This window comes from Ischnura elegans, chromosome X (assembly GCF_921293095.1).
Source record: "Ischnura elegans chromosome X, ioIscEleg1.1, whole genome shotgun sequence".
Taxonomy (NCBI): domain Eukaryota; kingdom Metazoa; phylum Arthropoda; class Insecta; order Odonata; family Coenagrionidae; genus Ischnura; species Ischnura elegans.
Window position 1 is genome coordinate 101,230,243 of NC_060259.1, and position 144,179 is coordinate 101,374,421.

The 144,179-nt window shown below is 38.1% G+C and overlaps 2 protein-coding genes and 1 non-coding gene across 7 annotated transcripts; 2 read left to right on the forward strand and 1 right to left on the reverse strand.

The window, feature by feature from the left end:
- The first annotated feature begins 5,716 nt into the window (after nucleotides 1–5,716).
- LOC124171347 (SWI/SNF-related matrix-associated actin-dependent regulator of chromatin subfamily A-like protein 1) lies at nucleotides 5,717–39,064 on the forward strand. The gene is made up of 12 exons (XM_046550505.1): nucleotides 5,717–6,617; nucleotides 6,704–6,819; nucleotides 7,256–7,362; nucleotides 7,447–7,581; nucleotides 7,659–7,836; nucleotides 11,734–11,900; nucleotides 15,360–15,524; nucleotides 22,565–22,726; nucleotides 22,926–23,033; nucleotides 26,237–26,411; nucleotides 30,066–30,254; nucleotides 38,844–39,064. Exons 1-12 carry the CDS (start codon nucleotides 6,089–6,091, stop codon nucleotides 38,907–38,909), a joined length of 2,097 nt encoding a protein of 698 aa, XP_046406461.1. The 5' UTR covers nucleotides 5,717–6,088; the 3' UTR covers nucleotides 38,910–39,064.
- A 7,777-nt stretch (nucleotides 39,065–46,841) lies between these two features.
- LOC124170781 (ubiquitin carboxyl-terminal hydrolase MINDY-1-like) lies at nucleotides 46,842–121,450 on the forward strand. Of its 5 annotated transcripts, none has more exons than XM_046549739.1 (10): nucleotides 46,842–46,919; nucleotides 47,584–47,641; nucleotides 52,396–52,952; nucleotides 76,249–76,349; nucleotides 83,701–83,891; nucleotides 94,374–94,522; nucleotides 103,158–103,327; nucleotides 108,991–109,098; nucleotides 116,263–116,410; nucleotides 121,197–121,450. In XM_046549739.1, exons 3-10 carry the CDS (start codon nucleotides 52,401–52,403, stop codon nucleotides 121,209–121,211), a joined length of 1,434 nt encoding a protein of 477 aa, XP_046405695.1. In that variant the 5' UTR covers nucleotides 46,842–46,919; nucleotides 47,584–47,641; nucleotides 52,396–52,400; the 3' UTR covers nucleotides 121,212–121,450. The 5 variants fall into 5 exon arrangements, with proteins under 5 accessions (XP_046405695.1, XP_046405698.1, XP_046405699.1 ...); XM_046549742.1 differs by having other exon boundaries at nucleotides 94,374–94,516; XM_046549740.1 differs by having other exon boundaries at nucleotides 46,909–46,991.
- Trnaa-ggc lies at nucleotides 65,489–65,561 on the reverse strand. Its single transcript has one exon. It is a non-coding gene; the product is annotated as a tRNA-Ala (tRNA).
- Nucleotides 121,451–144,179: the final 22,729 nt, after the last annotated feature.

The following is a 144,179-nucleotide window of genomic DNA, read 5'->3' on the forward strand; positions in this document are numbered from 1 at the left end:
CAACTACTATTCTCAATTCATCAACATCGTCTACAGCTAACAATATACTGATACACCTTCATCAGTACTCTTACCAGCATCACTGCCACCCTGCACTCTACTTCAGCCACTAGCCAAAGAACCTTTCAGAACTAGTCAGAACATGATTTACCACCTTCCACGACCGGTAATACCTCAGCCAAAAAAATGTATTATATAAAAACAATCTCTGATATTTTAAAATAAATTGTCTCTCTTAAGAAATGTTCATTTTGCCTCAAGTTATAATTTTATACTCTTTTAGATTTGTTTATGTATGTTATTTCAATTCAATACCGATGATTATATTCAGTATGTTGATTGCAAAATCTAGTTTAAATAAATAGAAATAACTAGATTTTCCAAACTACTTATTGAATCAGAAATCTTGTCTATGATTTACAAAAATGCACAGCCAGCCCCTCCAATTATGGAGACCAAACTAACTGCACTCTTGTGAACATAATACTCATGTTCTATTTAAAGTGATAATTATAGTTAACCAAGCAGTTAAAATGTTAAAAGCACAGAAAAGAAATAAGCCATGCAGAAAATTAGCATTATTGAAGATAGGCATGATCATTATTGATTGTCAAAAGACTCGTGGGTAATTTGAGTTAGCTGAGTAAATATTATTTCAACAACTATGAGCTATGGCTAAGATTTGAGGCATATACAAACCCTTGTCTTACAAATCTAAGTACATATCATACATTCTTTAGCTACCATAATGCTTGAAGTGCACTTTTGCTCATGCTAGTACAGTCACACATGTAATCCAACAAAATAGACCTATAAATTGCTAACCATGTACTATTTTTGTTCATCCTAGCCACACCTATACCATCTTCCTCAACGTTAATCCTTTATAATCTCTTTGACTTTCAACCAGGGCAGCAGACGACTCTGCTTAGTATCAGCTACCTATGCTCAATAAGGAGGACAAAATATATTGATGCAGTCATATTTAATGGAGCAATCATTAGTACAATGGAAGAAACATGGTTAACTGAATTCTTTACATAATTTTTTTTTCTAAATTGGAGATAGTGAACCATCAGGGTGGATGTTAAAATGGCTATTATTCACTATAAAATATTTCTCCAAAGGAACCAATAAACAAAATATGTATACATAATTGTGCTATAAAATGTTGATCAACTGCATAGATTAATGACTCGGGGCCTATATCATCTATTAAAATTATGCGATCAGCTTAAGTTTAATAGAGGATTGAAGAAATATTTTTCCAAAGGTCACTGACAATCACATGTACTTCAGTCTGCAATTTTCAAAAAGAATTTCATGGATATGGCAATCCTCAATTAGCAACCCAGGTCCATTCACATTTCTTTTGTAGATGAGTGATTACCTCAACAGCTTTGAAAAGTGAAAACATTGTATTATATACATTGTTATCAATGGGCCATAAGGTACTATTTCTTATAAAATAATTTAAGCAAATCTTCACAGCTTCTAGCACAATAATCTAACCATAATAAGATCAATTAATGAGCTAATACCCTACTATCCATATTAAAAAAAGAGAAATTCCTCGTACATAACCTTTATTTTAAAGATAATTAAATGGAATAAATACATGACATGAAGTTTGCAGGCTTAATAATTGAAGTGGAATATCCATATTAAGAAGTTAGTTCAAAAATTGCAAAAATAGGTCATATATTTCCTTTCAGTAATATAACTTGATAAAGGGAGTGGTTTTATATTCCAATTCTGACTCATTTCTGGCTTTCCTATGTTTTTCTCTGTTAAAATCCCTGAACACTTAAAAATTAAACATTTCATTTCAGCAGAACATCTGAAAGTAAAGGTAGGCAATATCATAGGTGTATTACTACGCTCAATACTTACTAGCAGGAAGTTTTACAAATCATTTTAGACTGGTGAGTGTAACACACACATAAATTGGAGCATATATTTTCAAATTCATATGAACTAAAGGGAGCGTCATAGACAGCAATGTAGGTTTCAAATAATCAAAAAAGGTGTGAAAGAGAAAATGGTACTCTAAATGCTTTCCTGAACATTAAGTACATACTTAGGAAAATGTGAAATTTGTGTAAATGTCAATTGTACTCTTAATAACCAACTGGCATACCTACCCAGTGGATGAGAGGGTGGGTGAGCTGCATGCTATAGCCTGGTTATATTATATCACAATATATTCAAGTCTACTGAATAAGTGAAAATATCCTGTGTATTTAAATAGGTACCCTTTAAAAAAACTAACCTTAACAAACTTGGATCTTTTTGATAGAATAATTCTGAATAAATCACCACAAACAACCTAGGACAAGACATGTGAAGTGAAATAAAAATTCTTCTATATTTTTAACGCCATATGCACCACCAAATATAATGTGGTATCCAGCAATTAATAATTTAACCAACTTAAAAACAACAAATGGCTACAAATCGTAGAAACACTTATGTCTGAATTGCTACTGGCACTGGCAGTTAAAGAATGCTAAGGTGTGGGGTCGAAGCTATGGGGATGATGAAAACTCTGACCATTTTTTTAGGAAATCTAAATCTTGCGCGGACTTCTGTCGTTGAACATTTACATATGGTTATTAAGATCCCTTATTCGCCTACTTTCAAGAGGAAGAGCTTCGTTACCATTAACTTGCAAATAATCGTCGCAATCGTGGATATCCAACCAACTTTTTACCCATCCAACTTTCGTTCACATATACCCAATGGACATTGAAAATTAATAAGGTTTCCTCGTTGTATGCTACGATACACAAATTGTATACATTTATGATCCAATAGGAGCAAGGAACAAGGAAAAGAAACACTATCCTGTAACATCAAAATTCTTCTCTTCACATCGATGATTTATCTCAATTTATAAACAAATTCATGAGTATTATAAAACGATAATTCCTATCAGAAAAGGAATGCATATTCGAAGGTCCACTGACAAATGCTACACACAGTATGTTACAATAGCAGTAATCATAATCACTACATTTTGAAACCTTGATGACATGAAAGAAAGTAACGTGAAACCTTAAACTAGTCCAAAACTTGAAAATCTTAGCCACAAGTACACAAAAACTTAGTAACTATTGCTTCATTGCACAAAAATACATTCAGTAACACACGATCACATTACCACAAACACTGTTGATTAAGCTGCAATCAGTCCTTCTGCATGCACTTATATTACTTGAAATAGTGAATTGAGAACTCAAAATTTGTCGACAAGCTAACTTCCTATGACAGAAACGCCAATTTGGAACGAATTCATATTACCTGCTCATTTCACACTGACAAAGTTTAGTTCATGATTACCTGTAACATTTTAATACATTCCTTAAAGCTGAAAGTCTTTGAGGATACTTTATGTAAACCTATTTTAAGATAAATGTGATTCCTCTGGGCTGTTCGACGATCTGTTTACTTGACGAAAACAATAGCAAAACTTTAATAGAAGACTCGCGGCAGTGAAGAGCGGTAAATTTGAACCTCGACGCGAGAAGTTAATTGAAAATATATTTCTTCGGGGAATATTAATGATGCATTACATGTCATGCAGGGGGTCAAAATACTTTTATATTACTTTAATATCATCATACTTTATTAACAGAGGTTTATATGGTCATTGTAAGTTGATTTAAAAATCGCAACCCAAGCCGAATCAAAACCAGTCAGTAAGGTCTCCGTAATTTTTCCGATTTATTTCGAATATGAGCCGATAACATAAGTAAAATGGTATCAAAATTTGGATTAGTATTTCCGGATTATATATTTACTATATCACATAGATATCCATTCATAAAATCGGTAATTATTATCTGATTATAAATTATGCCAAATCACGGACCCGTGGACACCATGGGGTTTCGGAAGGAACGTTAGTTGAACTTAATTAAAACGGCTGACGCCTCTAAACTAAATTATATTTGTTTAATCATGCTTTATTTAAATCACTGGAATGAAATTTTGCTGGTGGATATCGTTTTACTCCCAATATTCCGCTTTAAATATGCGAGGTGCTAACGGCAGACATCTTGAATTTTGCTCACTCCATTTGAGTGATCACTCGGAGTGTCCAACACAGGTCACTCGTTTCCGAGGGCAGTCCGAGGGAGCAACGTCACTCGAGTGACATCTTGGAATACCAAAGTAGCGACCGAGTGCAGTTGGAGTGACGAGTGAGGGAAATCAACACTCGAGTGACGTTCTGGAATATGGCCCTATGAGGTGGAATGCTGTAACCTGTCATGGTTGAAGCACTGTTGGAGTATTTGGTTCTTGCAATGGGCTTTAGCATACAAACAAGCGTTATTAATGGCATATCACACGAGATACAAGCTTTTCAGAAGAAAATTGGTGCTTCTTTTTCCGTTTTCGTGTGTATTGTTTGACGATTTTATCCACCATCATTACAAGAGATATATCATTATTAAAATCATCAAACAATATGATAGGCATCTACTCACATAAGCCATCCGTCCTCAATAATCTATTCTTCTTAAGGGAATTCGACGTCGGTGTGGTCGTGAGTGGAATTCCCCTTGCATTGGCGTTTTGACTGCTATGTGGAGTCACTCGACTCTCACCGGCTAGCGAAGATCGATGGGGAAGTGGCGAGACGGGTCGCGCGAGGGTCTCCGTGCCTCGGCCCCGGAATTTTGGCCATTTGGGCAAAGCGACTCGAGAAATCCTTTAACCCAACGAAGCACGCAGGCCTTAGAAACGTCGGGGTTTCGCACCGCATCGTATTCGGAAGAGCAGGGCCTAGTTATTGAATGAGAAAGAGACAGATGTTTTAAGGGCCGACCCGGTTTTGACGGGCCCCCGGGCGGAAGATGTCCCGGCGATCGTGGGGGGGATCGCCTGAGAAAAGTTTGTGCGACTTTGGGAGAAATTACTTGTCTCAAGCAGACTTAGTCCCGGCAATTGGTGGGTAGTCGGCCGGGAATATTCATATAATTCTCAGTTTTCGCGATTCGAATCATTTCCCCAACCTTAACTTTCCTGGCTTATTGGATATCTGAAAATTCATTGATAGTTATTGCAAGTTTGTTCAACCTTCTTTCCGTCTGCATCTCATCCTCTGACACCTCCATACTTACGCGAACAATTTTTAAGTGGGCATTAAATGATACAATAAAGGTGTCATGCCTTCATATGTTTCTCTATGACCCATTCTTGTTTTTTTCTTAAATAAAACTAGCATGCTAGCTCACTCTTGCCCATTCTCATGACGTGCTCCCACTTCTTTCCCAAATTAGGGGTGTTGCGGAATCTATGTGGAGAGATAGCTTTTGTCTCACACTGGTCGGTGCAATCATCAACACAGCACATTTTGTTGCTCATGAACTTTTCCTTCTAAGTTTTTCATCATAATGCCATGGATATTCGGCTAAACGGTATAGTGCTGGCCGGCTAACGTTTCACACGAACAAGCGTACTAATGCATCCGATCCTCCATATTCGGCCATGACACCTAATTTAGTGCTGTCACCTGGATTCCCTTCCAGATGCAATTGTCAATAAGAACAATGACGCTTTCAATAAGAACATAAAACTCGGGTATTCGCAGGTTATCGTTCCACACAAACAAACGTACTGAAGTGGGCGATCCTCCCTATTCGGCCATGACACCTAACTTAGTGCTGCCACCTGGATTTCCTTCCATTTGCCAATACTCGGTCCAATATCAATAAACATACGAGCGTGTCGTGCGTCGAGAGGAATTGTGCAAGTTTTTGAATGTGGTTCGTGTGTTTATGTCATGAAAACGGTCGAAAAATCCATGTTCCCAACCTAATTCGTAAGCATAATTTAAATTCGCTTTGATGTGACCCAAAATAAAGACTCATACGTATCATATTTGACATTGTTGGAGTCATTATTGAAAATAACTAGTATTGTTGCCGACTGGCATTTATCATCGGGTGGCATAGGGAAAACTTTTCCACATGGTAATCACAATGCGGTAATATACCCAGTATATTAAGTTTTACTTTCATAAAATCATGAAATTCTTAAAAGTGAGTGGACTGCATGTGTGATAGTTTGCTAATTTAAAATGTCGTCGCTGACGGAAGAGCAGAGACTTCGAATGGAAAAGAATAGACAGGAGGCTTTAAGGAAACGTGCGGCCAAAAGTTGCGCTCAGATAGCCCACCCAGTTGGCGAAACATCTAGTGACAGTAGCAAAAAAGTGAAATTGGGAGGAAACTCATCATCTCTAACTAATTTTTACCAGAAGTCGGATAGAACTGACGGATCGGGGAATGGCAGTTCATACCTAGACATATCGAAGACTGTAGCCCATCATGTTGACGAAACATCTAGTGACAGTACCAAAAAAAATAAATTGGGAGAAAACTCGTCATCTGTACCTAATTTTTATCAGAAGTTAGATAGAGCTGACGGATTGGGTAGTGGCAGTTCTTACCAAAAATTATCGAATACTCAGTGTTCAATCATGAAATTGAAAAAAGAACTGATTACGGGACATTGCAAATTAATCAAACGTGATAGATTTGCTGTAGACGTCGGATACCACACAGGCCTTATAAATGTGTTCAAGTCGCTTTCTTCATCATCATATGGTAATTTGATTGGATATATTCCTATCCTTATGTATAGTTTATTTCTTTTTTCCTTTGTGTAATTATCATGGATGTCTGTCGCGTAGATCCCTCCTCAAAAAGCTGGAATTTCAATCTGGCAGATCATGGGAAATTAATGAATGCCGTCTCATCATTAAAGGATCAAGTTTCCATTAGCCCACTGCCCAAAATTATTCTGGAGGTATGTTTTACCCTGAGGTGTAAATTTTATGTAATCACCTTTTTGCATGAAAGTGTAGATTTTAGAAATAGAGTTAAGTAGTGATAAAATAACTTTTAATTTAGCAATTAAAAGTCGTAGATTTCTCAGTTTTATTCCTTGTCTATTTATTTATTTTACTCGTTCATCCCAGATATGCGACCTGTTTTGCCAAACCCTATTAATTTATTATGTTTGTTCTTTCATTCATCAAAGAGAGTAAATCGAGTTTAGATAATTGCTTCTCTAACTTAAAAATTAATTAACTGTTCCTAAAGTGAGTCATGCCTGTGGGAGGGCTATGCATTGGTGAGCCACTGGTGGATCGTGCTGCTCCAACTGAAAACTGTCGTGACCAGCCACTGAACTATGTTGGGGTGAAAATTTTATGTTAACTGCTTTTACTCTTATTTTTTAGACGTTTTTAATGCCCTCAAAGTATCCAACTCTTTCATCAATTGACCTATCAAAGATTGAGCCGGTTCTCTTGGCTGCTTTAATGCCATTCCAGGAGGAAGGTGTAAGGTAGTTATCATTAAAGAGACGACTTAATTATGATGCAGACATTTAATGTCCAATTATCTTCATTAGGAATTTATTTCATTTCAGGTATGGAATATCAAGAAATGGGCGGTGCTTAATTGCAGATGAAATGGGTTTAGGGAAAACAATCCAAGCTCTTGGTATTGCTCATTATTATCTGAAAGATTGGCCACTTTTAATTGTTTGCCCATCTTCTGTTAAGTAAGTAGGTTGAAACTTGAAGCCATTTTTTGTTAGTGCTACACTTAAGGCATTAATTAGCGACTTAAATATTACAGGTATACATGGAAGGAAGCCATTGGTAAATGGCTACCCAGCATAGCAAGATCAGGGGAAGATGTAGTTGTAGTAACTACTGCAAAAGAAAACTTATTGCAGGGAAAGGTGGTAATTATGTCCACGGATATGTTTTCCAGGAGTGGTGACAAGCTTACACGGTTCCAAACAATAGTTGTGGTAAGGGGTACTAATTTTTATTTTTAATTCCACTCTTCTTCATTTTCAACATGTCTTCATGGGGCGATAGGTTTGCCTAATATAGAGGTGACTTCTGCTTGTAGATGTGTTTTTGATTTCTCATAATTGCCTCAAAGAATTTTCACTTATGGATAACTTTATTCTTCTCTATGCATTTTTTATTGCATTTTGCACACTATGCAGTTTTTCAAGAGTTTGTAAATTTTTAAAGCCAAAGATTCCTTCAATGACAATTGCCTCTGGCACAAGTTAGCCCTGGTAGTTGTTATCGCAGGTAGAGATTGCCATGGGTGAGGAGCTAGAGGAGGAGGTGTGGGTGGTGGAGGAGCCTGAATGAGGGGCATCAATTGGCCAAATTCCCTGTCACAATGGATGCTGCCAGGTTGCATAGGTGGCGGTTGTGCTTTCAGAGAGTTGCTGGTGGATATATAGTAAAACCTCTTTATATCGTAATGGAGGGGACGAAAATTTGGGCAATTTGATGTATGGAGGTTCACTATAGAGAGGTTTCAGTGATAGGCACTACTGTCTTTTAAACCATTATACTTATGTGTTTGAACAAACATGCATGCATTAGAGAACATGTATTTATTATTAAATAATTACAGAAAGCGAGCGCTATCGCATGAATTTTTACCATGGTTCGAGAGAAAACAATGTGATATTTCTTAATTCAGCAGTCACTTAAAATGATTAGGATAGTTGGATACCTTTTTTCTTATTTACTCTTAGGTATGCTCTCATATGGAACAAAATGGCCACAAATAATGATTAACGTGAAAATTACAGCATAGTAAAGGTATGTAAGAAAAAAAAATAAGGGTGAAACATTTATCGCTGAAAATGTCATTCCATGTATGCAATTGCGGCTGCATTAATGGTCTCTAGTTGTCTCGGTATGATTTGCGGAGGTAGTTAGGCCATCTCGGGGGTGTCTCCTTGGAGTGGTGGTTTTATGAGATAAAGAGGTTCACTGCAAAGAGGTTTGCCTTTAAATTTACATGTAAGTCTGACGGGACCGTAGGGGTGGTATGAAGTATGGAGGTTTATGATGTATAGAGGTTCACTACATAGAGGTTTTACTGTATTGTGCATACTGGTAGGCAGTATCAATTATACACCAGCAGCCAGCCTCAGTGATGGTGGGGTAAAGTCCTCGCCTGCCAAACCATAGGTCGCAGGTTTGATTCCTGCCTGGGTAGGTGTTTGCTGTCCAGGACATGGATGTTTGCTTTGTTAGTTCCTCCTTTCTATGTGCTGTTTACGGGGAAGTTGGAAATAAATAAATAAATATTATAACTTTAGCAAGGAAGAATACCAGCTCAATAAGACCTTCATGTAATGGTTTTGACTGGAATAGGAAAATGGCAACATTGTGGTGAGGGGATTTGGTATACCTAGGTGATTTTTGAATTGCATTGTTACCGGATGAGCAAATAGTTTGCATGGACGTGACATGTAAGTCACAAAAATAACAGTTGAATTGGACTCCAGTTGGGACATATTTTTAAGGGATGGGAGATTTTGACTTCAGTAACAAATAAACCATGTTCGTAACATATAAGCCCCTTATACCTGACTGACTCACTCATCACGAATGCCTGCCCACTTCCAGAAGAGCTGGAGGGGCGAAATTTTGCATGGAGGTGGGAAATCAGAAATATTTAGAGCATAAATTGTTCCAGAAACCCTAGCTTTCACGCCCTCCCCATGGGAAAAAATTCGGAATGGCCTGAATTCCAGTTGCTCTGGTCAATGGCCTCTAATGCCTATTAACCCCTTAAGCTGCGGGAACGTTTTTAAACGTTTTATACCCAGACTATGGTAAAATCGTTTTTAAACATTTGACCATTGCTCGGCTACCTTTGGCAGTTTCCCAAAATTTTTATTGCTACTTGGGTAGAGCCCATGTGCTTCCAATAAACAATAAACATTTTCTTGGTTCTCTGTCCCACGGGCTTGTAGCTGAAATGTACTTCTATAGCTTAAGGGTTAACTTGGAGGATCTTGACCTTCTTGCTTTTTTGGTGTGTATGCATTATCCTTAACCTATGGAATCTGTAATAATAAGTCTTCGAACTGAATGTTTACAGCCCACCCTAATGTCCAATATGCGTATGTAAACTGAGTGGAAAAATTATGGAAATATTTTGTGACGAATCCCAACTCTGCCACATCTAGTGCTGTACAAGGCCAATAAAGAATCAGGTTCCTTAGTTTTTTATACTCTGTATTGATAACATAAGACATTTTTAACTTACGTGATTGTGCTTTGGTAACTAATTATTCCAGTCTAATAATTTTAGCCTGAAAACAGTGCACATTCAGTATGTTTACCAAACGAGCTTAGATCTTTCTGGTGGACTCGGTCTGGCTTGGTAAATGGAGCAGTCTGAATGGACCAGTTTGGGAGTGGGCCGAGTGAGCTTACTTTCAAAACCAGTTCAAAGAGATCTTGGCTTGGGCTGATGGGGATCAGCGTAAATGGTAAATGCATCGAGCCGATCAAGCTCAGTTTTGCAGAGCATTTCCTCTTTGTCATTTGATGACCATTTTCTTTTAAAACAGGAGCCGACTGCTTAGTGTGAGAGTGGACTATTTGTTCAATACTGGTGAAGATTTTCAACTTTTTACATGTCAAGGAATTTTTTCATTTCATTACTTTTTTCTTTAATACATGCTTTTAGTGTGGTGGGATGATATATGTATTGGCTTTTGCCGCTCGGGCAAAAAGTACAGCGGGCCGATACATCGGCTCTTACATAGTACATTATTTATTGCTGTAACTTATTACATTGATATATTTTATTTCACAAAAACGTAAAGATATTTTGTCAATATTAACCAGTTTAACCTCAATAATAAAAAAAACGCTTATGAATATGTTATTAAATAGCTTTGTATTGTTTTTTTCCGTAGTTGCTACGTTTGATGAAAATACCCTCCGCATTTCTCGCCAGTACCCCAGGAAGAAGAATAGCACTAAGAGGGTTAAGACTTGTTGAAAAACCTTTTTTACCATAAAGTAATACGCCAAATAAAGTAAAGCCATTTTTTATGTGAGAAAATTTAAATTTTTCATGATGAAATAGCTCATATTATGAAATTGTAAATGGAACTTGACATATTTTTTCACAAAATTTCAATATTTTTAAACTCTAAATCTCTCCCTCTAGCAATTGTAGAAAGGTGGTGGGGGGTTGTTTGATGCATGTACCCACGTAATGGGAACCAAAGGGGCCTCTAGGTAAAAGGTCTCCTTGTGCCTGGTCTTGAAATATCTCTTTACAGCTTTTCTAGAATGTGACTTCTAGAGAATAGAATAACTTCTAAGCTCTTGTTTATTGGCCTTCCCTGTGAAAATCATGTATAGAAAAGCATTAATATCTCAGGGTCAAAAGTAACTCTGTCTGAAAAAAGTGACTGCAAAGATGTATTTTGTAAATTGCTACAAAAAAGGGTGAATTCATCGCTTCTGTAATTCAAAATAAAATGTGAACTCTTATTGGTTGGAATGTCATTGAAATTTATTCATCCGGCAGCTTAAAATTATTTACCATTGGGTAGTAATGATAATGTTGAGAAGGAAGTTGTGGGTCAGATTCAACAATTCAGCATTCATGGAGTGGTTTCTTTGTACAATTGAATTTTCTCTCCCCGATTTGAACCTTTTCTGTGATTGTCTCCGAAGATTTCCCCGACTTAGTGTGAATAAATACTTCTCTGAAAGTTGGACCTTCATTTTGTTAACATCATATTAAAAATCATGAATTATTTTTGCTATCTCATGTCAATATGGACATTATCCATTCTTAATAGTCATTAAACATCTTGACTCTTGAAGGTATGAATTTTTAAAACAATTTTCTTTTCTAGGATGAATCACACTCATTGAAGAACAGCAAAAGTGTTAGGTCACAAGTGGCATTTAAAGTGTTGAGAAATGCTAGAAGAGTTATTTTATTAAGTGGAACACCAGCATTATCAAAGCCAATTGAATTATATCATCAACTTACCTGCATCGACAAAGTTGGATTCCCAAGGTATGCATTCATTCATATGTTTAATTATACAGACTCCCAAGGGTCATGTGTCATTTTTGACCTTTAATTTTAGTAACTTTGCATCGAGCAATATTCATGAAAATTGGCATACTTATGAGGAAAGGTGCTAAGTTTGGTTGAGTGTAAGCAAAATTTTACAATTTTGACCTTTTGACCTCACAATGTGGGTCCAAACCAAAAATTTGAATTTGTCTAATGGGGTTTCAATGTTAAAAAAATCGAGATAGAAAAAAGTCTGAATTTCATTGACCAAGATGTCAATTCATAAGCTTTCAGACACAAGAAACCCGAAAATAACACTTTTATTTATAAAAATTCAACCGTTGACCCAGTAAGGTCACCGTCAAGGTCATACGGGTGGTGAAAGAATAGCATACCAACAAAGATGTCGATCCATAGGTTTTATAGGGTGCCCAAGTCATTGTTATTGTCCAAATACCCGTATTATTCACTAATTGACCTCCGAGGGTCACAATGGGGGTCAAAGGTCATAGAGTTAAACGTCGGGCCATCATGGCAACCAGTGTGTCCAACCATAGGTTTTGAAGGGTGCCAAAGTCGGTTAGGCAGTTCATAGATCTGTAGTGTTAGTTTTTTGACCTCCGAGGATCACAATGGGGGTCCAAGGTCATAGAGTTAAACGTCTGGTCATCATGACAACCAACGTGTCAAACCATAGGTTTTGAATGGAGCCAAAGTTGGTTAGGCAGTTAATAGATCTGTATTGTTGATTTTTTGACCTCCGAGTGTCACAATGGGGGTCAACGGTCATAGAGTTAAACGTCGGGCCATCATGACAACCAACGTGTTGAGGCATAGGTTTTAAGGGTGCCAAAGTCGGTTTTTCAGTTCAACAGCTTTGTATGACCTTCGAAAATCATAATGGGGGTCAAACGTCATAGAGAAAATATGCAACGTGTTTACCCCCCCCCCCTTACTTCCGGAATTTTCCCATTTCGCAGTCTTTTCCGACTCTCATGCCCTCTTATTTTCACTCCGCAGTTGATTATTTATTTCTCTAAACATTCTTTTGATTTGCCGCCCAAAGTGAAAGACAAAACTCTGTTTAAAAAGATATTGGCTATGTCCGAATTGCAGAAATGGTTTCGATTGCCATGCTCTTCTTCTTGAAGCTCCTGCACCATTACACTTTCTAGGGCTTCAAGTTTAGAATATTTAGTGTTCGTTATAATGCACACCTGGAATTGTCCAGTACACGCTGCGCGGACAATAGTGCACAGCGGCAAATGCATCTTAATGGAGATGCCAAGACAGAGCCACAACTGCATGTCTCTACTTTGATGAGATTGTTGGGTGTTCAACAATCTCATAAAAGCAGAGACATACCTAACCAATTCACAAGTTTGAATGTGAAGTGAGGTCCTGATAAATTTGCTGCCGTTAATGTTTGCAGGACAAGGGACAGGCATGAGGAACCGCAGTCTTTACAGTCAAACTGGGACTTTTTCTAAACTACGTATTTAACATATTTTTAGGACTTTCATGGGAAAAAATCGCAACCCTTAACTTGAGTGTTACCAATGGAGGTCTAATAAATGAAAAGCGGCATAAATTGGTATTGCTATTTGCTTGGTAATCTTTAAAGCCAATGGGATTTCAGCATAGTTATCGAGAAAGTCCTATGTGGCATTTGACATCCTTAGGACCTTCATTGAAGAGAGATGTAGTGGAAGAATGTGGACACAGAGTCGGGCAACAGGATGTCGAGGGAAATAAATAATCAATAACGGCGTGAAACTAAGAGGGCAAGGGAGGCTTGTCGGAAAAGACAGTGGATATGTGTACTATGCCACTCACTTGGTCACCTTTCAAAACCTTGAGTTGGGGACATTAGTTTTCCTATTATTTCAAAATATACCTCTGTGACCTTTGACTCCCATTATGACCCTCCCTGGTAAAAAAAAATCGACAATATGGATCTACGAACTGCAAAACTGACTTGGGCACCCTTTAAAACCCATGGTTCCACACTTTGGCTGTCATGATGGCCCGACGTTTAACTCTATGACCGTTGACCCCATTGTGACCCCAGGGATGACTCCCACTCCCCTCTTTTAAGCCTCGCACTCCTAAATTCCTGGGCTAATGACATGAATAACCCTTTGGCTTCCCTCTCGCCTGAATCCCCCTCCACCTGCCATACCCTCCCTGAGGGAGCGTCCTCCCCCTAACTTCTTTCTACCGTGTGACCAAGTTCTTTCCCCCCTCCCTCATGTCTGTTGACCAATCCGTTCAACCTAGTTACCTTCCTCCCTCCCCTTCCTAGCCTGTTATAAAAGGATGTGATGGACCTCTGTAGAGTTCACCTGATGATGATGTCTAACGTTGAAACCATGGCCATGTAAATGTGTTAATAAATATTCATGTGAAAGCACAAAGTTCTTCTTTTTAATTTTAATATTGAAGCAAATATGTAGTGTATTTTGTCTTTTTTAAATTGAAGAACACTCTCCCCCATATTTATAATAGAACAGTGTATCATCGGTAAAAAATATGTAATTAAAATGACTACATATCTTCATTATTTAGCACTATTGTAAACTCCAGGCTTAATTAAATTGTGTACAGTGTTCATTATTATGATTTATTTTGAAGTTTAACAATTTCCATCAAGTATTGCCTGAGACAATTTATCAAAAAATAGCAATGATTAAAATAATTACCTTTTGTTTTTTACATTAAATTGTTAAACCAATTAACATTGCACTCATACTTTGGTTACATTTTTTTGATTTTTCAAATAAAGTATTATATAAATAGGTCTTCAAACATTTGCTTATGCTGATTCCTTCCAAAGAGAATGTGACTGGAAATTTCATGATGAGCCACCATTTTTAAAACACCTGTTATACATCTATTTTTATGACTTTTTATGGTCAATTTTTTTGTATGAGTGAAGCATGTAAGTGCAAATTTTCATCGAAATCTGATAGGTCAAGTGTCTACTTCAGCCTAAGTTAGCGTCAAATGACCTTTGTATGATTTCATATTTCCTCAAGTGTTTTATCAATGGCTGAAAACTGAAAAAAGCTTGGGAATGCATGGCCACTGCAATAGTTTCTGTTATTAGTTCTCATAATATTATGTTTTGAGAATACAGTCCACTCTTGATTGTCCATGCCAGGGCCGGATCTAAGAATTTTGTCAGGGAAGGGGCTAAGATCAGTTTTCTGCCCTTCTCCCCGGAAATATAATACCTCCATAAGCTATTTTTTCAGATGAGGTAGTTGAAATAACGCACCAAATGCAGGAATTGTGACCCTGAGAGTAGTGGCTTCCGGTCAAAATATTCAATGGGCTCAGACCTTCTAGTTCTATCTGCCCCATTTTTTTGTGACAAGTGTTTAGACTAAAGATTTAATTGTTATCAATCATACATTTTACTTTTTTTGTTTTTTCACCTTTAAATCTCATAAGGATGACAGAATTTGGAATCAGATATTGCAATGGTCAGAGTAAGCCGTGGGGATGGAATTTCTCTGGAGCTTCTAATATGGAGGAGTTAGTGTTACTTTTGGAAGAGCGGGTTATGATAAGAAGACTCAAGTCAGATGTTATGGAACAGCTACCAGAAAAAATAAGGTATGAATAGTTGATATTTAATTTTATGCATTTAGCTTAATGTTCTTGGTTTAAATTTTCATTGGTTAATATGACTAAGAGAAAGCTGAAATATCAATCCACACTATCCAGCTATCATTATTTGGAAGATGTCTGTAAATCTGAAAATGGGAATTTTTTGGTGCTTTGGTTTTAATATGTATGTATGTACTTATTTTATTGATGCTTGCCTAATAAATAATTCATACCGGTTGTTTGAATCTCCACTGCTCAAGCGGCTGCCCCTCCAAATTTGTTCTGAACAAAATACAGTAGAAGCCCGGTTTAAGGAGTGCTCATAATCCCTGGGAAATTACTTACTACACCGAGTGCTTGTTGTACCTGAAGGTGTCGAATAAACCCACCGAAGTCCCATAATCGTTTGTATTTACAGTTTCTTTTGTTTCCTTGGTATTTAACTAAGGGCGTAGTCCAGTACACGCTCCCAATGCTCCCAAGTGCTCCCGCTACAGACGCTACAGATTCGTGGTCCACTTTCGCTCCTATCGCTCCCAGTGCTACCCTACTGGATCACGGCTGGAGCGATTGTAGCATTTGTTAGTCGTTTGTTTTACTAGTATCGTCTGCTCGGATATTAGATCGTCTGAATTAGGGATTGTTATAGCCCCTTGTACTTTACTTAGCTTGTTAGAGAGGTCAGTAATATAAATGACAAAAAGAATATGACCATGGGGTACACCACAAGAAATCTATTTAATATTAGATCTTCATTGGATACCATGATCGGGCACCACAGCAGACCGATGCTTGTCCTGAAGATTTTACCCACTGGTTTGCAAATCCTCTAACAACAAGGTGATAAACTTAAACTATAAAGAGCAGATCATATGATACATATGAAAGAAGATAAGACTGATTAAATACCTTATTAGAGAAATTTCAATGAAACGAAAAATAAGCCTAATTAACTTAACTCACCTAAAAGCCTGCGTTTAAACGATACAGGTACTTACAAGTTAATGCCTATTTGCGTGAATTATTTTTGTGGACCGAAACGGAACATGTACGAATGTTTGAACCTAGCTAAAATAGGTTAAATTTGTCGATCATGCATTTGCACAAGTTGAGTGGTTACATGTGAAACCACTTAACGTGCAACAACGCAACCGTACGGTACATTTCGTGTTCTTTCTCGCGTTCATACATTTAGACTTGTACGGATTTATGTAGGTGTAAAAAGGCCTTAAGTGGAGTGTCCTTTATACGATTTATCAATTGCACTCATGACATTGTATGACAGTCTCAAAAGCAGTCCTACACTTGAACCAATCTCGTCAACAACGAGCCTTAAGCATAAATGCAATGCGTGTCAACCTGACCTTAAGAAAATTACATAAGTAAAATACAACCGAACATCAATAATTGATTAAACTTCAGTTGAAGATTAGAGGAAGATATCATCATTTAACAGAGAATACAATCTTCATGGGGAAAGCTTGAAGAAAACCTAGGTTGGCCGCCAAAAAGCAACAAACGGAATGCTTTAACTAGAAGTTCACGTACCCTAACCTAAGAAGTCATATTCTATCTCAATTTCACGCAATATCAAGTTCAAATAACTAATAATTGATCTAAATAACAAATAAATCAATATAACTTACAAAATTAACATAATTCTTATGTAACGGACGGAATGCTTCGACCGGAAAGTTCACTCACTACATGTCTTATTAATTTCGAATAGCCATTTTCTATCTCCCCTTCTCGCTAGCTCAAGCTTAAACCACTAATAATTAAATAATATTATATATAATTAATTATCACAACAAATTTTATAAGATATCTTGGTCTTGCCGCTCAATTTCTTCCCCGATCTGGCCCGTGGCGACTCTGAATTGTGAAACCATTGAGTTACAGCCATTTGCCTCACCGTAATATCCCCCGAATAGTTCTTTAACCATTTGTTTTTAGCATTTACTATCCAGGCTCTCTTAGCGACTTCTTCCATCAACTCCAAATGGTCATATTATTGCCGGCCAGGTCCACAATTGTAATGAACACCATTTTCTTTTGCCTTCCTTCCCGTTCAAATTCGCGCTGAAAACCGGTTCGCTCCAGCCGCCCTACCTATTTCTTGGGAGCGTTTGTAGCGAGAGAGAAGCGAATATAGTGACGTCATGCGTGACGTACGAGAGCGCCACGGGAGCTTTTGTAACTTCTACTGGACCACGAAAAGACTCGCTTCCAGTGCTTCGGAGCACTGGGAGCTTGTACTGGACTACGCCCTAAGTAAAATAGTTAAAGAGTCATTATCAGGCACAATGTAATTGAGTAACAACATCTATGTATAAATAAAGAAAAAGGGATTTTCAATTTTATGAAATATAAATTCCCTCAGTTTCAGTGATTTTATTCCCATTCTTATATTTTTTGATCGCCATAGAAAGCTGTAGAATCAGTGTAACTCGTCGGAATCAATATATTTGGTATGAGGTGAAAGTTTGTGAATATTTTGTTAATACGTCATGCCAACAAAATCAGTTTTGTTGAATTTTTGAATGTTTAACCGGTACATCAGTCAGTTAGGAATGTTGGCAGAAAAGTTTACTGAAATATGGCATGATTCAATGGTCAAAGATATTTCTCCCCATTGGCAATGCAGTCAGTTTTCATGTTTAACATCGCACCGTTTATGAGCAGTCCTCCAGTCCTTCTTTGACAAAACCACTTGATAGTGCAGATTCCATTTGAGGATGTTCCACGTGCCACAAATTTTTTTGGCTGCTAGGTGTTCTGAGTTCAGTCAATGCTCCACGAATTTTATCTTTGTTCTTTAATATTGTGAACAACGTAGATGACGAGGCACCAAACCACCTCCCGATATCAGTCTTTGAAGTCCTGCTACTTTTGCACTTATCAATAATTTTAATTTTGGTTTTAAGGTCCAAAGATTTACGTTTCCTGGACATGATGCACTTGCACAAACCACCTGACACTACTGAGTGAACTCCCCTTACCCATACCCCAACTCTCGTTGCCATGTAATTGGGCGCACCCAGTCGACAGGATGGTAGAAATTTTCCAATCGCTCTCCTCTGCTGAATGCTGAGGCCCCATCAGCCCTCTGACTTGGATCGTGCCCAAAGGATTGGGTGCACTGAGTTCGCCCCCCTCATAGTTTTTTGGAGAGCAGTTGTGATGATATAAATATTTTACTCAATGTGCAAAATCTTCAGTTCTTCCAAAAAAAATAACCCTGGGCAGTTTACATATGTATGATAAAAGCACCGTGTGGAAATGGATTAGCGAGGACTCTTATGGTGTGTCGCAAAATTCAGAGCGGAATATTATTTTTGACATAGGAGTCTGTATATAGGAACTGTTAATCTTTGCTAAGAGATTCAAAGTATCTGGTGTAGGAATCAGCATTTTTTAATTGTGCTCACATAGTACATAGCCCCTGAGGGTAACCCCCATCTAAGTTAAGCCATTCATTTAAACAAATTTAAGGGATTGCGTGGAAATGCGTCACAGTTTTGCTGATATGATGTGAAATTTTGAATCATACAGAATTTTGGAGAGTATGAAGAAGAGATAATGAAGATTCACTATGAGTGGTTGCTAAGAAGAGGATTTCTACTATCAGTACAGTAATTCTGCTTTTTACAAATTTTTTTACAGTTGATTACTCGGCAGTGCTGAGTCCTGGTTCGCTAACTTAAGTTAGATTGTTATTTTACCATCTTGGTAATAACTGTGATTTTCCTACATGGCAATAGCTGACAATGTCTTGATGAATGAAATATCGAAATATACATCTCTGGATAGCATGCAGCTAGAGGTAATGTTCACTAACTCTTGGTTAACTATGTGGTATTCCATTATTTCCTGGATATAAACAGTTACTTATACCACTTATTTTATAAGAGCGCGACCCGGGTTTCAATGAGTAATCATCATCATCAGGCGCTAATTATAATTTGTTTATCTTGTTGTTAATCTTGTTGTTACCTAGTTACTTGATGAATTAAAAAAAAAAAAAAAATTAAATTAAAAAAAATCAAAATTTTTAAAATTCATCAAGTAACTAGGTAACAACAAGATTAACAACAAGATAAACAAATTATAATTAGCGCCTGATGATGATGATTACTCATTGAAACCCGGGTCGCGCTCTTATAAAATAAGTGGTATAAGTAACTGTTTATATCCAGGAAAGAGGTAATGTTGCTCTAGCTTTCCATAAGTTGAACGTCAATGTAAGGGCGCCGCTCTAACTACAACAATGTCGTGCTTTCCGCTTCAATACCTAACATGGGACAAGATGGAGGGGGTTTCACTACAATGTACCGGCCACCAAGAGTTGTGTGCTGACAGGCAGAAGGGTCTAATTGGGGGTAGGAGGCAAGGCTGCCAGGTAGGAAATGCCCACGTCACATGTAAACAAAAGGCTTCCATGAAGGAGCTGGAAGGGACAACCATCTGGAAGGACCCAAAGGAAGAATCCCTTGTTTTAGTGATTCGAAGAAAGGGCTTGTTTTGGTGGTTCAGGCTTGCTTTGGTGCTTTGTATGCATGTGACAACGTTGTATGACCAGCATTGCTCAGTCAACATTATCCCAATGCACAACCAACGAAGCCATTTTTCAATGTAGGTTGTGCATTTACGTTATCTATTATTTTAGTATTTTCCGCTGAAAAGTCAAACGATTACTGATAAAACTGTATTCCAATGTAATATCTTCATTATCTACCCTAAAAAGTCTGCTAAGCATGCATAATGGTGTCATTAAAATTGCCATAATTTCAAAAAGGTTTGAGTGTATCCACGGCACTGCAATAAAAACGATTTGAATCAAAATTGGTAATATGAGAAAAGATATTAAATTGATTAAGTATTTCAAATGCAGATATTATGCTGAAGTCACTTTAGTAAAACAAAAGCAAGCCATGATAAACTGCGACTAATATAACATGCATGGGTAATATGCAGCAAAAAAATGAAAAAGCATAATAAAATGATAAAGCATATGTTTCATAGACCCTAAGGCCAACAAAACTTGTGTGTATGTATTGATTTATCATTCTCATTAATGACTGCAACACATGAAAAAGAATGCAGAATTTTTTAAATTAAATAAACTAATTGCGCCACATCAGCTTTTCACATATGTCATCGCTGAAAGCACATTACCTGACTCTGGAAGCATTATTACAAGAAACCCTGCACTGCAAGGGATTTGTTGGGGAGAAGGTTGTGAAAGAGTTCCGTTTTGTCTGCGTGATATCACGCGGGGAATACTTCTTAGGATATTCAGCTAGGATTGGAGGCCTTTCTTCTGCGGATTCAGGTTTGCACTGCAGGCATCACCAGCAATTGCAAAGGAAGATAACGCTTTTGTGCATTAAATTAGTATAAACAACCTTCCGAGCACTTTAAGTTCTCAATTTCCAAACTATCCCTGGCATACTCAGCTCTAGCCTTAAGCATAGCCCCTTTCGCAGGAGTTCCCGCAGATTGAAGTGGGCTAAACAACTGGAAAAAAGCTCCTTCTAACTCTTCATGGTCTGCATTCCGCAGGTGCTTTTGCTGTGATAGTTTGCCCTCCCGCACCATGGCAGCCCTAACCTTCTCTTTGTTTTTTTTTTTAATTGTGAAGAGTGAAGAGGAAGATAAATTAATCGTGCCACTCTCGTATTGCTCTATTATTTTCATTTTCTTGCTTAGACGAGATTTTTTGTTTTCATGGCCATGGTGGCTACCTTCAAATGCTCTCTATTCACGCAACTCAGTGGCGTGCGGGTGTGCTGCCGACTGCTTTCTGCCGCCCGAGGAATCTTCTCGGGGAACAGATCGAGCATTCTCAAATGTTAATGCCACAACATTTTCACCAAAACAAACTACTTATTTATCGAACGACAGTTTTCCACATGAATTTGAGACTGAGTACTCCATGTTAACTTCATTTCTAGCAGATCGCCAGCAATTACAGAGATTAGGGACTTTTGGTGAAGGTTTTCCGGTGATGGAACTCTCGCTATGGCGAGTGCCAACACCAAAAGGGCCTCGTAAAAACGAGTATTTTTAAATGGTGATCTCAGGATCAATTGACGGTGCATCTGCTATCTCTCGTAATGGCAGGGGTCTAGCAATAGCCCGTACCCGCTTTAATGCAATTCCGCTGCATTATCCACAAATACTCTTCAGAATGATTTACCATATTCCCAATATTTAGCAATAGCTTTGTGAAAGGTGTATATTTTATCTGTTGTGAACCTGCCACATTGGAGTTTGGCTTGATGCTCTTCAATCATTTCCTCTGTGTATTTTTCAAGTCTCCTCTGCATTATCTTAGATAACACCTAATAGAATTTCTATAGGTGCAAGATTCACTCAACAGTTGTTGGGATCCAATCTATACCCTTTTTAATGGATTGGAATTATTACAGCATCCTCATGCACAATTTCTTCTTCCCAAACTTGTGTAATTACTTTCTGCTTACTCCAATCCTCCAGCTCTTAATATTTTGTTGCAGATCCCATCATCTTCAGGAGTCCTGTTATTTGTATTATCTTTTATTGTTTTCAATATTTCCCCCACAGTTAGTTTTTAGTATTATGCTGAAAAATTCAGCAGGCTGGGGATTCTTTCATCCTCATTCAAGAGTTCTTAGAAGTAGTCCTTCCAGATATACAGCTCTTTCAAATATTCCATTATTTTTCTCCCATTTTTTTATCACTATAAAAAATTGGGGTTTAAACTCATTGAAAAGCTTCACTGTTTTGTAAAGATCTGTATCATTTTTCAAATGCCAGTTTATTTCGTTTTCATTTTTTTTGGAGATATTGTTTTCTTTTATGCCTGAGAACCATATTTGCCTTACTACCGTAGTTCTACTAATGTTGAAATATTTTTTTTCTTCATTTCCCTATCCTATGCTTCTTTGTAAGCTTTCCATTCTTTTATTTTACATTTCCAATCGTCATCAAACCATGACATGAAAGAAATGATGTAAAAAATATTTATCTTAACTCTGAAGTAATTCTTTAAATTTATTCAGGGAAGTTGTGATTTTGGACCCATCAGCTGTGAATAGAACTTCAAAGGAGATGAAATCTTCTTTTAAAAACTTTCAAAGCAAACAATCAATAAAAACTGAGAGAAGAGGAGCTATGTTGGAATATTTTAATATGTCTGGGAGTGCAAAAATTCAAGCTATCCGGTGAGTCAAGCTGTTTTTATTCTTATCCATTGCTTTCCTCATGCTTCATTTTATATTTCAGTAAATCATCATCATAGAAATTTATAGCATTAAAGTTAAAATTACCCAACTGTATTATCGTGGTAATAATGTTGAGATTTCCCTTTTGTGGTATTTACTGTTGGATATCTAATTTTTGAAGACTCCGTTCTTTTTTCAGTAACTATATTGAAGATCTTCTTGAAGATGATGTTAAATTCATATGTTTTGCTCATCACCAAGTGGTCTTAAATGAGATTTGTAAAGTGCTTCAACAAAATGGAATCAGGTAAAGTTATTTTCATTTAATATATTTTGTTACACAAGTATTTTGATAATTTTTGTAATGATGCTATTACTCTTCTTGCTTAGTCTGGGATAGTGATGTAAAAAGATATATGTTATCCATTTACAGTATGTTAAGAATTTGGTTACTAAAGTGGAATTGAATAATAAGTACATATGTGAATTGCAATGAAGAAGCTATCTTGCTGCTTTGCAAATTCTAACAACCTGATCAGCTCATTCAGAGAAATGCGTATAAATACATAGTTAAAGTGAAATAAGGATGATGATGCATACCGAATTTTGTTCCATGACCCCATGGAAACCATCACAAAATGGACAATTGATCTTATCAAGAAATCCAGTATCCCTGAGGAGATTTCACGAAACCTCTGGCGACATGCACCAGCTCCTCCACAAATATTTGGTCTGCCAAAGGTCCACAAAGATGTAATTCCACTTCGACCAATCATCAGCACCATTGGCTCCCTGACCTATAATCTAGCTAGATACCTGATGGACATTCTGGCCCCCACGTTGGAAACCGTGGCCATCATATGAAAAACTCCACTGACCTCATTAAAATCCTACCGGGAATCATCTAGATCCATTGGACATCATGATTAGTCTGGACATGGTGTCCTTATTTATAATCATGCTCTTTTCATAGGGCTGTGCGAGTGTCAAATTTTCAAGGTTGGAGCATGTTACAAGCATGGCTTGACCTAGGCTCCATTTCAGGATTAATATTCTCAATAAAATGAGTCTAGAACTTGTTTCAAGATTAGTTGAGATCCCCTTTGTAATGGGCATAATTTTTCTGGGCTGTGCAATATTATATAGTAAAGTAATATGAATTGCCTTATCCCTTGCAATTGTTTGACAATCTCATGATTTAATTTACGATTTTGATTCGTTTGTTCAATTTATGGAGGAGTTCTTTTTTAGATATACGGTATCTCTTCAGGATCAGTTTGTGAAAATTCTCTCAATGCTGCTTGAAATTCATCCACTACTACTGAATCAAGCTGAAGATGTGATGGCATGTTGGGAGTGTATTCTCTGATTTCTCATTGCCTATGAATTCATGTTGCTCTCTAGATGTAACTATGCATAGCCACGGCTTGTTCAATTATTGCCCCTTATTCAAATTTGCTGTGGCTTTTAAATTTTTCAAGTGTTGTCTGTGGATGGTTTTTGGTTGCTATCGCTCTCCTATGGTCTGCTATTCTTGTTCTGTCATATGAGCAGGGACCCAAAAATAATGGGAACAACGCAATAACTTTTTTATTAATCAATATTATCCCACCATATTTTTATCACCTTCAAAGTAATCCCCTTTGACCGCAACAAATTTATCTAATCGTTCCTTATAATAATTTCATAATAAATTCACTCAAATCAATGTTCCATAGACCTAGCGATTGTTTAGCCTCTTCTACATTACCAAAATGTTTGCCTTTCCTGTCCCTTTTCATTCAAGGAAATAGAAAAAGTCACAGGGGGCAAGGTCTGTAGGGTAGTGGGGGTGAACAATTGGCATCATGCTGTTTTTTCTCAAAACTGCTTCACAAACAGCATGGTGTGGGTGCGGTGGATCAACCAATTACCTGTACACCAAAGATCTGCCCTTTTCTTCCATATATTTTCCCTTAACCTTCACAATACCTCCAAGTAGAACTGCTGGTTTACTGTCTGGCCCGGAGGAACAAATTCTGCATGAACAACACTTCTGCGGTCGAAGAAGGAATTGAGCATTGTCTAGAAGTTCGACTTCACTTGGCGTGATTTTTTGGGTGGGGAGTCGGCTGTCTTCCATTGACTTGACTGCTGCTAGTTTTCTGGGTTGTATTTGTAGCACCAACATTCATCACCAGTAATCACTTTATCAAAAAAATCTGGGTCCTCTTTCAGCTGATCTTGCAGCTCCTGATAACCCTGAATTTGACGCTCCTTTTGGTCGTCAGTGAGAAGGCGAGGAACAAGTTTGGGTGCAATCCTTCTCATTTGTAATTTGTCAGATAAAATCCTTTGAATGGAACTCCATGACACTCCAGACAGCTCACAAAGTTCGTCAAGTGTTCGGTAACAGTCTTTACGAATGAGGTCGTTGATTGTCACGACATCATCATCTGTTCTTGATGTTGATGGGTGCCCTGAAAGAGGATGGTCATCAATCGACATCTCTCCATTCTTGAAATGTGAAAACCAGTCGAAGACACGTGTTTTACTCAGGGCACTATCCCTATAACCAGTTTTAAGCATCACAAGAGTTTCAGTGGGAGTTTTCCCAACATAAAACAATGCTTCATAGCCGTGCATTGCTCCCGGCAGTCAGCCATTACATACATTTTTCACTGCAATGGAAAAAGGTGGTTCACCGAAAAAAAATCCTACAGAGAAACAGATGCTCTCAGAGCTACCAAGATTCTCACACTGACTCAGGAAATGTCAATGCTTAGAACCCTTTAGGAAAAAATAACCGATACCTCACTCAGTTGCCCCCCCACAGTGCTATTACCATTACTTTTGGGTCCCCCCTGTATAGATCTGGTCAAATTTATGTCTAAAAGTTTTATGTCACTTATGTCGGTAAAGTGTCATGTCCGTTTCTTGGTGCATTATCTTGTAATAAGCTCACATGATGAATTCATATAGCTCACTTCCCCATTTAATATGCTGACATAATTTTCCTGCTGTAAGGGTTGCACAATTTGCCAAAACACTATCAGCGGTAGCAGTCTGCAGATGTTTGAGTCAGCCTTAATTTTGATGGGATGCAGCTTCAGGTACCTTACCTAGTCACCCAGGCTCCAAGAGTGTCCATTGCAATCCCCAGGCATGACATTTCTCCAATTCTTATACAACTCTCTCCCCTGCTCTCTCTCTCCATTTTAAAAAGGGGTATTACCATGTACGGTACACCTGCTGTCAGGTCTGATGAACAGCCCTCCTTAATATGGAGATGGAGGTTAATCAGGCCACCTCCCAATGTGAGAACAAATGTGCCTGTATTTTTTATTCAATTTTGGTCCGCACGTAGTATTTTGTTTCCAACCTACCCTGCATATCTGCCAAGCATTCTCTCATCCACCACCTAGGGATGGAAAAACCCTTGATGAGTGTTTATTTTTTACTGATTTTGGCTTGATATTTGATGGCATGTAGGTTTTTGTTCAAGTTATCTCATAAAACTGTTATTCACAGCTTTATCAGGATTGATGGTTCTACCCCAGCTGGTTCAAGAAAGGAGCTTTGTGATGAGTTTCAGCTCAGTGAGAAATGCAGAGTTGCAGTCCTTTCTATAACAGCTGCTAATTCTGGGATAACACTTAGTGCTGCTTCCCTTATAATTTTTGCTGAACTTTTCTGGAACCCAGGGGTAAGAATTATTCATGGAAAAGTGAATCTGTTGACGAAATATTCTGAAAAATTGTATTTTTTTCTCTGTCAATCATCAAAAGAATTGCACTTTTACTTATCAATTTGGAAATGCTCCTTCCCTGCATGGTAATTTTCTATGCTTGTAAGGAACTGATTGGCACTATGGGTTGTAATGGCTTCCCAACAAATGGGGACACCACAATAGCTTTTGCTCGAAAATTCAGCTTCTTCTCTCGTGGCATATTATTCTTAGGTCTTAATGCTATGACTGAATTAGAACACCTTTATGCATGTGAGTGTTACACAGTAGGCTTGTAATATTCATTTAATTAACTACATCTAAACTCATATCAGTTACAAGAATATTCGCTTATTTTACACAGAGAGTGGAGCTTGGAAAGCTCAATTTTTGAATCCACAGTGCAGGAAATTATCTGGAACTTTTATTTTTTTCTCTCCTTGCTTTTCCATATTAGCTTGATGTTACAGATCATGGCTAAAGGCCTGGTTACACGGTGCATTAACCCGTACGGGTTAATGTATGAATGCGTGCCTGTTTGCATGTCTGAATTCATGGACGTTTGCGTGAACGAGAAGCATGAATGAGCGGTTACACGGTACATGCGTTCGCACAAGTTTTCACACATTTTCTCGTAACGCGAGGCATTTAGTTTTTGTTTATTCCCTTTACATTGCGCAAATTTTAAATGTGTAAACAGTATCATTAGGTAGGAAGCAGACCATACCTATCAGAAAATAATTCCCTTTTCGTTGTTTCCTGTAGGACCAGGAAATTTCACATACTGGTAATGTATTTGTGCTGCCGTGTAAACAGTGGTGTTCATTGTAGTTGCCGAAGTTGTTTCATTTGGTGCCAGTAATATTAATTTATATTTAATATTTATCGTTATCGCTTGCTTAATGTTATCTCAATAGTACTATATTTATTTCAAACCGTTATCAAAGTTAATACTTTGGCTGAAAATTTGTGAGAGTAGATATTTTTAATACTTTGTTCTACTTTTGTCCGGGACGGTTATAAAGTTAAGAAGATATTTGCTGTTGATGGAAAAGATGTTGGTTTAGAGATCTGGTCGATTTATGAATTTGCTAATGTTAGTCATCATTTTGTGGTGGGCCAGTGCATTTCCACCTCGGACGTATAAAAGGTAGAATTGTCGTTAATTCGTACAATATAACTTATGTTTAAATGTGTTCTATTAGTCGTATGATAGCCGTTGCATTTCACAAATGTCGTGTTGAAAACCTCATCGATTGTTTTGTTCCGGCATAATACCACCAATAAGATACCATAGCCGTAATCTTAGTATGTCCGGCATACATACAGGGATATTGTATATGAATATTAATGTAGATGCAAATGGTGAGTTTGTGGTAGGATTCAAGCACTTACGATACAGTACAAAATACAAATACGCGTAAAGAGTCACTGAATAGCTCTGCAGATGACAACTAATTGTGTCGTTTCCTTTGTTTCCCGCCAGGTGGCTCTGTTATCAACTTGTGCGAATGCATGAACGAAATTAGAACAGGTTCTATTTTCTGTTCACGCGTTCATGCATTTGTACATTTTGGGGTGGTTTCACGGTGAATTTTTCCGTTCATTCTCGCGTTCATACATTTAGACAGTAACCCGTACTGGTTAATGCACCGTGTAACCAGGCCTTAAGAGCATACAAAATTGTGATTTTCAACTTCAACCTTAATGATTGTGGACTTCCCATTACAACATTTGAGAAGGTCAAATAACATCAGATGGGCTTGTGTGTGCCACTCTATTTGTTGGGAATCGGTTTTGATCTGTAGGGCTTATTTTTAATATTATTTACTTTAACAGGTAGGGTGACTTTTGTGGTATAAAATATATTGTAGTTTTTTTTAATGCAATTTTTTTATTTTAAAGCTGTGCATACATGGTGCATTTATGTGCTGGTGTGGGTGATGCATGAACTAAACCACACACCTGGCTATTATTTGTGTTCATACATTTGCTCAGGTTAGGATGTTCACAAGATATATTACTATATAAGATAGGTTAGGATGTTCACAAGATATATTACTATATAAGATAGATTCACAAGTATATTTTGATGATGATTGATTTCATTCTTCTACTTGTATGGGTACATATATTTTAAAATAGATAAAATTTTAGTTAATTCATCAAGAATTTTTCACAATGGCCACTATGGTGAGAGAATATTGGTTTCTAGAGCTAAAAAAAAATAGCGTATTATGTTGAAAGTTTTGGGAAAATACTGCTGGTGTGTCCAATTTAAGCAGCTTTCTGTCCTAATTAACTGTTGAGAACTCAAGGTAATTCTTCTAGTGGGCTCTGCTCTTGGAGATATGCCCCAAAAATGCCTTACTATCCAAGCCCAAACAACCAGAATGGACTGTATATTATTGACAGCTCTGTATTGTTATTTGAATTAGACATAAAATCAACAAACTGTGCATCAATGCAAAAAATTAAGCCGGTTTATAGCTGTGATGGTGTTGGAAATCACTTGCAATTACTGCATCTGTGAAAGTTGGTTTTCAGATGTTGACTAATCATAGGAATCGTGTTCCATTCCAATCATTAAATACAAAATTAATGCTTTGACCCCTAAGCTCCATTGTAAATAAAGTATTTTTATATTGGTATTTCAAATGTGCTTAAAATGGTTGTATTTGTTGTGAAGTACCCATCTAAAAAAATGAATGTTATATACACAACACAGAAAATAAATCTGTTGCTAATGAGAAAATGTGAACAATTATAAAGTTATCATTCAAAGTTATCCTAAAAAATTTCTGCTACAATTGGTGATATTAGAGATCAAATTGCTAAACTCATCATCAGCTGATAAAATTTAAAAAGGATCATTTGTTGTGGACTCATTCCTTCTCCTTAAAATAAATTTTTCACTCTCCAAAAAATGAATGGAACAATGAAATTGCATCCGAATAGCATAGTATGCTTACCCTTTGATGATTTGCTATTAGGCCAGTGTGACCTGTGACATTCATGGCTGTCAGTGTCTAAGCAGCACCTTATCTTTCTATGAGACTTAAGAAGTTTTTGAAAACTGACACATAGTTAAAAATACTATGTATTCATGATGAACCAACAATCAAAAACTTTGAAAACTTCCACAGGATGAAAAATGACTTCATAAAACAATATGAAAAACCTATTATGTAATTCTGAAGAAAAAATCAGACCCTTAGTTATAAGTGGTGTCTATCAATTAAAGTTTAACGATTTTTGGGCTACATATAATCATTCTGTGGAAGTCTGCTAAGTTTTTTTGTTGGTTCAAGGTGACTTAGATTCCACAAAGTTATGCTATATACCATCTTGTATAATGTATTCTTCAATTCATTGTGGATGAGATGTAAAAACATTTTCAAGAATTGCCAGGAAATAATACCTTTTATTGGAAGGAAGCTGCTTGTGTCCTATTTAATTGCTCTTTGTAAAAAAACTTTATTGGATGTATTTACATATTGTCTTTTATCTATTTGGTTCCTGCTGTGTAACAAAAAATTTTATTCTTTCATTTTCAATGCTAACTTTTGAATAACTAACATTTAAATTTAATTGATATGGTGTTTTAAAACTAGACATATATTCTGATTACAGATTTTAGCTCAAGCTGAAGATAGAGCACATCGCATTGGGCAGAAAAGTAATGTTGTCGTTCGATATCTAGTTGCTGAAGGGACTGTAGATGATTACTTGTGGCCTTTGCTTCAGGGAAAACTTGAGGTCCTAAATCAGATGGGCTTAAGCAAAGAGAGCATTATTGATGCAGATTGTACTCATCAGAAGGTATGTCAATTCATTATTCTCTGTTTTAAGGAAAAGAGTATAATCAGTCACTGAGAGGTAATATATTTAAAAATGTTATTATATTAGAACTCATTGATAATGATGCTGAAAGGGACAAATATTACCTTCATTATAACCCAACGTCATGCCCTGTGGAACAGTTTTTCAGAGCTCCATTTTTAAGAAACATCCAGCAGCAATTTTGCAATGGTAATGGAAGAGTAGAATGCTAACATCACGGCGTGACGTGATAATAACGACCCATGCAGATTGTGGTATGACCTCGGCATGGCATGGGAGCGTAGGAGACTTAGGTTGTTTTTCAATGTTTGGTGGTTGCTGTTGCCTATAGTTATGACTTTTTGATGGAAATATGGTGCATTATTTTGATGTTCCACTTTGCAAAAGTTCTGGTAAAACATCAGGGGTTTCTTCCCACAAGTTTCCAACAGAAAAGGATTTATTTAAGATGTGGGCTATTTGCAATAGAATGAATGAAAGGAAATATAAATTTCATCCTCTCTGCGAATCTGTTATTGGTATTTTTTGGCTTCGGACTTAAAAGATGTTTTATCCGGGAGGAGATTTTTGAAGAAAATGGATGTACCATCGCTCTTCAACACACTGTCATTCACATACAGTCAACGAATATCAAGAAAAGTTAATAATTGCATGAAATGAAACCAATGGGGACCTTGTAGTGGTCATTGATTGCTATGAAAACTATGTATTTTGAACGGGTGAAATTGATATATTTGCTCGAAATAATACCTAAAGTTTCTCCATTCATGATCAAACAAAGTAAAAAAAATTGACTTTAAAAATCGATTAAAAATTTTCTGAGCCGACCACTGCGCCAAGACACCCGAACTCTGCCAAGGCCAGGCATGATGTCCTATGTGCCTTAACTGCTGTCGGGAGTCAGGAAATACCCTGAGCGCTTGCTGTAAACATTGTTTTGTGGGAGGATTCAATTGAGCACATCATCACTTGTTTATGTGCTGTAATTCTTGTGTTAGTTTTCCTATTGCTATTGTGCTACGATTATTACTTGGGATATAAATAATGTGTTTTTTTTTACCTCGTATATTTCAGTTATCAGGAAAATGGATGATAACATTGCTGCTCGTTCAGATAGTAGACCTGAAATTGATGCCATGGTCCTCACGAAATTTGGTATCACAAATTATTGCTATACGTCGGTGGAAAATTGTGGCATAAAATAAACTTGTGATGTTGGAGGATAACGATAGGTTTAATTATGCATGAATGGTTTTTTGGGATGTTCCATGCTTCGGTGCATTTTCTAACCATGTACCACTAGGGTGTCCTTATTTTTAAAGTTTTCGAATTTCTTTTGGGACGCCCCCCAGTTTTGTTCCATTTGGTGAGAAAATAAATCATGAAAATTATTTTTGCAATCGGATGCCGGGAAAACATGCCGCATCGCACTTAAAGTTTTGAAATTTTGGTATTTTTGGGTGTTTTTTGGACATAAGTGAAGATGATGTCACTCTCGGATTATTCTATCCCTTTTTTGTCTTCTACAACAATTTGTTAGACATTTTCAGAGTATCACCTCAAATTTCTTTCATTTCTGCACTTTGGTTCCCAAGGTATCGCACGAAGAGTGAGCGCGCGCCACCCCAGTCATACACTTTCGTGGCATGCAGGTTGCATGCTCTCAATTTTTGTTGATCATTCTCACTCGTCGTAAAAGCATAAAATTCTTTAGATAAACTTAAAAATTCATCAATATAACCTCGAATGTTATCTTTATCTCTGTTTATTACCAAAACGGGCTTAGTAGCAATGGGTTATTCTCCATATCTAAATCTTATATCCTTGATCCATTTATGGTCTGTTTGGTTTCAGAGAGGAAAAAATACATTGGAGGCATTGGCCAAGGGCTGATGGAGGGCCAAGGGAGGGGGTTATTGGTTTTGTGAATCTGTGACATTGTTACTTTCAAGGTGGTTATTATGTTACAGCGCTGAGCCTCCCCTATGGTTGTTCAATCTCCTGGGAAATTTCACATTATGTGCCCATCATATTTTGCCTTAAAATTTTATGCAGTTGAAATTTTGTTACGTAGCCACTGTGAGAATTTTGAACAATATGGTTCATGAGTAGGACAAGCATCACAGTGTATTGGCACTTGCAAAGAGAGAATCGGAACTCTTTCCTCTCTAATAGCATTCACTAAAGCTTTAATTTAAAATTTCAGATCCAGATTCCTTGTCTTCCGCATCTTTGGATCCGATCGATGTATCTGGTGAAGGGCAATATCCTTGGGTATTTGGATCCGATGCATCCAATTCGACCATCCCTAGTACTAGCACTAAATATCAAGGGGTTATTGATGTGAAATTGAAAGACTTGTCATTGATGGTTTTAAGGTTAATTTCACTGAAAGCTTCTTGTGGTCATATTTGATAGGAATTTACTAAGAAAATTGGCTTTCTCTCAAGTATCAGCAAGTTTTATGGCACAAAATGTGTAAAGAAAACTTACAACTTAATTGTCTTGCAACATTTTAGGTACTGTCTAATTCTTTTGTTTATGATGCAAGTTTATAATGCACAAAGATTACAGGCTCTACAAAATAGAACCCTGAGAATCATACCAAGATTGTTGCTTTATCATGCATTGATTTAATATCCAACAGATGTTGGACTTGGAATCAGTGAAATTTTTTCATAAAATACATATAACTTTTGCTGATGCCACCACTGAACTAAATTAATAAACACAAATATGTAGTGATACATATAAATATGCCACCAGAGGTGGGCATAATTTTCGTATTTGTTTTGTGAGCAAATGAAAGACACAAAAAACAGTATTTTTTAAAGGACTAGTTTTATATAATTCAATGGAAAATGATGCTAAGGTAAATGAGAGGTTTCATTATTGTGCTTTTGTAATTTTTACATACAATTTTCTTTGTATTTAAAATAGCAGTATTGCAAAATATAGATTGACTATACAGGGTGTCCCATTTATCTTGACCACCCGAAATAACTTTTTGTCCAAATGCAAATTCAAAAATGTGGCAAGCAAATGTTCATTAGCCATCAGTGGGACATTGATCAGCATGATTCCCTTCCTTGTAGCTTTGTTATTCACAAAGATATGAACAGCGATATGTCTTTTTTAAATGGCACCCTAGACGTGGACGCGGTTATGGTCCTGGGCTCAAAGTGACTTTTGTGTTATGTTTTGACTTGCTTGTCATTTGTTTACTGCTAACTCCAGTCAGTGGACGAGTTTCTTATGTTTTCACAACGTTCTGTTAATGTTAATGGTCCACTATGCTACATTTTTTAATAAGTCTTTTGAAGAGGAAATTAATTGCTGAATAAAAAATATAGGGTTCCATTTAAAAAAGGCATACCGCTGTTCATATCTTTGTAAATAACAAAGCTACAAGGAAGGCAATCATGCTGATTAATGTCCCCCTGACGGATAAAGAACATTTACTTAACACATTTTTGAATTTGCATCTGGACAAAAAGTTATTTCGGGTGGTCAAGATAAATGGGACACCCTGTATAATAATACATGCTGTGTGAGGTATACTATAATACAAAATTGGTTCTTTACAGTGATGGGACAAAATAAAGGTCGTGAAAATGAAAAAGCAGGAGCAATTTCCACAATTTTACATTTATTAATACTACCGGTTTCGCTTTTCAGCATCATCAGGTACAAAAATATCAAGTGCGCTACGCTTAAATAGGAAGGTAGGAGGGGGTGGTGGGCGGTAAGGCGGGGGAAGGGGATGGAGGGAGGGTGTACAGTCACGGGGCTTGGGAAAACTGAGGATGGGGTTAGAGAGGAGTATGACAAATACACTAATTGTCCTTAATGTCTTCCTCCAAGGGGAAGGTGGGAAGGCCCCTGGTACCCTCTCCGCTGGGTTCCAACGCTCCAGTCGCTCGGTCCGGTCAGCTACCCCTGGATGCCTCATGGTGTCGGCCGTCGAGGAGGATGAGGGGGGGGGGGGCGGGCAACCGCGTCCTGGGGGAAGGGGGATGGGGGGGAGGACGAATGGCTAATGGAAGTCAATGGATAGGAGGGGTGAGCTGGTGTAGTACAGAAGTTCGTTGAGGCTCACCCCTCCCACACACAGGCACACCAGCTCACCCCTCCTATCCATTGACTTCCATTAGCCATTCGTCCTCCCCCCCATCCCCCTTCCCCCCGGACGCGGTTGCCCGCCCCCCCCCCCCCCCCTCATCCTCCTCGACGGCCGACACCATGAGGCATCCAGGGGTAGCTGACCGGACCGAGCGACTGGAGCGTTGGAACCCAGCGGAGAGGGTACCAGGGGCCTTCCCACCTTCCCCTTGGAGGAAGATATTAAGGACAATTAGTGTATTTGTCATACTCCTCTCTAACCCCATCCTCAGTTTTCCCAAGCCCCGTGACTGTACACTAGGGCGGATCGGAAAAATCGATTTTTTTCAAATCCATCTGGCCCATTGAAAAAAAGTTGTGGGACCGATCAAAAATAAGGCCTGAAAAATTTGAGACCTGTAGGTGAACCCCTGACCCTCGCTCAAATGCAATTTAGGGGGGGAAGGTCGAAATTCGAAAAATATAGTATTTTATGGTCATTTCCTATAGATTTTGCCGAGTTACTGCCCTTCTAGGGCAAAAATTTCGTGCATTTTGACGTATCTGCCACCGTTTAGCCACAAAATGCCTAATTTGAGTCCGCGCCCGCGGAGATAATATTCCAACGCCCACGCAGCGTCGCGGATACAAGAGCCGCAGGCCGATCCCCTCCCCTCCCCGCTCACTTCTACCCCTCCCACGCCTCCATTACAGCAAAATGCATCCCGCGTATACTGCTAGGAGGTCATTTATCTTTGATAATATAAATCGGAAGATGGTAGAAGGTAATAAAGGAAGCTTAGTGAGACGACTTGTCCCTTATTAGGCGCCTCGTCGGGGTTAAACAAATCGATGTTACCAACTTTTAGAGAAGTGATGAAATATTTTTAGATCCGAGAACGCAGGAAAGGAGCCTACGGTCCATGAAAAGGCCTCTCGAGTGGCTATAAAGGTGTGCGAACTATGGTGACCCTTCCCTTCCATTATGTGTGTGACTAAATGATTTAGCGGTACAAAAGGAAGTACTAAAACTTACGGAAAATGCGAATAGGCCAAACGTAGGGTTTTTGCTTAAGTACAAACCTGAAGCACTTTGGAAAGAACATTTGAAATTATGCGATATTTTTGCGTGTAAGTGCAAGAAGGAGCATAATGTTCCCCCCAATGAATAAGTATGTTGAGAGAGCAGCGGACGAAACTAAAGATGATGGCTGCAGAATTGAGTCCTAAAGAAACTCGACAACTGAGGAAAAAAAAGAGAATCGCCGGAGAGTGTTGAGTCAACATCGTCAATTCTTGTATGGGAAAATAGTATCAAAAATATTCTTCATCAATTCATCCGAAGAAAATTAAACTGAAGAGATATCATCCGATTTTTATCTCTACTTTCCTCATCAAATAAAAATTCAGGACTAAACTCAAACTGGAACTTCTGCGAGGAAAATGCGTCTGCCAAATGTGATAGAGTTACATGCAAGAACCAAGAAACAGCAATGATCGTCCCCGCAACTTTAGTTGACGCAAAAATCATAACTTCGTAAGAAACATCCAAGGTAGTTTGCAAGAATTACTTACGTAGACAGAAAAAGATGCTAATTATTGTGAATACGAAAAGAGAGGTATCAAAGGGTGTCATCAAAGGGCTACATTTTTATGGAGTGAAAGACTATACTTTTGTCTGATGAAAAAAGGCAAGAGCACTTATCAATCCAAGTTTAGAGGGGAATGTGTGATGTTAGTTGAAGAAACAGGGTCCCACTTTTGGGTTCGCCTCCCCAGTCGTAGGATTAGCAAAAGTTATGAAATCTGCGATTCTCGATTCCTTTCCGGGTGAAAATTAGATACACGAAAATAAAAAGGATTTGAATGCGATGGTGAATACCGCCCAAAAAGGAGGCATCATCCCTATGCTACAAGCATAATTCCAACATCCCTTGCTATGTGAGTAAACTCTTCTCGGGATTCCCACCGGGTTAATTTTTCCATAATGGCAAACGTTTCAAGCTCCGACTCGGGGCTCATCATCAGGGATAAATTTCGTTGAATCCCGAGAAGAGTTTACCCACATCATTCGCCGGGAAAGCATCAAATCATATTTCATCCCTTACAGAGGTCTATTTGCTAATTGCACTAATTTGACTTAAATTTGCGGCATAAATATTGGGAGGGCAATCTAAGGACCGAATTTGCGTTGTTGCAAGTATGCGTTTGGCGGCCGATCCGAGATTTTTTAAAGTGCTGGATTTTAATATCAACTTTAAGGACTACTCGCTGATGACATATTGGAGAGAGACCACAGTACCTCCGGCTACATCTGAACTTAGTGCTGTGGATTTTCAAAAATCTATTGATGAACTTTCAGATTGGAAGTTAAATATTTCTTTTCATTAAAGATATGGACGAGAGATTCGTGAAGAAATTCACCAAAACTTTGTTGACAACAGCGAAAGACGAGGAATGACACTGACATAAGAAATACAGATTGGAAAGCAGGTAATTGAAAAATTCTTTCGTGATTGTTCATCCACAGACGATACTGAAACATTAAATATTTAGACTAACGAAGTAAGACGCACTTGGTGTGAATTTTGGTGCATTTGGCGCGTGGGAGAAGATTGCGGGGAGGGGACGCGAGCGGCTTTCGCCCAAAATCCATTTAATCATATCTGTCGGACAAAACCGAAATTGGAGCGCATATCCGAAGGTAGCACACCTTTATAGCCTCTCGAGAGGCCTTTTCATGGACCGTAGGCTCCTTTCCTGCGTTCTCGGATCTAAAAATATTTCATCACTTCTCTAAAAGTTGGTAACATCGATTTGTTTAACCCCGACGAGGCGCCTAATAAGGGACAAGTCGTCTCACTAAGCTTCCTTTATTACCTTCTACCATCTTCCGATTTATATTATCAAAGATAAATGACCTCCTAGCAGTATACGCGGGATGCATTTTGCTGTAATGGAGGCGTGGGAGGGGTAGAAGTGAGCGGGGAGGGGAGGGGATCGGCCTGCGGCTCTTGTATCCGCGACGCTGCGTGGGCGTTGGAATATTATCTCCGCGGGCGCGGACTCAAATTAGGCATTTTGTGGCTAAACGGTGGCAGATACGTCAAAATGCACGAAATTTTTGCCCTAGAAGGGCAGTAACTCGGCAAAATCTATAGGAAATGACCATAAAATACTATATTTTTCGAATTTCGACCTTCCCCCCCTAAATTGCATTTGAGCGAGGGTCAGGGGTTCACCTACAGGTCTCAAATTTTTCAGGCCTTATTTTTGATCGGTCCCACAACTTTTTTTCAATGGGCCAGATGGATTTGAAAAAAATCGATTTTTCCGATCCGCCCTAGTGTACAGTCACGGGGCTTGGGAAAACTGAGGATGGGGTTAGAGAGGAGTATGACAAATACACTAATTGTCCTTAATATCTTCCTCCAAGGGGAAGGTGGGAAGGCCCCTGGTACCCTCTCCGCTGGGTTCCAACGCTCCAGTCGCTCGGTCCGGTCAGCTACCCCTGGATGCCTCATGGTGTCGGCCGTCGAGGAGGATGAGGGGGGGGGGGGGGGGGCGGGCAACCGCGTCCGGGGGGAAGGGGGATGGGGGGGAGGACGAATGGCTAATGGAAGTCAATGGATAGGAGGGGTGAGCTGGTGTGCCTGTGTGTGGGAGGGGTGAGCCTCAACGAACTTCTGTACTACACCAGCTCACCCCTCCTATCCATTGACTTCCATTAGCCATTCGTCCTCCCCCCCATCCCCCTTCCCCCAGGACGCGGTTGCCCGCCCCCCCCCCCCTCATCCTCCTCGACGGCCGACACCATGAGGCATCCAGGGGTAGCTGACCGGACCGAGCGACTGGAGCGTTGGAACCCAGCGGAGAGGGTACCAGGGGCCTTCCCACCTTCCCCTTGGAGGAAGACATTAAGGACAATTAGTGTATTTGTCATACTCCTCTCTAACCCCATCCTCAGTTTTCCCAAGCCCCGTGACTGTACACCCTCCCTCCATCCCCTTCCCCCGCCATACCCCCCACCACCCCCTCCTACCTTCCTATTTAAGCGTAGCGCACTTGATATTTTTGTACCTGATGATGCTGAAAAGCGAAACCGGTAGTATTAATAAATGTAAAATTGTGGAAATTGCTCCTGCTTTTTCATTTTCATTATGTCACGTTTCCACTCCATCTCGCCTGAAACCTCAGACTATATAAAATAAAGGTCATTGTTTTTGGGTAATTTTTTGTGGATCCCTGCAGAGTATGCGATTCCCCTCTGTGTAATGGGTCTCCTGGGAATTGCCTGTGATTAATTAATTGGCATGAAACCTATGAGCATTGTGTTGAATTGACCAAATAACTTGAACTGGGAATCAATGATATGAACGAGTGTTTTGGCATTTCCTGTGGAATGGGAGGGTACTTGCCCAACCCTTGCATCTGGAATGTTATTGATTGAAATTTTCATTTTTTTAGGACTCATTGCAGAGAGAAATCACAGAATACTTCAAGGATATGATTGATGATTTTGAAATGCCATGATGATTTTCATGAGGAGGAAAAATCAGTAGGAGAAATTGTTAATTATTCAACATTTATACCCATAACATTTTTTATGTGAACTTCCAAAGGATCAGTTGAAGCATGTAATTATTTTCTGTGTGAATTGAAATAAATATCCCTGTTGCATGACTGTATTACAGCATATTTTCTTTATGCATGAGGTTTTGATGGTGATATGGAACTGAAATGGTGTTAGAGCATCACGAGCAAATAATTTATATTTACAGCAAGCTTTTGATTATCTGGGCTAATTATGGGAAAGGCACGAGTAATTGGAAGACAAAAAATAATCCAAACTTTTGCTTTGATTACTTGTAATTATCTTAATTTTCGTAAAACAATCTGTTATTTTTATGCTCCCTGTCTGCTATTTTAGATTGCTTTCTTGAATCATTTTGAGCTTTCTTTTCCTGACAGCTACCTTTTTAGGGGCATTAATATGATTGTACTCCTATTCCTAGTGCTCCATGTGATGCCTTGTTTCCGAAAACTGCGCACTCGTGGCTACGAGATCACGGATTTAGGAAACTGGTTTGCACAAATGCTTTAAAACTGCTGCGCGACATAGGAAACTACACTGTTAGGCACCAAGCCACATAGTCGCATCTCGCACAAGTTGCCCATAATGCAACTTGTGCGAGGCAACTTGTGTGAAACACAGATATGTGATCAATGAGCACGATCGTGCACCGCAATGCTTGGAAAACAGGAACATGGAACTCCTGTGCAGGCAACAGGTGCACATGCCAAGCCAAGCGGAGTTTTCTTATATACTGGATGTCCAAGCTCTCAGCCAATGAGCTGTCTTCTCGGCGAATCAGGAACGGGTTGGCTTCATATACTCTACTGTGCTGGTTGATTGAAAATTTCTAGGTGCACACCCACGCCATTGCACAGCAGGGGTTAAAGGAAACCAAGACTTAAACCGGAAAACCAGAAATCCGGAACGTTCGAAAATATCTCTGCGTAATGTTTCGACTTTCGGTACCACTCGTGGCATCACTCTCCGAGCCTTGTTCTGGGACAAGTAGGAAGTTAGCACACGCTATGAACATATGCTGACAACCTAGGCAGGGACACATAGGGATCTCAAATATGGAGCACAAGAGCCTGAACGCATTTATAAATTAATTAATTAACAGAATATAGAAGCATGTTAACAGATTTACTGTTCCACTAAGGAAGATATTGATAGATATTGCAACGTCTGCTAGCGAATGCTATCAACAAAAGATATTGAGCGTTAAGAAAAAGATGTATTTATTGCTCGTTCTCACCCAGTATTAAGCACATATAGTTTATGCTGCGGAAGCTACAGTCGTGATTTGATGACTTAATCAGCAATTTTTTTGCCTCCTTCAATGTATTGTCCTTGAATCCGTCTAAGGCGACGAATGTTCTTCTCAGGGTTGTTCGATAGACCATCCACACATTCACGCGTAGCTTAGACCTCTGCTCCTTTTACACAGCTGAGAGGATTGAGACTGTACATTGGCTATCCATCAGTTGCGTACTTTAGTTCCGAGGTGTACAGTGAATATTTCACAATTTATGACTGACATATGGCAGCATCCACATGTCTGAATGACAAGACGAGCTTTGCTATGCTAATCAATGGTTGATTGGTGATCGCCATTCGTTGAATGACGCATGTTTGGTGCTGACTTACGAGTGTTGGTTAATTCAAGCATCGGCAGCATTGTCTTGCGAGATGACGTACATTCCGACATTAATCAGTGAATGAATACGGAAGTAAAAAGAATGCTGAGTCTGCGTGCTCATGGCTTACTTTGCTACGTAAGCATCTATGTAGATGTGTCATGAGTGACCGCACGCACACCCTTCCCTATGGAAAAATACCAATGTTGAAACAAATCATTACCTTCACCCTCCTCATATGTTGTTTCTGAGTTATGGTTTTATTGCATTAAAATTCTCAAAAAAAGTGTACCACTTCGCGTGGTTAAGACCAGAAATCCAGAAACCCTCTGGTCCCAAGCTTTCCGGATTTGAGGTCCTCAACTGTATATAATAAAAAGTCTAATCAATAAAATGTTAAAGATAAGAGGTAAATAAAAATAACCTTCATTTTTTCTATTATATTCTTCATTTCTTTGAAGCCAGCCTTAATGTTACCTGGAGGTTTTTTTGCTAGCAATTCCAACACAATGAGGTACTTGATAAATGGTTATTAGTTTGCTTGGATGCCATAAAAGTCACCTTTAAGAAACAATAAATGTGTTCAAATTTCCAGGTAGGAAAAGATTTGTTACTTACAACTTCTATAAAGTTTGTCGGCACTAAGAATTTTGCAAGTTTAGCAATGTTTTTTGTTTTATTCATTAAATTTTATCCTTAAGTTTTGAATTTTAAATACAGTACAACACTATATGCCCCATTGAGACACCTGAAATCAATGAAACAAAACAATGAAATTCTGCACATTGTGGCCAAATGTGCAGAATTTCATTGTTTTGATCATACAACTTGTTTCATGAGTGATAGAGTTAATGTAAATATGTACATAGTATATTGAAATTTCACATTTGAATAGGTACTCTTTAATGCTTTACTATGAAAAATCAAAATATCCATCTTACCTGAATACTTAGTGATTGACAATGAAAAACAGAGGTATTTTAACTTTTGGACTGTAAAAAAAATGTAAGTGCATCAATCTCCAATGGAGAGATGGCAGCCGTATGCAAAGTAAACGCATGGTTAATAATGAGTTTTATGCCATACCCAAAAGATAATAGCACCTGTCACACAACTCCAAAGCTGAATATGTACACTATCTCTAGGTGGCCTGTGTCTCATTGTGGCCCACTCTACCCTATCTATCTTCAAAACAGTGCATGGTATAATGGTACGTAAATTCCCATAATTTTTGTAACCAGCCGCAATTGCTGTGAAGTCCCTCCTGATATGCAGATAGATAGGATCCTGGCAGAGATAGTTCAAGTGGTGGTGGGATGTAAAAAACACTGCTGCAAAAGATATGGCAAACTCTAAAAGCTAAATATGTAGTGTGATTCAAGGCAATGACAGAGGCAAGGCCCTTGAGACTGGACTGAATGACGGAAAGTGTGTTGTTTAGCTTCGGGATTGTCCTCCGTGGTGAAATGGCCCATCCCCAGATGATGCTGAATGTTCTTCTCATGTAGTCAATGAGTCCTTCCTGTCACATCAGGAACCAGAAGGTAATATTTAAGGGTCTCCGAAGGGTACACAACCTGCCATTTATCAAAGTAAAATATTTTTTAAGTACTTGTCAATTGGAGTCAGACTTGATATCTGGTTGCCATGATATAATTAATGCTGGCTGAGTGAAATTTCTTTATAAATATTCAATGCAGGTATTTCCCTCTAAATATATACATATATGTAAATATGCAGCGTGGTGCGGCTTTGCCGACCCATTAAGAGGTGGAGGGAAAAATGGTACCCCGTAGGAAAATACAAAATTACACTGACACTTAAGCGGCGAAGGCACTTCCCTAAGGAATTTTCCTCCAGATCACTCTCCTCCATACTTCTCAAATGAATCGGACTTTCCTCCTCAGCGTCTCATCAGGTGAAGATTTTTTTACTTTTACATTCAATGTCCTCCGAGAAGCAGCAACAAAAGGAGTATTTCCTAGGGTGAGAAATACGACCGGAATTCTGTTAATTTGGTAGATTATATCATCATAAAACCAGGTTTTAATTCATGTGTGACTTTGCATCGTTTGTTTGTAATGAATTCATCATTTTTACTGTTTTTGCATCGATATTCAAGATGCTTGATAGCAAGTCAAGCACATTTTTTCTCGTATTGAAGAAAGAAGAAAAGAAGACCAAGAAGATGGAGAAGAATAAGTCGGCTATAAATGTAGGGACATGGAATGTAAGGACAATGATGAGGGCGGGGAAGTTAGAAAATATGAAAAGGGAAATGGATAAAGGGAGGATAGATATCTTAGGATTATGCGAGATGAGGTGGAGGGATGGGCGGGACTATTGGAGCGATGGGTATAGAGTTATATATAGTGGTGGGGAGGAAAGCCAGCGAGGGGTAGCTTTAGTATTAAACGGGAAGATGGGTAAGCGTGTGGTAGGCATAGACCAGGTAAGCGATAGGATTCTGGTGGTAGAAATTGAGGCGCGGCCCACAAACCTTGTGGTGATCCAAGTTTACATGCCCACTAGCAATCATAGGAAGGAAGAAGTAGATGAGGTGTATGAACAGCTCGAGGAAATAATTAGAGACACGCCGGGTAAGAAAAATCTGGTAGTGATGGGGGACTGGAACGCCTCAGTCGGGGAAGGGAGGGATGGAAACGAAATAGGAGATTTTGGTCTAGGAATACGGAACGACCGGGGAGAGAAAGCAGCAGAATTTTGTAGGAGAAACAAATTATTCATCACAAACACGTGGTTCAATCATCATAAAGGGCGAAGGTACACATGGAAAAGTCCAGGGGATGTGGGGAGATATCAAATAGACTACATTATGGTAAGACAGAGGTTTAGGAATAGTGTGAAAAACTCGCGCAGCTTCCCTGCAGCGGATGCGGATTCGGACCACAACCTAGTGCTCATGAAATGCAACGTAAGATTCAAAAGACTTATAAGAGTTAGAAAGACGAAGAAATGGAACGTAGAAGCCCTGAAAGGGAGTATGAGGAGAGAATATCAGGAACTAGTGGACATTAGTATGCGGGACATTGACAGCACCAAGACTGTTGAGGAAAGATGGGATAATATTAAAACGGGAATAGTCAAAGCGGCAGAGAAGTCAATTGGTTACGCTGACAGTAGAAGGATAAAGAAGCCGTGGATAACGGAGAACATGATACGGGAAATGGAGGAGAGGAGGAAGTGGAAGAACGTGGGCACAGAACAGGGCAAACTAATGTATAGACAAATTAATAATCGATTACGGCGTGAAACAAAGAGAGCAAGGGAGGCTTGGTGGAAAAGACAGTGTGAGGAAATGGAAAAGTTCCAGAAGGATGGAGAAGTAAAAAAGAGTTTTCTTTTCTGCATGAGCGTTGAGGGAACCGGCGCGGCGGGCTCCGGAGGGTAGAATGGAGTACGGGAGTCTCCTGGCGGGTTAAAATCCGGGAAATTCGGTTACTAAGTCGTCACCCAAGTGCCTCCCCGCGGCGACCCTGGTAACGGGAAGCAATTCCCGGCTAAATCTTGGCTCTGGCGCATGGAGTGTGATTGCCGTGCTGGCACTCCTAGAAAGTTCTCCGGAGCTACTCGATCCCGTTACCGGGCAAAGGATGCGAAGGAGTTCAGACAAGCGCGGTAGGGAATCGCACAAGCGACCCGGCCGTAACCCACCGAAGGTTGTTCGGGGAACCGAACTAATGATGGGAACCGCGGTGATGCGGGATGGAGCAAGCGTGGCGCCGCCATTCGAGGCTGTCGTGAGAGGCCGGCACTCTCATAGAAGCTGAGGTTGGCCCAGAGAGACCACACGGGCTTGCATCCTAAAAAGTCTCCCAGACTGCTACCCAATCCGTAGTGACCCTAGGGCAACGTTGGCGCAGCGGGATTCAATCTGATGTGTGGGAGAGGTACGCGCAAGCGGCCTCAGCCGTAACCATTCAATGGCTGAAAGAGAAATCTTTCTAAAAATGGTTCAACGGGGGCATCAGGAGCCACTGGTGAGGTTAGCCAGTCTGATGCCTTGGGTCGGACTCGTTGGGGTTGTGGCCGTTTGTTGGGGCAAGTTAAGGGATCCGTTGCCAGGAGTGTGAGCATTTTCCCTTAAGCTGGTAGAGGCGACTCTACCCCCCGTTGCTGGCGGGCGGCAGACGCTCGAGGGGTCAGCTGAGATCCAGATTGCTGGTGAGCCAGAAACCGATGTCTAGTCGCCCCTCGCACCAGGAGGCGAGGAACGCCAAAGTTAAGTCGCTATCGGGCGGCAAAAGAGGACAAGCCATGGCTAAAATTAAGGCTAAAGATAGGAGGATACTAACCGAGTGAGAAGAGGTACAGGGTAGGTGGAAGGAATACGTGGAGGACCTGTATGACGGAATGAACAGACCAGAGAGATTGACTCTAAAGGAGGAAAGTGCAGTGGAGGAGGATAATCTTGGGCCGGAGATATTAGATTCGGAAATAGAGAGAGCACTCCGTGATATGAAGGCTAGGAAAGCAGTAGGCGTGGACAATATACCGTGTGAGCTTCTGAAGAATCTAGGGAAGGAAGGTAAGAAAAGGTTTTTCGAACTAGTGTGCAGGATCTATGAGGAGGGATGTTGGCCAGAGGATTTCGTGAAGACGGTTTTAATTCCGCTTCTGAAAAAGAAGAAAGCTGTGGAATGCGGAGATTATAGGACTATCAGCTTAATATCGCATGCGGCAAAAGTGGTGCTGAGGATATTGAACAGACGAATGGAGGCGAGGGCAAACGAGTATTTGGGCGAAGATCAGTTTGGTTTCAGAAAAGGGAAGTCAACTCGTGATGCAATAGCAATAATGAGGTCCCTCGTCGAGAGGAACCTAGAATATGACCAGGATGTATATGCGTGTTTCGTGGATTTTGAGAAAGCGTTTGATAGGGTGAACTGGGTTTAGTTAATGGACATTCTCAAGAGAATAGGTGTAGATTGGAGGGATAGACGACTGATTCGTAACCTGTTTATGGCCCAGACTGCGCAAGTGAGGGTAGCGGACGGAGAATCTGGGTGGGCAAGCATTGGCCGAGGTGTGAGGCAAGGCTGTCCTTTATCGCCGCTGCTCTTTAACGTGTACGCTGAAGAGATGGTAAGGGAAGCGTGGGATGAGTTAGAAGCTGGAATAAAAGTGGGAGGAATGATGTTCAAATCAGTGAGATTCGCGGATGATCAGGCGTTGATTAGCCAGTCAGCTAGGGGGCTTCAGGCTCTAGTGGATGCCTTATACAAGCGTTGCGAGGAGCATGGGATGAGGATTAATCAGAAGAAAACTAAGGTAATGCGGTTTTGTAAAGCATCACGAGCGAGGAATGTGAGACTCAAGATAAAGGTGGGTGGGGAAAAACTTGAGCAGGTTGAGCAATTCAACTATTTAGGCAGTACGTTAGAGGAAAATGGATACAGTAGTAAGGACATTAGGAAGAGAATCGCATTGGCGAAGGAGGCATTCATGAACAGGAAGGAGCTTCTGAGAGAGGAGCGTTGTGTAAGAGTTTAAAGAAAAGGTTAGTGAAGAGTTTGATCTGAAGTGTAGCTCTCTACGGTGCGGAAACGTGGACACTGAGGAAAGAAGACGAGAGAAGATTGGAGGCATTCGAGATGTGGGCATGGAGAAGAATGGAGAGGGTGAAATGGACGGAGAGGAAAAGGAATGACGAAGTGCTGGATATGGTTGGCGAGGAGAGGCAGCTTTTAGATGAGATACGGAGGTGACAGAAGGTATGGATGGAGTTAGTGCTTAGCGGTGAGGGGATGTTGAAAATGGGGTTAGAGGGTAGAATGTTAGGGAAACGAGGGAGGGGAAGGAAAAGAATAGGATTTTTAGATAGATTGAAAGAGAGTAGGCCTTACAGTGAATTAAAGAAGGTAGTGCTGGAAGGAAAGGGAGGCTCCCAGCTCACTTCTTGAATACTCCATGAAAACCTACCTTAATCGGTAGACTACTTATAATAATAATAATGCCTCGCTTACAAGGACTTTCAATGTTTGCTCAGCAAAAAGTTTAATAATTACATAGGGAATAAAATTTCTTCCTGGACTCCAAGCCTGTTTCTATTTCCGCCGCAATCATACGCTAGCAGTAAAGCTAGCAGGCTCGCAGATCATAGAACCACGACTTATAGAAACGACCACGGTCTTATAAAAAAACAAGAACCAGAAAGGTTTGAACCAGTTTGAACGAGAACCGGGAGAACCGTAGTACTGTGCTGCCCTCTATTGGATGCGAATGGAGTCTTATGCAGTTAACAAATGACATCAAATTTCCGACGAGCAAATTCCGGGATCCCGGATTTCCCAGTGTGGTAAAATGCAGGTATGCATGCAAATAGTATTTGGTTCGTGATTTCACCAATGTTTTTGGTCTACTGCTCGAAATTAATGTAAAGTAAGGAGTAAGCATTTAATATCACGATTTTTCAGTGCTGTTGTGTGTTCTCTTGCTTGAAAATGCCACTTGCATTGAAAGATGTGCAAGCAAAGTGGTTTTCCGTGAGGTTGTAGTTCTGTTGGTTCACCTTATTTTCTGCGTTAAGTATTTGATTTTAAGGAACTTGCTTCATGCTATAAGTGATGGTTTGTGTCGTGACTATTTGTAGTTATGTATAATGGTAGTCTTGTGAGAGAAGTACCTTGGCCCCTTTCTCATGACCCTCCAAGTAAGTCTCGCGTATTGTCGGTGTGTGAGGGAGAAGTTTCTCATGCATTTATGCACATCTAACAGTTTTGAACTATCTGCGTCAATAATAATATTCATGGCGCTATTTTCCTATTTCTTACAGCAAAAAGTAATCGCGCACCCGTATTTCAATGATAACGTTTCAGAGTGTTTTGAGCCATTTCATTTCTGTTTTTATTCCCTCGTTATTCATCAAAATCATAACATTGTTACCGAATATTATATTATAACTGGTATTCGACATGTGCGTCAAGCATATTCTTCATGAAAAAGAGTTATAAAAATGTCTCTCTGTTGACAGGATCGAGTGAACTGCAGCCGTTGTTTGACTACTTTTATTCACTATCGAACGTAAAACCGTAAGTACCAAAGTTTCCTGTTGTTCTACGTGATTTACTGCTGACGTCTATGATGGGTTTATTTTTTCATTCGACGATTGTAAAGGAGAAAATTCTACTATGTATAATTGGCTAAGGCAATCGGGAGGGGGCAGGGCTGCATGCTTTTCGCCAGTTGAGCTTATTTGGACTGCAGGACGTCAGAATCATCAACCTTAGGGGTCCCACTAATTTCCCTCTTCAGCTCACTTGATGACCTCTTAAAGCAATTATTTCCGTATGAAAATTCACCTTTTGCGAGGAGACAGTTGACTACATCACTCTGTCAGTACCTGTGCCTGCTTCTTCACTGTCGATATTATTTGTATCGTGGTAACTTCCCATGACATGACCATTAGCATTTGAATGGTGTTACCCATATCCTTTTTATTTCTTCTTGTTGTGAAACTTGCTTAGATGTACTGTCCCCTGATACTTACATGGACTGTAAATATTTACGAGGTTATTAAATCAATCTCTGAAAATCAGCAATCAGAATCTCACCACTTTTAAAATTGACCGATGAGTAGTTTGGAGGATGGGGTCAAACAAGATGACCGAGATAACTGAGATACTTTTGAAACAAAAGAAATGGAGGATTAAGGTTTTCCCGGTGAATAGACTGGAGGAAGAGTTCTCGGGTTTCCAGCAGGGTCCAAGGGTTTTTCTGCACCGACGTTTCGAAGGCTAAGTCATCAGGGTGTAGACGATGGCAGACTTAGCCTTCGAAACGTCAGTGCAGAAAAACCCTTGGACCCTGCTGGAAACCCGAGAACTCTTCCTCCGAAAGAAATGGTCTAGTTTTAAGGAATAAGTTCTCTAAAAAGTTTCTATGCAATGCAGAACTTCTCTTCCTTCATAACTTGTCACTATCATCTTGTGTTTGACTTTGAAACCTCTTCCAAAGTCTCACTAACAGTAATAACCAGTGTGTTAAAAAATGCAGCACAAAGTTATGGAAAATTCTGCCATGGTCTTTTTGCTAAATAATAACGGCATTTTTTTTGGATAAATTATAACAAAGGATGATGTTGAATGCACCTGAAAAGTCAAACGTATGCATTCTTTTAGGCCTATGACATGATATCTGTTGTGCCCTAAGCAATATCATATGAAATGGGGACACACTGAAAACCATTGGCTGAGAAGGAACACAGAAGCTCTGAGAGAGGAAAAACAGAATAAATGTGGGCTTTTGGTTTCAGAATTAAAAGGGAAAACTTACTTAAAATTATCATTAGTGGAGTAGAATGACTGAAGTAATATCACATTAATCATAATAGGGCTCTCAAAGAGATAGAATTATGGGCAAGACCTAGCATGCTGTTCAAGTTAACCATATTACTTTGTGCACAATCTATGTATTTTGAATGTGATGAGATTGTAACGGTTGATTTTTGAAGATTGTCTTGATTCCATGTTAGTGATGTGTTTATCAATGCCTGTTGGATGAATAAAGTTAGAATTATATGATTTATGTATTTTGATGTGTTCTGCATAGTTGCATTCCATAGTTGACTATTAGAATCTTGAAAAGTAGTTTCTTTGTTTTAGTCAACATTGTAGCAAAGCAGGAAAAAAGCCACAAATTTAATGTTTGTGGGAAATAGGCCATACCTTTAAGATTACTTGAAGGGAAAAATTGCTTGATTAGTATAATGACTTCAGTATATATCAGCGTTTGATGTTTTATAGAATCATGCTTTTGGCATAAAAATTTCTAAAATATTTTGGGGCTTGAGAGTATAAAAAAATTCACTGTATCTGAGGACATTGTTCACTTAATACTTGGAATGATCATGGTAAACCTGAACAGTTTCATGAGAATCGGATGAAAGACCAGACTGAGACAATTTATTTTCCTCTAAGGTATAATTGGAATAGAGCCTACAGTCTATGTAAGACTGAAGTTTTATCCTAACTTCAAATGGTCATGGAAAATACACTGATGGAGATAGTTAAGGAAAATGTGCATTCTTTAATGACATCATTTTATGTAACCATTTTAGTATTTTCAATTAATTAGGGATAAAATTTTTTCGGTGATGGATGGAAAGCACCAATTTTCAAATGGATCGGAGTCTGCTGAGAGAAAAGCTCATAGGGATAGAATTTGCAGAAAAATTTATGTACTTCGATTTTGAATTAAGAAGTCATGTGATTAAAGGCGATGGATTACAAGTTGTATCAAAAAAAAGCCAAAAATATCCATACTTTGAATGCTGAGTAATAGAATTTTATTAACAATCCTCAAATTTGAATTTAGCCCCTGAAAGGCCATCAGTAGAGGAACAAACTACCCCAAAACTGCCAAAAACTACATTTTGACTGGACTGTTGGCTATATACTGGCTAGTAATGTAGTCACAGTATTAAATTAAAAAGTATTATCATATTTGATGTCTTGTGTTCGGAATGAAATAGCTGGTGCCATAATATTTCCTTCGATGCTGCTCACCAGTATTGAAATCACTATTTTGCGGTGTTTGAAATGATGAAAAGCACAGGTGATAGTATTTTTCTGCAAAACCGGATTGATAATTTTTGTATGAGTGATGGCCTCATATCTCTGTATTCTGTCATTAGAAATATGTATATGAAATAGATACTAGGGATGGACGGATACAGGGTTTTTTTTTTGGATCCAGATCGTACCCTTGATTTTCTGAGTCAGATATTCGGATGTAAGATTTTATACTTCCCGGCGAACAGAATATATAAGCTTTTCTAAGGATTCGGCACGGGTTAGATTTTGTAAGAGCGCCGACATTTTGGGTAACGAGTTGGTAGCCGAAATGTCGGCGCTCTTACAGGATCTTCGGATATTTTCGGATTCAAATGCATTTTCAAATTCCAGCTATAAAAGGAAGTAATTATTCAAGTTTCTTCGGAGTACATAACAATGGGGTGGTTTCCAATTATTTTTTTATTGCCTAAATTGAAAGATTATAACTCCTGGAGTACGTATTTCACGCTTTTAGATTTTTAATGACGATATCTATTTTTCGCGATTAAATGAAAAGTGAAAATTTTCAAGCGCGCGAAAACGGGATGGCTAAGGATGAATGCCGGGAAATCTCCATGTAACGTCGTTCTGGTTCCCGCTGCCACAAGTGAGGTGACCTTGGGGTGAGGCTTTGAGTGCTGATACGACGCAGGATGCTAGCAGGTAGCTGAGTACCCTGGTAGCTAGCTGGTAGCGCTTGGCTTAAATAAGGATTATTAATACCTTATCAAACGAAGAAAACTTTCCTACCTTAGCCAGTTTTAATAGATGATTATTAAGACATGTTTCCCTGAGCTCTGTGGCTCATGCATGCATTGGTAATCTCAGACGAGGTAAAACTCCTATCCTCTCGTGTAGAAACTAGGTCCCTGTGACGTCACGTGGAGTGGCATCGCATGGGCGCCAATCTAGCCTTTTTCAAATGAGGATAAAATTGACCATTCCCATTCGTCTAAACTGGTATTTCTAAAACCAAATAATTTGTATATTATGAATACACTAATGGTGGGTAACGAATCGAAATTAATGCCTTTCGTTTTCTTTGATGAAGGAAACTACCCTATTAAAGGATTGCTTTTTAGATTTTCTATAAATACTTATTTTTATATTATTACTGATTAATAATCATTTTTATAAGCTATAATACGCTTGCAAATTTATTTTTTAACTGATAAATGTTTACATGCTCAGGTTCTAAAGTGCTACGCTTACTACGTTTGGAAATGAAAATAGGTTTCAATGGTTGGATAAACCATTGACTGAATTTTAATATTCCTCACATAAGTTCCCCCTGAATTTTGTCCCTTTCTCATCGCATACTAACTTGTATTATACCCGCAAATGCTTCAGTCACGGTGAGGAGGATTTTGCACTTCCTCGTGATAGTATCATGTCACATTGTATGCAAATGGTTCTCTTTATGTAAAAAAATGTTTCTACACAATGAAAGGCATTTTTATTGGTATATCATGAAATTGAAAAGCAACTGGTCAATCTGCAACACAATTAACAATGTTTAGAACGACATTAGCAACGCGTGCGATGAGTTGAAGGAGCAGAATAAGACTACTGCTCAGCGAGAGGAAGGGGTGGGCAGCAAAAGCACATAAAGGATAAGTGGAGGGAAAGGAGCGCACTCCCTCCGTATTTCAAGTACTGAGGCTACGAATGAGGGAGTCGAGGACAAACATGTCAGGTCTTGCTATTTTGTGATGTTGTTGCCTTCAAAGTGAAGCCGGGCGACCCATGTGATATATACAGTTGGCGTTTCCAGGCCGTATCTTCTTGTTTGATGGTACTGATGCCATGCCTGTTTCTTTGAAAGTTGTCCTGGCTGTAAAATGTTGAACATTGGTACAGTCTTTTTATAACAAAAAAAACTTGATTTCAATAAATTCAAAATTTTGAATCCAGATCCGATGCTTTCAACAAATTTGGATGTGAAGTATCTGATTAAAGGCAATATCCGAGGATGTTTGGATCCGATCCGACCATCCCTAGTAGATACATATTATCATAGCAATTTGAAGTCATCAATTCCTTTCACGTGGTGAGACCTATATTTCTGGAACTAACAGATTTCCCCGCAGATTTGAAAAGACCTGTTTATAGTGGTCCTGAAAATATCTGTGCACAGTCAGCTCCTAATTTAGATTGCAACCCTATTTTTCAGTGTCTATTGGCTTTGGTTAAATTTTTAAAATTGATGCTATTTTTGTTTTGTATTTCAGACATTATGGGACTTGCTGATGAAACAGAGAAAAAGGTGGGTGTGGATGGAGGTTGTTCCCCACCAGATAACTCTGATAAACAAAGGCAGACGGTGAGACGAAGTAGTCTCCGTCTTGCAAGGAGATCCAGTGATTCAAAAAAAGGTGCTGAAAGTATTCCAACTAAAAGAGCCAAAGTGGAAATTGGATCCGCCAATGATCCCATTCAGACAGGTGAAGAGGATCGTTTAGGCCCAACAGATTCGCCCCAATCGGATTATGAAAAACTATTGAGAGCGCCCATTAAAAGAAACATAAGTTCACGTGTGGATGAGAAAACCTCAGAGGCAAGTGGAACCACCTCTAAAAGGGCCATGTATCGCTTAAAATGGATTTCTCACAATGGACAAGAGACACCAGTAGTGACTCAGAATGAAAATGGGCCATGTCCATTGCTCTCATTGGTGAACATTTTATTTCTTCAGGGGAGACTAAAGATAGATGATAGTTTAATAGACATGACTGAAGAAGAATTAATCGTAGCTGTAAAATCTACTATTCAGGAAACAGTTGCAAAGGTAAGTGTAGCAGAAGAAAAGAGTATGTGTAATCGTGTCTTATATTTTAATTTCATTGTTTTATAAAAGGGCCGTTTCAAAGTCAATTTGGAAAGTAACACAGTCTTCATTGTTCGGTCTCTGACGAACTCAAAATCTTAAATGATCACCCAAGTTTCTTGAATTTATTTTACTGAGCCATTCTCCAAAGACTGAACGCTGTGGAGCCGTGATGGTCAGCCTGTTGTTGTCTCATTTTGCAGTCTTTTGTTGCCAATGACTCGCCATAGCTTATGAACATTAACAATTCAGAGTTCGATCCTTGATGGTGTCCATGTATTTGTTCGGGGAGAACCCCTGTATTATCTAACGGATGATGTCAGTAAAAATAACTTCATAGTTATAATATGATGTGTATTGTTATTTATGCTTTCTACAGTGTTTATTTTTTCAAATCTGGAGTGCGCTGAGTCTATAAAATTCAAGTTGCAGCAACACACATAATGAAATTAAAAAAAATAAATATACATACATAAATATACATATATATGTAAAATTCAGTTATAACGCGGGTCTAGGGGGACATAGTTTACACCCGCGTTATCGGACAACCGCGTTATTACGGGAAACTGTGTGGGAAGCATTAAAAAAACCCTTAAAGGTAATTTTTATAGCCAATTTATTTGCGTAATACATTATTAAAATATTTATTTTATGATTTAGACGCTCTACTTTAACGGGAGTTACCAAAGTACTCGGATATTTTCTTTTGCCGCGATAGTTGATGGCGTTTCTTTGTCACGTAATTTTTTATGCTTTGCAAGTGCAACAGATGAATACTATCGCAATCACTTTTCTCCCTCCAACCAATTCATCAATTCACTTATATTATGTAATAAATGGCCATTTTTTGGCATCTCGACCTCACATTCGTCTTCTTCATTCTCGCTCTCATCTTCCGATGATGCAGCTGTTTTTGCGCGGCTCTGGACTGCAGCCACAATTTCTTCGTCACTCTTATAAGCAGATACAGGAGTTTCCTCGTCTTCGCGAACCCAGGCCTCGAGATCACTCACAAATAGTTTATTAGAAAGAACATCTGAAGCTTCACGTGCGTCCTCTTCCGTGAAACCCAAAAACTCGTCTTCGTCTTCCATGCTATCGCCCGCTGTATACTCGCACTTTGACCAGCAATTTAGGATTGTAGCTGAAGTTATTTTCTTCCATGCCAGTCCAATATTATAAGCCATATTCTTCAGGGTGACTGTTTTCAGATATTCTTGTACCTGCAGTTCTGAATTTATGACACTAGTGAGCAATTCCCGCCAATAGTGGGCTTTAAATGCTCTGATTATCCCTTGGTCCATGGGCTGAATAAGAGCTGTCGTATTTTTTGGTAAAAACGAAGCCACTATTTTGCCATCCCTCGATATCAAGAGCTCAGAGGACGGATGGGCCGGACAGTTATCTAACAGAAGTAGTGCCTTCTCTTCTAACTTCTTTGATCTTAAGTGGCTCTTAACCGATGGAACAAAATCTTCATTGAACCAAGATAAAAAAATGTCTCGAGTCATCCAGGCATTCTGACTGTTTTTGTAATTTATGGGTAGTGCTGTCATATTAACGTGCTTGAAGCAACGAGGACTTCGATTTTTACCAATACACAGAGGTTTTAACTCGTGACTTTCTGATTTGTTAGCGCACAGTAATAAAGTCACTCTTTCTTTGCTCATTTTTATTCCGGATTTATTTGCCGACTTCTTAATATCAAGTGATTTTGTTGGAAGCAATCTGTAGTAGAGAGCGGTTTCATCGCAGTTATACAATTGCTCTTCAGTGTACTTACCCTCATCAATCATCTTGCGTAAAGTCCCACAGAATTCTCTAGCTGCTTCACTGTCACTGGAACGAGATTCTCCTTGCATGTTAACTTGCGCTACCCCGTGGCGAATTTTCCACCTCGATAGCCAGCCAGCAGAAGCAACAAAATCATGAGCACCACCTATTTGTTTATTTAATTTAATTGCCTGTGCTTGTAAAAGTGGACCGGATAATGGAACACCTTCACTGCGCTTCTGAACAAACCATGTGAACAAAAATTCATCCACATCACCAGCAGCACTCAATCTGGCCTTTTTTCTATTAAGTCCTATTTCGTCATCCACTTGATCAACGAATGATCGTAATTTATCTTCTTCTTTCATCCAACCACGAATAGTTCCTTCAGGAACACCAAACTCCCTGAATAAACTTGATTTTGAATCACCGCGTTTCACTCTGTCGATTATGCCCAACTTTTCTTTAATTGTGTAAGTTTTCCTTTTGGCAGACACCGTTTTTACCCTAAAATCAATGAAAATTTTCGTAAAAAAGTAATTTTTATATTGATATTAAGCCTAAGACAAAGGTAAAATAGCTCATTCATCATTAAATGCTCGAAGCCTGTGGGCATTGAGTACCTACCTTGGTTTGAGCGCCGCGGTGCGAACGTACGAAAGAGAATTATCTCAATCTCCCTGAATCTCGAAAATTATTATAGCCCTGCAACACACTTTTCAGCTCGAGTTCACAAGACACAATGACCGATCAGGAATTACGGAGTTTTTTTTTATGGCTACGAAACAATGTATGGAATACGTCGCCAACCGCGTTAATACAGTCGCTTGAAGTAGCGCCGTTGCGGCGCGTCGGTAGCCACGCCGAGATAAAATTCGCCACAAAGTTACCTACCTCAAAAAAAAAGGTCAATGTAATCATTTCGGGGGACATGGTGAGACCCGCGGTGTATCTGAAACCGCGGTAAAGTGAGGCGCGTAATAACCGGAATTTACTGTATTTATGTTTATTGCAGTTTATATCTCTTAAGATAAAAATTTCCTTTGAAAGACTATAGCCACACATGATATTTTTTGGTTAAATATTTAGATTAGATTTATGGTTAAGATCAATAAAATATGTAGTTGGTGTGTATTTTCATCTTCCTGTCTCAATATTTTATGCCTTGGTAAAATAGGGGGAGGCGTTGGTATATTTATTCGTCACGATTTTCATGTTTCAGTTTTAGCCTCCTCTCCTGCAGTGTATTGTTCTCAACCTGAATACTTGATTGTCGAAATCACTGGACTAGGTTCGCAAAAACTAATGCTAACAAGGAGAAGTCGCCAAAGTGATGTTCAGGATCTGGATGCGGATGTTATTTTCTAAAACTATATAGGTAAGGTAGAAAAAGTGTCACGGCTTTCTTCCACATAGGCCCGGGTTCGAGAGATAATCGCATGTAAAGATTTCGCGCAGCATCAGGTCCCTTGAGTAAGCACTCCCTCTCAACTACGGCCGTGGCGGTGCGGCCTAGGGCATTAGTCCTGTAAGCTGTAGTTGGTGTCACGGGTTCGAGACCCAGCGCCGACAATATTTTTTCTCTCTTCCAATTTTTGAAATCACTGTTACATTTTACCCCAATTCGTTTTAATTAGTTACTTCGCGATTTTTTAAGTTTAATATCAATTTATGGATTTTAAACGAAACTCCGAATTGTGCCTTACCATGCGAATTATAGGACGTATATAATTACTTACACGCAAATTTCCGGGGGATTTAATCATCCTCGCCCTAGCCATTGATCCCACAGCCTCTTCGTATATTCGTAATCTCAAGTCTTTCTTATCAACAAATAAACACCATTGCCTATCCTCACATTCAGTTACTGACCCTAGCTAGTTTTCTCTTCCATCCATCCAGCACAATGATCCTTCTTTCCAGCAGCCTACCCAAGCCGTTTTCGAGGCCTTATTTGTTTACCTTTCGCACCCGCTTTCACACAATTGGGCCTCGGCGCCTCATTCAGGGATTATCGAGGGTCAGTTGTGGACGCAGGGTTGTTGGACGGAAGTCTTTGAAGGACGCTAGAAGGCAGGTCATAAGGGACGTATGGTGAGTGGAAGGACATTTTGTTGTCAACATCGAGAATCGTTGGAAAGACAGTGCGTGGGCGGTTAGAAATCTAATGGAGGGAATGCCTGGTGGAAATGAAATTTTGAATAATAAACGTTTAAGCTGGAAAATACTGGTGCTTCAGGAACGTAAAAAAAGGCATTGAAAGTGGAGGTACACGCGTCATAAACCGGGGTATGATTCATGAATGGATGTACAATCGGTTAATTGATGCGAGGCAGAGGTGTGCATCGGTGCACGTGATGAGCACATTACACGGAAATTCATGCGTAAGTATTTATATACGTCCTCTTATTCGCGTGGTAAGGCACAATTCGGAGTTTCGTTAAAAATCCATAAATTGATATTAAATTTAAAAAATCGCGAAGTAACTAATTAAAACGAATTGGGGTAAAATGTAACAGTGATTTCAAAAATTGGAAGAGAGAAAAAATATTGCCGGCGCTGGGTCTCGAACCCGTGACACCAACTACAGCTTACAGGACTAATGCCCTAGACCGCACCGCCACCGCCGTAGTTGAGAGGGAGCGCTTACTCAAGGGACCTGATGCTGCGCGAAATCTTTACATGCGATTATCTCTCGAACCCGGGCCTATGTGGAAGAAAGCCGTGACACTTTTTCTACCTTACCTATGTAGTTTTAGAAAATAACATCCGCATCCAGATCCTGAACATCACTTTGGCGACTTCTCCTTGTAAGTGTAATATATCACCCCCCAAAAGTTGGATTTATGTCTGTATTTGAGAACGACTTTCTCCGCTTCTTCCCCACTTTTAAAAATGTAGTCATAGTAGGTAACTTCAATTCTGATTTACTTAAAGATAATCATGATAGCCAATATATTCATAAATTTACCTTTAGTAATAATCTGCACATTATTCCTTTCACTGCAACACATCACACTTCATCCAGCCACACCTTACTTGATTTATGTATTGTTGATGACCCTGTAAAGGTAGTAGCCTATTCCCAAATGCCTGTTCCTTTCTTGTCAGCCCATGATCTCATACAAATCACCTATCGCTTCAAAAATCACTCTACTTCACCTGAGCCTTTCAAATTTCGTAGCCTTAAAAACTTCGATGTGCTCAACTTTCAGAATAAATTGGCGACCTTGGACTGGAGTGTTGTGTTTGATTCAAAGTGTATTGATCTTAAAGTAAACTAGGTATTTAAACTCTCATATGCTAAAGTGTATCAATCTCACTGCTCCTATGGTAACGTGCTATCCCAAACGTACTCATGCTCCTTGGTGCAATGAAGAAATTCGTCGACAAATTCAAGAATGCAATCGCCTCTGCCTTTCATACCTTTGCTCAAGAACGCTTTCAGATTTCCAATTATACAAGGTCTCATGGAACTTGCTTAAAGCTCGCATTTCAGAAGCTAAACGCCAGTATTTTAGATCAAAATTTTCACAAGTTAGAAATCAACAGACAGCATGGCGTGAACTAAGGAATCTGGGGCTGGTGCGAAAGCGATCAAATGTACTGCCTAACCATATTTCTATAGATCAAATAAACCAATTTTTCAATTCCTTGCCCACCAGTGGAAGCACCGAGACATTATCTGCCTTAAATTCTGTTGATTTTTCTGTCCCATTCGATGATAAAAATTTCTTCTTTCGATACATCACCCCAGAATGTGCTTTGAAGCACCTGAAGCTCACCAAATCGAACTCCCTAGGGTACGACCAAATTTCAATGATGTTCGTTCACAAGGCCACACATGTTCTACTGCCATATATTCTCGAAATTTTCAACCATTCTTTATCTTACTCTCAGTTTCCAGCTGTGTGGAAAAAGGGCCTTATTACACTTATACGCAAGGTCAGTAAACCCGTAAATTCCTCAGATTTTTGACCTATCTCAATTCTCTGCGGCCTATCAAAAACACTGGAGAGAATTGTTCATACTCTAGTTTTTGAATATCTCAAACTGCACGATAAACTTGATCCTTATCAGTCGGGCTTCCGTAAAGGCTTTAGTACCCAGACTGCCTTGCTCAAAGTCACACACAACATTCGTCTCGCCACCGACAACAAACTGATCACACTTGTGGTATTATTTGATTTCAGCAAGGCATTTGATCGAGTGAACCATTCTCTGCTCTTAAACTGAAATCCCTCAGTTCCTCTAGTTCCGCCCTGGGGCCGTATTCTGTAACTCCAAACCGATCGGTGCGGCACCGATTCGTCAGGTGCGATGTCACACCGACTCCCGGTAAGAAGTCGTGCGATTCTGTACGAACCCGATCGGTGCGGCACCGACGAGAGGACGGGAGATCGTCGGTAGCCGTACCGGCAGCAAAAAGGTGTCGATACGGCCACCAACTAGTGGGTTTCATGAACTCCCCGGTGCGCATTGTACGTTTTATTTTGTCTTTACCTCATCACCGAGTAAATAATGAGGTTTTCTGCAATGTTATCTTTTTCTGCCCCTTCGAATACGCCTCTATAATTCACTGTGTCATCATCTATATTAATTACCTTGACAGAAATATAAGATAATGGTTAATAAACATGAGGTTTGCTAACATATAATGACTTTCTCTCATTTATGTTACCACTTAAGTGAAATTTCACTCGCTTGTAATAGGCTTTATTTCTCTCTATCATCATTTATTTGCTCCTTTGACACAAAAAAGATATTTTTGATTAAATATGAGTTTTGCCGCAATGTTATCACTTTATATCACTCTGAATAGGCGACTGTTATTTCACTCAATCATCAATTTGGCGTTTCTCTCGGCATAGAAATAAGATCTTTTTATTTAAGTATGAAGTTTGCCACAACGGTATCAGTTTCTTTCCTTTGTAACAGGCAACTATATTTCATTTCATCGTCAGCCATTGATTCCCTTGACGATAAAAGAAGATATTTGTTAATAAGTATGAGGTTTACTGCAATATTATCATTTTCTCTCACTTGGAATGCGCAACTTATACATATGTATTTCACCCAATCACAATTTATTTACTTCCTCGTCATTACACTTCTTTTAATTACACCCAGCTCCATATTTTTATAACAATTTCCTAACTTGTTCCTCTAATATGGCATTTACATTTGCATTTGAATCCTACGTTCACGTTCCATGGTATGCTATTTTCGTCTGCTACGGTGCCAATGGCATAACCTTCCGTTGATAACATTTAGATGGAACTTACTTAATGACAACTATATTATCAAATCATGAATAAATAGCATTATACGGAACCAATATTTAAAAAAAGAAACTACAATCTCAAGGATAGTTTCAATAATTCATTCCAGCAACAACAAGCTCCATCACATACAAACTTTATTGTGATGTTGTAATATTGTTTCCTGTGATTCTGTTGGTACAGCATTACTACCACACATTATATAAGCATTGTTAACAACTTATCCAATATCGATTATGTTAATCTAACAATAAGTCGTAATTTCCGCAAAGGAAAAGATTGAGAATGACGACAACAAACTGTGCCAATGAGTCTTCACTTGTTTTTACCCTTCTCATTGGTGGAGACACGTTAGATGACTTCTAACTTCGGATATATTCGGATTTTCCCTGTTTGGGAAGGAGAGGGAACCGTACCGACTGGTTTGATACCGACGACCATACTGAATCCCTGAATTTGCCGTCGTCGGTATGGAAACCGTCGTCGGTACGGAATGATGTGCTGTCGGTGGGCTGGGAAGGGAAACCGACCGGTGCGGTACGGATGAAATACAGAATACGGCCCCTGAACTGGTTCCATTCCTACTTGAGGGGCAGAACTGAAGCAGTCAAGGGCCAGGGTAGTGACATATCTTCTTGGCTCCCGGTCTCATGCTGTGTCCCACAAGGCTCCATCCTTGGACCTCTCTTGTTCACTCTGTATACTCTCGATCTGACTAAGAGCATCACTCACTGTAAATATATGCTCTACGCAGACGGCTTACAAATATATGTTCATTCTACCGTAGATGAGCTTCCATACAAAATCCACATGATTAACTCAGGAATTTGCTCAATATGCAGCTGGGCTGAATTGAACTGCCTTCAGTTAAACCCAAACAAAACCCAAGCCATAATTTTTGGTAATAAAAGACTTCTAAACACAATTGCTTATGACAGCCTCCTAAATTTAAGTGTCACTTCCACCACTGTGCCGGTTACCAAGACTGTAAGATATCTTGGACTCACGTTCACCTGCAATCTATCATGGGATCAGCATGTGCTTGAAGTATGTAATAAAGGGAATAAGGCTCTTTATTTATTGAAACTACAAAAGAAAAATCTCCCTATTTCCACGAGAATCATGCTTGTCACTTGTGTTATCTTCCCCATTATTGATTGTTGTAAACTAGTCTTTAATGACTTACCTTGTGTATTTGAAATGTTTCTGCAATGGTTAATTAACTCCTGTGTTAGATTTATATTTGATTTACGTAGAGATGAACATTTGTCCAAATTCTACACTGATCTGAATTGGTTACCTCTTCACAGCCGAAGGGATTAAATCCTGGGATCTTTTCTTTTCTCCTTATTCCAAAAACAGACTCCTGCATACCTGTACGAATTATTCATCCCCCGCAAATAAGCTACTGGAATTTCCACCCGCCGTGTTTCTGACCTTCAAATTCCCCAAGCCGCACCAATATATATTTCAAATCTTTTCATCCAACTGCGTCTAGATTCTGGAACTCTCTTCCGCCAAATATAAAGTCGTCACAATCACTTCAGTTGTTTAAAAGGAGGCTCTACTCATATTTGAAGTCTGGGGCTTAATTCAGTCTCCTAAACTCATTAGAGTTATTATCTTAAAGTTGTAATGTTAACAAATCTTTCTACATAAATATGTATATGTATGTGTGTGTTCATTACTGTCTGAGTTAAAACTTATATTTCTGTGTTATTAGTATTGAATATTTTACATCTTTTGTATAAATATCTACTACTTGTCAAAATGCCTTTATTAAGATTTAGAACATTTCCTGTATTTTCCATTTTTTTTGCTCTCATAGGTTTTACCTAGAGCATAATAAAAATATTCTATTCTATATTCTATTTTAACCTGGCTGAGTGGGCTAGCTTGGATAGGAACCGTGCACTACAACTGCATAATCTACTCCTTTGCCTTTCTGATCCCCTTCCTTAATTCTTCATCAAAATACATTTCAAGAATTTTCTTTTTTTATGCGTCTGGCTGTTAACTCTTGATCCTCCTCTCTATAATTATGTAATTCTGCAGAGGCATTCCTTTCATTGATTGTGGTGTAGTTTGACAAGTTAACAGAAATTTAGGTGATTCCTCCTTCCAGATCTTCATCATATTCCTAATCTCTCATAGTTGTCTTCTCCGTTTCAACTTGACCATTAGCTTGGTGGGCCACTGTGGTGTGGAGTGATGATGGATTGCTTCATTTTTCTCTTAGAGAGCTTACATTCTTTTCATGAAATGTAACCCCATAAGCTCGTGTTAAGCACTTTGGTGCTCCGTAGCTAGCAAATACCTCTGCCATCTGTTCCATTCAAACTTAAGTCAACCGAGATTTTGTGATCACAGTTTCAAAGAATCTGCTTTAGTATTATACTATCACTAGTAAATAGTCTCCAGTAGAAAGTGACCCTAAGTGATCGTTTGATAAATGTTCTCAAGGTTAAAATGATAATTTTGTTCTTCAGAGGATGCATACCTCTTGCTCGATCTGATTCTTTTTTGGCTACAGATTACTTGCTTAAAACTTGTGGACCATTCCACATCAGTTCATCTAGGTCATGTCACCCACGGACTCAGATTGTTATGAAATTTTTGTCCAAGGCTACTTCCACCAATTTCATAACCAGTGTTTAATATCTCTGCTCTTACCCTCGTAATGCTCAAGATATGATGGGCCAAAGTTTGGTCAGAAATGGCAGTTGTGGGATTTAACTTCAGAGTGCAAGTCACAAGATAAAAATTCAAGTATATATAAGGTAACACCATGAAATTTTTCCCTCAGTCTATAAAAATGTGTTTTTAAAATTATTATTCATGAATATTTTTCATTACAATTGCATAGCTATTTTAGGCACTATTTAGTCATTTGTTTTCTATGAATCAAGTTTTTGAACTCTGAAACATTACTTTGTATATTCACAATTATCACCCAAAGGTAGAGTTGAATCACCCAAACTTGAATGTGTAAATGTGCATGTAAAGAAAAGGAGAAATGACAAATAATTTCACTTTTCAAAATTGATTTGTAGTGATAGTTGCCAATTACACTACTCGATGATTGTGTTACCCAAATTCGTACTCTTTTCAATAGACCTCTGGACAAAATTTTAATTTGCCTTCAAATATGTTCAAAAAAATCAATAAGGATAAATATATACGTAAAACGTTTATTATATGTGATAATTTTCCATGGAATGTTTTTTAATGGCAAGAAAAGGAAGCTTTTCTCATCAGCAGACACTCCCACCTCAATACGTATTTCCATTGGCTGACGGAAATATGACGTCAGCTCATGCAACCATGCGGCGGTCCCATGAAATTCATGGGGGTTCGGCGGATTTGCAAGGAGATCTTCAGCACGGATCGGCACTTCGTTAGCGTTTCACTTTGAGAAGTGAACATAATATCGCCGTGACGTGCTTTTCCGAAGAGTGAAAAAGTTACTGGGGATATTATTTTGCTCCCGTGGGCATCATGGATCCTGGTTTCGATAAGGGAGACGCGAGAAACTTGCCTAAATTTTCAACTGCCTCAATGTTTACATTCATAGGTATAAATAGTAACTACTGAATTAATAGTAACTACATAAATTCTGAGACCCGGGGAGTGAAGATGGCTAGGTGAGTATATCACCACGAGTGGAAATTGATTTTCTTAGGGTATTAGTTGATGTTAACGTTTCTAAACCCTTTTATTCACATAGAGTCAGACGAGAAGAATACGGCGATGATGCTATAAGTTACGTGGTTAAGCGTGATAAAAATGAATGCATCGTCCGTGATCGTATTCGTAGGTTCGATCGAAGGCCTATGTTGTTGAAGCCCGTCTTTTGGAGGAGAGCGGCGAAAGCGAAGTTGTGACTCTTTCGTGTAAGGATTGCATAGCCTGTTTGGGTACGTAAGACTTTACTCTAAGTGGTATTGTATCTTTTTTATTTGGCATTATAAGGAAAACAAATTTTCCCGTTATTTATTCGTGTAGAACAACCTGATGAAATTTTTAAGTGGTGAAATCTCTGATTTAATAGACATAATAATTAGTATTTCCTGAAGTGTGGAAAATATAATATGGAACTTCTTCGAAGTAGCCCACTTGCTCAAAATTTCACTTTTAAGTAACTTAATGGGATAAAAAAATTCCCCTTTTTCTGTTGCTGTTCCTTACATTCTTTACCTACAGCAAAAATATAGGAGATAAAACTATCCGCTTATTATTATTACATTTGTTACCTAGCAATGAGCTGTAGGGTTCTACGGTACTTATTCATTTGGTTTTGTAAGCATATATTCGAGTTACTCTAACATTGTCCAGTCTTTCCCTAGTTTCAAGAAAGAATTACTTCAGTTAATTATATTAGAGTTTTCGTAGTAAGTACCAATAAATCAAGAGACTGAAATTCGTCGGCACTTTTTCATCCGAACAGTTCGTCATTCATCGTCTTGGGGGACCGTGTGAAAATACTTATTTGAGGCATTTCCACTAGTATTACTGCTCATAGGCACAATGCAGTACTTATAGCTGCGCTTCGACAAATCGACGAAATACGTACGACAACAGAAACGTCGTAATATCCACAAAATCACTAATTCTTTACCTCCTCTACAGTAATGCGCACGGACGCGAACAACACTATTGCATGAGCTGACGTCATTCAAGATGGCAGTGGTGCGAATTACGTTCTTCTTGCATGGCAAGTGACAGCTATTTAAAATGCTCGAAATAAAAAAATGCAAGATTATACGGCCAAAGTGTTACGCCATTTAGATTAATATTTACACGTACTTTTCAGAAAGGTCTTTACCTTGATAGGTGTCCAGAGGTCTATTTATAGCAATAGGAGTTTTGATAAAATTGTTCTCACTATATACTCTGACCGGTGAAGGCTCGTATTAATGAAATTCAAGAGATAGAGAGTTATTAAGGAAATAAAGCTTCATTTTATTTATTGTCTGTATGATCTTCAGTCTCCCTTTGTCCTTTTAAGTGTCCAATGTGAAGAAAATTATCGGAACAATCAAGGAAATGATTCTCGTCCTCATCTCTTACCTCCTAAATCCCATTTGTCAGACTGGGGAGGTTCTGGTTGGCACGGCAGCCATCCTCATCTGCTCTTGCTACCAACATCCTTGCTATGGGGCCGTGATGCAACACTGAAATAACGTAATTGAAACTAGGCGTCCTCGTGAAAAAAATGGGAAAACATCTGACGGTGCTGTATTGCAGAAAAAGATTTCCTTGCAGAAAAAAGAATATTCAGTGAAAATCATGGAAATGATGATTAACAGTAAGTTTTTGTAAAATGAAGAGTAGAAAAAAAAATATGAAAAAAGCACTGCAGGAACTAGTGTGCGCAGTCACATGCACGGGTGCAAAGTCAAATACACCAAAGGATGAAGTTTGCCATGAAAAAAGATTTGACTTAGCCGGGATTCGAACCCGGATCTCCCGATTGCCGGTCAGGCGTGTTAACCAGTTCCACCACCAAGCCATTTTCTCAGAGCGAACTTCGGGATGGATTTTACCGTACAAGATGTTGACGTCACAAGTCCACACTGTGGTACATGTGGCGAGGGTCGTGCTTACTAAGCCACTGTTGGGGTGAAAAACCCTTATTTTGGCGCTGGTCTGCGACGACGAATTTCAAAGCACTGCAGGAACAAGTGACTTTGTTGCTTGTTGTCAACACAAACAAGTGACAACAGGCAACAAAGTCACTTGTTCCTGCAACCGGGAGATCCGGATTCGAATCCTGGCTAAGTCAAATATTTTTTCATGGCGAACTTCATCCTTTGGTGTTTATGAAAAAAGGTGCACACCCGAGAATCGAACCTAGGATCCAGATAGGAGAAATGTTTAACTGCATTTTTTGTCTAAACTATTGGTTTTGTAACCCCATATGGGGTGTGATTTGCAGTCAGTTCCTGATGGACTACAGCACTACAAAGTTTGATTGAAATCTGAGACCCAGTTTTCGATCATGCATGAATTTTTCTGCTGTGATTGGCTGGACACTGTTATTAACCTTATCTGCGGCATGAATAAACAAATAGTAACATAACAGTAACCGTTTCTGTAGGCCGTTGCTAGTGTGCCCATATGTTCCTATTGACTGTTGCAACTGTGCCTTATTGAAGGGTTAATTCAATTATCAGAAAATTTGTGTCCATTGCATTCTTATTATGGTAGCTATTTCAAGTGTGCTAAGTGACTATGTGACCAAATACCTTGACGATCAATGATATCTCAGTATACTAAATGATCGAGGATATTTCTGGAAATACTCCTTACTATACATATTCATGTTATTACCACACGTTGAAATACCCTCAGTGCATATGCTATTATTCCACAAACTCCTCCCTTTCATGCCTTACTTCTCGCATAGTGCTCATTGGCGGAGCCCTTTCCTTTTATACCTTTTAAGTAGCCACATATTTTCATGCTTCTTACCCAAAGAATGCTAACATTCTCTCTGAAATGTGTGAACACTACACTATTTTCCATCTTCTACTTGGCTCTTCACGTCAAAGTGCTCTGCACGGGCATAAATAGTAGTGGTGGGAGGGGAGTGGTGGGCATGGAGTAGCATAAAGAAGAAGATGAAAAGGCCAGGTAAATTGGCAGAAGTGAGCCTAGACGTAAAGCAAGGCTATTTGATGGGAAGACGTTCATACTCGTCCGCTAGTGGTGCTGTCTCTGCTCCATACATGGGCATGTATGCTTGTTACCTATTCTTTCTCATGGGCTAACATGGCGGCAAGTGGCTATGTATATGGGAGTGCAAAATATTCGACTTCTGACTCCGTAATTATTTTGTATATCGGGCCACAATGGCTGTGTCATGAGCAGCACCTGTTATGTTCCGGGATGCAGCAGTGGATATTGGTTCTCGATGAAGGAAAACAAGGAAAAAGGCCTGATATATCCAAGCTTGTTCAAGGCATCCAAGGTAAACCTTCTCATTAATATATGTCAGCATGTTGAGTGCTAAAGTTAATCCAAATGAGTGCACAGTGTAGAACGAAACATCTTTCCTCATGAAGTTTCATTATGTAGTTTTAAGGACTCATTTCATGAAATCTGGCAAAAGTATTTAAGGTGGATTGCCAATGTGAGACAGTAGCAAGAAATAAATTTGAAAGTTCATCTCTCACCTTACTTTTCAGCAAATAATTTTTAATAGTCCTAAATAAATATTCATATGTAATTAATGGATACTCACTCATGATAAAACGGACATTGGAGAGTAGAAAATGATTATGGACTGACATATATTTACTGAAGGGGTTGCTTGCACAGTTAATATTGCTTTGTCATAACTCATATTAACCCATTTACGGCCAAAGGTGCGAAAATGCAACATTTTTTAATCATTTCGTGAAAAAATATCAACTTCATTATTTGATAGTTTTCCCATGGTAAATTATTCATTAGTTGATAAACTAATTTTTAAAACCATTGTCTTTTAAAATTTTGTCGTGATTATTTAGTTATAATTTTTCAAGTCTACTAAATTTCTTGCTCATCGAGGGATATCAACTTAATATTTTTTATGAGGGCACTAAGAATATTTATGAATCCTAATAGTAATATTATAAATGTACTATTAATGCTTAATTACTCAGATTTTTAAAATCAAATAATATATATATAGAGATGTACAATTTTGACACTTGTATATAATGGTGCGTTTTCGCACCTTTGGCGTTTGAGGGTGTGGCAGGTTAGGACTGAGGCACCGTACCGAGAGACAAATCTAGCACACCTTGGTCACTAATATTGTACGTCACCATGTAATTATTCGGTGAATCAATTTAATCACTCTTGGGTTTTAAATACCATAAAATGTTTTCTTATCTTATTGGTCTCACAGCTGTCTAAAATGTGACTCCATTTAGTCATTGCGTACAAATGAGCAGCTTGATTCCCTGCCACAAGACCTATCGGTTTTTAACTGTGTCTAATGTACAGTTTCTCAAACAGTGACGGTCATTCAGAAACGAATCACTGCTATGTAAACATCAATGGATCTTACCTTCCAACTCTAGAAGAAAGCTTCAAGAAGTTAGTCTCATAGTTCTATACACATTCGTTAGGTATGACAGGTGTAACTGGGTGATCCCACAGCTTCAAGATCAACGTTTCAGGCAACATAGGAGTGAAAAAATTATCTTTTTCATTTCATCAAATTTTCTGAGACTACTGTGGATGGATAATAAAAGAAGGTGTATGTCCATCCAAGATATCTTGACCACTTTAGAGAAAACCCTGGATTCTGTGGATGACGCCACGGATGTTGTTTATGTACCGCCTGACGTTAAGAACTTGACTGATGAAGAAGACGTTGGTGCGAAGGCTTCCGCGGTGCGCTGGTAATTTAGGCTGCATTTTCCGGGTTTCACCGCGTCGTGGTTGCGTTGGTGACAACAGTTTCTCCTGCATTCCAGCAGGCGTCTTCGCCTCTCGGATGATCCTATGAAATATCCAAACATCCTCATAATTTCAATCGAGAGGATAGCTACGCACTCCACAGCACATGGAAGAGACTCTTCGCCCCATACCCCCACGCTATTGGCCGCAAGGCGACCAATCAGGGCGAACCTACACCACTGGGCTGCCTATATAACGGCGGCCAAAACACGGCATAATCACTTCGACCTGAAGACGCCTGCTGGAATGCAGGAGGAACTGTTGTCACCAACGCAACCACGACGCGGTGAAAACCGAAAAATGCAGCCTACTGATGAAGAAGACATCGATGATAACATTTGAACTGCGAAGCCGATTTACAATGACATTGCGGTAACATTGGAAACGCATCGTGGCGATGGCATGTACCAAAAAAGGTATCCTGTCATCTGATAAAAAGGGACTAATTTTCCAAAATGGAAAAAGAATATTGATGCTAAGTTTTTGTGTCGTCCAATATCTAAGCAGAAGGAATATGACGAAGAAATAAGACGTGAATTTGGAGGTATGTCTCCATCTGACATTTTCTTCCTTTTTCTTTATGACGAGTTTTGGGAGGAAATGGCATATTTTTCAAAAAAGTATGTTACTGATAGCAATAGGCATCAGTTACAATTTGTATTGAAGACTTGAAAAGTTTCTTGAGATTTTGATTCTCTCTGGGAATGTGCTCTCGCAGCAGGGCTTGTACTTGTCTAAAGATACTATAAAGATAAATGGGTTGAACTAGTTGGTCAAACTATAAGTAGAAAGAGATTAAGGAAAATATCCACCTTTTTTCTCCACAAAACTGACATATTTGCAAAGCTGAGACCAATATTTACTATTTGAATGGTAATTTTTTTTCATAACCTTTCTATAGATGAGCAAATGGTCCCGTATTTTGGACGCCACTTAGCGAAAATGTTGTTACAATATAAACCGGTTTGATTGGGGTTCAAATTATGGTGCCTTTGCTCTTCAGAAGGTTACCTCATCCAATTTATTTTCGTATATAGGGGCTAAATCAATCAAACCCTCATGGAGTGAAGGTAGGATTAGAAGCTATCGTTGTTTCACATTTCTTGAAAATAATTCCTGATATTACTCAGCATCGGTTATTTTTTGACAACTTCTCTTATACATGTTCCTTGTTCCAAACACTGAAGGAAAGGCGATCCTTTGCAACTTGAACCACTCGGGAAAATAGAACTGGAATGTGCCCGCTTGAAGACTAAAGCTCTTGGAAAAAATCTTGAGGCTCAATTGATAATGCTTTTGACGAGGAATCTGAATTGTTCGCAGTCAAATGGAATGAAATCTCTGTTGTAATTGTGGCCAGAAACACATAGCTAATTTACCATTTGAAAGAAAAGATATAACTATTCCCCAGCTTCTCGTCATTGGGGATTGCAATAATCCCATAGGTGGAGTATATATCACGATACTGCTAACGCGAATTATAGAATCAAAGTCAGAGGGAAAAAGTGGTGGTGGCCGTTGTTTACCACTTTACTGGAAAGTGTGTTAACTAATTCATGGAAAATCTATAGGAAGGTTAGTTGGCTCAAAATTTCTCCAATCGATTTCTCAAAGATCATATGATGCACCCTAACGTGAATCAAAGGTAACCGATTCAGTTATGGCAATCACTAAGAAATACATGCATAAGGACCATTAAATCCGAAAAAAGACAAACCTCGTAATTCTTTACTAGCAGACACTAAAGAAGACAGTGCAGGTTATATTATCGATAAAAAGGTATCAAGGATAAGGTGCAGGTAATGTAATATGCACAATGTATATTTTTGGTAAAATGTAGTTTGCCCTTCTATCCAAATATTTTTCATAAATAAAAGGGTTTTATTATAGTATGAACGGTTACTTAATGATTTTAAATAATAATATATGCGTTTCTAGGTTTTTACAAATAAAACAGTGGAAAAGAAAAAGATTTTAGTTTTTCACGGTATGTTAACCGAAGTATACCCACATTCCGCCAAAGGGGCGAAAATGCACCATTATTTTTCTGGTATAAATAAATTTTTTAGAGCCTCAAATTTTTCAAATTTGTTTTCCAGTATCTATTAAGACTAAAGATGATGATAAATTTAAAAATTTCTACCTAAAATTAGCCTTGGCCATTAATGGGTTAAGCAAATCATTGATGCACTTTGTAAAATTGACTTCAATCATTTGCGAAGAATGAAGTGCATATTGATATACATGATTTAAACCTTCCTTTGTATTCATGAGGCCATTCAGTACTGAAGTGAGTACAAAAAGCTTTCATGACATGCGCAAGCTGATGTTTCTATCGCTACATCATTTAGGTGGGATGGTTGTGCATTGGATCAGGAGGGGGAAACCTTGGGGTCAATGCTCATTGATTCTAAATATTTTTAGTTGTTGATTGTTATTTTGTTGAGTTTTTTTAAGAATGGTGTTTATGCAGGAGATGAATTAAATGCGATTTTCTGTTTTTCCAGTATCATATGCAAATAAATTTTGAATATTTGGCATGAATGATATCCTTCTGTGGACGCATAAATGTATGTACTTCCTGCTTATTTGCATACCTTGTTTGGTGTTCTGATTATTCCTCAAAAGTCATGAAAGTATGTAAGGGCTAGTCAATTGATTCTTCCATTTTTTGCAGAATCCAGAATGGCTTGCCTGGTGTGGAACAAATGATCAAGAAACGAATTTTCTTCTACTCTCAAATGCTGTCACAATTTCGTTTTGATTTGAAATCATTTTAGTTCTTTTGTTCTTAACAATATTGTTGTTTTTATTAAAATCTAATGGAAAACAAAAATGCTGATTCATTAATAATTTCCTTAACTTTCTTCGGAGTGATTTAGTTTAACCTCATTCACTTGGTGGAAGTGGAGTGAAATTTCTGGCTTTAGGGTTGCGTATATGTTGACAGTTTCTTTGCCTCAAAGTTCCCAGCAGGAGAACTCGTGAAACTGTTGTTGTCAGCAAACACACAATTGGCCGTAATCTTAAAGCCTGAGATTTCATTCCTCTGTTCATGTTTTCTTCACAAGTTAGAGTTCATCGTTAAACTGATTTGACGATATCAATATTTGTGATGTGCCTTGTTAGCAAGTGGAATTATCCCTTATCCCTTGATTCCCTATAATCTTATTGGCAGGCTCATTTTGATTCAGCCTTGTGGGCAACTTTCATACTAGGAGCTACAATTTTGCCTAGGGGGCGTGGAACATTTTCATTGGGCGTTGTTCTTTGGTAACTTGAGTACTCAGCATTTATGTCTCCCTTAAAGAATGTTTTTTTTTTGTGTTTTTACTGGGATTACAGTTGCAATTTTCAAATTTGCTGTTGTCATGCATTGCGAATTCAGTTTGAGTAAAGGATTAATTGAGATAAGTTGAGCGAAGGCTAAGCGAACAGTCCACGTGGAGGTGGCGGTTCTCTTTGGATTTCTCTTTGGCTCGCTGCTTCTTCTCCCTCCATCTCTCATACCTCTAGCATGGTGATCTTCCTCCTGTTGCCACTCCAAGGGGCATGGGGTTGAATCATATGGTTGGGAAGGCCAAGGGTGCTGCTTCCCGTACCGCTATGGATACGGGGACTGCTGGGCAGGGAGTGGAAGAGTTTCTTCCCATGTTGGGATCAGTGGGTAGCATATTCACTTCTAGCCCTTTCTATCCAGACCACCAGTATTTTGACTGAAGTCGTTTGACTGTTGATTCTCAGCCTAAATTTCTCACAAAATGTGATGGTGGCATTGTGATGGCATGTCACTCCTGTGTTTAAGTGAGTTGACTATTTGGTTGCACCATCTTGTTTTTGGAACAGAACATCATTGGGTACAACGGGATTGCTTTTGGTTGTCCATGTCTTGTACCCAGTCTCTTTTCTTTGCCTGTACATACAGTGGAAGCCCGGTTTAGCTAGTACAGCATTTTATGAGAATTGCATTACAGCGAGTGATAGAGACTCTTTCAAACAGACATATGGCCTCTTCCAAATGGCCTATGTTTTACATGTAAAATATGTCTGATTTAGCGAGGCCAAAAAGTTCCTTCCACTGTGTATGCTCAGTATTATGACAGATATTTCTCGAAGGTGATGCGCTGCTGAGCGAGAATGAACAATTATCTTTTGTATTACCTGTTTATTAAATTAAAAATACAAGATGTGTGTCAGATTTTCAACATCGAAAGCCAGTTATGTCCAAGCAGTTATGGGATTTAAGGATTCTAATATCTCTGTTTACGGCCTTGAGTATGTTCTGCATGCTCCATTTCACTTTCTTCATTTGTCAGGTGCAATTATTCCAGGGAGGGGAATGGGAGGAAGATGTCAGTGGGAGAGGGACTTAGTTCCATAGAAGTTCTCTATTGTTAGTCACCCCCCACCTTTGGCTAGCTTCCATACTTATAGGCTATGTCTAAAGTGTGGGAACTTACATTGAAGTGAAGCCCCCCTCTATCTTTTCCCATGTTAGGTATGTGGAAGTGGGAAGTGCAACACTGTCATAGTTTGATCGGCGTCCTTACATTGACTTTGGACTTGTAGAAAGCTAGACCAAAGTTACCTGTTGCTGCATGCTATGCGGTGATGTATATTTCAATATTTTGTTTATGCATAGGAATATAGTACCATCTAGACATTGTCAGCTATTGCCATATAGGAAAATCACAGTTATTACCAAGATAGTAAAATAAAAGTCAACTTTAGGTTAGCGAGCAAGGACTCAGCACCACTGAGTAAACAAGGGAAAAAAATTGTCAAAGCAGAATTACTGTGTTGATACCAGAAATCCTCTGCTAAGCAACCAGTTTTAGTGAATCTTCATTATCTCTCCTTCATACTCTCCAAAGGTTTGTGCGATTCAAAGTTTCACATCGTATCAGTAAAACTGTGACGCACTTCTGCGCAATCCCTTAAATTTGTTTAAACGAATGGCTTAACTTAGATGTGGGTTACCCTCAGGGGCTATGTACTATGTGAGCACAATTAAAAAATGCTATCTCCTACTCCAGATCTCTTGAATATCTTGACAATGATTAAAAGCTCCTAATACAGACTTTTGTCAAAGATAATATTCGGCTCCGAATTTTGCGACGCAGCATGTGTGTCCTCGCCAATCCGTTTCCATGCGGTGCTTTAATCGTAGCTATGTAAACCGCTCGGGGTTATTTGTTTTTGGAGGAACTGAAGATTTTGCACATTGAGTAAAATATTTATGTCATCACAATTGCTCTCCAAAAAACTATGAGAGGGGCGAACTCAGTGCATCCGATCCTTTGGGCACGATCCAAGTCAGAGGGCTGATGGGGCCTCAGCATTTGGCAGAAGAGATGGCTTGGAAAATTTCTAGCATGTCGTTGAGTGGATGCACCCAATCACACGGCAACGGAGAGTTGGGATGTGGGGCGGAGTTTACTCAGTGTCAGGGTCGTAGTAGTGTCAGGTGGTTTGCGTGAGTGGATCATTTCCGGGAAACTTAAACCTTTGGACCTTAAAACTAAAATTGAAATTATAGGAGAGTGCTAAAGTAGCAGGACTTCAAAGACTGATATTGGGAGGTGGTTTGGTGCCTCGTCATTGCATTGTTCTTATAATATTGAAGAACATAGATAAAATTGCAGCAGTGGCCGAACTAGTAACACTTAGCAGCCAAAAATATTTGTGGCAAGGGGAACTTCCACAAATGGAATCTGCACTATTCAAGTGGTTTTGTCAACTAAGGTCTGCAGGACTGCCCATGAACAGTACAATGTTAAAGACGATAGCTGACTACATTTCCATTTGGAAGAAATATTGTCGACCAGCGAATCATGCCATATTTCAGTGAACCTTTTGGCCAATTTTCCCAACTGACTGACGTACTGGTTAAGCATTTGAAAACTCGACAAAATTGATATTGTCGGCATGTTGTTTTTGCAAAATCATCCAAAAACTTACTCTGCATACCAAAAATGTTGATTTGATGCAATTTTTATGGTAGTCAAGACTTAAGTTTGGAAATGCTCCCACTCACTATTTAAATTATATGTAAAGTCTTGGAGCAGTGACAATCGGTCATGCCAAGTCCCTTATAAAAGTCCAGTCATGGGTCTGGAGAAAACATTATGGGCCACAATTTTCTTACATTTTCTACATCAGTAGAATGTGTAAGTAAAGTTTTTACTCTTTGTTGAAGTGGGACTTTAGTAAGAGACTTCTGGAATCACTTTTTGGTGTACTGGCACTTTTTCTGATAAAAAAGACTTAAGCTTTCAATTTAAATGTCATGTCAAAGTTAAATAAATCATGTGGTTATCACTTATGTTCAAATCAAGATGCTCCCTATGAATCAATCGCTCCTTGCAAAATGGCCCTTGATGTGATTGCCTGCGTGAAATCGCAAGGAAATGGCCAAAACTCCTCATTCAGCCTGTGCAGAATTGTGAGGAAAACATCTCTTGTTTTTTGACAGCTGCGTCTGCAGGTTAAAGGAAGAAGTATGGAAAGGAATTTAGTTTTGCACAAGGTGATAAATGTGGCGGAATAAAACTGTGATGGTTACTTGCAGAACTCTGTAAAAGTAATTTAAATAAGTGAAAATGTTGCTGTATTTGGGGTTGCTGGACCACAAAGGCACTTGCACTCTTTTCAATAAATTATGCTGAATATAGGAGTTTTCTGATGAAAATAAATCAATACGTATGAGAGAAGTTTTTCAAAAGTAATTATAACTTTATTGCCAAAGTTTATTTTCAGGGGAAGGGCTTTTTTTTCATATTCTACTGATCAGTTGGTCTAACAGGAAACATAAGGCGATAGTGCATATTTGATGTTAGATCTATGTATTTAAAAAAAATTAGCTTTTCTAATATTTTGGTACATCATTATTGAATGAATTCTCTGAGGGAAGAGGATTGGATGGAATTGAACTTTGGTTGTAAATGGCCAAAAAGATTGCATATGTTCAGCCAGTAACACATTTCATAACACATAATTCAAAACAGGACACCCTGTTGTTTAGTCCATGTCTGTGACTTTTCATACCTGTAGACTGATACGTATGAATCATAGGCAATCAAGGGTCCTATGCGCATCTGGCCGAGTCGCTCTTTCATGTGGGATTTACATTTCCAAGAGTACATTCCAGTGCACCCTTTCATCCATTCAGATTTATGTGTATTGTGGTATATTCAATGGTTTGACCATTTTTGGTCTGCAATTCTTAAGCACTATTTTTAGAAAAAAGAAAAACTTTACAATTTTTTTGGTATAAGTGACAAATCATGGTGTCATAGTGCCTGTCAGGTAACCTTTTAATAAAGTGAACCTGATCTTAAAGCACGGAACAGGGGAAGTAAAATGTTTGGAAGAGTTAAAAATAGCACATGGTCCATAGGGTGGCCAACATGTGTTGCATAGAATAAAGGAATTGCGGCCAATTCAATTAGATGGGTTTGGAGATACAAAGCGAACCTTGCTCTCCAGTTCTGTCAAGGAAGCAGCTATGCTTCTTCCATAATCAACTGTAGCCAATAGCTTAGGATTATTCTAATTTATTGAAAGTCACCCAACCACCCATGGCAATCGGTCTCAAGAGAATAGTCTTCCATCCTATAAACAGTGTTTGATGCTGTAAAATTTTGCAGGGACTGTTTGTGGTTCAAAAAATGCTGTATTGTTGAATTTCATTTCACTCTCACACATGAAACGAATTGATGATTATTGTATTTTCTTTCCTTTAGGCTGGTAACCCCAACCCTAATCTCCTGCAGAATGCGCAAGACGCAATAACGTTGCTGCCAGAGATTATAACGGGTCTGAATGTAAATATAAAATTTTCAGGGTGAGTAAAGATGTCTTGTTTTGATGAGCATTTATCTCAATGCTAATTTTTAAAATTTTTGTGATTTCGTTGATCTGGCAGCCTAAATTGTGTTTCATTTTCATACTGCTGAAGTTAATCTGTAGTTAGTGTTTGGCTGTGATGCTTTTGTAAGCAATTTCGTTTATCAATTTGGGAGGGATGTGGTGTCTGCAGAAGTAGATGGGTTCTTTTATTTGTTAGGTAAATTATTGTGGAAATCATGCCTAAATATTTGTGCATATTCCTTTTAGTTCTTGCAGAAAGTATATGGCAAAACGATCATTTGATCAGATCAGTGACAGACTTATGCAAGGGGGATTTTCCTTGTAAATTGAGTCAGGTGGTAATTATGATGATGCTCCTATTTCACTTAGATGACCTGAAGCATCAAAAATTTGAGTGTAAATCTATGATGATGGTGGCCGATTTGTTGAGAAATTAATTAAATTTCTATTTTGAACTTTGGATTCGCATCATATTTCTGGGTCATTGAAAGTGTTGATAAATGAAAAAAGAAGGCAAAAGTTTTATTTTGCATACTTTTTTCATTTCAAGAAATAAATTGGGTTCATACATATCTTAAAAACTAGGAATAGTGAGTTAATTTTTGAGGTCCGTAAAAAGTCGGAAATACTAGGAAAAAATTGAAGCAGTCAGTAAAATGATTTTACTGTCCCTACTACGCAAGAATTCTCACCCAAAACATTCACTAGTGATCAATGAAGATATCGTATTTTTCACAAATTTTATTTTAACAGCTTCGTACACGTTTCGATTGTTACACAGACATCATCAGGTACTAGCAAAAATCCCATTTCAGACAGATAATGGCTTTGATGATAATTTAGTCAAACTATTAAACAAGAAAAGATGCTGGCTATTAAAAAAATTTCCTTGTAGAATCTACTAATGATAAGAACCGTAAATGGATAAGGCTTCCTTATTTTGGGCAAAATTTCTTATCAAGCAATCTGAGCTTTTCTGAGAGATAAGTATAGAGCTTTTTTTCATCCAGAAAAATGTGTTTCACCAACACCAACAACTCTTTCGACCCCATGTGTCAATGCGGTGTAACCGTGTAAAAATAGAGAACCATGTCCCATAGAGGTAGTGGGAGACCTATTGGGATACCAAAAATCTAAAGAAAAAATATAACGAGAGTTCTACTCGCCAAATATACACCAAGAGATATTAGCTTATATGTTAAATCTTGCCCCCTGTGCCTACAAGCTAAACCTAACCAAAACACTGAGATAGGTTACCATTCATTCAGTGTAGCATCTAAGCCAGGTAGTAGTTGATTTAATGGACTTGCTTATGTATATGAAATCAGGGAATATGGTACATAATTGTAGCCGTTCATGATGCATTCAGTAAATTTGTAATAATTATTCCTATGAGAAGCATGACAGCCAGAGTGACTATTTGGTGTCTAATCGTTTAGGATTTTGTCATAACCGGATTCCCAAAGATTTTGGACTCTGATAACGCCAATGTAATCACCATGAAAGAATTTAAAAAATACATGTGTGTTTTAGTAGGGGAATGAAACATGCAACTGCTTCCCCCTGCTATCACAAACCCCTTGCACGTGGAATGTTCGAATAGAAACCTAAAGGTCATGCTGACTTTACCAAAAGCCAAGGGATATGGGATCAAAATGTACACTATGATGGATCGGAAAAATAGATTTTTTCAAATTCTAACCCAATGATAAAAGTTGTGGGCTGACTAAATGGATTTTGGATGGAGGCCGCTCCCCACTCGCCTCTCCCCCCCCTGTCGTGCCCCAAATTCACTTAAATTCACCGGAGTGCATATTTCACTGTTAGTCTAACTATTATTTGTTGTCATCAGCATGGTCTGTGGAGGAACAATCATGAAAGAATTATTAATTTGAGATGAATTTCAAGTACTGTGATCAAAGCCAAAGTAGGGAAAGAAAACTACCTGATTGAGCAGAATTTAGCCTATTTTTACAATGTCCTCTCTGATAAGCGAAAGAATGCAAAAGTAGGTATCAGATCTCACCTGCACTTTGAGTTGCCCCAGCCACCCACCCATTGGTAAATAAAGTTGAGGAAAATATTGACCATATCAGGTTATAATACTTTCTAATCTAATTATCGTGTTGTAGCAAATGGTTGAAAATATAATACATAGTCTCATCTCAAAGAATGATTTCCATTGGCATATGAAAGTAATTTTCTATTTATTTATTATAAAAGCCAAGCAGATAAATTTCAAACTCACTCCACCTGCAGCATTGAAGCATGAACTGAGACTTGGTTTCAAAGGTTGGTGTTTTTGCTCTGCTTTCCAATGTTTTCTGTTATTCTTACATTAGTTTTGTTCCTCGTCTTGCACTGCTGTCAACAAAGTTTGGGTGACTTCTATCACGAATATTTCGATTGCATGGGTAAATCAAGGAATATTTAACTTCAAAGTTGAACGTTGCTCAAATGATTTTTGAATTACCGCAGAGGTAAGGTCAGAGATAACTGAAGGTACTGTGGTCTCTCCCCAATTTATCATCAGCGGTAGGCCTTTTTGTTGAAATTAAAATCTAGCAATTAAAAAAACTTGGTCACCACATGCATGTTCTTGTGTGCCTCTAATATTTTTTCCGCCCATCCAGTCTCACTTCCTCGTGCATATCAGCTATTATAGCAAGCAATACATAGTTGGGATGACGGAAAAATCCATTCCTTTGAATAACCGGTTATATGACTGCTTTTAGCTCTTCCTTCAGGGTTTTCAACTAGGATGAGCCTCCACAAATTTACAGCACCGTCGTGCTTGAAATGATCCTGCTTTACTAAAAACCAGGCTGGTGTGTAAACATTTTGAATGAAAGTTATTACAGTAAACTCTCGTTATTATGATGTCCACGGAACTGAACAACAGGAGGTTCGTAATAACAAACTTCGTGAGTGTTTCTTTTAGGAATCATCGCATAAAAACATACCATGTCTCTTCAATCTCTTACACTTATAGTCGCACTGCGGAATGGCTTCAGAGTCAGCTTCATAATATACGTGATTAAATTATGAACAAATATAGTGAATCCTTGATATCACTTTCAGCCCAAAGGTAAAAATTTTAACTTGGCCATGATCCAAAAACTTTTTTTTGTCATTTAGGTTTAAAAGTGTTACATTTTATCAAAAATGATTGAAATAAGGCGTTATGCACAAATATGTTTATATTAGTGATGGGTGGGTTTGATTCCTCAATTCTTCGATTCCTCAATTCTTGGCTAAGAAGCGGAATCGAAAATGAGTACTTGCCAAGGTGAAAAATCGATTATGATTCCAGTAGTACTTCAAACCACAAATTTATATACGACTGCATCTCCAGCAGTCATTTGAATTGTCTCACCACGTAATTGTAATAACAAAATACATCACAAGTTTTACCCCTAACTATCATTCCCACATTCATTGTTCGCCGTTCCTGGTCCCAAAAATGAAGTTCCATACAGACAATGTAATTTTTCCCGCATCTATCATTCCCTGAAGTATCATTTTCCCATATTGATCGTTTGAAGATCGCGGTCCCGAGGCATAATTTTCCCACATCCATCGTTTGACGAAAATGAGACGAATTATATACCATGTGTCATTTCTCGCCCACTGAACTTTTTCAGCCTACCTGCTTCAAAGTTCCCAGTTTCTGGAAGTGAACTGCTGCATGAATCACCTATTTGCTCAAAAGGTGTGTAGCATTGAATTTCAGCAATTGCTATTATACTTTTATTAGTTTCAAATTTTAGTAATTTGCACACACATCAGAAAAGAATGAGATGAAACACGACATATTTCTAACGTTTTTCAAGCATTTTAAGCAAGGAAATAGTTGGAAAAATACGATGGTGATTTCTGGCGAAACTCGATGTTCTCGTAAGCTTCTCGACAGTTTCTCACTTGTCAGAGTTACTGACGAAGGGATATCTTCTCAGGATATTTTGTTTCTCCTTACTAACAATCTGAATTCATCTGCTCATCTGGCGCTACCCTAATTAGAAAAGAATGGGTAAGTTGCCTTATCTTTAGGACAGAAAATTTCATGGCGCAGTCATATGGTCATGCTTCACCCTCTGCAGTATGCTCTGTGTACGCTGTAAGTGATAGCATCAGTTCCGAACTTCACCTCGTACAAGTGGTTCCGTACTTTCCAGGGTGGGTTGACTTCAAACTAGCTAGTATTTTCCGTGTGAGTTTAATAAAGGTGGATTTCGTTTTTATTAGTTCTATTTTTATCCGTCTTTGGACCTTGGCCCTTCCGAAGAAACAAGTGAGAACTTTAAAAGATGGTCTGAAAATAATTGAAGATGGAGAAAAGAATCCTGGCTAGAAGCACGTGAATATTGCAGAATGCCTAGATTATACGAAAATATGTTTATTAGACAGGAACATTTCAAGTAATAGACTATTTTTGGCCTTCGTGATACATCTCAGGACCAATCACTGCACCAGTGAAAGCGGTTGATTTAGGCATAAAATGCACATTGCTCTCGTGAATACGTGTACTGGAAATGGTGTTTGATGGATAAGAATTTTTATATCTGACAGAAATCTATAATAGCAGTGTCAGTAGCGTAACCAGGAATTTTGTTCGGGGGGAGGGGGGGTACCCTGTTTTTCAAAAATTTTCCCCACACAGGGGGAAAATTTTTGAAAAACAGGGTACTAAGTTATGGATTTTAAACTAATTTTAACACTTTTCATAATCGAAAAAACTTCATTTGTTAAAGAAATATTTTGTAAGTTCATGATTTTTCAATAGTTTGTTTTCTTTTATGAAGGAAAATGATTGTGTTCTTATATCTTGGGGAGGGAGAGGAGTCAGGATCTCCTGGACCCCCCTGACTACGCCACTGAGCAGTGTGAATGCTGAGTGGAGAGCAAAGCTTTTTTAGTGAGGTGGTGTGTTCCTTTAGGATATTTGAAAGCGATATTAGTTGAATCAACAATATGACCTAAGTGTCTCGATAAAGTACTAGTATTCCTGTAATCAGCTAAAACATTGTTTGAGTCCTTTAACGAATATCATAATTACAAGCAAAAATGCTGTGTTTCCTGGGACATAGGCAACCTAACCAAACATTCCTGCAATGATCATTTTCCCGAATTCATCGGTTTATTCGTCCACCCCCCTGGAAAACGATAGATTGAGGTTCCACTGTATAGATTCTAAGTGGCACACCACTTCCGGAGGAGCAAATGCAGACTAGGGAGCCTGTGACAGGTATATGGTCAAGATACAGTGATGCATTTGGAAAAGTATCCAAAGTCACCATAGCAAACATTGTTGCAGCTGAAGTGGAAGCTTATTTATCAGAGATGAATGCACCACTAAATTCCTTCCCTGGGAAATACTGGAAGACTTGCATCTCCTACCTAGGCTAAAAGTAGTAGCGAAAATGGTTCTTGCCATATCACCATCCACTGTGTTCAGTGAAAGACTTTTTAGTGTGGCAAGAAGTATATGTGATGTAAAACGCAACAGGCTTGATCCTGACTTCTGAGATGCTTCACTTTCTGAGCAAAAATTAAAAATCTGTAAAAGGAGATTAAATTTGTGAGACATTATTGATAATGATAAGATATTTACAATAAAAGATAGATATTAAAGGAGATACTTTTATTTTAAATTTAAACATGAGTTCTAATATTCTAAAGTAATACCTATGAGGTAACACCACTTTTCAGGTTTGTTCTGTTTTGAAATTATGCTATTATATTTTAATTACATAGTGATGATATGAAAGATGCTTTTTTCAACTGATTCTTTCACAGAGTAATGATTTTTTAAGTGGTTGTCTTGTTGCCTGAAATTAAGTGATATTTTTCTTGGAGCCTATGGCGTCAGAATCGATGGAATCGGTATTGGTAGAATCGGAATCGAAATGTCAGAATTGGAATCGGGATCGGAATCGTTAAAATTTTGGAATCGACCCATCACTAGTTTATATTATTCAAGATTTTTTTGCTGTCATCTAGATGCTAGGATCTGGCAGAGGGAAAAGGCTGTGGGGCTCGCAGTATTTTTACGTAAATCAACTGCAGTGACTTTTTGAAGTCTCTTTTTCAAACTAGGTATTTCCAATTTTTATTTCTAGGGTTGATTTATTAGGCTACAGTTAAATTAATAATTTAAGCATTTGTTTTAGTTTTTAGTTTGGCATTTTTTAAAAATATTTATCTATTATGCCTTTTTATTATAATATTTTATGTATACCATGATTCAATTTTCCAATCTCTGCTGAAATAAAGCAGCTTCGTTACTTCCTATCCAAGAATATGCTGTGTGTCTTAGCGGTGTTTATAGATGAATGATGTATTTTTGTTCCACTGGGAGGGAACTGGGTGGAAAAATGTTGGTGCACTATTTTCAAAAGACTATGACCCAAGGAAGAAACCACGGGCTCCTTCGGGGTTGTTACGGGCTATTGCAAGACCCTCGCCATTACGAGAGATAGCTGAAGCACAATCAATTGACCCTATGATTAGCATGTAACATCAAATTTTCACTTTTTATTTAATCGCGAAAAATAGATATCGTCATTTAACTTTTAAAGTGTGAAATACTCACTCCAGGAGTAATAATCTTTCGATCTAGGCTATAAAAAATAATAGGAAACCACTCTATTGGCCATATCATGGAACACACTGGAATAATGATAATTATCATTCAAGGACAAGTGGAAGGAAAAATTGGCAGAGGTAGATCGTGGATGAAATACTCTAACAGGTGATGAAGGATATAAAGCAGAAATATTATGTAGGTGTCAGAAGATAAGTTGATTGGAGGATTGAGCTAGGAGCTGCGTCAAACCAGTTCTAGGATTGATCACTGTTGATGATGTTGAGTCCTTTGTTTCAGAAGTGGACTTTGCCAAATTGCCATTGCAGTGTATCAATTTTATACTTTCTCTATGTGATGTAATTTATCCTTCTTAGTCATCACAGGTTTACTCTGATATTATCAAAAAATGTTTGGCAGAAATGCTCAAATGTACTATTTATGGTGCTAAAAATAAATAGGGCATAGATTTGCTCTCGTATTATCAAAATTGTTCTGTTTCAAAAGTTCACTTATTTAGAAAGAGCCAAGTTTTTTACTGCTTTGCTTGGCAAACAATTTTTGAGTGGAAAGATTTTGTCTTATTTTCTCATTTTATGTATAGAGGCTGTTATCTTTTTACACTTTTACATGCTAATTACAAGTAAAGTGTAAAAAACGTGTGCCTTACATGTTTATTATTTTTAACACAGAAAATTTCAAATTACTTGTTTGAATGTTTTATGATGTTTTTATGTTCCAGAGTTAAATCGTTTGAATACACACGTGAGTGTGTCATTTTTGACGTTCTCGGTATTCCTTTATACCATGGGTGGCTTTTGGATCCCCAATCAGAAGAAGTTACTAAGGCAGTGGGAAATCGGTCTTACAATCAGTTGATTGATAACATTATACAGAAAAGGGCTTCATCCAAGGCAGACATGGTAGCTGAAGGTAACTTACTTTCAATTCTGCATAATCCATTTTTTTCAATGATTTTGGTAATGTTCAAATAGTAATATAAAAAAATATTTATATAATATCATAGGAAGTATTGCACATTTTTTTTAACTCTGAAGATAATGGAAAGGGGTGGTGCTAGGAAGTGAATTTGAGAAACCCTTAACATATTCACTGTGGTGTGACCCTACAGTGGGTTACATCCGACTTACACTCTGCATGACAACAAATTTACTATTTTTATTTACTTTGAGGCTTTCTTCATTTAACCAAATGGAAAGTAATACAGTACACTCCCGATTATCCTAATGGCTAATGAAGGTGAGAGATGGCACGAATAATCAGAAAACACGGATAAGCCAAACTTTCACTTTAATGTTTTTTAATGTTCATAATTTACATAAAAAAAACAATATGTTTTTATTTATGCCATTATTCTGTCATTTTAGAGTGCTTCCCAGACTCATTGAGAGCTTTCTTTGCCAGTTCGCGATCTTTTTAGCAGCAATAACATGGTTGTACTCGTATTATCAACGCTCCACGTAAGGCCTGGTTTTGAAAACCACACTTCCGTGGCTGAGTGATCACAGATACAGAAAAGTGGTTTGTACCGATGCTTCAAAAGCACCTGTAGTCATCGGAAACTACACTGTCAGGCACCACGCCACGTAGCCACGTCTCGGACAAGTTGCCCGGGTTGCAACTGCTGCGGGACTTGTATCCGTGATCATGGAGCTTGGTCGTGCACTGCGAGGCTTAGAAAATGGGAACACGATGCTCCCGTGAATGCAGCTAGCATGCGATTGCTTCTGATTTTCAAAGGGGAATCTAATGAAAATAATAAGCCTGGTATACTCTGGCATTAATGCAGTAATTCTAATGATTTTGTGTCCGATTTTATTTTATTATAAAGATCGTGGAAAATGTTGAGTGAGGGTGAAAATCATGCACGGATAATCCGCAACACGGATATAGCACACCCGGATAATCGGGAGTCTGCTGTAGGTTGAAACTTTGTTTATCTATACTATACATCAGTGCAACTGCAAGACTTTTCACTGGAGTGATCTTTGCTCATCTGCTGGGCATAAAAAGGGGGGGCCCCTTTAGTGTCATGCAAGACGTGAAAAGAAGAGGGATCAGGCTCTTTTGTGTGCTATTATTTGCTATAGTGACAGTGAATGCAGTGGCGGCTGGTGGTAATTTATCTAGGGTGTGCATTAGAGCAGATATAGGATGATTTAATTATATTATGTTAATCCTAATCCATGAGCGTCAGATCATCAATCAGTCAATCCAGAATACATAGCAAGCAAAACATATCACTGGTACACTCTACCCTTAAAATTGCATGAACAGAAATAATATTAGTATGTATGAAAATAATTATTCTCAACACACCTTTACAAGTGACGGTAGTTGAAATTCATTCTCTTTTCCTTACACCCTATGAGGAAGTAGTGTAGAAAACGGCTATACAGATGGCTCTGTAGACGGACTACGATCCTGGGCGCAGGTAGTGTAGGTGGCGGCTACACCACTACACTACCTGCTAGTCAGTCACCGAAAACATGCGCGTGCGCACTCGCATGGTTTTGAGTCTACTCCCATCGCCCCTTTGAACAGCACATACCCCCCCGCTTACCTCGTCCCGCCAGAGCTCCCTCAAGCGATCGCACAGACCGAAAATGCGCCCGGCATGATGCCATGGGATCGCATACTTGTAGAGCGGTGAATTCGAAAAGGACATAGCTGTAGCGTTCGTAGGCTCATGTTTCTTGCATATGCAGACAGTACTTTTATCCTTCGCATTGCAAAGGAATAGTTTTCTTTTATAATTTATTCATCTTTGGGTGTGCACTTGCTAACATGCGTATACGCACGCGCCGCCACTGAGTGAATGACATTTTTTACTCTTGTGATTGTGCTTTAGTAACTAATCACTCCACTTATATAGTTTTGGCCTATTTTTTAAAACGGCAAACTGCATATTTTTTCAAATCAAAGAGTTTGGCGACGTACTGAGGATGGATAAACTTCTTGGAAAATTTGCTCTAAGTGTGAAAAGGTACTGGATGAGCTAAGTCGAGTTGAAGGTTACATGTATTAGATGATGTGTTCTAGTATGGTATTTTTGCTCCCATCAATACCATCCTATAAACAGTATGCTATTCATGTTCATCCTCTATGGAGGCATCATCATCTGCAAATGCCATTGTAACCTCAAGTGTATTGTCAACTGCCATTATTACAGTCAAACCTCTTCATAATGAAATTCTAGGGACCAAAGAAAAATTTTGTTGTATAGAGGTTTTTGTTATACAGAGGTATCCCTTGTACAGAAGTTATGACCCATTTTAATGTACTGAAAAGCTTTTTAGCAAATAAAGGACTGATATTTATTTATAAATTCACTTAAATAAGATATGTTACCCTCATAAATATGGTACATTTTATCAAATTTATTTTAAAAATGTAAAACTTTGATATGGCCTCATTGGAATAGCAAGAACTTAAATCCAATCACTAATTGAACTCAATCATACGACGATTTGATAGGAGCACATTTGGGGACATGTGTAATTGATATTTTTAATTATTTGTGGCATTAACTAACAACCTTCTTTATTTCACTCACAAAATTGAAGAATTCTTTATAAATAATTCTTTAAAAATATATTACAACTTCAGGTTACTCTGAAATTTAAGAAGATATATCCCAGTCTTCCTGGTAACTGCCAGTTATGAGCATTATAAAATATTAAAGATAATATCACAATATGTGGGCATTCCATGGAATTTGTAAAAATAAAGAAAGCTTTAAAACAAGTAACTCAAATGCTCTTTAGCAGACACAAAACTGTGCAAACAAAAGGGTAGTAATTAACAAACAGCAAATTGACTTTTTGCATATAAATAATAACATATCCCACTATCAACATATATAGAACTCAATAGAATTTAGATGGCTGATGCTCTCAAAATTAAAATAAAACTTATTTAAAGAAATCTGATATTTTTTCTGGATGGTTTGCTTTCCTTCCAAGGACCATCTCACACAAAGATTCCGCAGTTGATCGAGAGAGACTAAATGCTCAACAGGTATATCTCTCTGGGAAAAACATTTCTGCAGGGCTTCAATGTATGCATTTGTGGTAATTTCTCTCTCAGGGTTACCTTCATCCTCATCACTCTCAGATGAATCGTTTTCCATAATTTCCTGCAAAATATCCTCATCTGTTACTTCAGGGAATACTGGTATGTCCTCATCAGCAGATACAAAATCATCTGCAGTCACTTCAGTTTGCACTCCTTCTCTCAAAATATATTCCTCCCAGACTGCATCAATGCCAATGTAATTACTGCTTATACTGGGACCTGCTTCAGTTTCTTCTTCTTTATTGAAGTCAAAGCCTGCCTTTCTCCAACAGTTCCTTGTTGTTTGTGGAGTCACACTCCACCAGCCTCCAGTCCCAGTGAGAAATGAGTTATCGAATTGTCGTCGATTCGATGTTGAAGTAGTCTTCGATAAAACATCGATGGTAACACATCGATCGATGTCTATATGGTCCTAAAATGGATGTGTTTTTGATGTTGACGTCATCGACGTGATATCGACTTCCTACTTACCTGCGATTTTTTACTCACCAAATTTTGGTTGATTATGATACAATAGAAAATGAGGTTTAATAATAATTATGGAAACAACAATCTTTTCGACTAATAATAGTCATCTACTGCAGCCACAATGACGGATGTCAATCGAGCACGCAATGTGTAAAGAAATGAAGGCTGAAATAATTAGGCGGTTTCAATTTTATATTCTTGAATTGTAATCTCAAGTCCTGCATATTTATTTTCAATAATATGCAGACACCCTAATGAAAAAATGAAAGATCATGTTGACATCCGTGGCGCGAGTGCAAAGGCATCAAAATGAATTAGACGTAGTAACAACGCCAAGTTTTAGCATAATTTCACACATCACGCAGGAAATACTAAGAACTGTGACACAAGTCGAAGGTCCGGTGTATCTGAGGCAAATGTGTGTTTATAGAAATCTGCTCAGTGCAAATTGCGAACACAGCACCAACAACAACCGAAAAATTATCGATTGAACAAATAAAATCGACGTTGACCACATAACGATCTATAGACATCGAATCAACGTAGATTCGAGGTAGATTCGATGATCCATTTCTCACTGGGAGTAGCCATTTCAATCCCTTGTTTTAAGTTAATAAAATAAGGGTTGTCCATTTTCCTCTCAATATTAATTACAATTCGATGCAGCATCCTTGATCTGTAATTCGATTTAAAAGATCGAATAATACCCATATCTAAAGGTTGCAAGCAGGAAGTGAAATTTGGAGGGAGGAAATACAACTTCACATTTGTAAGCCTATTTATATCACAAGAGTCGTGAGCCGAACATTTGTCATAAAAGAGCAATCTTTCTCTTTTGTGCTTTCATTTTCATGTCAATTTCTTAAACCCACTGCTGAAATGATTCAGAAGTCATCTATGCTCTTTTATTCGCCCTGTAATCTGCTGGTAAACTTCTAATGTTTTTAAAGCAACCCGGGTTTCTCGCTCTTCCTATCACTAGGGGTCGTAGCATCTCGGTCCCATCTGCATTACAGCAGAGAAGGACAGTGATGTGTCCTTTTGCCTTTTTCCCACCTTTACATTTATCTGTTTTTACAGCCATAGTCCTCTCAGGTAGCAGCCGATAGCCGTCTTGTCGGCGTTGAATATATTTTTCGGGGGAAAACTCGCCATAATCTCCTTTAATTTTCCACTCTGCCACTGAGCAATGGCATCTTCCGGTGCAGACATCTCTTCTCCTGATATTCCCTTGCACTAAATATTGTGGTGAGTGCGAAACTTTTCAAGCCAGCCTTCTGATGTGCAAAATCCGTCTTCACCTAAAATCACGGCCAATTGCTTGGCTTTCTGGCAAATTAGAGGTCCAGTGACAGGGATATTTTAACTTCGTATTTGCAAAAACCATTTAAACGTTGCTTCATCAACCTTGTGGTAAGTTGTGGCCCATGATCGCTTCCTCGTGGGATTCACAGCGTTGTACATGGCCAGGGTTCCCACTCAACCATGAAAAAGCTGTGAATTTAGTCTACCGTGAAAAAACCTGGAAAAAGCCGTGAATTTCGCCATGAAACCTTAAAAATATCTCAATCTTTATAATAATACTACGATTGACTGATCAAATTCGATATGTTTATCATGTTTCATGGTCAGGCACGCGCAGACTCTTTGTCTACGCATTTCTCTACACACGAATATTCGAAGTGTAGTCATTGTTCCGTACTATATGATGACACATTGACCGATATTTTCCATTTTAATGGCGGAAGTCTGTTATTTTGTCTAAGCGTTTCAATTTCAGTGATAGCTTGGGATGGACTTGTATTCGAAAAAGGACGAGTGAAATAACTTGCATTTCTAATAGAATGAACCATTTACGAAAACTATCTGATTTGTAATTCGAAGTTTGGTTCCCACACAAAATGAGGGCACATGCCATATGCTTCAAAATATAAGTTTGCTATTGGAATTTTACTAAAGGAAACATTTCTATGGCAAATAGGCTTTCAATTTATGGCAATAGCTCTCAATAGACTGCGCTCACCTTGTTTGAGTTTATGTGAATAATAAAGTGAAAGTGAAAATAACGTGTTGCAGCAGGTATTTCTTTTGTCTTTATATATTTAAAACCAAGTGCATTATACAGTGGAACCCCGATTTATCGTTCCCGCATTGATTGTTTTCCTGCATTCATCGTTCGCTGTTCCTGGTCCCAAATAAAGTTCCATAAAGGCAATGTAATTTTTTCCCGCATCCATTGTTCTCCGAAGTATCGTTTTCCCGCATTGATCGTTTGAAGATCGCGGTCCCGTCTTATAATTATCCAGTATCCATCGTTTGACGAAAATGAGACGAAGTGTTTACAACGTGTTGTTTGTGGCTAATAACGACAGACACTCCCAGGAGATTGAATTACTATAGGGAGAAGCTGAGTACCCGTGGGATAGTTACATTAGCACATTTCCCAAGATTCGCTATCCCCCTCCACTCAGAACTGGCCTCCCCCCCTCTGAAGCTTTCCTCTTCTCCGAAATAAAACAAAAGGTCTCAGCTCGCGCAGGGATCGTATTACGAAGACCTTAGCTTCGAAAAAAATGTCAAGTTACACGAAAACAATAGATACGTGTTTTGCGCTCCCCCCTTTTCTCACCCACTGACCTGTTTCTGGAGGTCAACTGCTGCATGAATCGCCTCCCTAAAGGTGTCTAAAGGCCTGGATTCATTAACACGTACGAGTTAATGTACGTTTCCGTGAATGATTTTTGTGGACCGGAACGGAACATGTACGAATGCATGAACCAAATTAGAACAGGTTCTATTTTCTGTGCGTGCATTCGCACAAGTTGGGTGGTTACACGGTGCATTTTGGCATTAATTCTCGCGTTCATACATTTAGACATTAACCTGTACGTGTTAATGTACCGTGCAAACAGGCCTTAACAATGAATTTCGGCAATTGGCATTATACTATTATTAGATTGAAATATTTGTAAAGTGCATGTAATTCAAAAAAGAATGAGACCAAACACGACGTATTTCTAACGTTATTTAAGCATGTAAAACAAGAAAATAGTTGGAAAAATACAATGATGATTTCTGGCGAAACTCGATATCCTCGTAGCTGAGCTTCTCGGCAGTTAATATGGCATTTTTCCGTAAACAAGGTATCAGGTTATTATCAGTGATCAATTTACGAGTTATACTATAAGTCTCACTTGTCAGAGTTACTGATGAAGGGATATCTTCTCAGGATTTTTGTTACGTAGTACTAACAATCCGAATTCATCTGCTCATCTGGCACTACGCTAATTAGAAAAGAATGGGTATCTTTAGGATAAAAAATTTCATGGCGCAGTCATATGGTCACGCTTAACCCTCTGCAGTACCCCGTACGCGGTAGCATCAGTTCCGAACCTCACCTCGTACGAGTGGTTCCCTACTTTCCAGGGTGGCTGGACTTCGAACCACCGAGTGTTTTCCGTGTGGGTTTAATAAAGTCAGGCTTCATGTTCACTAGTTTAATTTTATTCGTCTTCGGACCATGGTCCCTCCAAAGAAATTATTGAGAACTTTAAGAGGTGGACTGAAAATAATCGAACATCAAGAAAAGAATCCGGGCTAGATGGGCGTGAATATTGGAGAGCGCCTCGGGCTGTCCGCTAGCACATGACGGTAGGGGTGGGGGTAGAGCGAGCTACCAGGTGAAAACAAGAAGTGGGATGAAGCCGAGGCTCAGGGGAACGTGCCGCTGACGATTAACGCAACATTGTTCACGCTTAACACATTGCCTGAATTACATGAAAAATATATTTACTAGACAGGAACATTACAAATAATTGACTATTTTTGGCCTTTATGATCCATCTCACAACCAGTCACTGCGCTGGCAAAAGCGGTTGTTTTAGGCATAACATGCACATTGCTCTCATGAATACGTGTACTGGAAATGGTGTTTGATGGATAAGAATTTTTACATCAGACAGAAATCCATAATAGCAGTGTTAATGTCGAGTGGAGAGCAAACATTTTTTTAGCGAGGTGGAGTTTTCCTTCAGGATTTTGAAAGAGATATGAGTTGAATGAACAATATGACCTAAGTGTCTTGATAAAGAACTATTATTCCTTTTATTATCTAAAATATTGTTTGAAACCTTTAATGAATATCGTAATTACTCGCCAAAATCCTGCGTTTCCTGGGACATAGGCAACGTAGCAAAAATATAAAGCATTGATCGTTTTTCCGCATTCATTTTATAATCGTATCGTTATTAGGAAAAATTTTTTTTCCCCTAGTGGAGTTCCAAAAAAGGATGGTAGTCTTAGAATCGTATTCATCTTATATTCGTGCTAATATGGTGTATGAAATTGTTTTTCGATTTATTATGTTCTATAAACAATTTTAATAAAATATTTACCGTTAAATAAGAAAGATTGGGTAAGGGAAATTTGGTTACTGTACAGTAATGACAACGTGTGCTAAAAACAATCTCTCGGCGAGGAATTAAAAAAGGACTTCCGGTGTCCGGACGGAAGAAGGTCCGAAGGGTATTCGGCGTCCGGGGAAGAGCGCGGTTGGGCTGGTCCTTTAGTTGGCTCTGAATTTTGCAAACGATCACGTCATAACAGATATCACTTTTCATTGCGGCATTAACATTCACGGCGTTTGTCGCGTATGTTAATTTTCTGTTGATATACAGCTAGTGATTTTCTTATTGTTGGCTTATTAACGGACCGTGTGTTGGACGAAATTGAGACTGTGAAAACCTGAAAAAAACCGTGAAAACCTGAGAAAAAAACATGAAAACCTGGAAAAAACCATGAATTTCATTATTCAGGTAGAGTGGGAACCCTGATGGTGCTTATTTGTATTTTGTTTCTCTTTTTTAAAATTGTTGTCAATGAAGACGGCGGTATGTCGTACTTCTTGGCCATGTCCAATTTCTTCATTCCTGTGTCAATGTCTTATAAAATGGCAATTTTCTGCTCGAGAGTGAATTGATTTCTTTTTGGTGACATTCTGTGAAGTCCCTACGAGTTGGAGAAAGATTTAATAAAGATCCCCAAAATTAACCATAAAATACATTCTGATGGACTGCTAATGGTACCTTTTAACTTTTCGCTCACTACTACGTGGATTCTGAGACTTGACAATATAATTAACATCACTTTTAAAAGAGTTGTTGCTCGCGAGGACTTTCATCTGCTAACTCGGCGTGGGAAACTTCGCAGAAATATAACCAATATCGTTAGTAATCGATAGGTCGATAGTTTCAGTCGATACCTATGCAATTGACCTCTGCATGACGGCCATCATGTGAAAACAAAATGCAGACGATGCTAACATGAAAGATATTAGAAAGGTGGTAGTGCTTTGTTAGCGACAATGATCAGTCTACACAACCTTTAATCACATTCAAATTATTAATCATATTTCAAGGAAGCAAATTCATGGATTCAGCGATGAGGAAAAAATTGAAATACGTACTCCCTTTTCAAAACAATTAATGCGTCTATTTTGAGCGCAAATGATATCAATGAAATGGAGGATACGTAATCACAAACTTCCTTATTTTGCCCTAAAGAGGTAAAATAATTGACTCGGGGCCAAAAGTTTGTATCGTTTTAGAGAAATTTTTGCTGTACAGAGGATGAAAATACACATAACTTATGGGAAGAAAATCGGGACCGTAACTTTTTTTGTTGTATGGAGAACTTGTCTTCTATAGAGGTTCGTTCTGAAGAGGTTTGATTGTACTTGGTGTAACCAACTCTCCCCACCTAACTTCCATTGTCCTGCTATTGATATCTTCTAAATAGCAGGATGTACTGGTATTTCTATGGGTCTCCAAGATTTCGTTTTATTTTTCCAGTCTAAAGGGTAATACGTGCTCCTTCTGTCAGAAAAAAATTACTCTAATTATTATATTTATGTAATAGTTTTATTATTTGTCATTGATTATTTTTGTTATTAATATTTATTAATATTAATAATTTACCATCTTTTTTTGACAAAGTTACATCTCATTATTGGAGTGTTTGTGTGTGTCATCTGTAACAACATGCTAGTTGTGTGTAGTAAATTTTTGGCATAGAGTTTGGGTGTGAAAACCAGAAAGAAAACAGGATCTGCAAGTACATTTCAACACTTTCAAGCAAAATTGCTGCTGAAAGTAGCCACTATGATGCAATCAGAAGCTATCAACTTAAATTATTGCCTTCGAAGAATAAAATTGACTATATATTCTGAAAAATTAACATGATGAGCTTGATGAAAATACATAGTCCACAAGCATTGATTTTGGCCGTGGTGTGTAATTACAGACTGTAACTGAAGTAAGTGATTTAAGCGTAGAGCTGAATTGACAAGGAAAGCAATCATTTCAATAAGGGATATGTTAATTGAAAATTGTGCCATGGTTTTTGATGGTAAATAACATTTGTTTATCATCAATAAGAAAGGTTTTTAGGTTCGTGAAGATGCAACCCACATATCACCTCCATACAGTGGAACCTCCTACAGTGGAGTCATGATGTTTTTCTGCCCTAAAAATGTTATCCATGGATATTATTCTCAATAACTATCTTTGTATGGTCCTTATGAAATAATTAATAAATTCTTTGCCAGTAAAATGGTGCAAACTCCTCAGTCCAATTTTCAGTCATATAATGCCTCGGGTATTATAATTTTGAAATTGCGTCATTTTATTGACCAAAAATTTGATTAAAGCTCGGTTTTAAGTCACTAGGTTTTTGGCTTGTCCAAATGTCATAACATTTCATATGTATCATTATGTTTGCATTGCATGAGATTTAAGATAACTTGAAACATCTCATAATTAAAAAGATTGATATTTTTCTCATTTACCTCAGCCCTCACAGCAGAAAACTTCCTTGAAGCGACTGCCTCTCAGCTTACAGCCCATGGGCTGTGTGAACTGAATTCCGCGCTAACTGAAGGAGATTATGGAATTCTATTTCGGAACAACCACTTCAACGTCATCACTAAACACAAGGTACTGGTTAGTATACATCACCAAACATGGTTTTGAATTATCTGAGCTTCAAACTTTCGGCCATTGTCAAAGTTGTCTGCTTTCAATATTCTTTTAAATTAAGCAGTATATTTCAAAGGCATGTCTGAACCTCGGAGATAAGTACAGTGGAACCTCGTTAAAGCGAGTACGGGCTATTGCGAGACCCCCGCCATTACGAGAGATAGCCGGGGCACCGTCAATTGACCCTATAATAAGCATGTAAAAATATTCTTTTTAACGAAATCCTTTTGGTGTTGGCACTCGCCATAGCGAGAGTTTCCATCGCCGGAAAACCTTCACCAAGAGTCCCAAATCTCTCTAATTTCTTGCGATCTGTCAGAAATGAAGTTAACATGGAGTGCTCAGTCTCAAATTCATGTAGTAAACTGTCGTTCGATAAATAAGTAGTTCATTTTGGTTCAAATATTGTGGAGATACAAAGAGAAGATTAGGGCTGCCATGGTGCGGGAGGGCAAACTATCACAGCAAAAGCACCTGCGGAATGCAGACCATGAAGAGTTAGAAGGAGCTTTTTTTCGGGTGGTTTTGCCCACTTCAATCTGCGGGAACTTCTGAGAAAGGGGCTATGCTTAAGCCTAAAGCGGAGTATTTTAGGGATAGATTGGGAATCGAGAACTTCAAGAGTTCGGGAGGTTGGTTGTACTAATTCAAAGCACCAAAGCATTATCTCCCATCATAATTGCTGGTGATGCCTGTGGTGTAAAACCGAGGTCGTGGAAGAAAGGACTCCAATCCTAAAAATCTTAAGAAATATTCCCCCCTTGATATAACGTGGATGAAACGGAACTCTTTAACAACCTACTCCCTGTCAAAACCCTTGCAGTATGAGGTATTTCTTGCAATGATGCTTCTAGAGGTAGGTAGTGCACCTTAGCAATGGTGTAGGATGTACGATACATTGATACTCAGCGTGAATTGTCCGGATGGACGTATTTATTCTCTATTACGGTTACAAGTAATAGTCACGATCACAATTTACTATTTACAAGGGTAAACTATTCGCGTCAGTGGTCGGAGTCATATTAGTGCTCTCTTCTGTCACCTGGGCGGTCGAGTATCCCCTGGTGGCCGCTGGAAGAACTCGAACAGAACAACTGACTCTCGTTTGGCGCCATCTCGTATGCACTCGGCGTCGCCATAGATGGCATATGTGAAGAGCTGATGCTGCGCTTTCAGTTTATTTAATTTAAAAATTCTGCATTCCTTTTTAATGTTTCTCAGTCATTATTGAGAATGTTAAGTTAATAAATTCATACTAGTAAGTTTTTTTGGCCTTAGGATGTCCATCGGATGGACTTCGTGGATTAGAGCAGTGAAAAGAGTTCGATGTGGGGAACCAAAAATGATAGGGTGAAAAAATCCGAAAAACCAGGAGAACCGGGGGCCGTGGGATATTTAACTACGTAGCACAATTCCCAAAATCCTCCACCCCATCCATCCATCAGCCCTCGGCTCCTCCTCCAACGCTTTCCTCCTCTCTGAAATCAAACAAAAGGCCCCAGCTCGCGCAGGGTTCCTACTATGAAGACCATAAATCAAAAGCTTCAAAAGAAAATATCAAGTTACAGGAGAATAATAGAATTGTGTTTCACTCTTTCTCCCCCACTGACCTTTTTCTGCCTACCTGCTTCGAAGTTCCCCATTGCTGTAGGTCAACTACTGCATGAGACATCTACTAGCCCAAAATGTGTCTAAAAATGACTTTCGGCAATTGATATTTCACCTTTATTGGATTGAAACATTAGTAATGTGCGGGTAATTTAAAAAAGAATAAGACCAAACATGTCCTATTTCTGACTTGATTTAAGCATTTTACGCAAGGAAATAAATGTCAAAATACGACGGAGACTTAGCATTCTGGCGAGACTCGATATGAGCAGTAGAGCTTCTCGGAAGTTGATGCAGTATTTTTTTCCGAAAACATATATCAAGCTACAATTTATGAGTTGTGCTATAAATCTCTATTGTTACAGTCACAGAGGAAGGGATATTTTTTCAGGATATTTGGTTTCTACCTGATAGCAATTCGAATTCATCTTCTTATCTCGTGAGAACTTTCAAAGATGGACTGAAAATAATTGAAGAAAATCCGGTGGAGAAGCACATGTATTTTGCAAAACGCCTCGGATTGTCCACTAGCACTTGACAGTAGGAGTGGGGGTAAAGTGAGCTACCTTTTCAAAATAAGAAGTTGGATGAAGCCGAGTATCAGATGGGCGAGCCGCTGAAATGGCGTTTGGTAGATAAGAATGTATGTATCAGACAGAAATCCATCGTAGTAGTGTAATGCCGAGACGGCATCCAATCATTTTTTCGCGAGGTAGTGTATCCCTTAGGATATTTGAAAGAGATGTAAGTTGAATCGACTACATACCCAAATTGTTTCCATAAAATTAAAATATTCCATTAATCAGCTAAATTCCTGTTTGAATCCTTTAAAGGAAATCACAATTACTCGCCAAAATCCTGGGTTTCCCGTTGCATAGGCAACCTAGTCAAACATTACCGCATTCATCGTTTTTTTCGTCCATCCCCTTGAAAAACGATAGATCAAGGTTCCACTGGATACATTTTTATTTATACATTCATAAAGGGAAATAGAAAAGAAACATACGTTTAATATGCTTTGCGCAGTTCTAGTATTTGAGGTATTTGAATATTTGAGCAATGATTTAATATTCGAATTCGATATTTAAGTTCGAGAAATCTGCTATTCGACCCATCTCTAATTCCACACCCTTGCCTTCTTTACTAAGTCCAACTATAAGTTTTTGCAAGTTTATAGGCGGCTACATATCCTGTGCCATCTCAGAACTTGCTAGCTACTGATCCTCTCCCCCCTGAAGACTCTCACCACACACCAAGGTTGCAGAGCTCTTTAGGGATTTGAGAGTTGGGTGGGCAAATAAAAAAATTCATCTAAGAGGTATATCCTCTTTTTTATCCGATTTTACTGGGAAAAAGATGTGCCTTTTACATGAGTTGATATGGTAGCAATGCATTTCATTGAAGGGAAGGGAATAGATTCTTACACAAAAATGTGTCATGTACTTAAAACACTTATCATCCCACCTCAAGTTTTCGTTTGAACAAAGGAGTTCAGATTTTCATTCATGATGAAATTTCTTAATTTTTGATTACAAGCATCGATGAAAGTGTGTACACACTTAAAAATATCATTGTAACAGACTAAAATGTTTGGTTTTGGACATTAAATGCTGATTTTGTAAATATAAGCCATAAAATAAAATTGCTGCATTAGTAATTGAAACCGGGTTATCCAAAGGAAAAATAACAGGTAGGAGGATATGCTCCAACACCCTCGGCCATGGCAGATTGATGGTACTGAAGGGAATTGATACTAGGGATGGTCGGATTGGATACTTCGGATCCAAATATGTATCTGCAGATATTGCCTTTCTTTGGATACTTAGGATCCAGATTCACTGAAGGCATCGGATCTTGATCTGAAATTTTAAATTTATGCTTCAGTGAATGCAGTGTCCCATACAAGGGAGTGGAAAGAGTTCCGATCCAACCTTCGCATGCGCCATTGCATTGCGATTCTTGTCTTACTCATGAACCATTTTGTTTAAAAGCTCTCGTAGGGGTGCATCAGAATTTCAGCTGTAGAAAATTTTACGGCAAAAAACGACAGGCTCTTAGTGTGACTCTTACAAAGAGAGAACAGCCATCGGAAGAATCTCAACGCCACAAAAAAACACCCTCGGCCTTCCATCACCCCATGCCTGTGATATTTTTTTCTTTCAGAGACCACGTAGTCCATAAATCATTATCTTTGACGGAAAATATTAAGTTACACGAGAACAAAAGAAGCATGTTTCATTCCTACCCCATCTCACCCACTGACCTTTTTCATCTTACCTGCTTCAATTCTCCCTTTCTGGAGAACAAATGCTAGGTGAGTGACTTAAGTAATTACTGGACCCGAAGATGTTCCGATAGATTTTGGCAATTGGATGACGTGGACGAGATTCAAAAAAAGAATGAGACCAAGCACGTCGCATTTCTAATATATTTAGGTTTTTTTAAGCTGAAATTGATTGAAACAATGTTTTTTTTGTTACAATAAGGCTATACCAATATTCAACATTGTCCAAGCAGTACAATTCTCAAAGAAACAAGCGTGGCATCAGTACCGTCAAACAAGAAGATACAGCCCGGAATAGCCAACGGTATTTATCTCACAGGTCGCCTGGCTTCGTTTTGAAGGCAACAACGTCACAAAATGGCAAGATCTAATGAGCTCGTCCTTGACTCCCTCATTCATACTGTCGTTGCTTGAAAGACAGAGGGATCACGCTCCTTCCCCTCCACCTCTCCTTCATGCGCTTGTGCTACCCTCCCCTTCCTCTTGCTGAGCGGTTGTCTCGCTCTGTTCCCACAACTCGTTGCGCGTGAAACTAATGTTGTTCTATACATTGTTAATTGTGTTGCAGAATTCATAGTTGCAATTTAATTTAATGATATACCAATAAAAATATCTTTCATTGTGAAGAAACATTTTTATTGACATAAGGAGAACCATGTGCACGCACTGTGCAAACTATCACGTGGAAGTGCAAATTCCTCCTCACCGCAACTGAAGCGTTTGTGGGTGAAATACAATTCAGTATTCGATGAGACAGTGATAAAATTTGGGGGGAAATTATGTGAGGAACATCAAAATTCAGTCAATGTTTTATCCGGAGATTGAAACTTATTTTCATTTCCAAAGGTAAGCGTAAAAGTTTACATCCTGAGCATGTTAAGATTTTATTGTTTTCAAAAATAATTTGAAAGCTTATAAAAATGATTTTTTATCTGTAAAAATATTAAAACATGCACGTAAATCTAAATAACATCCCTTTGATTGTATGTACTTGGATGAAACTTGAATAATTACTTCATTTTATAGCAGACAATTGAAATTGCATTAGGATCCGAAAATATCCAAAGATCTGGCTCCATAAATCTAGGATCTGATCTGAATTTGGATCTGAAAAAAATCCTGCATCCTTCCATCTCTAATTTATGTTACGCCAAATCTTTACTTGTGTTTTTCACCTAAACCCTGGTCTATTGGGATGATAGCTGTGACACTTTTTCTGCAATTACTCTATACTTTCAGAAAATGGCTACGTCATATAATTCCCTAACGTTACTTTGGCGATGTTTCCTAGTAATTTGTTGCCTTGAGTGGGAGTATCCAATGAGAAGCAGCTGTAGTAAGCCGGCCCTTATTTCTCAGAGTTTGAAAAATTTATGTTTTCCTAATGTCTGAATCATCAAAATAAAGTTCGTATGCATTTGCCTAAATTTGGTCACTTTAAAATAAACAGAACCAATTCCCTAAGGTCCACAAGTACTTGGGACCCAAAATTTGATTTTTTTGTGGTTGAAAAGCCTGTATCCTGATGAAAATACATAGTGGAGATAAAGTCTCCTAGAGCTTAAATTTAGTTTGTTTTGGCATATCTTCAAGTGTTTATGAGATATTGTCCCCTGCAATCCATTCCATCCTTCAGAGTGCTACCCTGCTATGAGGCTTTGCCAAAGTATGGCCCATACGTGATGATATTTATCACCTTGTACTCAATTACGGTTTCACTCTAGTAGATACTTCCCCACCCACCCTTCCCTCTTCTGGTAGAGACAATGTTCCTCATTTAAAATACCTAGTTGCAAAGCCCCTCATGCAATGACTCACAACTCTTACACATTTTAGTACACATGTAATCTTGAGTGAATTTGAGTGAACTCCATCGGCTGTTTTGCTCAATAAGGTTCTTAAAGTGGTGGGGGTGTAAAAACAAGCTGCTTTTTAGGAATATTTACCCTCAAATGGAAGTTATACCCATTTTTTGGGGTTCGCCTCACCTTTAGGTAAATTTTCAAAATTCAAAGGTGCATTGCTTCCATATACAATCATGTTAGAGGTGCACTGTTTTTTCCTAAAAAATCAACTGAAAATGAAGGTATGCATGCTTCTTAGATGAATTTTTTTATCTTCCGCTATATTATAAATAGAGTTTTTTACCTTCTCTTTTATTTTATAACTTAAAGCTTTTTTTCGTTAGTGTTTCAAATAATTTCATTTTCGCTAAGGACAAATGTGGGATCTGAAATTTTTATTTATTTTATTTTGGATAGAGTTGTCCAATTGCATTTATTTCAATTAGATATTGTGACGATACACGCCCGGCTACCGTGCATCGTCGAACAGAGATTACGATCTATGTTCTTAAATTTACGTGGGTTCTGCGGCTCGCAGTCAAGATGGGAACTCGGAATAAGGACGCAGCTTTGAATGCAATGGCGCAGCAAGGAGATGAAGGACCTCGTACACAGCGTTTGAATGTCATACACATTTGTTAAAGAAAGAAAAATGAACACTTTAATTCTTAAACACTAATGAGAGATGGGGGTGATGCGGACTTAGGCGAGACATAAATGACATACAGATCACTGCAAAAACGAAACGAATGTGCCAAAAATGATGAATTCGCAAGAAACAAAAAGAAAGAAATCTTACACCTAATATATGAGGGATGAGATGACTACTGGAATAAATGCACAGAAATGAGCAAAAATGACACTGAACATTTCAAGAATCGACATGACACGGGCACTCGTTATCTTGCTCAAATTGCGACCAAATCCACTGAACTTCACTTTAAGACGGTTTTAGATAAAGTTCGTTGCTTTACTTTAAATATTACAGGCTACGCGTTCTATTTTATCAAAGTGAATCTGACGTCGATCCTAATGGAATGACGAGAACGGGAGAAACGTGATACAATTGAGGCGGTCTTTAGACCGGAAAGAGTGACGTGAGTTTATCTATGAGACCACTAGGTTATTATGACGACACACGTGCACACTTGGGACTTTCTTCGAGGGCGTATGGGCTGGCTGGAGCGGGGGAGGATCGGGATTATTTCCCTGTCCTGGGAGAAGGTTTAGAGTACTTAAGTGTCAAATGGCGGGTCCGAATCCTGGTCGCCGCATCACGATCCGTCAACCGCGGGGAACTACATCCCGTGGATCCTCGGACGTTGTCGTGATGTCTTGACGAAGGTGAGGACACTTTCAAGTTCCTCGACTGCACTCTGCGCTCTCCTCTCTGGCACGCCTTCCCTGTTGTCGCGTTCCCCGACCTCCGAGATGCCGTAGGCCCGTCTGCAGCGGCCTCGTTCTTACTGCCCCCCTTGGCACGTTCACCGCGTCACCTCTGGTCTCCGTCAACTGCTTCACACTTTTAAGCGGAATCCACCCCGAGCTCACCCAATACCGGGCCTTATATACCCATTTGAACATAACAAAAGACATACAAAATGATACCAGACGAGAAAAAGAGGTCGCTCATTGCTTGCTACGATCGCGCGCCAACTTGAAGAGGGAAAAGGGCAGGACACGAATGCGGAATAAGCCGTGACGAGGCTTTTCATCACAATATATAACTGATTCAACCAAATACTTGTAACTAGATATTCTAGGGGATATAGAGTCGAAATCATATGATGATAATTGAACCCAAAAATGGTTTCACTTAAAAAGCGAGCTTGGCTAATGAAAACTATGTCATCATCATTAGTCAACAATCCTAAGATTGGTTTGACGCAGCTCTCCATTTCTCTCTCCTATCCGCTAATCTCTTCATAGCTACATATTTATTCTCTTTTACATCCTTTATAACCTGTCCGATATAACTCATTCCCTTGCCCTTTTTCCCTTCCACTTGTCCTTCAACGATTGTCTTCATCAGACCATCGTGCCTCAAAATGTGGCCAACTAAGTTGTCCCTTCTTTTGCTTAATGCTTTTAGGAGGCTTCTCTTTTCTCCTACTCTCCTTAGCACTTCCTGGTTACTCACACGGTCAATCCATTTTATCTTCATCATTCTTCGGTAGCACCACATTTCGAATGCTTCCACTCTTGACTTCTCTACTGCTGTCAACGTCCAAGCCTCGCTTCCATAGAGAAACATACATAGAAAAGTATGTACTGGCACAAAAGTACCTATTATGGTTGACTACTGGCATTTTAGCCAAGCTGGAACTTTAAATAGTGGGTAGCTAAAAAATAAAATTGCATGAGGTATATTGTATCCATAATGTGGACTACAATGCAAATTTTTCCTTTCATCAAAATAGTTTTCTCATGTGATTCAATGCGTATGCACAGTGATGCGAAAGCAGAAAGTTAAACAATGCTTTGCATTTGCTGTTGTGGAATATCTGATTTGAGAATATGGGTGTTATAATTATATCTTTTTTAATAAACAGGTGGTTATATCAATAATTCAAAAGGTAAATTATGCCATTTAACATTCGTGGGAAGGAGAGTAACACCAGAGAAAGATAGATCTGCGATAACTGTTACATAAGCTAATGTCTTATTGAAAAATCTTAAGGGAGATCTTCATACTGGAAAATGCAGAGCTTCCAAATAGCATGCACTATTTATTGCACAATTATTTTCCCTAGTTATTTATTGCCAGGCTCTGTTCTGTATACCAAACCACACTTTTATGAGGTGTGGTAAGATGACCCTCCTGTTCAGAATAGCAGCCTTAGTGCTTCAATTTTACTTTCAGAAAATTCTTTGTCAGCTTGTGATGGACCAAGGATATCTTGAAGAGCCCAATGTTGTGTGGGAGACTTTGACGAATCTCAGTGGAGATGAAATCTTCCTGGATTCTTCATTCCAAGTATCTCAACGCTCATCCAGCTTGAACGGAGATGAGGAGCAACAGATATCTAGAGAGTAAGTTGGTATATATATTATTTATTTTATGTTAAATATATAGGAAGAAACTGAAGAATTCTTTTTTCATTATTGAATACTATGGCTTTAAAATATTTATTTTATGAAATTCAATTGCATTTTGGCAATGAGACCTGCAGGAAAAATCCAACAGACCCAAAAGGCTCCATTAGCTACTTCAGACACTTCTGACACTTTCAGTCTGTGAAAAACTAAGGGGCTCTTGCACAGATGTCGATTTTGGGTATGTGTGAGTCCATTTGGATAAAGTACCATCACTTGGGGGTTTTCGTTAAAATTTCCGTTTTTGCTTGGGACTTGACTTCATTCAAGGTCTGTGCAACACTCGGTCTGAAGTGTCTTGCTTCCCCTCAGAGGTTCCCCCACCACAACCACTTTCCCCTCCACTTGCTGGACTTCTGTGTATTCAGGGGCCACCAAGTTTTGACTGAACTATTAACACTCTGTCTGGTTAGTTTTAGATGAGAGAATTCTTGTTCATTCACTTGCAGTCTTATTGATGCAAATAGGAACTAAGAGGTTTGATGACTGTAAGGCCTTCTAATAGGAATATAATGGAATTACTATGGAAACTCTAAGGCCAATGGAATTTTTATTATACCTTCAAGAGTCTTTTATGACTAGGCAACCTGTGTGAAAATTTTGTACATTGGAACCTCGTTAAAGTGATGGGCTATTGCAAGACCCCCGCCATTACGAGAGATAGCCAAAGCACCGTCAATGGACCCTATGATTAGCATGTTAAAAAATTTGTTTTTACGAGGCCCTTTTGGTGTTGACACTCGCCATAGCGAGAGTTTCCATCGCCGGAAAACCTTCACCAAGAGTCCCTTATCTCTTTAATTGCTGGTGATCTGTTAGAAATGAAGTTAACAGTTCTGAGTCTAAAATTCATGTCTTAGACTGTCGTTCGATTAGTAAGTAGTTCATTTTGGTGAAAATATTGCAGCATTAACATTCGGGAATGCTCGATCTTCTTTTGTTCCTCGGGCGGCAGAAAGCAGTCCATAGAATACCTCCACGTCCGTGAGTTGCGCGTACAGAGAGCATTTGGAGGAAGACACCATGGCCAAAGGCCCAAAACATGTCAAAGCGAGAAAATGAAAATAATAGAACAATACGTGAGTGGTGTAATCAATTTATCTACCTATTTGCTCTTCACAATTTAAAAAAACAATGAGAAGCTTAGGTCTACCGTGGTGTGGAAGGACAAACCTTCACAGCAACTGCGCCCAAGGAATGCAGAACATGAAGTGTTAGAAGCTTAAGATTAGCGTAGCTTTGTCGGGTTTCTTTTATTATTACATAAATACATTGACAAAATCCATGATGATTGATTTCAATGCCCAATAAATAGTGTAAACATGTTATTTTGCATGAATGTAAGTAACTAAAATCGCATTCATCCTGCCGCAGATAGCCAAGTCAGTTCCAGTCTGCTTTCTTATCAAAAAGTGTGTGCTGCTGCCGCTAGAAGTCTCTACGTCTGCTGATATTGCGTCTGATTGCGTGAATTTCTACAAAACTTAAATATTGCGCTAACAGACAGACAGAGTGTGGACTTAATCTATCCCATTCATGCAGGCAGACTTGAAACATATGAAGATTATTTCTACCTTTATTCCGCCATTAACCTGAAAAAGATAGAATTGCAATACTCCTGTGGAACCCTAAAATTTCATGACGCTCCTTTTGTCACCCAATTGCAGCCGCCAATCATCATTTTCACTACTACTCAGAAAGATAGAACGTATGAATTCTTGAACAGATTCCGAAGTTTTAGCCCTTAATAGTCTGATGCATTGCCATAACTGGTAGTTATGACATTTATATTTGGAGCATCCAAGAAATAGGGATAATAACAGCTCATAATGCACAGTTCAGTACGAGAGTGTCTGATGCTGGGACTGTTAAAATCGACTTCTTGATGCCTCGGCATATAGCGTCCTGAATAATTACATATGATTTGATGATAGATTGCAAGTGAATATGATCATTAGTGAATTAAATGTTCAAAAGTGTGATTTAAACGGCTATCATGCAGCAATTTTCGCCTCTCGGCAGAAACAGCCGTAGTGATGCCTGTTGAGTGGTTTTTTTGTGGTGATGTGATTGCCTTTGGTAACAACAACAACTCACTATAGCGACAGATTTCTCTTTTCCCAAGAGCTATCATTATAAGGGGCTTCCACTGTATATGATTCAAGAATTTCTTTTGAAAACTCCAATAATTTTCAAATGTGGTTCTGAATGAATGTTGAATGATTCTCATTATCAGCTCATAAAAATTACTTGCACATGTATGGAATATTTTGATGTTTACAGCTTTTGAAGTGCACCATTTGACCCTACTGATTTTGAATTATTCTTGAAACACTGCTTAGATTTTTTATTATGAAATTTTATGATTTTGAACAAGTTCAGATTTAGGTCAGTTGTCATATCCATGGTAGAATGGGGTTCAGAATGGGGTGAATTGAGGAAAGAGTGCATTTAGGGGGCAATTCTTGGAGACAAACACAAACCTAGGCCTATGCTCTGCTGAAGGTAACAGGTGGTCCGAGCCACTGCACCACATCTGCTCATATATTGTGAACCGATCAAAATCTACTCATTCAAGATTGCATACGTATTAATTTGCCTTTATTTTGCTCTGTAGAATGTTTGGTACTCTTAATTTTCAGAAAGGCCATCGACATGGTAGGTGGTGGGCTGTCATAAGCAGTGAAATTTACTAGCTCTCACCACCGATATTGAATCATATACAGGCATCCCCCGAGTTACGTAAGAGATGCGTTCCGGGAGACTCTGCATAAGTCGAAATTTACGTAAGTCGAACCTTTGCGTTAGTGCTTCAGAAATTGCGATCGGCGCGGTGAAATTCTCAGCGGAGAAATGCGCGGTAAATTCTCGGTGAAGTTTCATTCAATTCACTGCGATATTCATGAACTCTACAGCGTATTCTTACGTTATGAGATACAAAATCGATAAACATTAATATAGTCTGGGAGTTGCATCTCGAGCATTGCCAATCAAAATGCGTAATATTATTCTCAGAGTTGACTGATCGCGTGGATTTGGGAAAGTACGGTATCTCAACGCTACATTACTAAACTGAATACTTAAATTGATTCATAATGTTATACTGCGATCTAAGGGCCCAAAGAATGCATCGTCTACCAACCTATAAACACTATATCTTCTGCCTTTTATATATTACGTTGATCGATGAATCTGGTGGTTTCACTGTCACAGTTAATACACGTAGAAGGGGTGTCTAGGATTACGAGCAAATAACACACAAAAAATACCAGTAACTTACTTTATTCTTAGATACATTCACACGCACATACACTCAATCTTTCACGCACGGAAATATACTTTCATTCTCTCATATCTCAATAAAATAACGTGAAAATATCATCATTTGAATATTTACTTCGCTGGAAACATCGAAGAGTATTTCCAAAGCACGAAGCTAATTAAAATTGAGCTTTTATTCAGTCAACTCCGTCATTAACGTGCAACTAAGTTAGTGGGGAAAAGCTTTCAATGACGCAATATTCATTTACAGTTGCACACAATACGAGAGAACGAGAAAATGCAGCTTAATAAAATTCTCCGCCAGAAACATGTACGTAAACAATTACGCAATTAATATCGTGTGTCAACTTTTTCTTAACTTTTTCGCGGCGTTCATTGCCAACACTCAAAATTTCAATGCCGTTACGTGGGTAATAAACAATTATTTTCCGCAATAAATATTTCTGCTTGAACTTCATTTTATTTTAATTCCACAGATGGAAATGTCCAAACTTAAGGATACAATTTTTAAATAGTTGAAAGTCGGAGTTCGGGTATGCATGCTGTATAACAAGTTGTATCGTACAGGAATGAGCGCAACCACTTCCATCGCTAGAACTGCAAATTTTTACGTTGATTGCTGACATGGGATTTATAAGCGATTTTTCTACAGAAATTAATGAAAATTCCTTCGAGGAATGACAAAAATGGGTCACTTTGTTATTTTTAACACGTAAAAAACTCGATAACTATTCGATATTTTTTTCTACCATAGGATGTACGAGCGAATATCTACTTCTTCGAGGTCGCATTCGAAAATTAACGTAATCATTTGAAATACGGTTATCGCTTACGTAAGTACGGATTTACATAAGTCGAGACATACGTAACTCGGGGGATGCCTGTACTAATCTTAACTGCATCAAACCAGTGTTAATACGACACTAAATGGAAAACATGTAAATGAGCTGTATGTCTTGTAACCCTTCGGAGATTTTCGAGTTGGTATGTGCTGTAATTTTGTGTGGGAAAAAGACAAGGCCGTGTGCTAGGTTAATAGCACTGTAGGTAGTGATGCAAGGAGGTAGTTACGCAAGTACACCAACACAATTTAATAGCCACCATAGAAAAATGGCAGAGGTTAAGTTTGCATCATTAGGTTTATTTCTGTCTCATTGGTCAAGGATTTAAGATTCCTTTTCATAGTAAAAAAGCATTTCTGGTCTTAAGATTTTCAAAAATGTGAGTTCATGCTTAAGTGAGTACAGAAAAATTCAAGTGTATCAAATTGAGCTTTGAATCCTGCCTTGTAAGGTTTTATACCAACCAGGGCATAAAAATGTGTCAGTAAGTTATCATTGAAGTCACAAAATAACAAAAGTTTACCAGCATAACTATTAAATATATATAGCCTGAATACCATAACTAAGTTCATTTTTGAAAAAAATAAAATGCATTTGATGATTTGCGGACAATTAGAACACCAATATGAGTTCATTTAGGCCTGAAAATCAAAATCCTCACCCTCATAGTGTGTATTCAGGGGGAGTGAGCACTTGTAGGAGCGTATTTGAGTAGATGAGTGCTCAGGCAAGTAGCAGCTGGAAAGACTGCTCTGAGAAATGACTGAGTGCTCGTACTGAGCTGCTACGTAATGGACTTATTCAGGGGGAATTCCACAGCTTTCCAAGTGAGAAACCCAGAAGAATCACAGCGTGCCGCTAATTCCACAGCTGTTGTGGTAGTGCTCACTCTGCCGGATTCTAATCATATATTTAACTTTTCAAGATAATTTTTTTTAACCAAAAAAGTGTGATGATATAACCAGAATTTATAATTCACTGCAACACCCCCACCTCTAATGTCTCTTTGATATAAATGTACACCAAGTGTCATTCCATTGCACTTAATTTCCTCACAAAGCAACCAGTGCTCAGTTAATAGCAGTGCTTTGCAATATTTTGCTTGAAGGAGTATTCCAAGATCTGTTTTTTTGTTCCTAATTGATTTGGTATTTTAACTTTTTCTTTGAATAATTTAATTACTTTTTGTTAACTTCATGCTATTTTAATTATAGGTAATTGATGAAGGAAATATATTTATTTTATTATCGATGAATGATGTATATTTTTGTTTCGCGTCCGTTTCAAAATACTTAAATAATGATTGTAAATTGGCTGCTTACTTTAAATTTTACTTTTGTTAACTAGTGATGGAAGTTTTTGTGTTATTAGAGCCAGCATAATCAACTTATGCCTCCCAGGTAAAATTAATTAAAGGATTTTTGTTATTTGATTTTTCTCTTTTTTCTGTTTTGCTATTGATGGATCCAACAATAGCTTCTTGATGGCACTTACATTGCAAGATGAGCAGAGTAAGCAACAGAACAAAGAATTTGATTGGGGTGCATATGGGAATGCTCTTGGTACCATTGGAATAACTTCCGAGTAAGTTGAATACATGTCAGCTTGATTTCTGCCCCTCTCCTTTCCTGACTCACATTTTGACTCATCCAAAGTGGAGATCACTTAATCCCATGTCTGGCGTGAATTCACACCAGCTCCTGCTAAAACTCTTCATGCATTCACATGGAAATGGTTGTGGATTCCTGGATAAATTTCTCTTACATTTTTAACTATGTGCATTTTAATTCACTACTAATGGTTGTCCTAATAACACAGCCCTTTCCCAGTTCCCACCATACACCTAAAATAATAGCATATATACATATGTAAGCTTACCTAGTAAAAACACCATAGAAAATACTTTTTACAATCTTGTGATTAGTATGTACGAGACGTATCCAGAAAGTACTGTTTTGCAAAAAAAATAAAGAAAACAATTTTTTAGGATCAAAATTTTATGAAATTATGTTAGAATATTAAAAGTATTGTTCAACTACTTTTCTACATAGTTCTTTCATTTTTTGTGACTTTTGTAGAGGTTGACCACCTTATCTAGTCTTTCCTCACCTTATGACACAGTCAATGATGACAGCCATCGTAGCTCAAATTGTTTGTATTACTAAGTGCTGGCTCCAACTCCATGTGCTTCAACAAGTGGTAGTAAAGATGGTACGATGTCTGGACTACATGGTAGATGTTTGAATTTCTACTAACCAAGGTACCAAAGTAGGTTTTGAGCCCTTTGGTTTTGTGGATATCAGAAAGCACTTTGAAAGACCATCGGGAACAAACCTTGAGATAACGTTGACGATCTGAGACAATTTCATGTAGCACTTTCAGAAAATTTGTCAGATGTCATTGTCATTGTGAAGCATCTGTTGTCAAGAATTTTTTCATCAGCTCTCATTGCAAGATCATCATTAACAACAGAAGGTAGCACTAAGCCTAGACATGAACATTCGTTCATCCATTATTAAACTTTTGAGACAGTTTTTCAGTATTTCACTGTTAACATTTTCACTATGAACTTGAATTTGATGTCAAATTTTTGCCAGCCTTATGTTCCTTCATGTCAAACATTTTTATTGCTGACAGAAGAGAAAATACATTACAGAAAGCAACCTAAACGGTTTTGATTTTAGCCAATAAACGAAGGGATCTGGTGCTTATATACGGAGCACCGACTGCAGTGCTCATGTGGCACTAGAATGAAATGGTACTTATTTTCTGGATAAGCCTCGTATTTTAAGATATCCTTATAATATGAAAAGCTAACCTTTACATCAATACATTATTTAATGCTGATAAGGGCCTCTCCAAATTCCAGTCAATAATATTGATGCCAATTCATTCCAATTATTGCTGGCACCTATGAATAGTGTCCGGTCACCATCATGGATATTTAAAAAAATTCAGGACCTAAATGAATGATTGGCTAATGGGCCACTCTTGATTTTATAAGTTTTCATGAAGTTACAGTCATATAAAAAATCACCAAAAATGGTCATTATGGTGAACATGGGGAATATAGTCAATTTTCAAATGACTATAATTTGGACAATGATGAGACTTTGATGTTCAAAATTTCTTTATTGTAGTGTGGCTTCATATTATTTTCACCAATTGGTTAGAAAATAATTTTGAGTGGAATGGAATCTAAAGGTTAAGTTTACAAATTGGTTACAAATCAAAAACTATTCTATGAACTTTTTTATACAGCCATGGAAAATTCTATAAGAACAATAATTAGCTTGATATGTAGTACTTAATTTTGTTAATAGCTACATTTTTGTATAGCAACAACCTCTAATATTGTTACTTTTCTGTTAAGTATGAATTAGAAGTATGAAAAAGGTAATATCTAAAAAAACTTAAAAATGCACAATGAGAGAAAAAGTTATTCCAAAAATATTTGTACCACTACTATCACTCAGCAGAAAATAGGTTTCCTTTGCAGTCGGTTGTTATTCTTTGGGCAAAGAGAAAATTCAAGCAAGGTAAAAAACATTCATTTTTCATCATTTAAATATTCAATGGTTTAGTAAGTGTCCTACTCAAGCGTGTCTCATGATGGCCTCAATTATGTGGAATTGGAGTGCATTAGATGGTATCATATGCACATTGGAAGCATTCCTTTGAATTCTCCTTCACCTATCTTAACCAAACGACAAAATACCCAGTGGAGGACCACGGAGAGCTCTCTGCATTGGAGAACAATGCAGTCAACTGATAGAATCGATAGATTTTGCATTTAAATACAATAGGGAAGTGCACTAATTTTTTTATTGCCGAATTTGAATGTTTAGCCTAAAAAAGAAATATTAGTATAGCCGCTTTTATTTCCTGCATCTGTGGTATGCAATTTAGAACGTTTTGAATATCGGAAAATTTCATGTTGCGCTGAAACACAGTGCCTCCATCTTGATTGAGATGTGACGTCACAAGGCAGTGTACGCAGTGGAGTATCGCTGTATTCCGTCACCTTCTTTAGCGTGGCGAGAGTTTCCAGGAATCGGTGGAGTTTACTTCCTAAAAATGTCGGCTAGTACAGAAAACATGCATTAGAAAAAGAATTATAAATGATTTTTTGTTCCAAATTGCATCTCGACGTCGAAACGAAAGACTGGAGAAGATTCATTCCCGTGCCTAAACACAAGCCATACGGAATAAATGGTTCATGGCAGCTCCTGACTCTTACCTATCGATAATATTCTGTTTTGAAGATCATTTTAAGGTATTGTAAGATCTAATTGATATTTATATTATAATAATTACTTAATAGCTACCTCATTCATATCAGAAAGTGTGTTAAGTCAAAATATAGCATCTTTTGCGTAGACCTATGTAATATGTAAACTGAAAATAGTTTGGTTAAAGAATTGTGCCCTTATTGAATTTTCTTACATATTTGTACAAAAAACTTAATTCCATAATCCATTGTCTTTCAAATTGTCCTATTTATTTTCGTCTGCAGATGGAAGAAAACTTCGAATATTTTATGCAATACAAATTGATGGGAGGTAATATTAAGCTCAGGGCCAAAGTTGGAACAATTCCCAGGATATTTGACTGCCAAAGTGACAGGAAGAGAGCTAGGAAACTCCAGCCAAAGTCGGTCATAGAGAAGCCACACAAAAATGGTGATAAAGGATCTGATCCTCGAGGAAAATGTCATTGAAAATGGCCCTTCGGATTTGTGCGCAGCCAATCGCGTTGTCACCTTAAGATTCCTGTGTATTGCAGTAAACATACATAAGAGTGGGTTAATATTAATAATAAGTCTGCAATAACTTAATATTGCAGCAATATCTATGACATTACATAGGATAAGGTGTTGATACAAAACCACTCACTACTTAGCCTTAACGCCTCACATTTCAGGAGCGTTGAACATGTCCTCCTTTTTCAAAAATTCAGTGACCATAAATACATCAAAATTTGGTCAATCATTGGAATTTTCCTTCTCCCAACCAATATTAACTTTTCTTGAACCTATCCTGGACAGCGAACCACAGCAACAACCAGCCAGTAGGGAAATACAGCTAACATCCCATGATTCTATTTGCGAAGGGCGAATGTTCTGGCCGGCGTGAATACATACACAACGAATAAGTCTTGCAGCAAACGTCTGAAATAGGTCTATTAGTTTGACTCAGTTCTTACAAAAAAATGTTTTGGCATGATAAACGGCATTGTGCCACAGTATAAATACCCAGCAAAAAATAAATACCATCATCTATTTGTTAAAGATTCAATGTGCAATTGGCACTACTCTTTCCAAACTTGGAGTGGACACGTAAATGAATATTAATATATTACGCAATGATGAAATCATGTACGCAAAAGAAAAGCAGCCACATATATATTCTGAAGATATTTTATGACAGGAAAAAAATGGATATCCTCAAATTCAGTAATTTTTCCATGCAAGAATAGTGGTAGAACTAAACGGCGTAGAAGCTGCCTTCTGCTACTGCCTTGTGACGTCATGGCCAATATTCAAAATGGACACCTGTTTTAGCGGCCTTTGAATTTTTCCTTATTTCAGACGCTTATCTTGAATCAAGTATACACTACTAGGATTTAAACTGTGGTTTTACGACATTTTATTATTCTGAACTCTAATTTAAAACTGTGTTTGGTGCATTTGATACACTAGTGTACTTCCCTATTGAGTTCGAAGACGTAATGTCTTTACTAGGAGGGCAAATGAAATTGCCAGAACTCTTTTCTCTAAGCGTTGAGAAGGATATGATTCCTTTGAGATGCCCTTGACTAAGGACAATATGGGAAAGTAGTAGCTGTAATTGAGGTAGGGTTAACAGTAACTGAATTATGAAGAAGAATTAATTCAAATAAAAGTAGCATATATGTAGTGCGAGTAGAAATGCTCTTAGGAGGGTGGTAAGACGTTAGAAAATCAGAAAAGAGGAGGAGACCTATTGTTTGAGCAGAAATGGTGCCCTCGAGTTTGCATAAGAAAAGCTAAATTACAGAAAGGGATGCTGAAAACCTAATTTCATCATTACTGTTCTGGCTCATTTCTTCATTGTTTTAAACTTGATTTTTACTTAATTACCACACTTGGAGAGCTATTAGAATGCTATCATGAATGAAAATTTTTGAGGATGTTGGAGCAAAGCACCTATTGACAGCCCATAATTAAGAAAAAAAAGTAATTTTATTGCAGCCAAACTTCAGTAAAAGCTAAATATGCATGTCTTCTCTAATGCTTCAAGTTTCAATTTCCAATCTGATACAACCAAAGAACTGTTATCAATTTTGGAAAATTTAGGCAGAACAGAACTGAGGCATTGCATAATGTTGTTTGTGGTATCTTTATTTTCGGTAAGTCCACTGCAGTTTTAATTTATAATTGATAATCAAGTTATCAAGTGAATTTTCTTTATATCACATGCTTGAGTAACCTATTAAAATTTCATGTACCATAATGTGGAATAAATATATATTATTATTATTATTATTTATTCTGGCCAAAATGAGTTTTTATGAAGTTGATTACATAATAATGCTATGGACATATGGATGGCAACGACACCAAGAATGATGAATTTACCTCTGCTCATTAGCAAGAGGCTTTAAATGATGAATTCTCTATAGCAAAGGTGATTACTCATGAATAAATTATTTATTTGTTTAAGTGTTCTTCAGGTGATGATTTAAAAAATACCTCCCAAAATTCATTGAAAGAAAATAATGATTTTTAAATAGTATATTTAAGAGTGCTGCAACCAAACTTAAGTAATTGAAGTCTCTGGAAAATTTCTGTTGGAATCTTCATCCAGTTCCCTTTCATTTTCCATAGCTTTTGATCTTAGAATATTTCTGCTGCACAACTCTTCATCTTATTATTACCTTTTCATCGCTATGTCTTTGTTTTCTATCATCAATTCTCTATTTTTGTACCTTAGTGTTATACATCTTATTCTTCTATCCTTACCATCCTATATACAGCTTCTACTTTTCTCATGGTTCTCATGATTCATGGTTTTTTTCTTGACAACTTTTCTTCTAGTAAGAATTTCTCTGTAGTCCGCTTAAAATGTTTTGTTAACACTGTCACTGATTTCTTCATCACATCTCTCCTCTTCTATTTTGTTCCCTCCTGCTTCTTACAATTATGGTGTCATCAATTAAAATTTTAAAATTAAAAATTCTTTAAAACTAAGTTGTCTTCACTGTCAATATCTGTCCCGGCGTAGCTTCTACAATCATCTTCCAGGTTCCTGAATCTTTTTTTCACTAGAATTTTATCAATTTTGAATCCTCTTAGATTTGCTGGCATTCTCCATACATATCTTATTTGCATGGGATTCAAGGAAAAATGAAGTGGCAACCACTAGCCTATGTTCTGTGAAGAATTCAAGTTGCTTTCCTCCTTTTTCATAATGACTTTCCAATCCATATTCTCTGGCTATTCTTCCACCTTGACCTTTGCTGATAATGGCATTCGAAAAACCTAGAAAAATATGGGTTTATCACTTCCTACCTGCTTGATTACTTCTGTGCTATCTTGGAGACACTCTCCTCTTCTTCACCTGTATAATTTTCTATGATAACCATCTTTATATTTTCATTAAATTGCAGGAAGCTTTTCACATGCGACTCAGCACTCTAACTAAGCCTTATCCCCAGTCTAATATTACCAGTAAGCAATCCTGTATGGTTGCAATGACATTGTGTTTTAATTCTTCTGCATTACATCCTTCTTTACTTGTTTGATGTATTTTATTTGATGGGTTCCCTGTTTGTTCATCAACGTGTCCCTAAACAATTGTCTTCATCAGGCCATCATGCCTCCGGATATGGCCAATCAGATATCTCTGTGTTCTTCTTGAGGTTTTTTATGAGGCTCCTCTTCTCCCCTACCCATCTTAGGACTTCCTCATTGCTCATTCAGTAGATCCATATGATCCTCTTCATTCCTTTGTAGCACCGCATTTGGAAAGCCTCCACTCTTTATTTCTATGCCACCATCATTGTCCATGGCTCACTTATGTAGAGAAGCATACTACAGATATTAATTCACTCTTAGGAAAGAGGCAAGGGTAAAGGTCTTTTTCCTGTAACTAAGTTTCCAGAAATTTCAATAAAATTAGGGCAAATGTTGTATTCCTGGCTCTCAGAATTATTGCACAATTAAAGAAGAGCCGAAAATATTCTTCACCTTCCCCTTGCCCATTTTTCCCACTCTACGGATATAAATTGGTGCGCGCATCCATCAACCTTGAAGAAATCTCAGGCAGGGGGGGGGGTAGCCTAAGCTCTTTTATCATCAAGTTGCCGGCAACTCTGAAGGCATTACCAAATCAAATGTTTTGCCACTCATAACTCCAATGAGCTGTTAAGGGCCTCTGAGAATATGCGTTTATTAACCTGAGAAAGCCTTGGTGAATTTTGTGCTGTTAGTACATATATATATGTTCCATAGTAGTATATATTCTGGGAATTCAAAATTTGAGGATCTCAGAACATTGCTTGACGTTTCCGCAACATGAATTAATAATGTTGCCATGGACTTGCACGCAATGTATCAACCACGTTAACATTACAATATGACATTTGGCATATTACTACAGTATTTCTGCTGCTGGGGTCTGTATCTCCAGTCTGATATTAATCCGGATTTGAGGATGGTGATTTGCATTCATGTATTTTAATTATGAACTTGCTTAATTCCTACAGTGAGGAGTTGGCCAAGTCCTTACAAGTCTTGGAGCAGAAGAAAACCGCTAGCCATTTGGAAACAGCATCTGCTGATGAGTCTAGATCATCATCAGCTAAGTCATCTCCGAGTAATGAGGAGGAGCCTCCCAAGGCCCGTGGGTGGAAGGTAATAGTATTTTGGCATTTTGTGTTATTTAATAGTGCTCTGTTCTTAAGAGTAATATATCTGTATTGAACGTTGGTTTAACTATGAAAAGCATATGAGGATTGAATTTTAGCTGTGGTGAAAGCGTGTTGAGCGACAACATTTGGAAAATTTCTCTCTGGTAAACACTTCCCTTTGCCACATTTGTGTGTCCAAGATAAAGACCAAGGCGACTCTTCATATGAAAGGAAAGCGTATGGAGCATGGAACCTATGCTTGTATCGGGAATTCTTTGAGGAAAAATTATGAAAATTGAATATTGGTGGGATAATTTGATGTCTGGTCATAAGTTTCCAAAGTTTTAGTTGAGTTAATAATTTCACTGCTACCATTTGCTACTCTTCTTGTAAATGCAGGAATCAAACTGTAATAGAGTAATTGCATTGCTGTTATGGAGAGTGTTGATCAATAAGTATCTTTTGAAATGCTGGGGATTACATTAACCCTTTCACTGCTGTGGACGTACCTAGTACGTCCGCACGACAGACTGCGGTGGACGTACTTTTTCGTTCCTCCCTGCCATACGGTCAGCACTTCCACGAAGCACTTCGAAGGGACCCACTAATCCAGGACCCTTTCCTCGACGAACACACCCACGCAAGACCGTCTCATCGGCCCTACCAGCGGGGGCCCTACCTCCGGAAAAGTGACCGCTCTGACTGCAATTTGAAAATCAATCAATCAATCTGATCATCACAATATGATTGTTTTCGTCGCACTCCTGCCAATCAAGCAATAAAGTACGTCTTTGAACCGTGTTTCTGCGATGAAAAATAATGATTTTGTTAACTTTGATATAATGGCCATTTTCCGGTTGTCCGCAGCCACGTTTTATTGCAAAGTTAACAAAATCGTTATTTTTTATCGCAGAGACACGGTTCAAAGACGTACTTGATTGCTTGATTGGCAGGAGTGCGATGAAAACTATCATATTTCGATGATCGGATTGATTGATTGATTTTCAAATTACAGTCAGAGCGGTCACTTTTCCAGAGGTAGGGCCCCCGCTGGTAGGGCCGATGAGACGGTCCTGCGAGGGTGAGTTCGTCGAGGATAGGGTCGGGGATTAGTGACCCTTCGGAGGGTGTACCACACCCATCCTGGAAGTACCTGCTCCATGGGCCCAGGAGACGCATTTTAACATTTTCGCCGCATGTGAGGAGAAGGTTTCCGGAGATTGAACAGCAGTGAAAGGGTTAATCAATGCGACTGGCGTTCATTGATGTGGTGTTGTGTGGTGTTGAGGGAGTGGCTGGAGAAACACCATTGGAGGGTGGGAGACGGCACAATAGCAGATTGAGAAGGCCAAGAGTGTGAGCAGGAAAATTTTAGAGCATGGGAGCGTGTGGGAGGAGGGGAATGGTCTAAGAGAAAAATATCAAAACTGTGTTTAACACATTCAAATTTATATGGTTCCAAGGGACCACGTTATTCTGACATTTTATCTTGGTACAGGCCAATTTTTTGTCGTAAGGCATTCCTATACATTGACATAGCTTGAAGGAAATCAAGAATCAATTTTTCAATCATCAATTCTAATAGAACTAAAAAGTCACATTTTTCCGCTCTCACCTTAAGGATAATAGTTTAAAATATCTTGTTATAGATCTTAAGTTCCCTCAAAGGGCCTTCAGTATAGAAAAAAATACAATAAGCAATATATTTTACATTTACGTTCTTAATGTACAGGTAGCATTTTTTACTTATAACGACATCATATAATGTCATTTAAGCTCTCTGATGAAAGAAAATGATAATAAATCAACATAAACTTTAGCACTTGGTATCAAATTAGGTCAAGATTTTTGGGAAACTTGCGGAAAAATACTGTTTAATGGTTTCAAAAATACTATGCACTATTTTATAAAAGAGTATGAGAGGGAAATCCAAAGAGATATTTAGAGCTTACAATTATAAATCAGAAATAGGATTGAATTGAGTTAATAATCTAGAAATTCCATGAACCATAAAATACATGAGTGAAATTCGAAACTGAAGTTTACTTATCAGCATGATGTTGCCCCTAATAAGGATGGTACCATGATAGCATTTCGAAAGTCTTCAAAAAATTTACATTTGATAGGATTTGCAAAATATTCATTATGGAGATTTTGATGCTTAACCAATGCAGTAGAATCATGATTTAATGTTTTTCAGGGGGGACAAAATTCAAAACACTAAATGCGGAAAAGCACTAAATGAGGACCTACCATTGTTTTCAGGTTTTAGGGTCTGTAATGATTAGAATGGCTTCCTATGAATAAAAAATAAAATATTAAGTAACTAAAAGGTGCTACATGCAGAAAAAATCATTTATTAAATGTTCTCTTCCTAATGAAGGTTGGATAATACTTTTCAAGAAACAGCTAAATAATGGGTAGTAAATTTCAGTAATGAGAGGATGATGTTTTTAGAAAATTATTACCTACATTAGCATAAAAGTAGGGATGTATGGATCCAGGATAATTTTCGGATCCGGGTCGAATACTTGATTACTTGAGAGAGGACACATGGGGGGGGGACATTGTTTAGGGAAGGTGGGGGAAGCGATGTGGAGGCGAAGGGGTTTAGATGAAGGGGAGGTGTGAACTTTGAGGAACCCTCTCACCAACTTGAGTTTCTGGCTGGCTTGAGTGTGTCCGCTCATTTTTTTCCAGTCGCAGTGGGAAGTAGACAGGTCTAAAGGCTATCTCAAGAAAATGGATATTCAGGTGACAGCAATATAACCACTATGAAAATATCCGGAAATGTCACAGAAAAATTTTGCTTAGCACAAACACTGTATAATAATATTTTTTAAATATAATCCGATATTTCGGGGTCCAAATAGCACAAAAAAGCTGTGTAATAATGACCCAAGGTGATATCACTTGGAAAATCTTGAAAAAGCCACTGATTTTCCAAAACCCACAGAAAAAAGTTTTCGACGGAAACTGAAACGGAGCGCACTACACGACGGCTAGAAAGCAACTGCAGAGCGGAGAAAAGGAAGCAAGTGGAAAGAGAGGCGCGTAGTCCCGTTACGCCCATTCATCTGAGACCCAAGGCCGTGACAGCCCTCGGCTGTCATCCGCACTGAATGGGTTAATTGGCCAGCTTTACCATCTTCTCTTTGAATTATTGGTCCAATCAAAGTTAACCCGTATTCCATTGTTTCTTGATACATTCTGTTTACGGTGGAAAATAAAAATATGTCCATGGTGTTTTTACTTTACCGACACTAATTCAGCTCTTTTATTACTTCTAGTAATTTTTTTAAAGCCTGATGAAGTGTGATTTTTTTGTGAAAAGGTGTTAAAACTACAGAAAATCGTGAACCTCTAGTTGACATTGTACTTACCAAAAATTCTCTTTGAAAAATTGTTGTGGAATTAAGGTACAACACCCTTGAGAAAAGCCTCTTGCTGAGACAAAGAGCTGACTGGTCTATGAAAATTTTCTGTTTGGTATTGGCAATGCAGAAGATCGTAATCATTTTCATCATCCAGATCCTCCAAAGAATGAAGGAAAAAAATTTATTTCAGGCACATTGTCATTTACATGAAATCTGTTTCTCAAAAACTATTTTGCATTAAATATAATGAGATGGTTATTTGAACAGTTACGTTAGAGTAATTTTTAAAATCTATTTCCAAAGCAGGTGCACGCTAATGTGTATACAAGTACCAATAACTATTGATTTTTGTAATTTAAATAAGATGATATGTAACAAATTCCGTACGTGCATTGTGGATATACATAGGTCCCATCATATCCATTTTGTTTCCATCAGTTTCTCATGTCCTGTATTCTTTATATCTATATTTATAGATAGGAAACTTTTCCTTTGAAACCATTTTGCCAGAATCTTAGTATGTGTGCACATGTTTTATTAGTTTCAAAAATATTGATCTTTAAATTCATGTAAATAAAGCTTTTCCATTATATCGTGCATTTTTCCATCAATTTGTTGAGTTCTGTGAAATAATTCTGATTCATTCACACAACTTCATAAGTAGTGGTTTATTTCCCCCGGAATGGACAAAAGCTGATTTTGTTGTCTGTTTTGAAATTACTGCTTTAGCCACAGTGGCAGTGCTGTTTGTCGATCCAATTTATGGCAGTGGAGTCAATGAAATATGGAACCTATCCTATAGTGTAATGTTTCTAATCCTGCCGCGTGAATGGTGGTGAAATATACAAGAATTTCCATGAGGAAAAATTCCCCTGGACCAGGAATCAAACCACGGACCTTTGGCTTTCTGGGCCAATGCGCAGACCATCCTTGTTGCCATCCTTGATGGACCGCGAGGGCCTAGCAGCTAGTACCATGAGCCTCGGTACAATTGCCATGGGAATTAAAGAACCTGGATTGAACATAGTGGTCTGCCCATTGGCCCGGAAAGCCAAAGGTCTGTGGTTCAATTCCCGGTCCAGGGGATTTTTTCTCATGGCAATTCTCGTATACCATCCTATAGTGTTGTCCTTTGGGAAATGTGCTGCTCCAAAAAGGCTGCAGGTTCGTCTTTCTGCATGTCATAAAAATTTGAAATGAAATTTCCTGTTGAAATCAAATCCATCAAAAAAAATTCTTCCAATTGTATTGGATAAGTGGTATCGTTATATGATGAAAGTATCGCAGGCTTAAATTTTAATCCAAAATGTTAGGGGTCATCTTATGTTCCAGAAAATATGGTATGTGTGGTATTTTCATCATTTAAATTTGATCACAATTTCATATTTTTATCAATTGCTTTTTTTCTTACAGTGCATTATCTGTTGAGTGAAACAAGAGGAATAAGAAGAACTGCAAAATACCAAAGGTCTTTCAAATTCCATGGATGCTCTTGTCGATGCATAATATGTCATTAAGTCAAGGAGTTATCGTTGGTGTTTTAAGGTACAAAGAAAGTTCAGAATTATCCATTTGTGATTTAAATTTCAGTATGCCAATTGTATTTTTAAAAATATTTTATGAATAAGTGTTTTTGATGTTCAAACCAATAAAAATTAAAAAAAATATTTTTTTGAACTTGTTGTAACTTTTCCATCTTGTCAGTATCACTGAAAAATTCTGTCAGTCAAGCATATAGGTTCATTTGCTGCATAATGAAACCCATTAGGCAGGGACTTAATGTAAACGCTGAGATGGGGTAGTTGTACAGACTGTCATAATATGTTTAATCATCTAAATTGTAGCTGCTTGTATACTAAATCTTCGTCATTCTCATCACACAACTCTCAAAAGAGGCGATAATTAAGAGAATGGGCTTTAATTTTGTTAACTGCTGTAATTACAATGTTTAAGGACTCGTGAAGGCGATCACTCAGTTTTTTGGCCACTAGATGTTGTCGTTGAATGACACAATGAATAGCAAAGACATCTGGTACATATTTTCTCAAAGATTGCAATACAACCATGGTGACTACCAGTCATTGATGGAGCTCCATCTGTTGCAACAGCAAGTATATTAGTAAGTGGAATTTTTTTGTCCCTGAGGAACTGCTCTACGATACGAAATATTGACTCCCCTTTAGTGTCAGTTTCTAATAGCCTTGCTAACAAAAACTCCTGAGATAGATTTTCATCTTTAATAAAGCGTACCTAAGCCAGAAGCAAAGATGCATAACCTGGCAAAGTTGACTCGTCCAACTGTAATGCAAATTCTGTTGTTCTCTGTATGGTGCACAATATATCTTTGACATTTTCAGCCATTTCATCTATTCGTCGTTGAACTGAAGTATTGCTTAGGGGAATAATTTTTATTGTATCATATGGTGGCTTATATAGAACAGTGCTCAGGACTTCACTAATTGCTGGTAAGATGAGTTCTTCACCAATGGTATGTGGCTTTCCAGATTTTGCAACTAATAGAGAAATGTTGTATGATGCATGCAAACCATCAGTGACATTTTTTTGTAGCATTACACAACATACTTGAAAGTGTTGGACGATTTTGCACTCTGTCACATAGTGATTGAAAAATTTTAAAGGCTTTTCGGTGTTTATGAATAAAAACTTTTGGGCTATGTCGTCGCGTCAATTCTTGGGTGGCTCCAACGTTTCTCGACTGATGCTGGTCGCTTTTTCAAGGGATTCTGAATAGTTGGGAATTTAAATTCTTTTCTATAGGTATCTGTGTCAGGTGGTGGGGGGAGGGGAGCGGGAGGTTGGAGGAGTGGGTTGCTGACTGTTTTTTCTCACTATGGGTTGCCAAGTACGGCTAATTTTAATGCCGGTGTCCCTGTTGAAATTGTTCTTTTTGGTCTTGTCAGGATGTGCTTTCCTCAAATGGTCAATTAGTCTGGATGGTTTCATCGCCTCATTTGAAAACACCCTTTCGCATGGTAAACACAGGCATGTGCTTGTTTGTAGGTGACTCTATAAATCTGTACTGAAGATAATCCACATTATACTGTCTACATTTTTTCTTTGATGAGCCAGCTCCTGCCATTCTGTTTCTACAACTAAGATTAAAATATTAAATTTTGTTAAAATAAAATTTATTCTATATTTACAAAATAGAATACGCGTATGTGTTAATGATAAGACGTGGATTAGATCTTTAAATGGGTGCTTTTAAAAATAAAATTACTAAAAACCATATGAAAAACATCAAAACAAAGTAATTATGGGTTTGCGGAATAATGTCATACATATAGGAGCAAGGATAAATTATGTCTTTGTTTTGCATTCCTGGTGTAAAACTGATTTATATACACGTTATTTTGCTCTGGAATGGCAGTAGTAAACTGAAAATATGGATACAGTTTAACTATTTTATATAAATATTGTACATTTCATACACAAATGTAATGCATTTATCACGAGAGCGTGAAGTCAAGAATGGCACGAAGGCGTTAGTGCCAGAGTTCAGCACATGCACTTTTGTCGTCTTTCATAGACGAACCAAACGACTCTGCTATCAAACTAAGCTTCTCTCGAATTCAATTTATAATAATGGTCTTGTCAGATGAGGGTCATATTAGTTAATGCAATTCCCTAAATTGTATTTATAAGAAAGGGAGTTCAAGAGGCTACTGCGGTGAAATTAGCTTTGATTCTTCAAATTTCAGCTTCAAATTGCTTCAGCTACTTCTGTGTGCTTTGGTTCAACTAAAGTTTATTCCATAGCAAAGCCACCTTTTCATGTGACGGTAAATTATTAAGATAAATTTTGCGAAGAAGTATGTTTACTGCTCAATTTACTCATGAAGGCGAATTACATTTAGATTATTACCCTGCGAGCCACCGGAGGCAGATAGGGGGTGCCTCGCACAAAAAACTTCATTTAATCTACTATATTGGTTTCTCTAATGCTGCATGGGAAGAAAGACCAGAAATTATTATCGATTTGCATAATTAACTTCTTAAATCGCTACTTTGATGCTTCTCCAAGGTGGCATTCGTTATTAAGTGGAATAACTAAGTCTTCTAGTACGTCCGACTCAGAACCGACCAATTTTTCGAAGAGCTTTCTTCGGTACGTTGATCTTCTATCTTTGAGCGTATTCCACTGGAGGGAAATGCTGCTATCAAACCTGAAATCACCACTAACGAAAAGAGCCACTCTACGCTGGATTTCTTAATCTGTGACTAGTCCTACTTCATGAGGATCCCAAACTGCGCAGTAATATTCAACTCTGGGCAGAACTAACAAAAAAATCAGCTATTTCTTTGACTTTTGGTGGGCATCCTCTCAGAGCTCGACTATTTAATCTTTGCATTATATTCACTTTTCCTATTTTATCCCGAATATGCTCAATCAATGATGATCTCTTCACTTAACCAACTCACAGTTCTGAGTATAATATCTGCGCAAATGCTTCAACGTGCGAAAAATAAATAAGTACTTAAAAACTCTGCCTGTTTTTTTTACGAATGCTTCTACAATTCACTACAATAATTTTTAAATTTCTCGCCTCATTAAATACCTTTGTATCTGAGCCACTTATTCTATGAAGCTTCGGTTTTTTAGGAGCTGGATTCGCTTTAAGTATTCCATTATAATGGCTAATTAACGTTGAAGGCTCTCGTATTTCATAGTTATCTTCGTTGGCGGCTATATTTTTTCCTAAGCTGATGAGGGCATTATTCCTTTTGTCAACGGGTTCGATTTCTTGAATTATTTCCAATGTATTCTTTTTATTATATAATGATATCATCTGAAGAATGAAAAATCACTTACCAAAACAGCCTCGATAATATTGCTGGAAACGGCTTCTTTGGAAAATGATTATTCTGGTAAATATATGGTGTAAAACTACTGAATCTAGTTATCAGATGACCTGATTCCTCTCTGCATTCACAACTGTCTTATTCACACTGAACTTTACTGCCAATGTTCTCTGTGTCGTGAAGTTGTACCAACCATAGACCAAATGAGACCAAACCTCTTCAAACGTTTCCCTTGTGCAAGAAAGGCTTGAAAATATTTTTCAAACGTTCTTACTTTAAAATGTAAGAAAACACATGATTTAAATTACTTCCAGATGCGGGAAACAAAGTAAACTTTAGAAACGAAGCTTGAAAATGAAGACAAAAGGAAGGTTACGGAACCTTTGCATTAGTCGCATTGTCAGGACCCTCTGGCACCCCCCTGCCACCCTTTGGCACTTTTCGCCCCCCAGGGGGAGGTAGTGCCCACGTTGGGAACCACTGCACTAGAGTGTTTTGAACCTGTCTGAGGACTGGTGTTGCTGCGAGAGTTGAGACTTTCTCGTCTCGTCTCGAGACGAGACGGTTGGGTAGAATTCGAGACGAGACTTGAGGAGAGACTCAAGAGGAGACCACTTTTGGACGAGACGAGACGATACCACTTTCACGAGACTCTCGAAAGTCTCGAAATACAGATGTATGTTCTTAATTGGTAGTTTATATAGCTTTATCCCTTCAAACATATCCTTCCGTTAAGATGAAGTAAATATTACATAGTTTTTAAGTATTGCCTTTTAAATTTAGTTCAATAATAACTTCTAGATAAATTATCTAACTATAAAAAAGAATTTTTGCTGAAAATTCAATTTCCGAATGCAAGAGCGTGATTTCTGGAGCCAAGTAAGGGAGTGTTCACCCCTCAACGCCCTCATGCGTACCCAGTACGGTTCCTGATCTTCTTTATCTAAAATAATAGATATTGTATTTGTCGTCAGATATTGTATTTAAACGAAAAGAAATTACTCTATTTTTGAAGGTATTTTTTTCATTCCAATAAAATATTCATGGTGATTTTATGTCTTCAAGGTCTTTTATCGATGAAATTCTGTTTTACACCGGCAAGTTAATAAATTTGTCCGTAAAAATGAACGCCTTTCTTCAACTATTATCTTGAAAACTGCTGCCTACTCTGCTTGTGAGACGTCAAGGAGGGTCTGCTCCTTTAGCATGAGATACGATATCTTCCTCCCTCTCTGCCCTCCCTTTAATTTTCCCTTTTGTGTCATCACCTCGAGCCCCAAGTGTGTTTGTTTCGCCTCGTTAGTCCTAAGCGTACTAAACAAAGGGGCCATGCTTCGCTCTGCATTTCTTTATTTCTTCTTTCGTGGACAGTAATCAGCGAAGATAAGAGTCCTTCTAAATAGTCAGCGTGCACTAGGGCCCCTTCGAGATATTCTTTTGATAGATTTTCGAAACCACACGTTTCAGTCCACTCGAGCCATTTATGCTATGTGGTGTTCTTTCAGGCAGTGTGTTGTGATTCTCGTCGGGTGTACTTCCTGTGCGTGGTTATTTCTCTAATTAGGGATCTGTAATATGGGTTTAACAAGTAGAAAAAGATTACAAATTGCAATAGGGTGGTTTCCTATTATTTTTTTATTGCCTAAATCGAAAGATTATTACTCCTGGAGTACGTATTTCACGCTTTTAGATTTTTAAATGACGATATCTATTTTTCGCGATTAAATGAAAAGTGAAAATTTTCAAGCGCGCGAAAACGCGACGCGTAAGTAGGAATGATGGGAAAAAAGTCCGTGTGACGCATTTCTGGTTCCCCCTCCCGCCTTGTGAGGTGACCTTGGAGAGGCTCTGAGCGCTGATACGACGCAGGATGCTAGCGGGTAGCTGAGTACCATGCTATCCGGTAGCGCTTGGCTTAAAAAAGGTTTATTAATACCTTATCGAACGAAGAAAACTTTCCGACCTTAGCCAGTTTTAATAGGTTATTATTAAGACATGTTCCCCTGAGCTCTGTGCCTCTTGCATGCATTGGTAACCTCAGACGATGTATAACTCTAGACTCGTGTAGAAACTAGGTCCCTGTGACGTCACAAGGAGTGGCATCGCATGGGCGCCAATCTGGCCTTTTTCAAATGAGGATAAAATTTGGCCCTTGCCATTCGTCTAAACCGGTATTTCTAAAACCAAATAATTTGTGTATTATGAATACACTAATGGCGGGTAACGAATCGCAATCAATGCCTTTCGTTTTCTTCGGTAAAGGAAACTACCCTATTGACGAAATATTGAAGAACAACCAGCAAGTGATTCAGACGAAAGTGTAAGTTCGGCAAGTGATGGAGAAAATTATATCAACGGACACTCTGAAATTGACGTAATACGGCTGAAACACTGCGCAATCGAGGGCGATGCATTTGAATGGGCAATTTTTATAGTTCTCCTGCTCTTGCAAGACTACTGAAAAGCAAATACAAGGCTGACTGTGTTGAGACGTTGAGGCTGAACCGAAAGGATGCCCCACAATGCGTGAAGGAGATGATACTGTAGAGGGACGAAAATGTGGAAAACATTCTGGGCCTGTTTTTGTTCTCAAATAGAAAGAAAAAAATCGTATTCATGATCTCCGCATTCCAAAATGGCAAAAAGGGAATAGTAGTGACAGGAAAAAAAGAGACACGGAAGTCTGTTTGCGTGTTAGATTATAATAAATTCATGGGTGTGGTGGAACTCAAGGACCTGTTTTTGAATTCGTTCGTAATGGAAAGAAAACGCCATAGCAAGTGGTCCAAGAAGTTATTTAGGAGACTATTGAATGCCGCAGTCCTAAATTCATACGTTATTCACAGGGAAAACATGTATGAACAGTTGGCCTTCGTATCATTTCGCGCTGGTCAAGGGAATATTTTTTAAGGATGCAACTCCATACGGAAAGTTTGTACAAGGCCGTTACTCCATAGACGATTTAGAACTAAGACTCACAGAAAGACATTTCCTATGGAGAATTCCTGCAGCTGGGGAGGAATCCAAGCACCAAAGGAGAAGTGCAGTTTGTGCCAAGCATGGGAAAAGAAGAAACAGCGTGTACTGGTGTGAACAATGTGCAGTGGGCTTATGCTTGCATTGTATGATCTTAGGTTTTCCCGGCGAATCAGTTACAGAAAAGTTTTGCGGGTTTTCCATCGGTTAATGTTCTCCTTGTCTCCCGACGCTTCAAGCAACGGCTTGCTCTTCACCCTTTGGGGATCTTCTGAATTGCTATGATGCCTGCATTGCTTCGAAACTTGTCACACGAAGCAGAATTTCTAAGGTAAAATCATTTGAATATTCCCATATTGACGTTTGAAACAACAGAGCGTAAGTACCTTTATGAAATGATTTGGTAAATATAGAACGAAGTCAGAGAAATGGGTGAAGTCATGAATTTTCATTTAGGCGACACGGGTATTCCTATCAAAAATATCCAATCGGTTATGAAATTTTAACCGTACATTAGTAACTATATCATATGTAATTATTTTAATTAATGCATGGCATGCTGAAGATCTTGCTGATTAATGGAAACGGAATTTAAAATTTTGAGAACTGAAAATTTATCCATTGTCTTCCGCAAGAACGAGATATATTAAAAAAATATATTTATTCAAATTGCTTGAAAAATTATCATATAGTAACACATTATTTTACGCAAGTTAACAAAAGGATAGCATGCCGAAAAGGCGAAGTCATTCCAATGTCATCCGCCCGCTGGAATGGGATTAAATTAAATACTTGCCGCTCTTGAGAGGTTAAACGTCGAATACGTTTCCTTGTTTCCTGCGATAATAACCTTACAAAATTTATCCAGCAAATATTGGACTATTTTCAAAAGTGGCAATTTTCAGTACTTACTTCTACGACAAAAATATCTTGGATTTTACTTGCATATGTGTAAAATATCACCAAGCGGCATTTGTAATCCTGATTATAGATTGCACGCTATGAGAAAATGATGGCGTTATTTCGAATTTCGCTGAGCACGCTCGTCAGAAATACGAATGATAATTGAAATAACTATGAACATATTCCTGCATGATATATTTTTTGAGGTTAGTGAGGGTATTTAGCATAATGTCACGAAATTGTGCTGAGGATGTTACAATAAGAAGTGTAACTACAATCGGTTTTCCTTTGACTTTAATTTCTTTCATTTGCCTTTATTTTGCTAACCAAAAATCCATTTAATCAAAAAGTCCATTACTGGATCCTCTGACTGAAATTTATTCATCAGGCTCTAATTTTAACACCGTTTATCGTATTTTCTCCAGAGGCAAATGTTAGCGGCGGGTTACCTTTTTTCAGAAGCATGCAGTCCATTCTACTAGGGGCCGGAAACCCCACGGAAAAATCTATTTGCAGACTAGTGAAAAATTCCCGAGAGAAAAAAATCATTCGTTCTAACCAGGATTCGAACCCCGATGCCTCGATTTGCGGCCTAGTTCTTTAGCTTAAATGGCTCAAGTGAAATACATTTTTTATGTTAATTAAACTTTTATAAATACAAAAATTAGTCATTTTAACTACGATATTAGTGCGAAAATAATCTCTTATACTAATAACATTTTCTATGCAATTATTTTCGTTAACCTTCTGTGGATTTCTCTGCTCTAAATTTGTGTCTATATTCCATTTTTAGATATTATTTTTTTATGTTACTAGTTTATTCATTGAGTATCAATAAAAACAATGATTTTAGCGCCAGTTTGATGTAATTGGTGTCCAGATAAATATATATTTACAATTTATATTAATTATTAAATTTGGCACACAGGTGGGGAACCGGAAATGATCCGGAGGAAAATTCCGAAAACAGGAAGCAGAAATTTCGTATTTTCGAGTGACGCTTTTCAAGGCTTTAATTTAATGCGCGTGAACCGTTCGTACTACGCAAATGGTGTTCGTAAATTTTGAAATATGATAAATTTAGCCACGTATTCGTGTATTTTTTAGTTTAATTTGATGTTCATTGCAGCGAAAATGGCGTCCGAAAATTGATAATTTTGAAAACATTTCATACTTTTCGCTGTCCACGATTTAATTCTGGGAGTTGGACAACAAAAACGATTATTACATATGCTCACATGGTGATACATTTTATGTAGATAACAGTTTTTTTCGTCGCTCTTGGTTACCGAGTTACCGAGATAAAAATTAAAATATTCCGAAAATCACCGAAAATTACCATTCCCAAAATATTAACACAAAATTTCGTCAACTTTTACCGGAACGATGTCTTTTGAACGTTGCCATTACATAAAGCAATGCATTATGTTTCTGAAAAAGTAAACATTAATAAAAGTTGTCATCGATTTACGAGCGAAAAAAAAATGGCGGACAGTTGCCATTTTTTCCTGACAGACCTTTGCTATTTACTCCACTACTCCTGAAATATGGACGCGATGTGGGCCATTTCTCTTACCTATGAAAGCTATTAAATTTACCCACGTATTTATGGCATTTTTAAGTGAGTTTCTACGTGCAACGGTACGAAAAACTCGTCCGAAAATAGGTTTTACGGAAAAAATTTATACTTTTCATTGCCCTCGACGTAGTTTCGTGATTTGGATTACGATAATGGTTATTATATATGCTCACATTGTGATACATTGTATTCAGGTAACAGTTTGTTTTCGTCGCCCGTGGTTACCGAGATAAAAATTAAAATATTCCGAAAATCACCGAAAAATACCATTCCTAAAAGATTAACACGACATTTCGTCGACTTTTACTCCACAGATTTATTCTAAACTTTACAACATGAAAAAATACAGTACCATTCATAAAAAGCAAACGTTTTTAAACTGTCGCCATCTATTCTCCAGCGAAAAAATAAAAATGGCGGACACTTCCCTTTTTCGGGCAGACGTTTGCGATTTACTTTAATACCGTGATAAGCAATAAGAGATTCTGAAAGTCATCGAAAACTACTATTTTTCAAATACGAAGACATCATTCCGTTCTCAGGAGTGACGAAAATTATTACTACGTATGCTCTCTTCGATCACATGTTGGTAACATTGTTTTCATCGCCCATGGTTAACGAGATAAAAATTAAACATTTTTCGGATGTCACATTCTTTCCGTTGGGACGCCTGTTTTCCTTATACTCACGACGTAGGGTTATAGTTTATTATGAGCAGTGACGCCGACTCCGTTAGGCCTGAGGGGGCCCGAGCCCCCTAAAAATTTGTTATGGAGTGAGGAAAAAATGTGTCAGCCTTGTCGATTTTCCCCGGAGTGTCCGGATATCGAGATTCGAGTTATCAGGATTCTAATGTTGATAATATGAGTCTTCTAAAATGCTTAAAAAACTTCAAACTCACTACTTATAAAATTTCCCGGGGCAAAATCCCCGTTTTGGGCCCCCCAATATTTTTTGTTAGTCAGCATCCCTGATTATGAGAGCTAATGAATGTGGCCAGGTTATGTTGTATTCCTTTCACCTATTTCTATAAGTAAGTTATTGCGGTAAAGCCGTCCGAACTTTAATTTCACGGCAGAAACTGTACTTCTTTACAATACTTGGTGCTGTATGCGACATTATTTTGAGAGTAATACCACGAAAAAATACATGACACATTCCCTTAACGTTCTCGATAGAACCTTGTTAAGAGTTTGTTTCCGTAACCCTCTGTTCCCGTGATGAAAATTAAACAATCTTTAAATGTCAATTTTTTCCGGAGGGACGCCTGGTATTTAATTTCATACATTATTGTTTATCAGTAAAGCTAATGAATGTGGCAAGGCTATGTTCTATTCATTTTACTTTTGTAGCTTTGCAAAAAAGTATCCCCATCTTGATTCTAACGAAGAAAGTGTACTTTTTTACAATACTTTGTGCTGTCTTCGACACAATTTTGAGAGTAAGACAACGAAAAAAATATATTGCACAGTCCCACTATGTTCTCAATAGAATGCTGGGAAGTTTGTTTCCGTAACCCTTGCTTGTCGTGATGAAAATGAAAAATTCTTTGCATGTCGAATATTTCCCGGAGGGACGCCTGGTTTTTAATTTCATACTCCCGAACTTGGGATGCTATACCTATGCTTACAGTTTATCAGGATAGCTAAGCAATGTAGCAAGGTTATGTTGCATTAATTTTGCTCTTTTTTATTAGTGAGTATTTGCGATAAAGCCGCACGATCCTGTTTGTAACTGCAGAAATTGTACATTTTCACAATACTTTGAGTTGTCTTCGTCCCACTTTTGAATGCCTACAATGTTCTGGATTGAATGTTAGTAACAATTTCTTTCCCTCGCCCTATGTGGCCGCGAAAAAAAATAAAACAACCTTAGAATGTCAATTTTTTCCGGAGGGACGCTTGGCATTTAATTTCATACTCTCGAACTTAGCCGATATCCTATTAGAAGCTATACCGGTGCTTACAGTTTACGAGGAAAGCTAATGAATGTGGCCAGGCTGTCTTCTATTTATTGTACTCGTTTTTTATGTAAGTCGTTTCGAAAAGCATTCGCATAGTAAACATAGCGGGAGAAATTGAAGTATATCTCCATACTTATGATATTTTCGACGTATTTTTGATGTAAAAGAACACCAATGGTAATTTCCACACTTTTAATTCAGAACTCAACAGCCGACCATAGTTTCAACTCATTGTTTCCTTTTTAAGGTCACCTTTACCTTAATTTCATGTCAACCTGAAAATGACACACTGTGTTTAAATAACGGGGGGGGGGGGGGGGAGGAATGGTCCCTCGCGGCGGCCGATTACGTGACCAATCAGCAACGAGAAGATTTTCTATCCCCGCTGCGAGCCTTACCGCCGACCCTTCGTCGACTTCGCTTTTCCGTTCAGCTTCTAGTTATCCTTTCTCGGCGATTTCCACATGGAGTGGTTGGGGGCGCACTTGATGTGGGAGCTGGAGGGAATTAGGTACATTTCCGAGTTGAGAAACGTGAAACATGATCTCCGATAGAAAATACCTTACAGGGTTAGAGATTGTGATGTTAACGATAGTAAAATGAAACTTATCGTGACAATATATTTTGAGCGTTATTTCTATGAATTATTATGATAATAATAATTTATTTAATATGAACTGTTTTGAACTTCAATGGTAGATCATTAGGGGAATGAGGGGCAAGAATACACATTTAACAAACAATTACAAAAATTATGCATTCAGGTTTAAGCTATAATTTTTATTTTTTCACAATTTATTCCGTTTCATGTTCTACAATACTTATCTTCCATTCCTGCAGAAAAAATGACGAACTGCAGTTGTTAGGCAAAATGTAAGAGAAAAACAAATAGGAAACTTGCCCCTCATGTGGGCAAGAGTCCTCTCATTATGGGGCTAGAGTCCTAATCACATTTTTCACATGTGAACTTTCTCTTTCCATAAAATGAGGTGCAAGGATCTTTCCTCCATGTTTTACATTCATTACACATTATACAATGCAGTTAAAATTTATTCTCAATCAATAATATTACTAACTGATCAATAATCGTTGCTCTCAACAATCAAATCAAATATCCTCGTGGAATACATAAATGCAAATGGCGCAAAGCGGTTATTCGTGTTTTCGACCGTTTCACCTATTTTAAAAATCTGAGAAAAATAGGGAAGTACTTTGATGTACGGTTAATAAAATATATTTTTCGGCGTGTCTATTGTTTCCTAAAATTTTTAATTAAATTTTGAAATTTCAAACATACGTAAAATTTTAGTTTTGGGTAAAAAAAGTTTTGGAAAAAATCAGAATAGTAGAACATTGTTAGAGAATTGTTAAAATTGATGGTTTTAAAAACTCTGCAATGAAATTATTATAAAGACATTAAAATAACTATAAATTCATAACTAGTGGCTCAAAAACTAAAGAAGGCAACCATTACATTAAATATGTTCGTAATGATAAGAGCGTCATTAATTCTTGAGATCTCTTTTCGATTAGGGACCAATTCGCACAGTGTCCAGCCATAATGGGGTAGAAATGGCAGGACAGGGCGTCAAATTTCATGCATTCGAGAATCTACTTACTCGGTCTATCATTACAATATTAACCCTTAACCAGTGACGTGCAATTCTCGTTACACTACCACTGAAGTGCGGTCTGGGAGACCGCAATAAAACAAAAATTCATAAAACGTTGCAAAGTCATTTTTAATGCTTAGTTAATTGTTTCTTTGACTGCTTCAATATAGTAAAACTTATGTTTAATATTATTCATTCCCAATACGAACCAACTTTTTCAGTAAAAAATTTTATTTGAAACAGGATCATCATCATCATTAGTCAACAATCCTAAGATTGGTTTGACGCAGCTCTCCATTTCTCTCTCCTATCCGCTAATCTCTTCATAGCTACATATTTATTCTCTTTTACATCCTTTATAACCTGTCCTATATAACTCATTCGGGGCCGTCCCTTGCCCTTTTTCCCTTCCACTTGTCCTTCAACGATTGTCTTCATCAGACCATCGTGCCTCAAAATGTGGCCAACTAAGTTGTCCCTTCTTCTGCTTAATGTTTTTAGGAGGCTTCTCTTTCCTCCTACTCTCCTTAGCACTTCCTGGTTACTCACACGGTCAATCCATTTTATCTTCATCATTCTTCGGTAGCACCACATTTCGAATGCTTCCACTCTTGACTTCTCTGCTGCTGTCAACGTCCAAGCCTCGCTTCCATAGAGAAACATACTCCATATGTAGCATCTGATGAATTGTTTCCTTACTTCTATGCTGGTATTTTCAGCTGTAAGAAGATTCTTCTTTTTGTAGAAAGCCCTCTTCGCCTGCGCTATTCTACTGTGTATTTCTTTCTTGCTCCGTCCATCGCTGGTAATTCGGCTTCCCAGGTAAGAGAACTCGTTCACCTCTTCAAGCTTATGCTTTCCTAGGTTGATGTTTGTTTTAGCCTCCTCTCTTTTGCTGCAAACTAATATCTTAGTCTTCTTTTTGTTGATTTTCAGCTGATATCTGGCCATTGTCCTTACCATGTTTGTCAACGTCTTCTTCAAATCCTTCTCTGTCTCGGCTATGACTGCTATGTCGTCAGCAAATCGCAGCATACTAATTTTTTCTCCGTGGATATTGACGCCCGAAGCTTTCTGCTTGATTTCGTTGATGGCTTTCTCCATGTAAACATTAAAAATTGAGGGGGAAAGCGCACAACCTTGTCTCACCCCTTTTCTTATTCTCGCTTCTGCACCGTTTGGTCCACATTTGATCACAGCTACTTGGTTTTTATACAAACTATGAATAATTCTACGATAATTGTAGAGTACCCCGATTTCTTTCAAAATTCTAAGCATTGAATTCCATTCCACGTTATCAAAGGCCTTCTCTAAATCGACAAATGCTATGAAGGTTGGTTTGTTTTTCTCCATTCTCTTCTCTATGATCATCCTAAGAGCCAAAATTGCTTCCCTTGTGCCCCTGCTTTTCCTAAATCCGAATTGGTCCTCATCCAGGAATTCTTCTACTCTTCGTTCAATTCTCCTGTAAATGATTCTTGTCAGAAATTTCGACGCATGTGTCGTCAGGCTTATGGTCCTAAATTCTTCGCACTTCTCGGCTCTCTTCTTTTTGGGTATGGGAATGATGATGTTCTTCTCGAAGTCACTAGGTAAATCTCCTGTTGAGTACATATCGCAGATAGTTTTATACAGTTGAGTTAAGACCTTTTCTCCTGCATTTTTTATTAACTCTGCTGGAATGTCATCTATTCCTGGGGCCTTATTATTTCGCAGGTCTCTTACTGCAGCGTCAAATTCCGATCTTAAGATGCTTGCTCCAATGTTATCCTTTTCAACTTCACTTTCCTCTTCGAGAACTTTTGAGCTAAGTTTGCTCCCGTTGTATAATTCCTCCAGGTATTCCTTCCATCTCTTGGCTTTGTCTTCGTTTTCAATTAGAATGTTTCCATTCCTGTCCCTTATGCTATTACATTTTGTGTTTCGTTCCTTGAAATGGTTCCTCACTATTCTATAGGCCGCTTCCACTTTCCCTTTTACGAGGTTATTTTGTACGTCCTCACATATGTTCCTCATCCACGCTTCTCTGGCTTTCCTCGCTTGGCGGCAAATATCGTTCCTTATTCTCTTGTAGCAAGCCTGTCCTTCCTCAGTATTCGTATTCTTATACTTTCTCCTTTCTTCAATGAGGTCTAGGATTTCAGCCGTGATCCATGGCTTTTTCTTAACACATTTTCTTATCCCTAGAACTTCTCTAGCGGCCTCCTGAAATCCACTTTTTATGGTAGTCCAGTTATTCTCAACTGAGTTTTCAGACTGATCTAGTCCTATCTTGCGCTCCACTACTTCTTGAAAGGCCTGTTGATTTTTTGGCTCCTTAAGTTTCTCTAATTGCCAGGTGTTCTTTGCTGATTTCTTCAATTTCTTGAATTTCAGATGGCATTTCATCATCACTAGATTATGATCACTGTCGATATCTGCCCCCGGGTAGCTTTTACAGTCCTTTATCTGGTTTCTAAACCTCTGCTTCACTAAAATATAGTCTAGTTGACATCTTCTTTTGGCTCCTGGCATTTTCCATGCGTATCTTCTTCGCATGTGATTCTTAAATAGAGTGTTGGCAACCACTAATTTGTGTTCTGTGCAGAACTCTAACAGCCTTTCTCCTCTTTCATTTCTATTTCCTAATCCATATTTTCCGGTTATTCTTCCATCCTGGCTTTCGCCGACGACAGCGTTCCAATCACCTAAAACAATTAGGTTTTCTTCACCCCTTACCTTTTTGATTACTTCCTTTATATCATCGTAGACGTCTTCAACTTCTTCATCCTCGTAGTCTGTCGTGGGCATGTAGACCTGTACCACTACGGTATCTACCGGCTTAGTATCTATCTTCACCATAACTATCCTTTCATTGTACTGTAGGAGGCTTTTCACACGCATTCCGGCGCTCTTTCTGAGCATTATCCCAACCCCAGCATTACCGTTCAGGGATCCTGTGTGTATAATCCTATAGCTTCCACTCCAAAAGTCTCCCTCCTCAGGCCATTTCATTTCGCTGATTCCTAGCACGTCGATATTCAATCTTTCCATTTCCACTTTAAGGTTTTCTAGCTTACCGCAAGTCCTGAGTGATCTCACGTTCCATGTACCTATCCTCATAACTTTATCACAATCGACCGATGTACCCTCTCGGGTAGTCCCCGACCGGAGATCCGAATGGGGGACTAGTTTACCTCCGGAATTTTTTACCTGAGAGAATTCCATCATGTCAGACAATTTAAAGTTGGAGTAGCTGCGCCTCCTTGGGATAATAATGTGGTGGTTTCCCCTTGCCTTCCACATCGCAGTACTACAGCCGTTAAAGTAAATGTTACCACGCCTGAAGTGCAATGAGTGTCGCTATACTGACCATCTTGATCTTCACCTTCACTCATATGAAGAAGAGCTGCTGCCCTCTCCTCCGGGTGATGTGAGGCATAATTGTTGGCGGCCTCTCATCGCCAAGTCACGGTATCTTCACAGGTTTAGTGTATCATTTAGATGGCCTATCTCACCCGGTGATAGACCCATACCACCTCGGATAACCGCCGCTTTTTGTCCACGACTGCTTATTCGACAAGTAAACTTGCTTATATCGCAGCTAACCTCTATATCTAGAGGTTGACCCACCATCCGCAACCCGGTGGACGCACTCGGTGGCTTAAAGCTCAGCCGCGAGATATAGCATATACATTTTAAAATCAAGAAAACGTTTTTACGACAATAAAAACTGGAGATAGGATTAAAAAACGAAAAATAGTGTGTACATTTTTTTGGAGCTAATTTCTATTGCTAAGACCTGAAACTTTGGGAAAATATAATTTTTGATGCACTTGAAGTTTTTATTTTTTATTCCTCAAATATATGGGGGCTTTTTTCTCCATCATAGCCTGCTAGACCCTTTGTATCTTTAAGTACCCTAATTTTAATTCTCTATATTAGTTTTACTCCCATAACTATTCAAATGACATAAAATGAAAACCAAGGTTGGCACGGAGGCATAAATATAACCAAATACATATATTACTAACCAGGAAATACTCAGAAAATATCGGACAGCGACGTTGAATAGCATAGGATAAAACTGCAATTATCTATATGAATTTATAACGATATATCTTCTTAAGAAAGGATTACTTTCAATAAGAATTTATGCGTGCATAAGGTATGTTACTGTCCTAACATTTCACGTAGTTTTTATTTTCCCAAATAAAATACTTTCGTTTCTAAAAGCATCTATCGAGCGTGCGCTTGTATCGATCATAACTTCGACTGTTACCGTTGGATTCGTTTGTTTTAACTTTTACCTGATTTTATACCTTATTTGTAATTTTCAATAAGAATTTAATCTCGCACATTATTAAATAAAGAAGTTATTAGCAAACAATCGAATGAAAGGAAACTCAATTTGATTTTGCCAGCTTCCTGTCTTGACATAATGTTAAAATTATAATCCCCGTAACTGTAATAGTAAGCCAACAAAATGGATCTATCGAATGAACAATTGCATCGATAATTCCTTCGACTGTAATTATTCAAACAGTTTGATTTAACTTTTATCGTATTATATTCAATAACTGTAATTTTGTCGATGACTTTTAATCTCATACCTATCTCAACAATACATTTATAAGCGAATAATAATGCGTATTCAAGGGTATCGATATAACTCGCACATGAATCGATCAAGTAGAATGGCCATTACTGCCAAAGATGACTTTTTTTGATAGTAGTTTTACCCTTAAAATTTCATTCGTCTAGCTTGAACGGTTATAATGATACAGTTTGTTTTCGTCGCCCTTGGTTATACAGAAAAAATTACAAAATTCCAAAAATTATCAAAAAATAACATTACCTTAAGATAAACACATTATTTCGTCGACTTTTACCCGGAATATTTCTATATAAATTCGCAATTAAATGAAACACTGCATTACTATTAAGAAAAAGTACATTCTTTGAAACTGTTGCCATCAATTCTCCCGCGAAGGAAATGGCGGAAACTTACCAATTTTTCCGAACAGACCTTTGCTTTTACTTTACTACTGAAATACGAATGCAATAAGGGTCATTTCCCTTGCCTATGAAAGCTGTTTAATATAATCACGTTTATATGTAATTTTTGAAGTGGGGATCGCCGTTCCTCGAACCTCTGTCCACAAAGTGTGTTTCGAGTGTTCCGATGAAGCCGGTCGTGGCACAGCCAAGGGTCCGCCTCTCTCCCCTCTGCTCTAGCACTTTGGGTTCAGATTACTCGTATAAAAATATTCTTCGAACACCCTTAAAAAATTAAAAATTAGACGGCGAAGCCGGATCCGGGGTTTCTACGGGGCGTGGCCCCTTAGCGAGCGCGCGCGGAGCGTCACGAGTTCGTAACTATAATAATCGGGCACGAATCCAAGGGATGTCTTCTTATAGTATCTGTTTTGATGACAAAACACCGTAGTATTAATAAAGCATAAAAGTTTTAATAGAAAATTAACGTCTTGTAGCAGAAAAGCAAGCCTCTCTGCAAATAATGGTTAAGTACATAGTTATGTTAAACCCTGGATGACGAGTGCTTCATGTAAAAGAATTGATAGGCTTAATTTATTACTAAAAATGCTAAAAATACGTGAAAATAAAAAAGTAGAGCAATGCTATAATCGTATTAATTGGGTGTTAATTTTCTTGGTTATCCAGCCTTTTCGACATTTTAATTAATACTCTGGATTTTTTAGGACAATAGATAATCATGGTTGGAAAAAAATGCGCGATTATAATTGTCTCAAATAATCTCGAAATGGGTGTTATTGCGCAATCGTATCGTTAACACTCGCTCAAAGCTCTCGTTACCGTAATGCGATTGACGCCTTAATGAATGAAACCCGAACATTGCGGTGAATTTATTCATCTTTAGTTCCTCAACTCTGTGTCAAGCTTCGAGTGTTATAGCTAATTGCCTCTGGAGCTTTGGAAAATTACAGCTCTCTCCCCATCCGAGGAATGCTGCACAACGGTCATGACATCACTTAAGTCTCCATGTCATCCTTACAAACAATGATAGAGAGAAGAATCTGAGTTTATCCCGGCGTATGCTCTGCAGGAATATTCCTCGGGTTTCCCACCGGGTGTCGTATCGGGTTGTAGTACCCGATACGACACCCGGTGGGAAACCCGAGAAATATTCCTGAATAGAGAGAAGATGTCAACTATAATAAATAAAATAAATTTTCCTAAGAAATAGCCATGAAAAATTTTTGTTATCTATAACATTAAACCTTTATCGTAAAAATACACCTTAGAAAGTTGAAATGTTCACGATAATCAGAAGTCCATTATAGAAATAAGCTACCATTCATTTTGTGGATAGTATAAAATAAACGGAACATATCTCGAGCACAACCATCACAAGTTTCAGATCCCTTCCATCGCTCCACATCACGTAATTCATAATTTTCATGGTAACATGGGCGTACCCAGCGGGGACAGCAGGGGGAAACTGCCCCTCCTTGTAGCAAAAGTAAATTGAGATCAAAAAGAAAGATTTGAACAAATTTTCTTTAAATCCATGAAAAGTTATATTAGCGTAAAAGTTTTAATAAAAATATATTGTTCTCGAGTAAATAATTGAAACAACTAGTAAAGCGCTGTTATATTTTTTTGAAAATTTGGTTTCCTTAACCTTCTCAGTGTTACAACTTTAAGAACTTACCCCCCTCTAGTTTTGATCCTGGGTACGCCCTTGCATGGTAACTACAAAGTTACCTCAAGAAATTGTAATTAATTGTAATTGTACCTCTTGGGGGTACACGACGAATCAGTTAGGGGTATTTCGAAAATAATTGGTAATGGCTAATGTCAGGAACTATGTATCTCTTAACCAGAAAATATGTTTACATATTACATGGCATATTTAAAACAAAGTTTCTACTTATATAATTATTTATAGCTAAAAGTGTTACCTACCCGTAGTGACATTAGGTAACAAGATGTGCACGTTATATTTTTGGGGGTACAATATTAGTTATATACATATAGAGGGGTATGGGAGGAAGAAAAGATAAAGAAGAACCGCTGGCCTAAGACAATCTGGATTTCCTGTCTTCGGACAACGTCCATGATACCTGGTGTTAGTGACTGGTCGTTAGGGTGGATTGCAAAACATTTTTTTCCAAAAATTTCTGTGACTAATGCTTAACGTTTGTTGTTGGTGGTTTTTATAGGTTATAATAGGGGAATGAGGGGCAAGAGCAGTGGCTGCTCGTGAGTCAAATGCTGGGAGGGGCGCACTCCACCGGGGGGTCAAAACTTTTGATTATTTTGTGTATTTTAGTGAGTTTTTAAGTCAATCTCGGTATTAAATTTTGTGATGCCATATGTTCCGTTTTTTCAACAAAAATATCTAGTTTTCCTTATAAAGCTTGATTAATAAATACTAAATGCAGTAGACTCTCGGTCATACGGATCGGCTTAGACCGGACTCTCAATTGTACTGATCAATGATCTTGAAGAATAAAAGTATATTTGTTGCGATATTTTGCAAATAAAAACGATAATACGTAACTTTACGTTTTAGCGCCTACATTTTTCGCGCGGATATGCCCGCAATACACTTCTGTTGTTCGTTTTGCAGTCATAATGCGTTTTTTGTAAAATCTATACAGCATTTGCAATGATTTAGGCAGCAATGGCACTTGTAACACCTGAGGAGGAAGGGGAGTGTCGCTGACCTCCACTAGGCAACAAACACTACTAGAATGTGCGCGCTTTGTTATTGCAGATGTAAACTTTCATTGCTGTGTTGGCGTTGCTTCTTGAATACAGTATGATTTAAAATCAATAATTAAACATTTCTCACACATTTTTAACAAAATCTGAAATACTCTACTTGCATGCCTTTAGTTATATTGCTAGTAGCAGAAGTCAATCCTTCTTTCCTTTTGACCAGCAATGTGATTAATTACACGTTAGTTGAAATCAGCGCCGGACAGCAATTTGTTTTCGATTGAACACATGGCAAGGGCACTAAGTCTATCTTCTCTCATCGTGCTTCTAGTAATTGTCTTTATTCGTTTCAAATTTGAAAAACATCTTTCACTTTCTGCTGTTGCCATTTGTATGGTGCCGATGATCTGGAGTAGTTTAACTCATTCTGGGAGAACTTCTTTTAGGTTGTTGTCATAAATAAAATTAAGAAGCCGCAATGAACCGGTTGCCTTTGAAAAATTTCTTCTGCTATATATAACTAGAAGTTCTTGTTTCAGTTCCACTTTGTTTAGTTTAAATAGTTTAACTACGGTTTCAAGTTCATGTTCTGGAACACTCTAGGTAAATTCTTGAAACAAAATAGGCTGGAATAATTTTGCTACAAACAAATAGTCAAAATTGTTAAAGCGATCCTCAATTCCCGTCATAATTACATCGCAAAATTCCTTAGTCATCGCATTTCTTCTATCTTCAAATCGACCACGTTTCGAACTCGGCTCGGCATCTGAAGTCTATGGGTATTTAGGGAGTCAAGTTCTGAAGAGTTTCTAATAGTTTGGATAGAAAACTTAAATTCGTCTACATAATTCAAGGGCTTTAGGCAATCAATTGTCCTATGTTGCATTTGCAAAAATTGCAATGCATAATTTAATTGAAAAAAAAATTAACCAAAATTTGAAATCGTCGTCTTTGATAAAGTGATGCAAACCAACTGCTTTATTTAGAGTGGAGTAATAATTGATGTCATCATTAATTATTTTGTTTAAGCACTCTTCTATTTCATTTTTATATTTAAATATTGTGCTAACAATTCTTGATTTTAAAGTTCTTACGAGTGCTTGAGCTTTCAGGTATCTTTACAACATCATCAAGCACTACTGTTATTTTTGTAGATTGAGAAAAGAATAAAGAAAAACCTTCAATCTATTAATTTACTTAATACGTAAAGGTTTTTTTGACACTTCATTTAGTTTTTGAATTCATGATCTGTTCGCACTATCCAATAGGACTCTTATGTCAACTTTGCCTAACACGGCATACTCAATGCAAGCATTAATATGTTTTTCACTCAATTTATGTTTTTTGACTTAATCATTTAAATGTTTTAAATCCGAGACTCCATCCACTGTCCATGCACGGTCTGTAACTCCCATTACCAAACAAGGATGAAAAAAAGAATGTTTAACTTTGCACCCACACAACCAATCAGCATAGTTGTACAAACTATTGGAAAATTTCCGAACGAAACTGTTTCGTGCTTTAGAGGCCTTTTGTTGTTGATTTAAATTTAATATAGGCCTAGGGGGGCCTAAATTCTTGAGCTCGATCTTATGTTCCAGGTCCTTAATTCCATTACTAATAATAAAATTCACATCGTTGGAAACAGACGAGGCCATTATAAATCACTGATGCACTAAACAATCACTAACCCTAAAACAGTAACAATCACTAACTCGTTTCACTCAACTGCAACTAGGCCTATTTACATACCAATCACTAATTCGATAAAACAATTTACAAACAATAAGTCAACTGGCCACCAAAACAAGGTATACAGCAACACTACAACACTGCAGAATAGGGACCTTCCTTTTCCCTAAGTGAGGAGATATTAATACTTGTAGCCCTTAAAAAAGAAAAGAACTTTTACGATTGCGTTTAATTAATAAACAAGGGATGACACAAAATCGGCCGACGAAAAATACGACCAAAAAGAACATGGTGCCTGGACACAGAATTGGGACAATTTTTCCCTATTAAACAACACTTACAATGAAAACAAAAACGAGCACTGTTGATTGATTAAATGTTTAAAGTATACCGGGACTAGTCGCACGACTGTTGATTGATTCAAAATTGTCTTCTTGAATGTACACACAGCACTAAGAAACTTCTTAATCGGCAAGTACGCACAGTTATCTCCTCGAAAATGATGTCTGAACTCATTTCACTCCGTTCTTTCCGAGAGTCTTGCCGTTACTATAAGGACGACTCAAGGGAGATAGAAACCGTGATCCACTAATGCTGATTCAGCTGAGTGAGGGACGAATTTAAGCTCAGCAAAGGCATTCAAGCAAATAAAAGACGTCACGGACCATCTCCTTGAGTCTAACATTCATATGTGGTGAATACCCCTCTGCCGCTCACCTGGCCCTGATGGTCTCAGTCCTGTATTCCTTCGCAACTGTGCTCAGACTCTCTCAGTTCCCATTGCCCTCCTTTTAAGTCGCTGCTTCCACTATGGCATATTTCCCTCACAATGGAAAATAGCAAATGTTATTCTATAAAACTGGCCCTAAAAATGACGTCTCTAATTATCGGCCCATCTCAATACTTCCCGTTCTTTCCTCGGTCTGTGAAAGGATCATCCTGAACCGACTTTACTACTTTACTTCTCCCTTTCTCTCCCCTGATCAGCACGGCTTTCTTCCGGGTCGCTCTTGTCTTACAAACCTATCCATATTTCAGCAACATACCGTACAATCGATGGCCGAAAAGTCCCAACTTGACGCCATCTTTCTTGATTTTTCCAAAGCCTTCGACACCCTTAACCATAAACATCTCCTGCATAAACTCGCCTCCCGCTT

Bases quoted from the DNA above. Each gene is read 5' to 3' on its own strand.
- LOC124171347 (XM_046550505.1), top strand. From the start codon at position 6,089: ATGTCGTCGCTGACGGAAGAGCAGAGACTTCGAATGGAAAAGAATAGA. The intron at 6,820-7,255 runs GTATGTTTTACC...CTTATTTTTTAG, and splicing joins TGCCCAAAATTATTCTGGAG to ACGTTTTTAATGCCCTCAAA. The intron at 7,363-7,446 runs GTAGTTATCATT...ATTTCATTTCAG, and splicing joins TTCCAGGAGGAAGGTGTAAG to GTATGGAATATCAAGAAATG.
- LOC124170781 (XM_046549739.1), top strand. From the start codon at position 52,401: ATGGGACTTGCTGATGAAACAGAGAAAAAGGTGGGTGTGGATGGAGGT. The intron at 52,953-76,248 runs GTAAGTGTAGCA...TCTTTCCTTTAG, and splicing joins TTCAGGAAACAGTTGCAAAG to GCTGGTAACCCCAACCCTAA. The intron at 109,099-116,262 runs GTAAGTTGAATA...TAATTCCTACAG, and splicing joins ACCATTGGAATAACTTCCGA to TGAGGAGTTGGCCAAGTCCT.